The sequence below is a fragment of the Fistularia commersonii genome, chromosome 34 (genome assembly GCF_037954325.1).
Source record: "Fistularia commersonii isolate RoL2024-O1a breed Wild chromosome 34, RoL_Fcom_v1.0, whole genome shotgun sequence".
NCBI classification, from domain to species: Eukaryota; Metazoa; Chordata; class Actinopteri; order Syngnathiformes; family Fistulariidae; genus Fistularia; species Fistularia commersonii.
The window spans coordinates 4,761,217-4,883,112 of NC_141317.1; the positions used below are offsets into that span (position 1 = coordinate 4,761,217).

Genomic DNA, 121,896 nt, shown 5'->3' on the forward strand with positions numbered 1-121,896 from the left:
TGTGATCCACCCCGTCCCAGCTGCGGGCCACATCTGCAGGCATGATAGATTTTGCCCATAGGGGCCTCCTTCTCCAAATGCCACTGTGACTCACCTTCATCTATTCGCCGTTCTCGCCGATCTGACCTGGCAGCTCAGCGGTGAACCGCGGCGGAAATCCGCCCCTGGCACTTTCACAAACACAAACCTCAACAAAAGTCTGCTCGAGAAACGGATAACGCGCGCGTCCGACACGGCTCCATCGCAGGTCGAAGATTTTTTCGAAACTGGTCACATTCTCGACATATCCGCGGCGATACTCGGCCGCCGATGAAACAGATGTAAACACGGGGATCTGAGACCGAACTCGTCGTCTCACCGTTTCGAAAAATCAATACGGCCCGTCGTTCTGATCTCGGCACGCGCGTGGAGCGAGCCGGGGGCCGCGGGGGGCGAGGCAGGGAAATTGACAGAGAAGCAAAGGTGGAAGGCAAAGACAAAGGTGGGGGGTGGAGATGGATGATGGTGGAGGTGCTGGTTATATAATAAGAGAGAGAGCTGATCAAAACAGACAGTGAAATTAGTGGCTGTAGAATTGCATAATTTAGAAATGATTTTTTTTCCAAAGACGTCTCAATACTCTCTCCTGGCGTGAAGCAACGCAGATAATTGTGGATGTTTTCTTCCTTCTTCTGCACTGATATGCTGCTTGTGCACCGCGGGATGTGTTAATCATTGAATTATTCTGGAAGCATCGGATAAAAAAAACAAAAAACAGCCTCCCATTTTTTTTTTTTGCCTCATATTCTGGAAGATATTGGTTTTTTTTTTTTTTTTTTATTTCTCTGGTATGGACAGTTTAAAAGAAATCCATTTCACCTTTGCACCACTGAGGTGTCGGGGTAAATCCAGACGTCTATAAAAGAAGAAAATAATAAAAAAAAAAAAAAAAAACAACTAAAAAGAACTACGCGCTCGGCTGGACACCACCTGCGCAAATATAGATGACATTGTTTGCGATATTCGGGGGATCCGATGGCTTCAGGTAGGTAAATAAATCTGAATTCTTGTGGTTTTGCGACCTCACATCAAGACGCGCCGTGCTCAGTCACCCTCTTTGTCTCGCGTTCCATTTCCACGAACCTTGTTTCTCTCCGTTCTCTATCACGGTAAACCGAAGCAGCCCCACCCTTTTTTTTTTTCTTTTTTTTTTTTTTTCTTAACACCCTCGATTGCATCGCCCGCTATCTCCGGCCTTTATTGACTTCGGCGGGGTTTCCTTTTAAGTGTGAGTAAAGAGGATGTTTAACAGACCTGCGGAAAGCAAACAGCAACTCTGGACTGAAAGAGGAGATGAAGCAAGAGGGAGATGGAGGCTTACAGGCAGAGAGAGAGAGAGAAAGAGAGAGAGAGAGAGAGAGACAATAAAGAAAGAAAAGGAATAAGACAGAAAACCAAGAGGAGGTGGAGTTAAAGTGAGATGCTCCACTGGCTGGCTGACAAACAGAGGGTCCCTCCAGAGCCGGGCAGACAAGAAGGAGAGGAGGAGAATGGAGAGCGGTGAGAGAAAAGGAGGGGAGTTTGATGTGGGCAGTCAACCCCGGCACCCTCCAACAGCTTTCCCTCTCTTCCTCCACACCCTAGCAGAAAATCTATGCCTGCTCTCTTAGTATTCCTCCCGTCTCTTGTGAAGGCTCTGCGGAGGAGAGAGCAGACAAGCGGACTGCTAGTGAGGCCCTGACCAGCCGTGTGTGATGCTAGCTTGGAGATTTTTTTTTTTCCCTCCCCCCTTCTCGGTTTCTCCACACCAGAACGGGGTTTTCTTCGCTCAGGGCCGGTAGGACAGTCAAAGGACCCAAAAACTTGAAAAGCTCCGCAAGGGACGTGCCGGACATGAACCCCCACTCCCTGTTTTGCTTCGCTCGCCCGTCATTAGAATTGGAGATCAACAGGTCAGCTGATCACTCCGCCCCGTTCTCCGATGAACGGCAGATTTATAATAAAACGACCTCTTCTCTCCAGAAGTCTCCTTAAGTGCCGATTTTCTGACCTTTACTTGTCCCATAAATGGGAGATTTTAAAGTATTCAAAAACAATTCAAAAATATCCCAAAGATGTTTTTAGAAGTCATGTTGAAATTTTAGGACAATGCAAGATACACACAAATTAGAAATACTGACAGCTAAATGACAGTCAATTTGGCAAATAATTGATAAAATAAACAAAATAAAATAAAATAAAAAAATAAAATAAAATAAGTAAATCCAAAAAATAAATATGAATATATAACCAAATACATTCATCAATTGATAAATGAATAGAAAAAAAAAATGTAAAAAATTAAAAGGTTAAAAAAATAAAATTAATAAATAAAAACAAGACCATCAGTACTCTAGAGAGATAATGTCAAAATGCAGCTGACATTGTGGCAGCGCTGAGAAAAAAAAAGGGGAGGGAGTAGAATTAGCATAAAACGGGCTACTGGTTTCCAAGGAATAGAGAGTTACCATCTCGGAGCAACTGTGAAAATGTGAACATTCTTTAGATGTGCACAATTAGTATAATCTTTAAAGGTCAGGCCTGCAATCGGTTACATTCTGAGCGAGAAACAAATATATATATATATATATATATATATATATATATTATAGATAGAGCCCTTAGGAGCTTTTTTTCTGTACCTTAAAAGATGTTCATTTAACCCTTCATGGATGAAAACGGTTTTTTGTGTAATAGTTGTTTCCAGGGTTGGCTTTGCATTATTTACTGTTTAGTGACATGGGTGTCTCAAGCGGTTCAATATCCCTTTGTTTGTTTGTTTTCTCAGCATTGGGTTGGGCTTGATTGGAAAGTGGAATCAACAGCGGCAGAAATAATCACCTGTTGAAAAAACTCAAAAACTCGGAATTTCACAATTAGCAGAGAATGATAAGACGTTTGGAAATTCATAATCGGCCGCAGGCGAGGTGTTGCTGTTGGCGTCGCCACGCGGGGGAATGACACTTCGAGTACGGCTTGGACGGAAAGGCAGACCAATTTTCTATTTTGCCTCTTTTCCGTCAACAAGCGCCCTCGAGAATAAGTTTGGTACGTCACTGATTTCTTTCCGGCGGAATCTGAAACGCTGCCCGGCTGTCCGCTTTGGTCGTCGGTAAGTAACTCTGTTCATCAAAACACTTTGACAAGGAGCTCTCGGGGAAAACAAAAGGTGGAGAGCTACGTCCTTCAACCGGGCCCAGTTTGACCCGAGTAACTCTGCTTTGAATGTAAATATTTAAAAAAGATTTTTTAAAAAGTCTCGATAGAATTGTGCCGCGAGAAAACGAAAAAAAAAAATCTCGACATCTTCCGAGGAGAAAAGGCGGACGAACTTCACCGAAAGTAATCGTTTGGCGCGCAATTCCTGAATAGCGTTACGGGGATCAAAGAAAGACAACAGCGGAGTGTAGTTGGAGGGAAAAGAGGGAATCTATAAAAATATGACATCAGTTGTGTTTTTATGTAATTGGGTTGCAAAAAAAAACATAATCTCCATTGCCGGCACTGTACGGCGCCTGCTAAACAGCGGACAAACAAAGCTTTGTTGTCCTCAACATTCTCTCTCCCGAAGTAACGGTTTCGCTGTCACCTTGCGCCCGGTCCGTCATGCCTGTGTGATCGCTCTAAAGGTCAGAGCTTGTAGCTACTGTCATTAGCTGTCACTCTTCTAGACTTCCACACTCCCTCCCGCTCCTTGCTTTCTCCTCTCCTTCAAGTCGCTCGCTGTCACGCGTTTCTTTCCTCGGCTCTGGAACACAGATCAAAGTGCCATTCTTGGTCGGACTTTGAAGGTTAAGAGCGGAACGAGGCGAGCGCGGTCGGCGAACGTGGGAAGGGGGTGGGGAGGCCTCGCCGCTCCGTGCTCCCGCCATCTGATGCGCAGATGTCGCGGAGTCGGGAGCGAGCTCATCGAGGTGGCTCCGCCGGGACCCGCGGTATCTTCGGTACGCCCGTCGGTATTACACTTGTGTTCCTTCCAGACGTACTTTTCTATCGAATTGAGGATCCGTTTCACTGCCTGAGGGAAGTGGAGGAGAGAAGGGAGGGGAGATGTGCTTTTTCGGCTAATCAAGCCGCTGATATTCCGAACCGCTGCGCGAACGGATTAATTGTATTCGTCGGGGAACTCGGAAAACAGCGGTACTGTACGGTTTTCGAATGCAACCGAAGAATCCCGTTAAGCGTATACCGCTTTGATTTCGCTTTCCCTCCGTAAATCGCCGCCGACGCCATCGGGGCCCCGAAGCCACGCTGACGCGTCTCACGTTTCCGCTACCTGGTCGTTAATTGAAAACGCATTTTCAGCGAGAGGAAGGGGAGGACGAAGAGGCTGATCGGGATGACGGCAAACACAAGTGTGGTGTTTTATCTGTTCGGGAGGTGAGGGGTAATCACGGCAAACTTTAATCAGCTCAGATCAATTATTCATGGTCAGGGGCCTGGCAAGCTGATTTTTTAAAATGCCCAACTCGCTCTCTCTCTCTCTCTCTCTCTCTCTCTCTCTCTCTCTCTCACTGACAGCGTGGTATGAATTATTCAGCTCGCATTTACGCAAAGAACTCCATCTCTGATACCTGATCAGTCAGTTAGAAACATTATGCAACAGTGGGATTGTCAGGAGGAATTGGGGAAATGCTCCCCCCCCCTGATATGTGCACAATAAAACGGTAAAAACAAAAGGCCGGAGGGGAAATGCTACACAGGGTAGCTTACAGAAGAGCGTGAAAACTTTAAAACAACCCTTTAACTCCGTTGTCTCGTAATTCAGCGGGCGAGCAAGACTCAGCTTCATCGAAAAAAGAAAAACAAGAAACAACTCGCCGGTTTCTCGGGAAGTGGCTTACACTCCCCGACCCCTGCCCGCATCGTTTTCGGTCCACAACTTACAATGTTCTTCGGCAAACCGAGTGATTTCTGACTCTCCAATCCGGTCTTATGCTTCGATTTGCGATCGAAAAGGAGTTAAAAAATAAAGCAAACTCAAGAAAAATGAGGAAACCTGTACGCCGCAGTGGTCGGCACACCTTCGACGTGGGATTTTTGAGGACGGGCTTCGGAAAAGGTCACGAGGAAGGACGGGGGGGAGGCGAAGGGATGAGTGTTGGGTGAAGAAGGGGTGGCCGGGCGGAGAAAGGCAGATAAATACGCGGCAGAGAAATGAGGGAGTGTAATTCTCGGCGGGTGTAATTCATCATGCCGGCCTCGACAGCCCCCGACCATAAGTCACCAAACAATCACACTTAATAATTCAGGGAGATCCCTCATTTCGTTCCTCCCTTCCGCCCGCCCTTGTAATGCATTCCCACGACACCGGGTCAAACCGTGTGTACGGCCGCGTTCTTAACTTCTGATGAACGCGGGTCACCCGTTCCGGATTTGAACCCGACCGGCCGCGTCGTTACATTGCACGACGACAAGCGAGGTGAAAAACAAAAAAAAAAGTTTAGCGTATACTTCATTTCTGTCTGTTGTATTTATTTATATTCCACTGTTTCAATGCATCTCACCAGTTGCACTAATAGGCTTTCGCAACTGACGTCTCCATGGGAACGTCCCGCTGCATATCCATACATTTCACTGGCGTTAACTTCCACAATGATAATCCCTTCCTCGCACAGGAGCTTTGACTAGCAGCAAAAACTGAGGGTATATGCTAGAAACTGTGGATCTGGAATAAAAGGGCAGCATCTGGAGGATTTATATATACATATATATATATATGTATATATTTTAATTAGCCTTCATATGAACTGCGGTGAAATAAATGACAGATTGACTGGAAAAATAACGAGCACACCTCTCACACCTTTCAAGGAATGTTTAGATCTCTGAACAGATGATATGATGCTTAAATATCACATCAGGCTCATCACATTTCATATAATTTGGATTTAGAGATTATCAGTCCAAAGCCAATTATAAGTTACCCTTTTGTCGTTATGGCTACGTCACACTTGGACATTTTTGTAACGGCTGTCTGGATTTCGGAAAAAAAAAAAAAAAAAAAAAAGGCCGCAAATCATCAAAGTTACATTTGTTTTTTATACCACATATAAAAAAAATTTAATGACAGAACCTCAAGTTCAATTATGAAGCTCCCAATGTCATCGTGGTTTTCTTTAAGTCTGCTAATAGGGATTCAAATGACGGCGGTGCCATAAAAGGGAACGCACTTATAATTTGCGCACTTGCATAAATAACTAGGCATAATTGACATGCAAGTTGTCAAAATAAAAAATGTAATTTTAGGGACTAAAGGCGAAACGGTGATGCAGCGGTTGGCAAGAAGGTCCCCAGTTGGATTCTGTGGACTGGAGGCCTTTCTCGGCGTGCGTCCCTGTGATTGACAGCCGAAGCTGCAGGATGAGCGGTATAGATAATGAATAAATGAAAGTGTAACTAGTTGAAAAAGACAGTTCTGGCAATAACCGATACTTTAAGACAGGGGTGTCAAACTCAAATACACAGTGGGCCAAAATTCAAGACTGGGACAAAGTCGCGGGCTAACGTCGATATTTATTGAATAAAATCTCGCTCCAGATATAACGATGAACCTTTTCATATGGACCCAAACAAGTTCAGCTTAAAAACTGAATATGGAACAAGCAAAGCGTAATAGTGTACAATATATAACCGTGAAACCAAACCTCTTTTCATCTCTATCTAACACCATCGATTCATGTCCAGGTCCTTGTACTTGTCTTACTGTTTCATACAAGACAAACAGATCTGTTTTTACATACGTGAACAGTTTTCACATTTTCTGTGTTTTCTGCCTTCATTTTCGCCATTTTTTTAGAGGGTTAGCCAGTATCAGCATAAGGTCGCTATGACAACTGTCAACCGAGGAGAGGGCGTTTACGAGACTTGTCGTGATTTCCGCGACAAAACACTAGCAGAGCATTCTGGGATATGTAGCATTAGCGGTACATGCACTGTAGGCTATAATACCGGTGGGCCAGCTGTAATAGTCATTTGGTACGGCTTCGCGGGCCAAATATAATTACACTGCGGGCTAAATTTGGCCCGCGGGCCAGAGTTTGACACCTGTGCTTTAAGAAAAGGATTTTTGAATATTCATTGCGCCGATACCGCACCATGCTGTGGAAGTCCAGTGCCTCTCCACAAAGCTGAAGGCCACGCCCCGACAAAACATCCCAGGCTTCAGTGAGGGGATCAATAAACAGTGTGGAATGTAATCTCATTGCCCAAACACTGACATTACAACATCCCTCGCCGGATTGTTGAAAGGGGTAGAAAGAGCAACACGGCACGCAGGCAGTATCTGCCGCGAGGCCAAAACACCCGTGGACGGCGACGGCAACGAAACAGCACCGGATTCCCCGGTGGAGGTCGGAGGATCGTCCGCGAGACCGAGGGGACGAGGCGATCGGATAATCCTGCGAAGGCATTCTTGGCTGGAACTGATGAAAGAATTGAAATGAAATAAACAACATCTGACCCGATGGGAGACTACGAAACACCACGAAGGAGTAGTCGAGTCGGACTTTTGTGTTGGTTCGCCTGAAAAACATGTCCAAAATGGATAATTGATACTTCCTCAATCGATTTGGGCATTTCGATGACATCATTGCCGATGGTTTAGTGGGATTTCGGGGACTGCTTCAGAAGAGAAATTAAAAGACAAGTATACATTGGAATTCGCACCTAAATTCCTTTTTAAATTGGGTTAAATTGGTGATGAAATTGGTTATGAAACAAGCAGGACTGTGATGAGCCCACAGTTGCTTTCCCCTAAAATATTAAAAATATATTCTATCTATTCGGCGCTTCGAAAGGGAAATCGTTTTATTTATCTACTGATTCCAAACGCATTGAGCTGTACTGAAACTTTTCTGTCTCCGCTGCAGACACGCACCCTTTGTGTTCTCAAAGTCTTGAATCAAAATCAAAAGTCAAAAAAAGGCTTAAAAAAGGCTAAAAAGGCCAGCTTCTATGATTTTCAGTTATATGAGACTGTAAGTAACTGTAATGCAGAGCAGTAAATTTACAGTGAAATCAAAACGCCCCTGTTACTAACCTAGTTCTTGATTGGTGATCAAACATTGAAATTGCCAACAAACCAACATAGATGAATATATTTGGTGTTGATTAAAACCCTGTGATTAGAAGCATGTAAAAAGGTGCTTTTCTTAATTTTTTTTTAAATATTTTCTTTGGGCAGCACAATGGCGCACTGGTTAATAATAATTTATCCTTTATTAATCCCTCGTGGGGAAATGGGTTCTCTGCTATGAACCATGAGCAGTGGGCTGCCAGAGGAGCTGTTCGGGGTTTAGCGTTTTGCTCGACAAGACTTTGACAAACGAGGAGGAGCTGGGAATAGAACCAGGAACGTTCGGTTACAAAGATGACCGCTCTACTTCCAGCGCCACCCCTTTTTTTTCTTGAAAAACTTATCCTTTTAGCCCTGACCGCTTCACAGTCCAAAGCTCCCTGGTTGGATGCAGAGTCTCCATGTTTTCCCGTGTCTGCATGGGTTTCTTCCGGTATCTCATTCAGCCGGTTCAGCGGAGAACCTAAATTACCCAGATTTGTGAAATAAGAGCGTGAATGGCTGTATGTCTCTTAATGAGAGCATGAATGGTTGTGTCTCCATTTGATGTGTGAATTAAAATGTGAATGGTTGTGTGTCTATATAACCCAGATATGTGAATGAGAGGATGAATAGTTGTATGTCTCTTTATGGCGTGTTAATGAGAGGATGAATGGTTTTATATCTATATGAGTTATGAATGAGAGATCCCGTTCGTATCCCGTTTGAGACGATTGAAAAATACGAATCAAAATTGTTTGTACTATTCATAGCTCAGTTACAAAACTATAATCCTCTGTGATGGAATTTGAATTCGTCAGAAACTTCCCTTTCATACTGCATGTTGATTATTTGCGAGGAGTATGACAAAATGTAATAGTCTGAAAAAAATAATAAACAGTGATTTAGTATGCTGACAGGCTTTTTGTTTAAAAAAAAAAAGGAGGAAAAAAAAGAAAAAGAGGCCTAAGGATATTATATGTACCTCCAGGTCTTCCTTTGAGTTTTACAAACAACTACGCTGCATTTATGCGAGAATACATCACGGAACGGCTTACTCCGAAGACAACGAAAACACCGGCGGATTGTTTGTAGTTATGTAATTTTATGTTACTACAAGCGTGCGTTTTTATTTTCCCCGAGACAGTCACTTGATGTGAATATGACTATTAGTTGTAAATGAGTGTCAGTTGTTCTAGATCAAGAGGCCCGAAATAAATGTGCGGAAGAAGTGAGAGATAATTGAAGAGAGGGTGTGAAACACTTGCTCCTGACTTGGGGAAAAAAAAAGAAAAAAAATGATGAAGCAGATAAATGTATCTTCCTTCCAACAACATGTGTCTTGGCTGGAACGGCTGGAAAGTCCATTCGTTCTCGTCACGCTGCTGTCAGACGCCACCGCCGACGAGTGATGACCACCGCTGTCAGACCGAACGCCGTCTGTCTCCGTTTGAATGATAGAAATGTTGAGCGTCTAAACGGAAGGATGGATTAATTTCTTTCACTCTGTCCTTTATGTCTCCCTGCTTTTCCCTTGTCACGCCGTTAAAAGTAACCCCCTCCTATCTCTCGAAGTTTTTTTTTCATTCCGCATTTGAGGATGAATCTTAACCTGCATTTCTAAAAACAGACCGCTCTGACATCCCCGCCCCCCCGCCCGTCCGCCCCTGCCGCGCATCACATCTCAACCTTTTCCCCGCGATTGTGTGTGTTTTGTCCGTGCCTGGTGGCCTGCGTGATCTCGCGCGCCGTGTGTGTTTGTATCACGCCGGGAGAAGGGATCGCCACTGACATGGGGGGATGCTCACAAATGTCATTGTTTGGCTGAGCTCTGCTTTGTGACACCGTTTATTCAGCACCGATGATCCCCCACACCCACCCGCCCCGGACCCCCGCCCTTCCTGCGCGGCCCTCTTGCTTCGTCTGCCAGGAACGGGGAAGGGTAAATAAGTGGTAATAGAACTGAATGGGAGAGGAAGACAGCCAGTGTCTTTCTGTCATCACTTTGGAAGGTTGCGACCCCAAAGCATGGTGGCACAGAGCTGCTAAATTATTCACGCCGCGTTTCGAGGAGGATCTCTGGAGAAGACGGCCCTGTGATTGCTGGGAGCGGACTGACTGACATTTGCACATGAAAATCACTTCTGCCCCCCCCCCCCCCAACTCCAAACACCCGTTCTGCTTAGAGAAAACAGTCGGAGGGCCCGGCGTGCCGCAGCCAAGGAACGGGCTGAACGGGTGAGGTAATTAGAGGAACCCCCCCACACACACACACACACACCCCCGCCTGCCGAAAGCCTTCCTCCTCGACACACACTGTTTGAAAATGCAACAAAAACGGCGAATACCAGACGCTTGGCTAAAGAGCTAACGCCGAGAACCACAGGTCTGCGTGGATACATTCGAGATCGGGTAAAATGAATATCTTAAAAGTCGCCAAAAAAGCGTCAGTTTGAAAATTGGAGTGACGTCGCGAGGGGGCCCGTGGGAGCGGCTGACACATAAATCATCTCTCTGAGTGGGGTCAGGGGCCATTTCAATGAGACACGGGCTGAAGCGAAATTCTAGTTATGGGAATATTTCCTCACCGATATCGCGACGGAGCCCGTCCAGGCATACATATCGATTAAATGACAGCGTTTTGCATTCATTAAAATTTCAAGTGGCAGAAACAAGTGTTTGTAAAAAAATCCACGCCTCTTTGAGACAGCAAAGAGGCGTCTATTGCCATAGTGACAAGGTTTTTGAAGGGAATGACACGCTATAATATACCGCCGTTGTTATCCATATCCAGGTATGATATATCATGCATATTTGTACATTTGTCCTCACCATTTTGCTGTTTTTGATTAAAGATATAGAGCTCTTGATCAATCAGACTCCTTCCGGAGTGCAGTTACAGTGAGCGAGCAGGAGCTTATGCAGGAGGGGGAGCGAGAGGATCCCTCAGTATGCTGGACCATGTCTCTGAGCTGAAGGCGCACGGAGCTGGGGCGAGGGGTAGGAGGCGCGTGAAGGGGTAGGGGAGGTGCAGGGATAACTGGCCCTGCTGAGGGAGCAGAGGAGGAAAAGGAGGACTGAGCTCAAGAGGGAGGGCGAGAAAAAGGGAGAAGGAGAGGTGGAGAGCCGGACAGATGACAAATTGTGATTAATAAATGTAGTTCGGGACGGCAGTGTGGAGGGTTGTTATTAATAGAGAGAATCAGAGTAGCTGTGCAACTCAATCTGCACGCTGTCAGTCTGCATCAGGCCCCATAATCAGAGCTTAATGAAACAGCACAACACCAGGATATAGAAATATCCATACCCTGGCACGTGACGCTCACAAATGCGCGGCCGCTTGGCCGAAAGCGAATCTCGAGATAGATTTCGAGCACGATGGCACGTGGAAGGAAAGTGTAGAATACAAACAAAACCAAAAAAAAAAAAAAAAAAGTCATACTCATCACTCATGATGCAAAATATATTCTGCCCGGCACGGCCCCTCGTGGTGGTTCCCGCTTCCATTCCGACCTGTCCGTGCAGAGTTTGCGTGTTCTGCGTGGAATTTCCTCCGAAAACAGAAAGAGACCCTAAATTGCCCGGATCTGTGAATGAGAGTGATCGGTTATTTTTTCTCTACATTGCATATACGTGGCCCCTGTGATGGACCGGGGGGGGCCGATCCGGGGTGAACCCCGCTTTTGCCCGACTACAGCTGGGGGAGGCACCCCCTGCAACCCCAAGTGCAGGATAAGCGGTATGGAGAATGAATCGGTGAAATCCTAAACAGGTAATAGATATATATTTCAATGTCATATATTTAGGCTGTTTCTACGGTAACACTCTTGCAGATATGCTGTTTTAAGTTTGCCTCAAATCACCGTTTTTATCCCCTTTCAGGAAAATCATGCACGAGGCAAAGAACGGGAGTTTGAGAGACGGTTTCTGTTGGTTCTAACCGTGGCGACGACGTATCTCCCGGGTAACGATAGGTCATCGTCCCTCGGAAATGATCATCTGTAGGCATTGGTCAAACTCCCGGAACGCACCAAAATCACCAAAAGGTTGAACACCGACTCTGGTAACTGGAATGAAACCGTCGGTTTTGTTTTGTGCCTTGCGTTTCATTAACTTGAAATATTAAAAGTTGTTTATAAAAGCTGCCTGTGGATGACTTAATTTAAGCTCTTGCATAAAACAAGTGCAGACAAATCTGCCATGGCATAAAGACATTTAATATGACTAATATGGCCATAAATACTCTCCCACTTGTTTACACAGAACATAAGAGTGAAAACCCATGTAGAAAATTATGCAGCCATGTGCATAAAAGACAAAGATTTACACTCGTTGTATCATAATATATGATAGCACGTGAAATTAATTATTAAACCGGGCAATTACTCAAAAAGCCTCACTTTAAGGTTCCTATAGTGCTCGGTGACAATAGAGTTGCGGTGATATTTAAAGAAAGTGGCACGATAAAGCAATTTCTCTGAATAAAAAATTTTAAAAGAGCCAAACGCAATTAGCATAATGCATTATATTGAAATTTTCAACGGCGGCAAAGACCGAGGGGAGCGAATGGAGAAGAGAATAGGGACGTAGGGAGGCAGGTAGCTGAGAGACATGAACATATTTCAATATTAATCATCTCAGTAATATTTTAAAAGGCTTTAAAAATCCAATCCTGAGCATATTGCCTCTGACTGTCGGCGATGATTGTCTGCCCCGTGCTACTTAGGACCTCTGAGCGATGTTCTACTGGAGCCGACTGACTGATCTGAAAACTGGGTCTGACGCAGCATTTAGCCTGACCCCGTGCCGCTCGCTTCCACAAAATCTCCCATTGGAAATAAAAAAAATGTCCGGCCGGCTTCCGCCTCAATTTCCCCCTAAAATCCGACTCATCCTTGGAAAACCACATTGAACTCTGTGATTATCCCGCTGTCCCGTTTCTGGCGCGGGGGGGGAAACCCGGCCGGATGATCTCTATATCGCCTGACAGCGGTCATCATATCAGAGGAGGGAGAGGTCACGGATGTAGAGGTTGATGAAAAAGGCAGTTATCAATACTGTATGTGGGACCTGTTCCTCCCGCTGCTACGCTATTAAACTTTAACGTAGTGGAATATGTGACCGGGCTCGCGAGACAGGTGGACACGGCCCCTGGAAACGATGATTGTGGTGGGATCTGCTGAAACTAAAAATGACAGACAAACCACTGGCCTGAGTGACAAAAAAAAAAAAAGAAAAGAAACGCCGTCTCCGAAATGTTCCAGAAAACGCGATGGCACACACAACCTCCCATGACGAAGACGCTCAACAGTATGTCTGTGCCTCCAGTTGCCTCAACTGCATGTATGTGTCTATATATATATATTTATATGTGTGTGTGTGTGTGTGTGTGTGTGCAGGGTTTTAAGTGAAGGAAAAAAAAGAGCAGCGAAATGTGTTGGGCAGGGTGTCTCACTAATGAGGCTTTATAGCTGTGGGATGTGAGTCACACACAGACAATGGTCTGGGGAACATTTAGTGTCTCCTCTCAATTTCTCACACATCCTGCCGAGGAGACTTGCCCCATCTCCTTTTGTCCTCCCTTCGCCGGGAACATAGAGGATGAAAAATCTTGCTTTTTAAAAAATAAAAAATGAAAAATAGTAACTCCCTCAAGGAAAATAAAAATGTTTTTTTTGTTTTTTTAATTTTGAATATATTTTCGTCTCTAACAACAGGTGAATGTCTGGAGGGGGTTGCAAAAAAAAAAAAAAAAAAGTGAGAAAATAATATGTGCCATTAGTTCACGGATCGTTTGGGATCGCAAAAATAATAATGATAGTATTACGTTACGCACGGGAGCACGCTGAAACGGGAGGGATGGATGGAGGGGGAGGGAGGACGAGAGAGAGAGAGAGAGAGGGGGAAGGAGAGAGAGAGAGAGAGAGATCTAACAAGTGTGACCTAACTGTCTATGGACCAAACGCGGCGCAAAGGAGATGCAGAGCGGCCGGTCTGGATAGGAGCGCCAAAACAGCCGTGCGTCCCTTACTTGTAATTACAACCCCCCCCTCCCCCTGCCCCACCCCCCTAAAAAAAAAAGTATTTTCCTAAGTACATTTCTTCCGAGGTAAGCGGTACCCGAATGAGATCATCCGCCCGGAGAGAGGAGAGGGGATCGAAGCGCTGATACAGAAACTCCCCGTCACTTTTCCCGGCGTCTCTCTGCGCGCTCGGCGGCTCTCCGGCTTCCGCGCCCGCCCGGCTCTCCGAGGTCTCCGGCCGCGTCGGTGGAGCCGCGGAGGTGGACGATGCCCGGGCAGGTCCGCCTACCGAAAACATCACCGGAATACAAAGCGGTGAGGGATTTTATTGTTTATTTATTTATTAATCAATTTAATCTATCTATTAATTTATTTATTTTTACCCCACAAGTGTTTTTGGAAAGTTGTTGATAGAAAGATGTGAATCCGTCCTTGTTTCGGGTAATTCACGATAGTAACAAGTAACATCTCAGCTAATGGATAAAATGTTCATTTCTTAAAAACAACCAAAAAAAAAAAAAAAAAAAAAAGTATTTTTTTTCATTTATTTTTTTTTGAATCGGGATTGCTTTAAAGCTCCTTGCCGGAATTCACATTTGAATCCATGTAACAGTTCAATTATGTACATAAGAATGACACTGAGGTGAATGAATTATTGAGCGGCGGTGCTTTTCTGGTGTTCCTCCCCAGATCCAGATATAACAAGAAGAAGAATCCGTCCTGAGCTCACCCAGGTTGACCAAGTGTAATAGCTCTCCTGAAATGGCAGGGAACAAACCGATTGGCGGAGGACTGCCCATCGCTTTCCGTCCCTTGTAGCCGGAGGCACGTCTGCATGAAGTGATAACCTTGAATGGGAGAAGATTTATTCTTATTTTTTTAAAGGGACTGTAAATTACACGTCATTAAACCAAATTAATAACACCGGCCCTCCCCTCCCCGACCCGCTACTTTATGAGCTGAATTTGGCAGCTCTTTTTTTTTTTTTCTCTTTTCTGTCTAACCAACTTTTTTATAAGCTGCACTTACACAAGCGTCGGTCATGATGAACTGAACTGGAGGGCGGAGGGAAAGTTCAAACAATGACAAAGGAGAGAGAGTGAACCAGACTCGGGTTGATGAATTATGCTTTTGGAAGTGTGCCACCGCGGATCTGAGAGCCCGAGATTTGTGTCTGTTTCCGTAAAATCGACCGTGTTGCATTTCATCTTTTTAGATACGATATTTTAAATTTTTTCCTTTTTTTTCTCTTTGGGCCTCGTTCACGTCCTCGCAGTTTTTCTCGGATCCTTTAACCCTCCCTTTTTTTCTTGCCTAACCCTCTGGCCGTCTGCCGTTTTGCCTTATCTTTCAAACTTGACCCAAGAGATACACTTTCCCTCACTCCCCCCCCGCCCCTCAAAGTCCTCGTGCACCTTTTCACAACACATCGGTTCTCTCAAAAGCATCATCCTGGCCGGCACAATTCCAGCCAAAGGGGAAGAGGACTTCCTGACGCTGGCCGCCTCGCGGCTTAGCCGTAGGAAACGGGTAATTGGAGCGGCCGTAGGTGTAGCCATGGTTCTCATATTGTTAGTGGCAATTCCCCTGCTGGTCCACACAACCAAAGGCGGGACCGCTGGAAACGCAGGCAGCCGCTATGAAATGCTCGGAAGTTGCAGGATGGTATGCGACCCCTACACCACCTCCCAACCGGGCCAGGAGCTGACGGCCGTGTCTCCGCCACCCCAGGATTACGCTGGGAAGAAAATGAAGTCGGGATTTCGGGGACCCCCGGGGATCCCCGGCCCTCCGGGAGCACGCGGGCCCCCCGGCGATCCCGGCAAGCCGGGCCCGCAGGGGCCTCCCGGTCCGGGTCCCGGCGGCTACTCCCCCTCGCTTTACACTCCCAAAATTGCCTTTTACGCAGGGCTACGCAAGCAACACGAGGGGACTGAGATACTGAAGTTCGACGACGTGGTGACCAATGTGGGTAACTACTACGAGCCCAGCACTGGAAAGTTTACCTGTCCTCTACCTGGCATTTACTTCTTCACCTACCATGTTCTAATGAGAGGTGGCGACGGGAGCAGCATGTGGGCAGACCTGAAGAAGAATGGACTGGTTAGTAGATTGGCATGTGTGTGTGTGTGTGTGTGTGTGTGAGAGAGAGAGAGAGAGAGAGAGAGAGAGAATGTGTGCGATGTGGAGGATGGAAACATAAGCCCAATTGTGGGTGTGCATGTATGTACTGTATGTACGCGTCTATGTATGCACACGCACGGCCGTACGACGGACTTCCTCACGCGGAGGCCACCCAACGTGTTGCTATTGACTCAAATTCACTTCTATAACATTGAGCGCTTGGCATTCAGAGCACATTCCCCTTAGCAGGTGGCACGATGACAGCCAAAGAATGAAATAGCAATAGTTCCCCTCATTAAGGGGGAATTTCGAACAGTCTAAAATCCCAACCAGTGATATTTGCATTCCCACATGTGCTGTGACTAAATGACAAGTGGCAGAATGCAGCCGCCGCCACCGAAAGGAACAGTCCAATTAGTTAGTATCATACGCCGAGCTTGATTACTGCCTAAACAGAAGTGCAAAAGAGCACGGAAGAAACGGCTGTCAGTATGTGAACCAGTCAGTTTACACCTCACCTAAATAAATAATAAATGTAAAATTGACAGTCCACTCATCCACTCTCTCATTCCCCAGACACTAATTAAAGACAGGAGGAGCTGATGGGGTAGGGTATGTGTGTGTGTGTGTGTGTGTGTCTGTGAATATATGTATATGTGCATGTGTGTGAAGTAAAAATCAGAGATTTTATCCAAGGACTTCAAATTACTGGAACATTCCTCAAGTTGCTTTCCACATCCACCCATAAATCCATCCACCATATTTCCCACTGAACCCTCTTCCCCCTGACGGATCGGCCGCACAAAAGGCCCGGCTCACCCATACGCTCGGTCCGGTGCTTGTCGATAAGTCAGAATTAAAGTAGTAGTTCATTTAGACTGTATTTGGTTAGATAGAAAACCGAATGTTTAAAATCATACATTATTTACCGCCGTTTTATTGGATACGCATGAGAAGACAACGGCGGATGTGTGTTTAAAGCTGCTTGCCGAATGTCCTCTATTGTCATTCAAGTCATCTTATCCTGCTAAATAATTTAAACATCTTAGATTAGATTCCCTGAACACCCGCTATACTTTCCCCCCTGCCAAACCCAGGCCCCGGCTTGTTCATTGATTCTTCATTAATTATCTTTTCGCCCACCTCAATAATTTAACCTCACCCAGGTCCATCTGACACCCATCAGGTGGCCCCCTTTAAACAGTTCCTTCAAATAGAACCCTCAGCTAACAGGGTTCTATAGAAACTGAGTTGCTGGTAGATGAAATGGAGTGTAAATGAAATGCTGCAGAATGCCTGATCATACTTGGAGTTACCGAAGCCCCGAGGCTACTGCTTATTCTGCCTGGGGCTGTGGCTGGGGTGTACAAAATGGGCACCATGTTTGACAGGTTGCATTTCTGATCGCGGTATCCACTCGCCTGTTTTATTGGCGAAGGTGCTCGGGCTTTATTGGATACTTTGATTGCCCTCTGATTTTTTTTCCTCCACCTCCTTTCCTACCCACCCCCCCCAAAAAAGAAAAAAAAAAAGCGAGTGCTATTGCAAGGTAATTGATAACCACGTATTTCTTCTTCGGCCGGCCACAAAGACAGATTTGATGAGAATGAATGAAACGTAAGAAACGCAACATGACAGGGGCATGTTGAGATGTCCGCTCGGAGTCGGCGAGAGCGTGAAAAAAGAAGACAAGTGAGTTGATGGGAAGATCGGGGGTAAAGCAGAGGAAGATAGATGACTTAATGGAGGTGTGGAGACAGTGGGCTGGTAGATGAGGCATCGGGGAGGCTGGTAGTGAAGGCCAGGATGAGATCAGCTCGATGACCAATGGACACCCACTCCGCACATCTCAGCCTGACAAGTAATCACGGTCGCTGGAAGAACAAAGAAAAGTGGTCTAAAAGCTGTGTCACTGCACCAACTCGGGATTATTATTTAGATTCCGGTCAGAGCCGAGCAGCGCATCCATTAAACGGCACCAGGATCTGCTTCCGTGAGTGACCCATATATGTAGGAGTGCCCGTGTGCGTTTTGGCCACGATGGCGGTTGTTGTCACGTGACGGGGATGTTGTATCGTGCCGTGCCAGGACCTCGGGAGGATGCTGCTGACTGCTGATTCTACACCTATTACTATCGCCAAATCCCCTCACACTGTGCAGCCAGCCTACATGCTCAACACCTCAACCCAACCTACACAAATCATCGCAGCGTGACAGGTCGCACATCAGCAAGCGCTGTGTTTGTTACATGACATAAACGACATTGTTACGACCCATTCTCCTTTAACGCGGTTGTGTTACGTGCACATTTAATAAAAAAAAAAAAAATCAAATTTTACAACCAAGATTTACTAACCCTATCCAAATGATAGTGATATTATTTAGCCTCGATAGAACGGACCCCGATATTAAAGTTCCATTGGTGTCACGCCCATCATAGGGGTGTGCCATCACACCGCCGCTCACTTACTGTCAGGGATATACGGGTGAAATAATGCTTGATATTCCAGTAGCAAATATTATACTAATGTTGCATGCTTTCTACTGTGAAGGATGGTAATTTGTGGCACATACCTTCCTGGGGAAAAAAAATGTAAAAAAAAAAAACAACTCCCCTTCCTCTCATTAACTGGGGAGCACATTCACATTCCCACAATGCACCGCGATACATCTAACGTTCTTAATTCCAAGTACAATGTAGACAAATAGAAAATGAGTCATCATCCGTTTAATCTCCTTGTTTTTTCACCTGTCATAGGCTCTTTTAATTGCTTGGTTAAAGGTCAAGTTATTTCACATGGTAGCGCTCAAATGTCATCACTCGCTGTAATGAATTGTACCTTTTCCAGTATAGAGACATAGGTGAAATATAATTAGCCCGAAAGCGTTAGATACCGAGCAGAAATGGTGTCAGGAAGACAAGTCGGGCGTTGTCTTTTTAGTCCATGAGACATCTAAATAACACGTCGTGATAGTCCTCGATGAAGTGCAGACTACTTATCGGGATAAAGTCAGCTCCCCGATCACGCTCCGAACAGTTATGGACGTTATTATGCAACTGCCCATTGACTTTGACGGCCGGTAACAATCCCTGCTTGAGTCACTTATTATCATCTAATCCCTGGTCTCCCGAGGGAGAAGAGAGACATATTCAATAAATATTCTATTTCCACAAACCCATCCTCGACCCCCCCCCCCCCCCCCCCCCTTCTCCCACCGTTCCTACTACGTGTTGTGGTCCCTTAGGTAAGTTTAACAGCTACTTTTCTATTGTCTCCGCTCTAAGAGGTCAGTATATCACAGTGAATGAATCCTGTCAGTTTTATTACCAGTGGAGCACAGCACCACAGATGAAAACAAGACTTCATATACCCCCACATCTCCCTGGTCTCACAAAATAGCCTCACTTGATCAGCCTCTTACTCCACCCCACCCCCAACCCTCAAACTCCGCCGCCCCCGTCTTTTTTGTTTTTTTTCTATCCTTGTCTGTCTTTTGCGCCGCACCTCTACCTTGTATAGATGACATTGTAGCCACCCCCCCCCCTTCCCCCCTTCCCCATCACTCTTTTCCTTCTCGCTCGTGGCTCCCTCTGCTCCCAGGCGTGGTTACCGGAGGTCCTATAATGAAAGGGCTAGGCAGAGAAAGAGACAGCCACAGGCAAGCCCTGGGGGTCCCTGCCTCGTGGCTTGCAACCTCTTCCAGCTCAGGGATCAGCGGAGTGTGCTGCCTGGTTCACATGGATCAGTTGTGTCCTCCAGCCATATCTAACTCCTCCGTTGGCTTCTTGTCCTAATCCCGCCGAGGCTTCCCTCGCGCTTGTCTGTCTGCTATCTGAATTAATGGTGAGCTTGTATTATTTCCTTGCACACAGCAAACACCGCTCGGTGTATCACATCTCAACCACGTTATTAGGACGCTGCTATTCCATTCTGGAGAATTCAGCCCAATTTTTCATGCATCACGGGGGAACGACGAAATATACCGGGTGTCGTTGGACGCCACGGTGACAGCGTCGCTGTCAAAAGCAGCCAAAGATGCAAATGATCTATTGACAGCCGCCATACGCAGCAAGTAGAACAACAGCCTAACCTTTACAGATGACTGAGCGGGTGGACGGCTGTAGTTATTTAAAAATAGACTGCAAAGTCCGGTCTGTATTACATCTGGTGATTGTTAAGGAAAAAGCGGCCTCGCTCCGGAAAAGAAAAAAAAAAAAAAAACAGGATCAGTAAACCGAAAGAAAGTAAATTGGGATTGATTCTGTCATGGCGTATTAAATAAAGACTTTAGGCACATGGTGTAAATACTTTGTGTTTCTAAATCACAACATTTCTTGAGGAGGAAAACAAAAAGTAAAATGAAGGAGAAATTCATTGCTATTTAATAGCCAATATTGAATCGAAGAGTTCAAGTGCTTGAGCTCTCATTGGCCTGAAGTGTTGTGAAACGAGAAAATAATGTAATTATCCTGCTCGCTCACCTCTCGGGAAAATATACCGAGAAGAAGACCAGACCTTTTCTGGGCCCCGAGTCCAGTCCAGTAATATTTTTGAGGTTCAAAAGCTCATGCATGACTTGAAAGTTTCGCTGTGCAAAGCCAACATTCAAACCATTTAAGTAACAGCGACTTCAAATTAGATATACCGGGTTCATATGAAAAACACGTAACCTCTGATTCATGACACTGCAGCACAGACAGCTGGGGACTTGACAAAACATTATTTCAAAATCAAACAAGATTTAATTATATCCAATAAGACAAAATTAAAGGCCGCATAAATATAATCATAATTTACACGTAATTCTGTCTTTTCAGATGTCAGGGTTCAGGTTATGGTTCTCTCTTCCACATAACAGACAGTAAAATGTGACAATTTTTTAGAGAGCCTGAGGGCGGTGTTTTCTTTTAATGGACATTCACTTTTTATATCAGCTCGGCCTGAATGTACCCCTGTGGACCACAACATCTGAAACCAGAAGCGCCGGTAAAGGCAGAGTAATATACCCCTAAACCCCGTGAGACCGACTGATCCCATCAATTTGTCTCAAAATTGAGGGTGACATATTCAACAACCGGCCCCCAATATGCCGCGTGTTTATGGACGTGTGCAAATTGCATTCGGCAATGGAAAACCACTGTATGGTTGTCGGCAAACATTCATATGGGGGCGCCGGATTGTTGCGACGGTAAATGTTTTTAGTTACGCAAATTCAGGCCCGGTTGCGCCGTGATTGACTGTATACAAATCGATGCACGCCGGTTGGGGGAGAACGGGCCCGAGTGATGGAAATGACACGGTGGCAGTTGAGTTGCTGATCATATTTGGGGCTGTCATGGAGATGCGTGCCGCTTGTCCGACCGGTGGCATTGATCGAGCACTCTCCCCGCAGGTGGACACTATTCGTGCCTGCAGCCCATTGGTGCCTTACAATGGTCTGATGGGGGAGCGGCGCTATAATTTTAGTGAAATATTTCCCTGTTTTTTTTTGGTTTGCATTAACATTTCCAGACAGCAACCTTAATCCTTAATAGTCCTCTTTATCAAAATTGTTTATTGATGACGTGCAATCAACCTCGTCATCAATCTATGTGATAGATATAGAGCAGCACAGGTTACAGTTGAGAATAAAACTGCAGAAATTAAAGATAAACTGCAAATGTGCCAAACAAAGCCATATATATCATAAACACGCTAAGTAATATCAGTGAAGGATAAAAGATAAATGATATGCATACCATTTTACATGCTTATAAAAAATATCCTTTTGGTAGAGCAGTGGCATCCGTAAAAAGGTTTATAGCGAAAAAGACGAACCCTTTTTCCTCTCAAATTGTGACCAAACCGAGGCATGTGTATTTAAATGTCTGAAAAGTGTAAACCAATTTCACGTGTTAACAAACAAGTAAAGATCGGCTGCCGCGCGGTCAATAGGATGCAATCCGCACACGGCATGCAAATGTGAAGCTGTCTGGTTCAGGCATGGTCACTCAATATCGTGCATATTGAGTCGGATCATAAGCAACAGGTCAATAGCCGGTTGCGGATAGTGATACTGTTTCTCACCAGAGCTGGTTTCCCTTAAGACGACTCCTCGTCCCCGCTGAGTCTGCTTATCTCTGCAGCCCGATCGGATCCCCGTCCTCCATTCTTCACGCTGGTCTCGGGCCGCGGCTGATCAATACGCAGAGGAGCGGCTGTGCTCTCGGTCCAACTCCGGGGTCAAGGGTCACCTTCTCATCCGTCCGTTTATCCGTCTTGACGGTGAATTCCACCGGAGGAGACAGGAGGAGGGGATGTCGTGCTCGGGATGGCTTTGGCGCCAAAACCGTTAATAATTTGTCCAGATCGAGCCTGCAAACAAAAAAAAACCAATGCGGTAGATATGCGAAAGGAAACCGTGACAAAATATAGTTGGCTTTTAAAAAAAAAGCTGCTGAGTTTACTGAAAGGCGAGGGGATGACATTTGCAAGTGTTAATTTTGTTTTCTGCACAGTCTAATTGTGCATGCGTATGTCCTTTGTGGGTGACAGGTAAGAGCCAGTGCCATCGCTCAGGATGCTGATCAGAATTACGACTATGCCTCCAACAGTGTGATCCTGCATTTGGACGTGGGTGATGAGGTCTGTGTGCAGCTGGACGGAGGAAAGGTCCACGGAGGAAACACAAACAAGTACAGCACCTTCTCCGGCTTTCTCATCTACCCAGATTGAAACTAGTCCCTGAATCACTAGGATAGAGCGGTCGTAAAAATGCCATCGCACATGCACAGACATTCACAGTTGCACATGGAGGTACACAAACTATTACATGGAAATCCATACAGAGCCTTGTATGTAAGTGTATGTGTATTCATACATGTGTTCAAGCAAGTACACACACACACACACACACACACACACATACTACAAGCAGACTATAAAAGACTGGTTTGATTAAACGTTGGAACATGTGAATGGAGTGGATTTGTGTGATATTACCTGTCATCGTCAGCAACTGTGTTTAATTTCCCATCCATGGGCAAAATCATGACTTTCTAAAAAATATATACAATACATGTGCAGGTGGAAATTGCACATCGTGGCTCTGAAATATTGAAAATAATCTAACATATAAACTGACACTGTAAAAACTCAAATAGAACAAAAAAAAAATCCCTCCAGCTGTTAATTCGATAATTGCCTCTAGGATGCCATTAATAAATATGAGCAAGAGAGGCAGGGAAGGACACCTGATCTTTACCTGGACAATATTTATTTCAACTTTTTTTCTTTTCCTCTCCAGTGTCTTCTGATGAATTTCCTTCCTATATTTTGTAACTTGTATCTGTAATTGCTCCCTATATGCTTCACAGTGAATTGCCCTTATTGCAATAAATTAAATCAATGTCGTGAGTCATCCTGCATTGGCGAAGTTAATGTTTGAGTCCAGGCCACTTCTGTGAACCCAGAGGTTTTGTCCTTCTTCCCCGAGTCGCACGCCGGTACAGAAAATCACGTGGCAAAATAAAAGAATCCTTCACTACACACACACACACACACACATCTCAGCACAATGTATGGGTTGCATCTTTGTGTGACGAAGGTAACTGCCAAGTGCATTATAGCCAAGTTATAATTGCTCTGTGCAATAGTGTATGCATGTGTGTGTGTGAGTGAGTTTGTGTGCCAGTGTGCTCACTTTGTATGTGTGTGTGTGTGTGTGTGTGTGAGTGTAAATGTGTTACAGGGTTTGGCAGCATGTATGCGCAGATATAGCAACAGATGCAGAATTGAAGTGTTATACATACATTTACTGTACAATACATTACACTCCTGCTATTGTAATTAAATTGTCATTGGTATTTATTTTTTCCAGAGACCTGTCCAATTATCATCTTATGTATAAACACCGTAATCTGGGGATAGATTATCTGATATGTTGAAATGGTTGCGTAAACGATTACAATTAAAATATGTATATCTAACTTGTCTGGATGGTAACTTGTTTCGGCTTAGTGAACATTACAGCTGGACACAGGCGCGCGCATTCCACTGTAGCGCGCACACACTCGCTCGTACACACACATACATACAAATGCAGCAGTTTTATTTGGAAGAAGCGACTGGGGAGAACTGGATAGATGACATGCCAGCATGGACTTAACGGTTGAGATCGAAACAGTGGTTGACCGGAGCCACTGCCTGCAACGACATGGATTTCCGATAGGCCTTAAGACACTGTCTAAGACAAAACATTAAAACCGCTAAATTGATCTCAACTTATAATACACCCAGGATCCACAAAATCCCACCAATGTGTACCTTTTAAATGCAACAAAATTGGGATCAATTGTACAAACCAAACCGGACCTTTGAATTGAATTGACCTTGTTTATCAGGTGTCTGAACAGAGATCGTTCGCCGTAAAGCCTATTGGTAACACAAACCCCATCCGGGGAAATTTCCATGAACAATATCAATTCGTGGTGTTTCAAAAGCTCAAGCTGTGCTACCTTTCTCTCTCCTGCTCAGGCCGAATCATTTTTTTACTGAAATATGTGGGAAATATTACAAATTTTATTCATGAAACTCGACATCATGACAGTAATTTAAATTTAGCTTCGGAGGAGCATTATCATTTTCTGGAATTGAATGGAGATTATTCAGCACAACGCAATTTTCGTATTTAATTTGAGATCAAGAGAGGTAGAAAGATAGTTTTAACTCTCTTCCAACCGAGCTGAAAAAAAAGCAATAACTAAAGCATTCCTTGACATCATACTAGAATGTAGAATTCAACCGTTCATTTTTGTCCCCTGCCAATTTTTTTCTTCACAAATCTAACTACATCGAATAGAATAAAATAAAATAAAATGAATGAGCGAGTTAATGACTGAGTTGCAACCGGAAGCCGTTTTATTTTATTTGAGCAGAAGAGTAACAGAGTAACGTGTCCTGTATCGGATATTGTAGAACAAGTCTCTTGATTTCTACGCTACGTGTCATCTCTTCGGATTTTAATTTAGGGGGCTTCAACTTCAAATCACATCGAGAAAATGAGCAGAACAAAAGGGGAGGAGGACGTGTTACCTCAGCGCTAATGGAATTGGAGTGGCCCTTAAGTATATTTAAGGACAATTAAAGTATCCTTAAGGCCGCAGATATGATGGCATCCTGGAGTTTTGAGATTTGGTGCTGGATTGTGAGTAGAAAGGAAAAAAAAAAAGAAGAAATAAATAAATAAAATAAAAAGCCTGGCAGCAGCCTCTGATTCTCCTGGCAGATTCCAGTTCAAAGTTAATTGGACAGGGAGGGGTCTGAGACGGGCTGTGCTGTGGCCCATTAGCGATTCCCCTGTCGAACGCAGAGCCACGAGGATCACAGACTCACAAATAGGAGGATTAAAATAATCAATAGCGTTGACTTCCATCGACCACACACACGCATATACACACACACACACAAGCATACACACTCACGCCGAGTAATTAGTGGCCAACCTATTCAGCGGTGGACTATGACACCCTCCTGAACCTTACCCGACTCGCATAAGCTGCGCACTCCAATAGCCTCGGTGCCTAATGAGGGGAAATAGTTGTGGCTGCTTGTGAGGAAAATTAAGGAAAGGTCAGGAAGCCACCAACCATCTTTCCTCCGCTCATATTCTAGTCATTTGTCACCAAACCCTTATTCGTGAATTTCAGTTTGGCCCCACTTTTTTTTTTTTTTTTAATGTATATTTGATTTAAACTGATACATTATGAAATAAAATCTACATGAATGAGAAGATTAGATTTGTATGTATTTTTTTAGATTAAAAAAGCGTATTTTCTGGTGACATCTAGTGGTATAATTAACATTTTAATGATTTCACCAGGCTCACCTGCATTGACTTTGGAATAAAAAGGTCTCCTACTGATTTTTTTCCTATTCAAAATGTTTTCACATGAATGATAGTAATCTTATTTGGCACTTTTCTACTCTATTAAGAAAAACTCGCTTTTTTTTGGGATGAAATAGCATCAATGAAGTTAAGGTTACATACCTGTATACATCTTTGAACTGATGTTCAGGAGGTAAAGATAGAATAAGTGCTCTTGAAAAAAGACTTAAAGAATGTATGAGATTGATAGAGAAGTTACATAATATTGCAGTAACAATGAGTATAAATATAATTATAGATACCCCACATTTTGGGTTGTCTGGTGAAGTCTTTTCAACACCTTAACTATGGTTATCATCAATTCCTGCTTCAAGCACATATTTACTGTGTATTACAAATACATTGTTAGACAAGTGATATTTTTGCTGCTGATTCAGTTTTTTGGGATTCCCACATCCCAAAACAAAAAACATGTAATTAATAATGACTGGTGTGAGTTCTTAGCAGTGAAGCACAAATTACATGAGACTATAAATTAGTGATTATCCTATACTTTACGTCATTTATGAAGACAATGGGTGTTTCCTGCAGAGTGGCGCCTATCCGTGTTAACACTGCCCTCCTCTGTCAAACAAGAAACACTGCAAGTCACAAATCTTTCCACAATCACACCAGGAATAGTCGAGAACAATCACATCAGGTTTTCAGGAGAGACATTTATTTTAATGCACCAAAAACAGAAGGGTGAATCAAAAACACTGGGACCCATATGAAATGTTTTTTTTTTGTTTGTTTTTTTAACCTCATGACACGATGACTTTGCTTTTACTGATGTTTTGATTGTATAAGCAGTGGCAAAGTTTCTTCAGCCAAAGCAAGTCTTAGCCAATGATATGAAGGTTTGCTGTGTAATCTTACAGAGATGTCCCAGCCAAAATTAGCCTGCGTTTCCTAGAACATGTACATTTTTAAGATGTCTCTAGTGCTGCATCATGGAATGTTTATTGCTAATAATGCAAGCTAAAAAACTCTTGAATGCATACGAGTTGGTCATGTCTTTGAATGGCCCAGGCAACATTGGCCGGGACCACACGTTGTCTAATGGGGAATGAAAAGGCACTTTTTAAATTAAATGTGAGGAAACTAATCTGTGGAAATGGCCTGGGATGTTGTAGAAATTAAAGAGGGAACATGTGACAGGTAAAAAAATATGGGATGTTCTTTGCCCTCAGCCGTTCATGACCATCCGGACGAGTTCTGCAAAGAAAACAAGAGAAAGTTGTCAGATTTACTGTCTCGATCTTGACCTACTCCAACTACAGCATAAGAGGAGCTAACAACCCCCCCAATCCTCATCCCGTTTTTACAACGCCGGGCGGGACATGCTGTATTTAGAGATAGATCACCCATCTTTTGCTTATAGAGAGGAAAGAAGGGTTGAAGTGTACGGATAGAAAGAGGCGAGGTAATCATCTGTCCCCTATACAGCCAAAGCACTTGGCCATGTCTATGATCCAAGAGGAGCTTGTTAGAGAAGCCGTCTGCGCTGTATGCTTTCCTCTAGTTGAGAAGCAGAAACCAGGGAAAAGATCAAGGGAGGGGCTAGAGTCCAGTCAAGAGAGTATCCAGCTAAAAAAATTCAGCTTTCATCAGTAAAGGAGAAAACATTTGCCCAAAGCGACTCATTGCTGTTCACTGGTTAGTAGAGAAGGGGGACTGGTCCACTCTCCCAAAGCTGGTGGCAATACTTCAAATGTGGAACAATTGTAAAAAGGCATCAAAAATGGATTTGACTATTTTATGCATCGGAAAAAGACCAACACGCCTAACATAACCTCTAACAGATGAAAAAAAAACAAAACAATAATAGCACCAATGGCATGCAAAGGAGATTGAATGAGCTATCTTAAGGATCTCCACGCCCATCGGCTCAAAAGTCTTGACAATGACCACCAGGCTTTCCCTGAAGGAGACCAGTCATCTCCTTGTGTGTCCACCATATCCCCCCTTTAAACTTGAGGGGAATCCCAGACACATGCAGGGGTGGGGGGGGGCATGCTGCAGCCAAGGGCCAAGACAGAGGGCTGCAGGAGGGAGACAGGATAGCAGGAGGCTACACATGGGTCAAAATCTGAGGACTAAAGAGAGGGACCACTAGGCTTTCCCACACACCTCTAAAGGACGAGTCTACATCGGAAAGGGTTAATTTTTTTGTTTGAAGCGCCAATAGAGGGGGGGGGAGAGGAGACAACAGCAGTTAATCAACATTAGGGTGGAAGGTTTCTTGTTTTGATAACTAAATGTAGGACAGCCTGGTGGTGCCATCTCATGGTATACCCAGTGCCCGTACCGGCCCTCAGCCTGACATGATGTGGCGGACAAATGCTGTGGAGGGAAAAACAGGTGACACACATTATACAGGGTGTCCTACAGTCTAAATAGTGGAGTTTTATTCAAAAATGGAGAATAAGACACCCCCATACAACCATCCATCTCACGTCCATAACGACTATTTTTTTTATGGCTAGCAGCGAAGTGTTTTTCATGGTTACCTGAAACAAATGCACAACTTCTAAACACAATCAGAATGTCTCATACTTGTAGATTGCTTCATGATTGAACTGCCCAGTATGGGTTTGCTAACAGGACAAAAAGGCTAATTTGACAGACACACACACACACACACAGCAACAACCACATTGTCACAAGGCACCACAACTGTTTCTGGTTTTTGCCCCGACTCTCACCTTCATAGTTGATGCAGCCGTTTGCATCTTCATGCCCGGCCAGGAGTGTCTCCACTTCCTCCTCTGTCATTTTCTCACCTGGGCGTCGAACACATGAACATGAATGTTTGTAACACAGGTTATATTCACCCATTGTACATGATAAAACAATGGCAAAAAAATGCACTGAATAGATGATTTTGGATGAAAAAGTGATGATGATGATGATGATTGAATTGCTCTTTTCCACTTTTCTGAGATGCTAGAACTCCTTGCGAGAGAAAGAACTCACCTAGTGTGGTGAGTACATGGCGTAACTCGGCTCCCATCACTGTGCCATTGCCCTCCTTGTCAAAGACACGCAGTCCCTCCACAAAGTCTTCCATGGAACCCTGATCTTTGTTCTTAGCGATGGCCTGGAACATGGGCAGGAACTGCTCAAAATCTAGCATCTTGGTGTTCATCTCTGCAAAAAAAAACAGAGCAGAATACAGTCTTAGCCTTGTCAATACTTAGTAAATAATGGAAAGTGTGTTTTTCAAGAAAATTAAATTTTATTAAAAAAAAAAACTCCAGCTTCATATTACATCATTGGCATTACAACAGTGATATTTCATCCTCACCTTCTGCTTTGGGGTTGCCAAGGACCTTAAGCACCTCAGCATTGACAGGGTTCTGTCCCAGGGCCCGCATGACATCTCCACACTGGTTATAACTGATCTTCCCATCTCCTGTTCTGTCAAACAGCAGGAAGGCCTCCTTAAACTCTGCAGGATACACAGATGACAAATTAGAACAGGGACAACCTTTAGAAGAAAAGATTAGCAACTGAGCAGGCATGTGTAGTTAGATGATGAGGGGACACAAAGACAATAATGAACATCAAGACAGAATTAGACAGAAAGAGGATTGCAGAGATTGTGATGAAAAATATAAACGAGTGAGAGACCAGGTGATTGGAAACAGGATTGTTGATTTTCTGTGGGTTTGCAAACTGGTCAAATTTAAACTGAGCAGGAAAGGCAAACAGCCTGGTCTCCGACAGCAACAGCCACTATCTTGCATTATCATTGTACCAACTGAACCATTTCACTGAGGTTAGGCTAGCGATGGGACTAAAACGCTTTTAGCTGCGATATTAGTATTTTGATCTGCACAGTAAAACAAGGTGCAACTAACACAACACAAAGAACAATGTTTAAAGTTTCCCAGCAAAGCAAATCACGTTTTGCTGTTGTTGGTCGGGTCCATTTAAAAACTAGATGAGCAGTCATGATAACAGTCCCTAACCACCCGAGGTTTCTTCCTTTAACTTGAATTAAGCAATTAACACTTTGCATGTGGTCAACTAAATACTGTACTCGAGCAGTCGGATGTAAGCACATTCTGTTAGAAAGGAAATGTTAAATATGAAGCTCAGAGGTTGGGAATTTGGAAAAAGGACACATGACAGGGACTGTTATCTTTTAGACACTGAGATGTGGTATAATTCATGTAGAAGTTCTATAAACAAATTCATAACCATGAATGCATTGCTGCTGAACATGCAAAATACAGACTGCTTAACATCCCATTTAAATGACTAGATGACAGACTGCATCTCCAGATTTCCAAATCACAAATAACAGCTGAAAATATCTTGTAAAATGATCAAACTTCCATTCTTCCCAGCTGATTGTAATGAAGCAATGAAAATTGATCATTTAAATAATGAAGTTGGCTTATTTGTCATCTCGAATTAAGAAAATCACTATCAGGAAATGTACTTTTTCCGCCATGACTGTTTTTTTATTTTTTTTTTATCCAGAAATACAGAAGTAACCAACACACTTAAGAAAAAAACTTGCGCTGTCATTGATCATATCATGTCCAGTTAAGGAGACATCCACGGAAGACACAAACCAACTATTTCCACTGCATTAAAGGCTGCTTGGATAGCTTTTTCAACACAGCTCAACAAAACCAGCATGAGTGTTATCAATGCTTCACACTCCTTTTTGTTATCGATACTATAAGTGTACAAAGCGACTGTTTACTCTTGTTTACGTAAGGCATAATTAAATCTTCTGACAAACTATTTTGGCCTTAGTCTAAACATCAGAAATTCTAGCTTATCTCAAAAACAAAGTCCAAACTAAGACCTTACGAGCGGGGGAATGTGGATGTGAATTTCACAATATCTGTGTGGCAGGCCACGTCCAGTGTTGCAGGAAGAGTAATTTCCCACAAAAGAGGGGAAAAAAAACTTCAGGCAATGTTGTGGAGTTCTCCTGCTCTGAGGAATGCGTCTCTTCCCGTCTGGCATGAGAGAACTTTTCCTCAACACCATATTTGGTATTAGAGGAGTGGAGGAAAGGAGGGGTAGAGTGAGAGTAGTCCTGGCCTATTATGTCGACTGTGATTAAAACAAACCAGCCTTTGGACAAACTGCATTTGCAGCTGTATCCACCACCAAAAAAGGGAAGGCTCATCTGGATGAGCCCTTAGAAGATAACAAGCGATGTTGATGGCAAGCTGACACATCCAGGGAAACCGTGGCCAAATAAAACAGGACTTGAGGGAACATAGTATGAGGTTTTGACTACGTTTGGTGATATTAGTATTGCTAATGCATCACTGATCCAATAAAAAAAGGCTATGACACACAAAGCTGTTAAGTACTGTAACTTAGTATGCATCATAGTCCAGGGCTAAGCAACTCATTCAAGTTTACGACGATTTGTGTTTATTCCCAAAATCAACATGCATATCACACCCTAAACACTCCGAGATCGCAATCGGTTTCGAGCTAAGTGGAGTCCCTCCTCACTGACTTACCATGAATCTGTTCCAGGTTAAACTCAATCTGCAAAGAACAAGCAGTTGCAAGTGGAAAGTGATGAAACAGTAGGAAAATTAAGACGAACGTCTGATCTAAACGCAGCACAACTGTGACTTCAGGCGGGCTAAGCAGAGTGAAAGAGGAGACGCAGTGGGCGAAGTGTCACCTGAACCAAGCAGGTAAAAAGAGAGCATGCAGAAAAGCAGGGGTTTGGAAAGAAAATGATCACGACACAGACTCAACACTCACCGAGGATCTGATCTTCTGAGAAGTCCGACTGTTAAAAACAGACATTTGGCTAAATGAAGATGGTTTCTTATGCGATGCAATGTTAGTGCATAGCAGGCTCGATTCACAAAAAATGGCTGGAACTTGTATTTATCACTTAAAACTGTCTATTTGTATGATACATTTCAAGATTATTTATGTAAAAGTGTGTGTGTTAGAAAGGCTAAATAGCGATTGCTTTGATCGACAGCTCCATTTATCGTTTATGCTAACGTTAGCTTGCAAAAGTTGCACTTCCGCTAGCGAGCGGTAAACCTCACCAATTTCCTGGCGTTGAAAAATGACCTTTACGAAACGAATTCAATTTTCCCGAAAGCACGACAGTATTCACTAGCCGAAACCAGGCGTATAAATGACGACGTTCGTGACAATTAAATCGAGCAGATGGGGTAACAAACCATGGTTCTGGCTGGCTGAGGTGTGTCCGAGGCGTCGGCAAACCGAAGAATGTGTGACTGCTCCGCCTGACGGGCAGGGTGAGAACACCACATAGCCGCGGTGCGTCATGACGTAAACACAAGCTACGTTCGTGTAAGGGGGCGTGGCCTGAACACAAGTACACTCCTTATAAGGGAGCAAAGCTTTTGATAGGGTCACTCAATTTACACATAATAGCCGATTATCTACCTTAAATGTGCAGGCTATAAATCAGTATTAGCTGCGGCAAATATATGGATATGGTCTATTTTCATCACATCTGTCACCGCTGGAGTCACACGACCATTTTGATACAGTTGTGAGTGGGAAAAGCGCATGCAGGATATTAAATATTAGCCGCACAGTTCATTTCCTTTTCATATGGTATCAATTGTTTAGAACAAACAAACAAAGTACTGGCAAGTGCACACAAATGGCAACTATTCCAGAAAAAAAACAACAGAAGAACATAACCTACGCTCCTATTTCCTTTGTGTGACTTAAACAACAACAACCATAATAATAATGTATAGTTTATTAATCCTTCATGGGGAAATTCCTTCTCTGCATTTAACCCATCATGGATGAACCATGTGCAGTTTGCCGTCGTCTATCTGCACCAGGGGAGCAGTTATGAGCTATCTAATATAAAAACAAGAAGTCGTCTGATATTTCCCCCTGATCGCTTGTGCTAAAAATGTACTGTCCAGATTTTCTCTGTGCAAAAATGTGCCAAGGTTTTTACGATACCTAAAGACATTTTTCAAATACTCTTTTGTCGCCTTTTCGCCCAATGACAGCTGGGATAGGCTTCAGCATCCCCCGCGACCCTGAGTGCAGGATAAACGGCAGACAATGGATGGATGGATGGATACTCACGTGTAGTATATAATTTACTTCAATAAATCAGTATCGGAATGGCAGTCAATGGTGGTGTGCTCTCGCAGAGTTGGCCTGTTCAGTGTTCTGTCTTTGTTCAACAGGGACAGCATCCTCTCAGGATTGTGGACTCACACTAGTGGGTAGGAGTGGGTATCTTAATTGACAAACATGTTTGGGTGCAATCGCAGGCTTTAGCGAACATAAAGGAGCATCTATCTACAAGATCATTCCTGTGCTCAGCAAAGAGTGACACTTGAAGCATATGAAGATGTCAGCGAAGCTTACAAGCACCAATAAAATTAGTACAGTAGTTAATGCAAGCATCAGAAATGTTACTTTAACACAAAAAGGGATACGTCTCCACATATCTAACATTAAGTAACCCAAAGGATGACAATCTCTTGGCAGCCTTTGGGCTTTTGGTATATATCACAAATTTTCAATTGCCTCAACAATTTACGAATCACTAGCAATTAGTAATTATGCACAATTTGAAATCCATCTTAAGGGCAATAGCTTTCAAAATGACCTTTCGCACATTTGGTTAAACGCAACAACACTATACTTCTGCCAGCGGGTATCAGTATGAAAAGCCTGCAATGCTTACCCCGCTGGTATGCTAGTCAGGTTCAAGTCATGTGATGTATCTCGGAAGTAACGGGGCAAAATAACAGAATAACACAGTGGTCTGTTGTCTTCGCAATCGATTTGTAGTTTTTTGTAGTTTTTTGTAAAAAAACAATTATTTAATGTTCATTTTCACTATAGATAACAATAACGTGATGCTTTTAATTTTTTATTGAAAAAGAATTCTCTGTCCTGTAATATTGTTGATGCCCAAGGGTTAGGCAATTGATTTTCCAGGAATAAAACCTGAATTAAAAAAAAAAGTCTCTTTCTCTCCTTGGCGGCCATTGACTGACCAGCAGCTTCACGGCCAGAGGTCTATTTTTATTTCGTAGCCTAGATTCCGCCTAAAATTGGTGGTGACAGCTGTTTCTGTCTGGTTAGCTTCAGAGTCATACATTCATGTGATATTTTTTCATCATCTGAGAACAGATCGCTATTGTTTATGTTTGGGCGAGACCGCGTTGGCTACGACCGATCAATTCACAATGAACTTGTTACTTGAGCTTGTTAAACAGACATAAAGAATGCACCACATTATCTTTGTCACAAATTGTAATCGGCAATTTCATCCACTTACCTCCAAAGTACTCGGATCAAATGGGGAATCAGAGGGTCGCAGCATCCTTGGCTTCTGCTCTGGGGCTTGTCTTGGAGCTGAAGGAGTAACGGGCATGCAGGGAAAAGGGGGTCCCAGTCTCGGTTGGGTCACCGGTGAAGGACTCTTCTTGACTGAAGGTTCTCGTTTAGGTGCCATTCTCTACCTGCGCCGGTCTTCCTGGACGTAGCTTTCAGCAGCGGCTGCTCGTATGGCTGCTGTGAAGAGATGTAAAGATGTTAAGTGTGTCAGTGGCAAATCCTGCGAAGAGGTGGGGCCATGAGGAAAGCAGGGGGGAAGATGATGCTGCTGCTGCTGCGTTTGCTGCTTCACGGACTGGCTGGCAGAAGGCGCAGGTACTGTATGTCTATGGAGCAGCTTGCGCGTAAATAATGCAGAGTGTACGAGGTGGACGGATTTAACCTTTGGGTGTGGAGTGAAAGGGGTGATGGAAAGAAAAACAACAGGGCGCAGCTGTATTTCTCCAAGTACAAGTTTTTATTTGGGACAGATTTGTCCCAAATAAAAGGGAGAAGGACCAACAAGAAGGGTTTCTGTCAAGTTTCACTGCCATCAGGCTCAAACTGCATAACTATTAATAGGTCGTTCTATTTTACCTAATATATCTGTTCCCCAGATACTTCCTCTGAGTTAGTTGGAGAGTTGCTGACATAGATTCTACATACCCAGAAAGAGATGAATAATCGATGAGAAAAACGATATGAGAATCGGGAAAATAGTCAGACAAGACTGAAGTTTTACGAAAAGACGTTAATGTACCATGGGGAGTGACATGTTATCTTAATTAAACAACTTAAATATGATTTCTCTAAAGATACCTTTGTTTTTTAAGTGAACTTCCATAAGTATATCGTAATCATTGACATTACACAGATTTTCAGTTTAATATCTCAATCATTTTTCAGCTTTGAAAAAAAGAATATAAAAATCATGTTTCTTAAAACATGAATATTATATTTATTATATTTGCAGGTCAATCTAGCAATGCATTATTAATGCTTTCAGCTGCTCCCTTCAGGGGTCACCAGAGCGAAGCCACTTCCTCCATCTAACTATATTCTCAGTATCAATTTCAGGTCCCCTTAATATCATATTCAAGACATTTAGACTACCCACGGATGACTGCAGTACCGCATTTGACCTCCCTAAACTCTAAATCCAGTTTCATCAATTGGCTACACATACGGCAGTCTATTTTCCAAAATTGCTTTTCAGCCGACCGGTATCCCATACCTCTATAATGTCCACAATAAACATCCAGAATCTTTCGCATCAAAGGCCTTCTGCGGTCCAAAAATGATACTAACGGACCCCAAATCATGCTGAATACTTCTACAATTTCCATTATTCTCCGTTCACCCAGTGTTCGTTGAGTAGTTGATATTCAGCCATGTGGAAATCTAAAAGAGCAAAGGCGTTTTGTTTGCTTTTTTTTAAATCGCGGGCACACAAACATATGCTGAAAATAAGCCATTCAACAATAAACACGCACATGCCCATGAGAATACGTATCCATTGTTGTCATTGTAACATTGTAACAATATCCATTGTAACATTGTACTCTATTGATGGTTAATCTCTATAAAAATGAATTGTCATTATATTTCCAATTTGTAAGGCTTAGGGGAAATGTTTCCTTTTGAATTCAACCAATACCCTTCAAAACAACAATGCCGAAATCAGCCAAACAAACTAAAGAACTGTGGCGTTGTAAAGAGTGTAATTTTATTTTTTTGCCGCTAGATGTCAATATTATACAGCAGGATTTTACAATCCCCACTTCTACCCCGAGGCTACTTCTGCATGGAGTCTCACCCTGTCAATCCTGACAGACATACACAAATTAAATCAGTATCCGCTCTGCAGTAGTTGCATGCATTGGCTTTTGTGACATTCGAAAGGGGACACCTCCAAGACAGTGTGCACAATCGTGCAACTGGAAAAAAAGATGCATGCTGCGCATACAAAACATACAGAATGACCACAAATCACACAGACTGAAAAAAAGAAATGGATTTCAAAATATTGGAAAAATGAAATAAAAGAAAAAACAGACGAGCATTCCATTTGGTTTAACATCAGCGTGTCTAGAATTTTAAAAAATGAGCGTTGCACAGCTGAATATACAATATTCATGGGGCTATATGACCCACGTGAAGCCATATAAATACAAATTAATCTTTTATCGCAGACGTGTTGAACTGAAAATGGATTAAATGGAGTCACCGAATTGACTCATGCCATAATACATAATACCATGACAGCATTCAGCAAACATACACCACTTAAAGGATATACATTCTGCAAATACAAAAAATTACGTTTTTCTCATCATCTCCGACAATAATCCACCGCAAGAGGCTAATAACAACAGCAATATCCTATATGTCTGCTTTCAAATAGATTACCTGCTGTCGTCATTGGGCAGTAATTAGTAAATTGAAATATTATCCTATTACGATATTCAGGTATTTGCATAATACCCAACACGTCTGGCGCATGATTCCCCCCCAAAAATCGGACACTTAATTTCGACAAATTTCCATCACAGTTTCCCATTTTTTGTCGTTTTGTGCGTCGTGTTGCGAGCACGGATTCAATTACTCCGACTTAAAGGAAATGTCTCAACAGATCCTCCGAGGTTCCCCACCTGACTAATGAAATTATAGCAGTTCTCCCGTCTAATGCCATTCATGTCTGCCCTGCGATGGTAAAGCTCCAAACCACCTGATTTATTTTTAATGACATTACACCCCTCAGTTGGCTGTGTCATGGTAATAATCAGGGCCGCTCCAGCTGCCTCTAGATCACATTAGCCAGGCTTAATATTGACAGTGCGGGGCCACGAAACAATGAGGCTACGGGCACAGGAGCTTAGAGGCTGTCTAGCCAATGGGCATACTGCAGGAGGTAGAGGAGATGCGGGCCAGGATGCTCCAGTTCCCTATGCCCTGGAGGACTGGCATCATCATTAGGCAGCTTCTTCTATAGTCCGGCCTTAAATCCACCGCTACCAGGCTCAGACTCCACCCAGACCCCAGACATCAAAACCATACTGACAAGGGACCATAAAACCTGTGGCAAAGTGATCCCCCGCTAGTTTTCCTCGGGTTGGAAACAACAGCTCTGTATCTTTAGACTCCCGCTGGGTCGAAGCCAGCCGGCTCACGAGCTCAGATGAGTTCATTTTAATTCCTGTTTTCTTTTGTTTGTTTTTTTTTGTTTTTTTTTTCTTAAAACGGCCTCGCGTAAGAACGTGAATCACATAATTTGTCATTTTGCATCGCGCAATCTAAAAAGCGTCGCAAGCGAACGCTATTACGACCTGATGTCATTAGGCAAGTGCTTTTATCCGTTGGAGTAATTTATGTTGCGGGCCTGCCTAGATGCTATATTTGCATAATGGTCACACTGGGAATCAGACGAGGCCACTTGTGGGACACTTGCACCTGATCACAGGGACACTGAAGCTGTGTGCCAATCGCACCTCCTCGGATGATCCTTACCGATCGAAAACGTCTCGTCTCCCCTCTTATTCCTCAGCTTTTTCCAACATAGATGGATGTCTATGTTGTCTGAGGTATTATGTTTTGTCCCAAATTGTTGTTTGGATCGGAGGGGATTTTGTATGGGGGCCCACAGATTACCGCCGTTGATTAGTGGTTGGGTGTAATCCTTTCAGCCCCTCTCTCTCCAAAACACCCCTGGGATACACCCGTCTCCCTGAGGACTGCAACATGGCAGATGGATCCTCCTCCCCTTCTTCTGCCCCCTCTAACAGCACACCCAAAAACACTGTTGATGTCCTGGGACAGAGGTTGTAAAGTATCCTGAATATGAAACCACAGGCACCTTTGTTTCATGGCTCTCTCCCCACTTAGTGAGAATTGCCCCCGAGCCAAATTCCCATTTTGTAGCTATCTACCCGATTGGAATGTTTTCCAAATCCATTAGCCTAAAGGGGAAAAAAAAAAACAAGAAAAAAACGAAATAAAGCTTCAGACAATCTGCTTTTGTTGCATGGATGATATGCCACTAGATCTGAGAGCTCACTTTGCATGTTGACATTATAGCTTCCTAGAAGCAGCAGCCCGCTTTCAAGACTTTTTATGCTACTCAAGCAGAACTGTACACTAGGCTCCCAGGCAATCTTCTCACGAATCTACTATCATGTGTCATCTGGGTTTGTTTACAAAGCCTACGAGTGCCTACGAGTTTCCGGCGGCGCAGCGGGAAAAGCTGAAAGAATCAGCATTCAACATTTTTATTTTCATATGCATGATCTGTAAATGTGTTTCCCTGTACAGTGAAACTGCTACTTCGCTGTCCACGGTAAAGATTCACTATTAAAAGCGTTAACTGTCAAATGTACAGTCTGGAAACGTGTTTCCCTGTTAAATGACATTGTTACTTTTCCATCCAGATAAGTGTGATAATTCAATGAATAAATAACAATAAACACATTATAGTAACCAGACAATTGAGTCAGATGGGTAGCAAAAAATTATAGATTAAAACAAAAAAATAAATAATAACATTTTTGCAATGAGATTTAAACAGCACGGAGAAAAGGTTCATTGATTTCTGTGTGCTGAGAGATTAGTTTTAATGTGATGTTTCATGTCAAAAGTGAATATTTACAGGAAAACCAACCGGTCAAAACTAGCTTCTATATACATGTTTCCCCACTGTGTGAGTGTATATGTGTGTGTGTGTGTGTGTGTGTGTGTGTGTGTGGCAGTGACATTCTCCTGTGTGTGTCAGAGTCAGCGGCCCTGTCGGTCTCTCCCTCAGGAAAGTCTGCTATGTGACCACATTCAGCCTCAGTGCACAGCAAATTGAGAGAACAGAGCCCTGGGACTTCGTCACACACACACACACACACACACACACTTGCAAAGTACTAAAAAAAGGCAGACAATTTTGAATTAAAGTTGGAGAATTTCGACAAAAACTTGCCAGAATTGCTTAATAAACTTCTCAAAGTGTTTCAAAATCTCAAACAGCTGATCCAAATCCAACTTTTCATTTCAGCCGGATAGCAACACAATCTCATCACCCTTCCACCCCCAACGGCGTGCACACCCACTTTTGCACAAATCAGTGCCCTCTCTCTCTTTCTCTCTCTCTTTCCATCTTTTATGATCACTACAAGGGGTTCAGCTTTCAGGAGTGGCGCGGGGAGCATGTGTGTAGAGCTTTAATTCCTATTGTGTTGGTGCAGTCTTGGGGTGTGTGAGTGTGTCTGTGTTTTAGCAAAGGAGGGAGATGAAGAAAAAGACAGGAACAAGGACCCATCTGTCAGCGCAGCGCATGAATCCCTCCCATTCCGCTTCTGGTCCCCGGGGACAGGAGTGAGAGACAACTCACTTGTGGCAGTGTTTTTTTTTTTTTTTTTTTTTTGCAAAGGGGGGTAGAAGGGCAGCAGAGGGGTGTGGGGGGGTGTTATCCCCATCAATGGCAACAACAGAACTTAATCATGTAGGTTTCGCACTCTTTTGCACAAATCTTAATAAACTGACTGACTGTATATAGCGTGGGTATGATGAAGCGTGCAGATTTGGGGTCCAGCATGGAAAAAAAGGAAGATATTCAAATTTTATCTATCTATCTATCTATCTATCTATCTATCTATCTATCTATCTATCTATCTATCTATCTATCTATCTATCTATCTATCTATCTATCTATCTATCTATCTATCTATCTTTATTTTTATTTTTTTATTTTTTTTACGCATCACATTCATGATACTCGTGAAACTATGTAACTATAATTTGCCTTTTAATGCGGTTCAATGGCTTAGAACCATCAGATGCAACCCGTTTGTTCCAAGGTGTTAAATGACTTATTTGAATTTACAATAGCTTTTTGATCTGTGCAAAAGAGAAGTGAAGCCAAATGTAATTTTTAATACCTTGCAGGTCAAATAACTCCCAAATTAAATCCCATTTAACTGTGCTTTTTTTTTTTTTTCGAGGTCAACGTCCCGCAAACCGGTCAAAAAAGTTTGGCACGGGTCAAAAACACTCTAATGTCAGTGACCTTTTTTATTTTCCAGAAGATTGACTATTTATGTTAACCCCTGGAAAGGAAAAAAAATGGGAGCAATTCCCATTTTCCGTTTGCGCGCCACTTGGGGAAAACGATTAGGATTGTGGGAGACGGCGAGGTTCAATTCCCTGTGCAGGCTGCAGGTGTGGCGGAGGCCTCGGTGGGCTCTTGGGGACACATGGGTGCAGAGTGTGTGTGTGTGCATGTGTGTGCATGTGTGTATTCACACACACACTCACAAAGGGTGAGGGGCTCCCCTCCTTCTCTGTCCACATGCCTTTATGGCCAGTGCGCTGACCAGCAGTGATTAGGCCGTTAGTGGGGTGGATAAATGCTGTTTCAGCACGAGACATCATCGTGGGGTCGAGCGAGTGACGCGTAAGCATCCAAGCAACAGATGCCCCCCCCACCCCCACCCACGATCCCCCACTCACCCTCCCCACGCCATCTGTCGAGCCCCCGCTCGGTGGATCGTTGGAGAAGGGAACCCCACCGCTCCTCCGACAAACGTCGCCGATTTAGATCTCGTGATTGTACCTTATTTATTTATCCATTTGAATCCCGTGCGTGTCACGCACGCGTGGGCTGGAGACGCGGGGACGCGGTTGGCATCCCGTCCCTTTATTTTGGCCACAGCTGTGCGCAGTCGCGCGCACAATGGGATCAATGCGGGGGCACGTGCGAGTCGCGAGACCCCCGCCAGCGGTGACAATGGGACTCCCGCGGCGTTGCGGCGCGCCACGCAAAGGGGGCCCGCACCATTTGTAGTCGTCCCCCCCCCCCCCCCCCCCGAATGCGCGATACTGAGATGGGATCCGTATTTTAAAACAAACAAACAAATAAACAAAACTTTAAAAGAAAACACTTATAAACTCGCCTTTTCCTTGCAATTCATCCACCTGGGGTGGTTATAACAACTTTACGCGCGTATTACAGCGTTATTACATCGTTCTTAATGCGTAATAACGCATGACCCCCCCTGATTTTTCTTATTTCAAATCTACCTGGCAATGTCAGTACACCAATCGAATCAATGCTTGGGGACGGGGTGCGGGACACGACGCCGAAAGAGAGGAAAACAATGGAACGGTGGGGCGCACGACGCACACACCTGCTCTCGCCGCACCAAGCTGTCAAAATCACTTAAATGCGCGCGCATGGAAGCGCGTCTCCGCACTGGGCGAGGAGCGGGCGAACACTGGGTGTGTAATTAAGTGGAAAATTCCTAATCCAACCGACTAATGAAGAGATAGACAATCGATTAATGTAGTTAACACGCCCATGGCAAAACACAACGTTGTGATTCTTTTTTTTTTTTTTTTTTTTGTCCCACATTTCCGTGCGTGAAAATCCAGTTTCTAAACTCTGGTCCTTCACGGGTATTTATGGTTTTAAACGGAATTTGGCGTTGGAATTAAAATCGCAGACCCCCCCCCCCCCCCCCCGCACACACACACACACACACACACACACACTCCCGCCTGCAAAAAAAAAAAAAAAACTTTTTAAAAGTGTGTTGAGATGGCGAAAAACACAACGCACGTCCCGCCACTTTGTAACAACAAGCCGTTATTACACTTATTATCAGATTATTACTGATATTACACGTTTGTTTTATTCGCTCATGAGGAAAAAAACTGAAATATCAGTCCCGTGTGCGTGGACAAAAAATAAATAATTCTTTAGACTCGTCATCCTCACTCCTCATCTTCATCTTCATGATGATGATGAAGGTTTCTAAGCATCTCCTTCCCTCACAAGTGCTGGCAGCGTGTGCGTGGACCAAAATATATCTGGCTGCGTGGATTTATTGTGAATTCACCAGTGGGGCATCAGACCCACGCAAAGTGTCCCCCTTCCTCCTCATGATGATGATGATGATGATGAAGGTTTCTCCTACAGAACTCTTTAAACGCCTTTCCGACTTACCAATAAAGCCCTCGTTGAGTCGTGTGCACTCGTGTGCGCGCTTTCTCTGTCTCTCACAAATGTTGCGTGTGTGCGTGGGGAGGTAGGGGGGGGGTGTCTCGGGGGGCCACGAGACTGCCACGCGTGTTTGAATGGGACTGGATCGTGGGTGGGGCACACGGAGGAGGGGCTTGCAAGGGGGCTAAAGGCGAAAATATCAGCCCGGCCGTGCCACTTCGATGATGAAGATTCCGTGCGCGTCCGTGGCCGTGTGAGGGAAGAGCCGGGGGACACGCACAGGAGAGACCATCACGCGGATTTTTTTAAATTTTCCACACTGACCAAGACTGAATAAAAAAACAAGAAAAAAAAGAAAACAAAAAAAAAAAACCGAGGTGAGTTTGACTTTTTTTTTCTCTTTGCTTTGAAAGAAAATGTTATTCATTTCTTTAATTCCAGGTCGTTCAGTAATTGCATTGTATTTGATTTATGTATTTTATTGTATTTGATATTCTGGATGTAATCTTGAGCCCGCCTAAAAAAAAAAAAAAAAAGTTCTGAATTCATATATCGGAGAAATCTGTGCCACTTTTACGCATTGCTGCACAATAACTATCTGGGGCATTTTTGTTTTCTAACCCCCCCCCCCCTTTCAAAACAATAGCAAAAATTTCCCCTCGGGGTCTGAGTTTTCCAAAAAAAAATATGTTTTTGTTTTTGATTAAAAATTCCTTTGAGACAATTTTCAGATTTATAGTTCATTTCTTTTTTTTTATCATAAAATAGGACTTAAAAATGTCTGCTTTTACGGTTATAAACAGCCCGTGTTGCCTATTTAATCTTCGAGCTTTATTTGCTGAGTAAATCCCGTGTTGTCCCAGATTGACAGCGTCTAGCGTCGACTGCTGCGTAACAGCAGGGGATCCTTTAGCCCTTTCCAACCCCCATCACTCCAAAAAAAAAAACATTTCTCTTTTCCTTTCCATCCATCACCTCCATCCCACGTCACACACCTCTGGAATGATGTGAGCTGTCCACAGTGTAGTGCTGAAAGGAGCGTGTTGTATTTCCTCCGCAGCTCCACCAATCAATGCGGAGAAAATAAAATGTCCTATAATACAAATATTCATTAATTCAGTTTTTTTCTCCCCCCCCATATTTGTGCTCTTATTTTTCAGATAAAAAAATGATGACCAAACCGTTCGGCAAGAGTGGGGACGTGAACGAGCTGGTGAGCTCCCTCGGGTGGCTGGAGGACGACGGCAGCTCTCAGGACGGCGAGGAGAGCCCCGAGATGAGGGCTCGCCACGGCCTGATCCACTCCTGCACAGAACTGGGCAGCGAGGATATGGAGGAGGAAGAGGAGGAGGACGAGGAGGAGGCCGGACCCGACGGGGACAAGGGTCCCAAAAGGAGAGGCCCCAAGAAGAAGAAGATGACCAAAGCTCGGCAGGAGAGGTTTCGCGCCCGGCGCATGAAGGCCAACGCCAGGGAACGTTCACGCATGCACGGACTTAACGACGCCCTGGATAATTTGCGCAGGGTGATGCCCTGCTACTCCAAAACGCAGAAGCTGTCAAAGATCGAGACCCTCCGGCTGGCCCGAAACTACATCTGGGCTCTCTCGGAGGTGCTGGAGAGCGGCCAGTCCACGGAGAGCCACTGCTTCGTGGAGATGCTGTGCAAAGGTCTGTCTCAGCCCACCAGTAACCTCGTGGCCGGCTGCCTGCAGCTGGGACCCGCTCCGGTGCTGCTCAACAAGCTGGAGGACAAGTGCGGAGGCCCCGGGTTGGGCGCGGCGGGGGCTCAGGCCGGCCACGCCCTCAGCTACCCGTCCCCGGGTCTCCCCAGCCCCCCTTACGGCTCCCTCGAGGCTTCCCACCTCCTCCATATGAAGGGATTCAAGGGGCCGGCCTTCGACAACCCCTCGCCCAACGAGTGCAGCAGCAACACCCCGCCGTACGACGGGCCGCTCACACCCCCGCTCAGCATCAGCGGCAACTTTGCCCTGAAGCAGGAGCCCTCGCCACAGGAGTCGGAGAGGAACTACACGCTACACCCCGGCCACCACGCCCACTACCTCTCGTCCCATCACTATCCCGCCGCCGCACCCGCGGGGCATCAGGGCCACCCTCTCTTTCAGGCGTCCCGTTACGAGCTGCCCCTGGACGTGGCCTTTGACTCCTTCGCTTCCTCTCACCTGATCAGCTCTCAGATGGGCACCATCTGAGAAGCGACAGGAGCACGAGAAGCGCGGCCTCTGCAAAAAAACTGCCGTAAAGTCCACGTTCAGGGCAGCGACTCTAGAGACGAACTGGTTTCCATTTGTGTTGTCTAGGACTCGAAAAGAGCATTTCTCAGATAGAGACTCATCACCTCAACTCAATCTACCTGATACAAGCACACGCTAGAGTTGTCAATATTCTATTTATTTCTGTTTTTTGTCAATTTTTTTTTTTTTTTTTACTGTTATTATTACGTGTCCATATTTGGATCCTAATTTTCTTCCAAATTGAGCCTCCCCCCCCCCCCCGGCACCCATCTCGGTTGGTACAGATTAAACTTGAAATTAATATAAGGATTGGGGAAAACCAAACCAAAACGAAACAAACAAGCAAGCTATCAACCGAAATGAAAAAATATATCATCCAGGTGAAATTGTGCACTGAGGCCTACAGCCACCGTCCCTTTACCGGAAGAAAAGCAATGCATCTATTTATATTCCTATTTAATATTTATTTTGATAATGTCTGTTTCCTTTTTTTTTTTTTTTACAAATATTCTTTCAGCACAGTTTTGTCTCATCTTCCTCTCTGTTCGTTATCGGTCACTGGCGGCGATCCTGTATTTAAATTATTTATTTGAGGTCTTTCAGGTACTTGTTTCACTTAATGTCATGTTTTGTTATATTGAATTGTTGTAAATATTTAGCTGTTTCGCACTTATTTGAATAAATATTCTTATATTATATGCTATTTCCATAGTAACCGTGCTTGCCATGTGCTTTTTTTTTTGTTATTCCATGCCGATCTGGTTGTTACCTTTAAGTCAATAAGCGATATGGAATTTTAGCAAACGCAACATCTTTTCGTCGGCTTTACATACGTTGGGTAAAAAAGCCAGCCTTCTGGGTCAGGTGACGTTGTTTTGTATTTGCACTACCACGCGTCGCCGTGACGGAATGAGTCATAGCTGGAATGTTATTTTCGGAATCCCAAATCGTATTCATGAACTTCCCGTTATAATATTTATGTGTCACGGTGATTCACAGGGCGAAGCTGTGATCGCTCGCAAAAAAACAACAGAGCGAAGGCGCCCCGAAAACGTCACGTTCGACGTATTAAACGTTTACGTCCGACGGTTAGGGTTTGAAAACGGCAATAAAAACAGCGCGGGACCGACTTGCTGTCGTAAAAGGGTAGCTTGTGTGCGGTCGGGAGAGAGATCCTTTGCAGGTTGCGTACGACGCCATTGAAAAGGCAGTGGCGAGGGCTGCTGCGAGGTCAAACGGGAGGCTGCCGCGGGCCATGGGAAAACAGCTCTGAGGAACAGGTGAATGTGTCACAGAGCCTTGTTCTGAGCGCTGTTCCTTTTTCTCTCCCACGTGCCCCATTTTCCCACCCCGTTCATGCCAAAACACCTTAGGGCATTGGGGAGAACGGCACCTCAGCTGTTTTAAGACATAGCAGCGATTTTTTTTTTTTTTTTAACCGCAATTTATCATTTCTTTCATGACGTGAAGCTTATGCCTTATAACGCGGCCCCGTCCTTTTCTTCCGGACCTGTCCGATATAAAGCGTCCAGGTCCCCTAACATTTGCACCATTCAGCTCATCACAAAAGTCCTTTGACTTTTACGATTCTGTCGCGGGACACGATGGCTCTTGAAATTAACAAAGAGTCGGGTGGCAGAGTGCAAAGATGGAGTGGCGAGGGCACGGCCGGGTTTATCATTATGGTCGTCCGGGTAATTGTGAAGACCGAAGGTGCTTTGCAAGCGGTCGTCCAATAGAACGCCCCCCCCACATCTTCAGATAGTACTCCAAATGTTTGTCTTTTCCAGTTCTGGCAACAGTGAGGAAAGGCTGGAGAAGAAAAAGGGATGATTGTTTTACTGGGCGCCACTGGTCCATTGTGAATGCAGCCTGTTCTTTCTCTTGACCTGTGACCCGCATTGTTGCGGGGTTCCTCGTTCGGGGAGGGCAGGCAGCTGGGGGAACTGTGGGGGGGCTGACGGACAGCTGGGCCAATTTGGAGCGAGAGGAAGACGAGAGTGAGGGCATGTGAGAGGTTCGCGGGAGAGAAAAGGCGAACGGGGCGTTGAGGGAAAGGGCAGAAAAGGGAAGAGAGGCAGAGGGCAGGAGAGGTGACGGAGGTCCTTGCTTGTCATTCAGCGACACGTCCCCTCGGCTCCCGGGTGTCAGCCTTGGCATCGCAAGGGCACATTATTTTACACTAAGCAGCATTTAGCCTGTGAGAGAATACATGCACGGATAGCCGGGACACACCCTCTTTGTGTTGTTTTTCCTGTTCCTGTTGCGGTTTGTCGGCGTGGCCGTTGGACAACTTTGCGTGTCGCGTTTAAATAGCCTTTTCCGCAATTCAACAGTTCTTCTCGACCGCTTTCTTCACAAGTTCCAAGCAATCCGGGTATTTGAGATTAGGAAAAACAAAAGCAATGAAAAGCTGCTTCTCTGTGTGAAAGGAATTCATTAAAAAAGAATGCATTCTAGAAAAAGGCATGTTAGATATTGATACCTCGTATTTAGCCTTATGGTTTCCATCTACATTTCATAACATGAGATAAAAATTATAAAATGTTTTGTGCACACCAAAAACTTGTAGGATATCCGAGCAAAGCGGGTTTTCGCTGGACAGTCCGTGGAGCGAGTGCATGGAGACGGGGAGGGAAGCCGAGCGCTGCAAAGCCATCTTGAAAGAAACAGAGCACTACCTGTAGCTCTTTCCCCTGAGAGCACCAGGTCAGGTATTACAAAGCCCTACTCACCTCCTCCAGAACGATCCAACTAATTTTTCTTTTTTTTTAAACATTTCTTCGGCTTATGAACAGCGCAAACTCAGAGAAACACATTGCAAACACTTAAAGTGCAGCATGAAGCTGGCTGGCTCGCCGTTTCGCCCACGTTCCACTTTCTGTACGTAGCGTGCTTAATCCACTGTCCAAACAACAGTGGCTCCCTCTAAAATGAAAAGGTCCTGATCCATAGGAGCTAGATTGAGGGATAAAGCATTGTGATTAAGATTGTATTAATGGGGCCATAGGAGGCTGGAAGGCTTTAATCAGTGTCTGTGTGCCAGTAATCCCTCTGCCTTTAAGCTGTGGTGAACACAGTGACCCCCACCCTCCCATTGGGCCACATTGGAGATGTATACCCAACCGCATATGCATGCATGCACACATCTCTGTGGGGAGCACGGGGATGTGAGGGCCCAGGTTTTGAGGTGGAGCACCCCGAAATGGAGACGCAGACTGAGAAGAGCAGCTGGCAAAGAAAACAAAACAAAACAAAAAAAAAAAACGAGATGGATGGTGAAAGAGCTTTTGTGAAAGCGGAGGAAAACAATGAAAAGTGGCGAGCCTGGCATCGTGAAAAGTGTCGGGATTCGGCGAGGGACGGATTTGGTCAACGTTTTCTGAGCGCGGGGATCAGTTAAGCTACACCCAGACGGCACGCCAGTTTACTTTAGAGTCAGCTATTATTTACGGACTTACTTGAACTGCATATGAATAAATGAAAGATGACCTCTAATATGCGTGTAATCTTCACCTCCACAGGCTGTCAAGTACGCAAGCAATAGCACGGTTTGAAAAAAAAAAATAATGATAAACGAATGATACGACAGCCTGTTCAACCGTGACAAGTGAAAAGAAAAGGGTGGGTGAGGAAGGGACGGTGCAGCTTGCAGACCCATTACCTATTGGAGGGTGCAAAAGGTGACACTGTGTTCATGAGGATAAGGGATGGGCCTTCTCCTCCCAGAGTTCTCCCAGAGTATTAGGGTGTAAGAGTTAAAGAGCCTCTAATGGGATCTGGATGCTGTCGTGTTTACCCTGGCCCCCCTCTGCACGCCCACTGCATTGTGGAAGTTGCTGGGCTTTGGGACATGACAATAGGCCAAGTGTAGGGACAGATGGAGGTCCCTTTTGCAGAGGGCACAAAAACAGCCAAGGTAGGAGGGACGTGGTAGCGGACAGAGCAACCGTGCTCTGCTGCTAGAGATGTGGGAGTGCTTTGGAGGATGGAAGATCAAAAAAAAAAAAAAAAAATTCTAGGAAATATTTTCATAGCGCTCACACAAGTTTGGAAATTCTATCGGACCGGATACATTCTGCATCTTTAAGAGCCGACTCCATGTGTTTTGTATGCCACAACTGAACAAAACTTAGGGGTGGGGGGGAAAAAAAAAAAAAAAAAAAAGTACCATTCCTAACCGCACAGACCGCTTTGCACGATGCTCGCGACAATAAGCTGATTATTTGCAGTTTGAAAACGTTGGAGCTGATCAAAAGGCTGAGGTCATTCTTTTAGGGTGTAGTGATGTGCAGAAAGGAGCGAGGACGAGCGTTCGCTCATCGATGCTGATGAGACCAGAGAGAACATTGGAGGAGGGTAGAGGGAGGTACCGGGCGCAGGAGCAACAGATGGGGCCTGTTGAAGTCTTAGGTTGTAAACTTTGTGTAAGTAACATCTGTCCGTTTGTCCATCTGTTACACTCCGCTTACAGTTTTGTTAATTACAAAACCGCACCCGAGGCCGTCGCCATCAGCCCCAGTCAGAAAATATTAATTAGATCTGAAAGACAAACAAACCGTCATTTTGACAAACAAAAGCCATTTGCCTAACCCAACATTGGTTTTTGGAGAGATCTGAGGCCTGGGCAGGAGTTCTGCTCCATGCAAAGTGATGTTTAAGTGCTTAAAGATGTTAAAGAACCGGCGAGTAAATGTCGAGAGCTACCGAAACCTCGGGAAGTCTCTCAGGAATAAAACGGGAACAATACGAACAATAACTTGAGCTCTTTGGGAAACGTCGAGTGTGCGGAGTGACATTTCAAATTAAACCCACGTGCAGGAATTATTCAGGCTCTATTATCCTAATGGCTTTAAATACATTTCTACCTAAACTCTGTATGGCATTGGAATTAATCCCCATGCGTTATTATCCCATCAGTTTTTGCACTGTTCCCACACATAAGACCATCAACCACATCTGCGTTGCTCGGAGACGGAAGTCACGCCATGGCATTCCCTTTGTTGTTTTTCTGGAGCTCACATCAATAAGTGCACCGAGGCAGAATGCGAACATAAATCCTGATTAGTGTTTCATTAGCAATTAATTTTAACCTGCTACGTGTGGTCTGTGTACAAATAAAAGCCTCGCTTAAATCTTGTGTAAGGAGACATTGTGGCTGGATTTGCAATTTGTCTAAAATTCATCATTGCACATTTGACTGGCGAAAGCCCACCCCATGATAAAGGCAAAAACAGCAGCTCTGGAAGCGAAAAAAAAACCATTTCATAAGAAACGTTACATCACCTATGGGTATTTCACTTTTTGGCTATAAATATTCTCCCTTCAATTTGTTCTGCGGCAAGAGGATAAAAGAATTAAGCTGCTGATCGGGGCTCAGTGGCCAGAGTGTTACATTAGACATTAATCCAGAATGGTGGAATGCTAGAGACGAGATAGCGTCTTTTAATCCGGCACTCCATCCGGCCGGCCCAACCTCCCAATGTTAAAAAAAAAACAAGTAGCTCAGACTTGTCTCATGTGGATATCAATATCAAAATGCCAAATCACATTGTGAATTTTTAGATTTCCAAAAATCTAAGTCATACCCACCCGGTTAGCAAACTGTTCTGAGCCCTCAGTCATAATACACAGTCCTGTCCCCCCTATATGTAACAGATGTTACTGGGGCAACAGTTGGTATTGAATGGGAGGGGCTTCAGGCCATCTGTCCAGGGTCAAGGTTTGAAAAGGGATGGTAGAGATGGTGGCACGTTCAGGGAAATAGTATTTGGTTGGGGGGAAAAAAAAAAAAAAAAGAGGGGGGAATATATTCGGCTTTGTAATCCTGTTCAATGTGTGCCTTTATTTCAGATTACATTTGGGGAGATTGGGATTCAGTCAGGGACATGCAAAGTTTGACTGTGACCTGGGGAAAACTTCAGTTTAAAAGCACCCTCTTGTGGTAAAAGTAGACACTACAACCAATATTGAAAATTCCATGTTTAAAAATATTTTTATTTAAACAATGTAGGGTTGTCTTTTGTCTTTAGTATCAGTAATCGCTTGGAGGGGGGGGTTAAATTGTTTAATATTTTGTCACTCTAAACAATCATATGGAGTTTAGCTGGGATTTGAGGCTCTCAAGAGTACGGTCGACTTGATCCCGCAGATATGCCATCTTCTTACAAGAAACTCTCCTCTAAAAAAAAAAAAAAAGAAAAATGCAGAATGGCTGCTGTGGATAAATCAAAATAAAAAACGCAGGTTAATGCATAGGAAGAGTAAGAGCACTTACAACATAAACCTTCAGCCGCTCCTTCTCCATGTGATAGTACTCGGCCACAGTCAGCTCCGTGTAGTCTTTCTTCATGGTTAAGAAGCCGCAGTAGGGTGATCGCTTCATGTGTTCATGCCTGATTTTAGGAGAACAAAAAATGTCCATTTAGAATAGTAATACCGTAGTATATTTAAGTCCAGATTCAATAAATCAGCACATCCAGAAGAGATTGGTTGAGAATTGATTTGACTATTAATGGCAGTGAGTCATGTAAGTTCTGAAATCAGTGTAACACCCGATGTAGGTCTAACATTAACTCCCCTGGTTATTGAGACATTTAAAAGAATGCAAAGCTTCTTGAACTTTGCTGTGTGTGTGCATCTTACAAGGGGTTATCATCAGGCTCCCAGCCCTCAAGCTCGATCAGGCAAAAGAAACAGCAGGTGACGTCGGGCTCATTTTCACTGGGGCAGTGGACGAAGCCAGCGCTGGCGAGCTGCAAACCAGACAATTATGGACTTAGACCGACACAAGTATTTTGTGCAGATCTTTCCTGCTCCGAGTTAAGCTCCCGATTGGGAAAACAAGAAAATCCATCTGTATCAGTGATTCAGGTGTTCTGCAATAAGTTTCCACTAGATGTCACTGTGTGTTCATTATACATGTAGTCTTGGAAGAAGCAGTGGTGGTTTTTGCAACAACTTGCACCGAAAGGCACCGTTAGACACGCTTTTCTGAAACTAGTGCCAAGAGACTTGCCAGTGAGAGAGAATTATATTTTTCTGAATTTCTTGTTGATTGAGATCTTAACACTGTGGGTTCTCTTAACAGAAAAACCAAGTACCGGTAGCTTAAAACCCTCCTGCGATCTTAACAGTGTTTACTCTCCTTGTCCTACAGGTCAAAAATGACCCATAAGACAATCTTTGTACCCTAGTGGTGTACAGCCCTCATGGAAACAAACAAAAAAGAAGTATCCCTTTTTCTAATTATGGAGTCTATTTAGGAAAAGTCATAAAATTACAAGTTGGAAAAAAAAATAGGTTAAGGTGTTTTTTTTCTAAAACTAAACATAGTAGTGGGTCACTTTTGACCCGCAAGACAACACAAGGGTTAAGAGGATCCATTAAGTGTTATTTTATCATTAGATGATAAAATAAGCACTCCTCCGACCCTTGACCACGGTAGAGTTAAAATACAGGGATAAGCGCTAACTTTTTCAAAGTCCATTTAGCTGATACCCAATTGGTTGTGTTGACAGGTGTAATACTTGAACATGAAGTCCACAGCTGTGCCAGGATTAACGTTCAGGAGAAACCATTGATCTCTTTATGGCTTTTGGGAGAGGATCAACTGATGGTAACACGGCACGTCGCGTTACTCATCCGGGGAGCTGTCGGCAGCCTATCCGTCAGGAGGGGCGAGCGGAGGGTGAACCACGACGCGGGCAGCTGATGAGGTGAAACTAAATCCGGCACCTCCTTGTGTGTGAATCACATGCTGTCACAAATCTAAAACAAAATGCCGTGTAAACAAGGGAAGAAATAATTTGGATGGTTTTGAATGTGTGAGTTAAGCTGTGTATCAAAGAGCGGAGGATCTGTCTGGATCCAACAGGGCGTAATCTAGAGGGCAATGAGAAAATGTATCTCCCGCAGGTTTAGTCCGTTCCTTCAACGATCATCACAGCAAATCTCCTGCGTCCATCTAAGCATCTTCTCTCACACCAGCTAGCTTAGGGCTCTCCAACTCATCCATCCATGAGTCTCCTCTGGACTTCCTTTACCTCCTGCCTAGCATGTCCAACCTCAGCATTCTTACATCTAGATGTCCAAACTGTCTCAGCTTGAAATTTTCTAAGTCATTTTAGTGCAGCCTCAGCAGAGGAACAAGTCAGAGTCTTTTTAAGTCGGTCCCAGGCTAAGATGAACGCACAGGGTCGCACCAGGAAGGGCATCCGGCAGAAAACATATGGGGGAAAAAACAAAACTTATGACTAACAGTCACTATTAGTGCTGACAACCTACAGCAGGGGTGCCAAACTCATTTTCCAACAAGGGCTATAGCAGCATAACTGTTACCCTCAAAAGGCCACATGTCACAATGTAAATGTAATAGAACAAAATTTTACTCACTCAAATCCAAAATGTTACATATGCATTCCAATCTTTCTTGAAACAGCCTTTCATCTGCATCAACCTCTCACTTCCTGACATTTTAGGGATCATTTTTATTTCTCAATTCTACTTGCTGAAAATAGCATTGATCTAACGGTAGGATGAAGTGACTTTGTGAATAACATGAGCCGCACCAATGGCGGGAAACTGAGTTAATTGTCAATGCACGCGTTTGACTTATTTCAAGATGTTCTCACAGGCCACATAAAAATGACATGCCGGGCCACATTTGGCCCGCGGGCCTTGAGTTTGACACGTGACCTACAGGGGACCACAGCAAATTGGGCAACTGTGTGTCGAAGGAGAGGAAGGTGTGTTTGCAGATGGCATTGGGATCAGGTGGAAGTATGTCCTTGGAAGGAGAGCAAGAAGGGTTAGTCACAGCAAGACAGAACGTGCGCAAAGGAGAGGGAGCCAAGTGGCACACTGAGGATACAGGGAGTGGAGAATATTAAAAGTACTGGGGGTCAACAGTCCAGAGCGATGGAGAGCATGAAAGAGAGGTGAAGAAAAGCAAAAGGGGATGTGAGCATCAATATAGCACTGCTGTATTGTATGGTTTAGAGCAGTGTTTCCCAACCGCTGCCATGGAAAAATGCCAATTTCACCTAATTGCTCCAAAAATTATTTATTTAACACAGAGGTCTTCAGTACATCTATGTGGACAGCGAGAGGTAAACAATTGGATGCTCTTTCACTAGATGGCCACAGGTAGTAAATCTACCTGCTAGTGATCAAACAGCAAAGTACTGAGTGATGCTTCGAGTGAGACAGCGGCAGTGATATTTAGGTTTTAAAAACGAAGTACTCAATCAGGGCCCAAATGAAGACCAAAGAATGAGTAGTGGTCTGAAGAAAGCAAAAAAAAAAAAAAGGTGAGCTCAGGACAAAACAATGAAAGTTAGATTGCATTTGGATTCACTTTCACTGGGGGGGAAAAGCTGTCCAACAGCACCATGGTTCCAACCAAACTCAAAATTAAACACACTTCACGATAATATTTTGTTCATCTGCATGAACAGCCTGAGAAATAGGCAGCGTTGAACAAAACCACCATGACAAGTGAGAAAAGCTCTGAAAGCTAGCGACAAAGTTGTTGAACTCCTTGCTAAATCCAAACAGCCCCACACACCGCGGCAGAGACAGATACTATCTGCCCGCAAAATCACCGTAGAAGAAATGCTCGGTCCTTGTGCTGTTAAAGAAATGGCCCCACATTGAGTAAGGAAATTGAGGCTACATCCATCCATCTTCTTCCACTTATCCTGCAACCATGGTTGTAGGGGATGCTGGAGCCCATCTCTGCGGTCTTTGGGCGAGAAGCAAGGTTCACCCTGAACTGGTTGCCGGTCAATCGCAGGGCAAAGACAAACAACCAACCATTCGTAGCAATTTTCCTAAATTTTTTTTTTTCCCCCCGCAATTAACGTGCATGTTTTTGGACCGTGGGAGGAAACCAAAGAACCCAGAGGTACCACCACAGACACTGGTAGAACATGCAAACTCCACACAGGAAGGACTTTTCTAATGTAAAATGTGCCGTGGCTCAAAAAAAGTCGGAGGAAACCCTGGTTTAGAGGCAGCGGCATGGAGGAAAAGACAGGAAACAGAGATGAAGACCTTGACGTTCTCTTTGGGATCAGGGATGAGTCCATCAGCAGTACGGCACATGTTAGATGTTTTGGAGATCAGATCGGAGAGGCCAGACTGAGATGGTTTGGACATGCACTGAAGAGGGATAGTAAATAGATGGGTTGGAGGATGCTGAGGTTGGAACTTCCAGGCAGGGGGGCCTAGAGGGAGACCAATGAGAAGATTTATGGATGCAGCAACAGGACATGACATTAGTTGGTGTGAGAGAACGAGGATGCAGAGAACAGGGTAAAGGTGGAGGAAGCTGATTCGCCGTGGCGACCTCTGAAGGGAGCAGCGGACAGGAAAAGAAGATTTTAATGATGCATTTTAAATAGTTTCCAGCAGCTTCCCTCCTTCATTCCATACCTTTTCAGGTGTGCAGGGACAACCCTCCCGAAAAGGCCAGTCCGCAAACGTCTGTTCCCGTAAATCATGACTGTACATCTTGGAATACAGCCAAAATCTCGCCTTCAGCACTTCTATGCCGGCCATATTTTTCACTCGAACCAAACCCGACCAGGCGTTTCCTGTCTGTTGATATAAATAAGGGGTGATGTAGCTTCCGCTACAGCTGCTTTCACTTCTGACTGATTGAGTTGGATGTGGGCGTCGCCGTAATGCTGTGAGGTCACGGCACTGCGGCAACATCAGGTGTAATGAGGCAAAAAAGGCACACGACTGCCAATTTCTATTATATTTTTGGTTAAACCCTTGATGGTTGACATAAATACCCTCTCTTAAAAATAATTGTATGGCATTTTTCTACACACACACACACACACACACCATGGCACAAATTGCTTAGATTTCATGGAAGAAATGTTAAAGTTGAACAAAATGGGTTGTATAAAGTAAATGGAAAGCAGCTAAAAACAGATTCATATAGGAAACACTCACAACCAAAACTCTTTTTTTGTATTTTTAATCATTAAAAAAAAAGCAGCCCGCATCGTCGCCTGAGAAGATCTCGCTGTTCGCACTTGGGTCACCATTCAGTGCCGTAAGGATGGTCGAGGCCTTCCACATCAGATGCCTACGATGCATCCTGGGTGTTTCCTTGAGGAACCGCACATGGAGATACTCTGCGAGACCACCTGCGTCGGAGTCAAGGCCACAGTCGGCCAGCAACAGCTCCGCTGGGTTGGCCGTGTCATCCACGGAAAGTTCTCTACGGGCAATTACATCTTGGCTGCGGCTCTTCTGGTGGCCAGAAAAGGCGATACAAAGACCAGCTAAAAACCCTGATGAGGAAGGGCAGCCTGAAGCCAACCGAGCTGGAGGAGGCCGCCAACTAACCAACCAACCAACCGACCGACCACCCGGTGGGGGGTTTGCCAGCAAGGAGTGCACAGACTTGAGGAGGACCCAACTGATAGACGGATGAAAACATACTGAAAACATACTGCTGAAAACATACCTCTTCACCAAGCACTACCTTACTAATCGCACTTAGCCCCTAACCCTTCCAGAAACAAAAAAAAAAAAAGAAAAAACATCAACGATGAAATGAATGTATGTATGTATATGGTTCTGAGATGGCTATTTGGTTGAGGGGTCACTTCTGACTTTCCGACTACTGGTACTTCGGATCTTCGGTGACTGAATTGCACTTTTTGTAAGTCGCTTTGGATAAAAGCGTCGGCCAAATGACTGTAATGTAATGTGATGCAATGTGATGTAATGGAATGGATGAAGATACGAAGTCAACACTATATCTACACCCCCAGCCTGTGGATCCACCTGTACTGACTGCGGCAGACAGCGCGGATCAAGGATTGAACTCTATAGACACAGCAAGACTCACAAATAGTCATGATCAGACATGATGGACCACCAAGAGAGAGATTCATTCATTCATTCATTTTCCATACCGCTTCTCCCGCACTTAGCGGTGCTGGTTCCTGTCCCGGCTGCCGTTGGACGTTCGTCCGTCGATCACGGGGCCACACGGGGAGACACACGGCCATTCACTCTCTCATTCACATGTTTGGGCAATTGAGAGTCTCTAATCTCCCCCTGTTTTTTGGACTGTGAGAGAAAACCAGAGAATCTGGAGGAAAACCATGCAGACGCAGGGAGAACATGCCTCTTGCTGTGAGGCAGAATCCCTAAAAACTGCCCAAGTAATGGCGTATAAACTCCTTAAAGAGATCAATCTGAAAAAAATAAAACAAAATAAAAAACAGATAGGAATTCCCCTTGACAAAATATATTGAAAAAAAAAAAAAAATCTGCAAATATTCCAACTGGGGAGGAAGATCACCGACATTTTTCCAAATTATTATTATCGCTGCTTTTGTTTTCTACCACACGACATTTCTTTTTGTATTTTATCATTTTTGCATTAAAAATTAGGGACTTGGGGAAACAGTACATATCAGTTTTCCTTAAAAAAAAGACACTATTGTGCGAGACAATATTAACGCACAATGGACGGACAGGTTTATGTGCATTTTTACGGTCTGCGGTGAAAACTTTACACGGCTGTTTATTGCTGTGAGAGAAAAAGGATAGTCCTGGTTTACGGGGAGGTGTTGTAACATTAGTCCCCCCCCCAGCACCGCCTTCAGTCCCAGGGTGCTGAAATGTGCTTACAACTGTAAACTGCTGTCCTTTCCCCCTCCCAAATATATCACCCCGCCGCGGAGAGGAGCGCAGTTGGCCCGCATATTATCCGAGCAAGATTATGGGATGTGTACATTGCGTGAATCGCGCTCTAATATGTGTTGAGGTTTATTGAACGACAGGGTCGTCGCGAAAGCCAACCGTATGCACGATGTTACGTTACATTTGGTGGTTACACCGTGTGATGAGAAGCTACTTCCTGCAAGGTGATGTTGAATAACATCTACCCGCGAATTCCTGCACGTGTGTGTGACCGCTGTTGTTCGACATTTTTCCATACGTCCAAAATGTTTACCTTTTCTCCCAGCGGTGTTGAACCAGGTGACAAGGTTTATGACCCCGAGCTCTTTTTCTTCTCAGGGGTTGTTGTACTAAAAGCAGTCTGGCTAAAAAAAGAACCTCAGAAATTCAGGGCCCATGATAGTTATTTACAGATGTTGAGGAAATTAACTTTTTTTTTTTTTTTTCTTTGCCTCTTATTCTGGCGACCGTGCGATGTCGGCTCGACCTGCATCTCCGTCGTCCTCGCTCTTACTCCCCGCGACTTTATTGACATTTGACACTTCCCTTCCTTCGGCTCCTCGCTGCACCCTGCGACTAGCCGCTCCGCTTTCTTCGCATGGGGCCGAGAGACGGAGAGGAAGGGGGGGGAGAGAGAGAAAGAGAGAGAGAGAGAAACTGAGAGAGTAGGAGGGAGAATGTGAAGAAGCAAAGAGGAGGCGATAGCGGCGATGTGTGTATTCTCCGTCCCCCCCCCCCCATGTGCTGCTCTGCATCGGCCATCCTGGGCGACGCAACGTGATGCCTTAAAGTCGTTTTAAATGAACGCGTGGTTTCGGGAGTCCACCCGGAGAGCCCCCGGACGGCGATATAGTTCCTCAGCGTGCGTTGCCAGAATTTTGACCGGTTCCCCGAGAGGAGAAGAAGGGACAGGAGGCGCCCTCGATGTGGAGCACAGGTAAGAACAGATCTCACTTTCTGCTTCTGCACAGACCCCTCTTGTCATGCAGTGATACCTCATAATGCCGTATTGTGTGTCTCCGCCGGGTGGCTTTTGTTGCTATAAATATGCTCCGATGCCCCCAACCCCGTCTCCTCGGCATCGGTTTCGCGGAGCGATTAAAGAAAAGTTTGCTCGCGGACGACCGATAGTCACATCGATTGTCAATCTTGTCTGGAGTAACCACGTCCCGTGGAGCGACCAGCTCCCCCTGACAGCTCCACCCCCCCTCCCCACCCCCGCTGCTCACACCCCGATCCAACATTTAATCCATATTGATCCTCTGTGTGTATGTGTGTGTGTGTGTGTGTGTTTGTGAACTGAAGGCCGAGGAATGTATCTAAGGGACAATGGGACTTCTTCATGTATGTGCACTAAACCAATTAGTTTACTGGTCGGATTTCATAAAGGAGACTAATTGTGGTCACAGAAATGTGGCGCCCCGTGACTCCTATGTTTTTTTTTTTTTTTTTTTTTCTCTTCATCGTTCTCCGACGAGGAATGTCGGCGCTTTAGAAATACACTATGATTTGCGGAGAAGGTAAGTACTTCAAATTGCTTCGGCACTGCAAGATAACAACCAGGAATGTCGTCGTGCCTCATTATTCAGACTGGGAATTATTGTGTTTTAAACAAGCAGGAGCGGCGAAGCGGCGGCGCGATTGCGTGACCCTTCACCGGGGTCACAAAGAAAGATATTCTGTCTTCCAGCTTGGGTGTCAAAATGTCAAGGGTGTGTTAGAGTGACAGTCAACATCCAAAATTCTCCTCCTCTTCGGGCAGGCGTGTATTCACAGGGCGGACACACCCACCTCCTCACCTGCATCCAGAAATTTGCAAAAGTTGATCATGTTTAAACATACAAAAAGAGAATTGAGATTGTGAAATTAGTCACGGGACGAAATGTGTCAAAACAGACTTTTAAAATCCTTTCTTTTTTTTTTTCTCCTTCAAATGAGGAAGACAGGAAATTAGTCCCACATGAAACATATCATAATTCATTTTCTTCTCATCCATCATGTCATGAAGTTTGAATGAGCCCTTTTTTTGTAAAAGGGAATGAAGCAACGAACGATTTATGGCTAATTCCTGGACACGTTTGCTTTTGCCAGATCCCATACCTTTCCCGCTTCGCATTACCCCCATTATAAATCCGATCTCCGCCCGCGATCTGCGCTTAGCGATCCGATTCAACTGCCGTTCATGGGCGAAAATTTCATCGGCAAAAAAAAAATAAAAAATCGATGGCGATGTGTTTTCCCGAGTCTTTCCTGGAGGTGGGAAGCATCAGACCGGCCGGATGGATTGGAAACATACCGCGCAGCCATATTTCCTGCTCGCATCCGTCCCCGATCGATAGTCCGAATGTGGTGAGATGATTATTGCTTGCAGATGCAAACCGGTACATTTATAGGTCAGCTCAATGAGAATGTATAGATCCTTTATTTCATTTTTTAGCAGAGAGGGGCGCGGGGGAATATGCACACACCTTTGACCTTCGTAGACAGTCTCCAAATTCACCATCGCGGTGCCAGGAGACAACCCGAGGCATGATGTACAAGTGAGGGAGCGGACTCCACAGCGGGCCTTTTCATTGGAACACACACGCACACTCACACACACACACACGGGGAGAGGGGATAAAGGTAAAAAGGCGTTTCGACTGAATCACGAAATATGCCTCTCGGCTCAGGCTCATAAAGTATGACTGAAACCGATGATCAAAAGAAGTTGCATTTGACACTGCTCTCAGGCTGTTGTGAGGAACTGAGTTACAGTCTGTCTCTGTGATTGCGGAGAGTGTAGATTTACTGTGTGTTTCCCCTCCGGGGGGGGAAGAATGAGAAAGATGAATCATAACGTAATATGAATGGGAGAGTTCGATAGTCCGTCCCTCAGGTTTGATATATTCGTCACGGGCCGTCGCCACACATCAGCTTCCGATATCAATCTTCGTCACATTTGACCCGACGCGATAAACTTTGCCTAATTAACCGTTTTGCCGTTTGGAAATAAATCAGAGCGGGACCTCGCCTCGCCGGCTTTGCGGAGTGTAAAGATTCCTCCGTGGTTTTATAACCGCCAGGTCTGTTTTGTCAACTTGAGTTTTATCTCAACTGTCACTTTGTTTGTTTTTCTTATTTCCAAAATCCGGTCTCATCATGTCACGTGACACACCTTGGAAGATTTCTGAAACTTTTCACCAGTAGAGGGCAGCATATGTCAATATACCAGCCATTTATATATATATATATATATATATATATGTGCGTGTGTGTGTTTGTGTGTGTCTGTTTACCACCTACTGTTAAAGCAATACTTTAAAACTTCATTTTACTTGAATTCGTGTCAAAGGTTAAAAAGAATGGTGGATTGTAATCATTTGAGGAAAGGCTTACGCTTGGTAAGGTCGGGTTTGGCAAATTTAAGGCTTGGAAGAAGACCAAATAAACGCGTGTACTCACATGACCAAAGCAAAGGTGTGTGTGTGTGTGTGTTATAATGGATTTTACCCAGAATTAATAGCCAGTCAAACAACCCACAAAACCATGATCTAACTAATCATGTTACTCCTCCGTGTTGGAAGGTGACATGGGATTCTAATAATTTGATCGTTCTTAAGTTAGGCTCACGAGGAGCTGAATGCTGTTGTTTTTAGAGTTCCCCATAGCCCTCCCTCCATCCAGGGGCGATGGGGTCGCCCCAACACATCGACCCAACAAAGAGGGATCTCCTTGTCCGAATTCCAGACATGGTTCTCTCCGTTCTGCGTCTGTTCCCGTACTTGTCGACCAACTTCCCCGCGGCCATCATTCCATCCCTTGTCTCCTCACCCCATTCACTCTCCCGACCCCCCGCCGCCTTTTCTCTTGCCTGTGAAAGATACAGGATCCCCCGTGCTCCGATTTCACCCTCTCATCATGACATCCATTAAAATGGCACCGGGCCCTGGGCCCCTGTTGGCCCGACAGCACATTAGCACTTGGACCATTGAACGCCAACAAGGACGGTCTCTGAATTATTGATATCAACACAACTAATGAGGAAACCCTATCTCGGCTCCTTTTGCTGACACACACATCCAACCACCCACGTGCGCACAAACACACACACACACACACGCACACAGGAACTTGCACTCATAGACATGATGAACTAGCAGCGTTCTATTGTCAAAAACAACTACTTTCAGTGCAAATGAAAAAGTGCAAATAGATGGAAGTGGATCCCCCTTATTTTATTTTCTTCTTCTTATGGCTTTTCCCCTCAGGGGTGGCCAAACACCGAAACACCTTTTCAATCTAACTTCATATCCCCTCTCGCTACGTCCTATATTGTAAATAATTCACCATTTATTCAGTATTGAAAGCCTTATTGTCTGAGCAGGTTCACATCCTGATGGCGGAATTGAACAAAAACATTGGATTTTATTTCTAACCTCAGGTGAAGCGCAGCCTTGTGTTCACACCGCCAGCTCTCACCCTTTGTTTTTTTGTTTTTTTTTAATGCAGGCTCTCGATCTTTCGATCAACCCGTTAAAAAAAAAAAAAAACATTTGCGAGGGCGTTGCAGTGCCCGCGAGTCCGTCGGAGTTCACGAAGGCTTTAAAAGCGTGCAGCGGAGACGCTGCGAAGAGAGGTGTCGGAGTTGTCGGCGAGCCTTCTTAGTATTCACTCCAACACCCGGTGACTCAGAGCCTCAGCCTGAGAGCATGAGGGGCTTGCGTGTGCATGTATGTGTGTGTGTGTGTGTGTGTGTGTGCGTAGAAAAAGGGAAAGGCCTACAGAGAGTAGGACAAGAACATCAGGCAGCATTTTCTGTAGCCCCGGGCTCACGTGTTCGTATCTGTGTGTTTGCAAGCACACCCGCCCAAGGGGATTAATTTTTTGACAGCTTTGTTAAGCCTTCTCTTAAGCGCCAGAGCTTCGCCACAACATTCGTGCCTCTGTGATTTTCAAAAAAAAAAAAAAAAAAAAAAAGGGTCTCTCCGGCTACCCCCGTGATTCTTCCCGAAGAGAGCGAGCGAGCGAGAGAGAGACCGAGCGGCGCTGTCTGTCATGACAGCAGATTTTGTTTGAGTAGCTTCTTGGTGTGGAGGAAGTGGACCGTGAAAAGCTGGCCGTGAAGCTCCTCTTCAATTAGTGACTGCATTGCGATGGTCCAGCGTTGAGTCCTCTGCCGCCGCTCTCCGTCCGTCTTTGTCTCTGTAATCCATCCTCCTGGTCGTCTCCTCTTGTCACTCCATGTCTCCTCATCCCTCTGTCAGTTTGTATTTAGTTTAATCTCTGCCCCTCCTCTGCTGCTTCTACTGCTCTGTCGCCTCCTATTCCATCTCTCCTTTTTTTTTTTTTTTTTTTAATGCTTGCCACCCCCGACAACCCACCCCCACCCCCACCTCCACCTCTCTTTTCGCGCAAATGTTAACCTTGCCCGGATAGGGTTAAAAGACAAAGAAAAGGAAATAGCCAAATGGATGAAAGGTTAATCCTTTAACAAATCCACACACACACACACACACACACACACACAGAGTCACAGAGTCAGAGCTGAGAGGGGAAGATGAACGGCTACCGCTATAAACAGATCTGCCAACCCGACGCTTCACACGGGAGGAGATGCACGAGGAGAATGTGAGAAATTAGAGGGAGAAACTGTGGTTGGCGGATACGGCATTTTCAGTTTTCCCCTCCATGACTTCCACTCTGCATGATGACAAATGTCTGCCGTCGTCGCCATTGGTCGAGGCTGCCACCAATCGGAGCGCAGACATGTAAGGTGCCTTTAGGTTTGTACCCAACCACACACACACACACACACACACACAAAAAAAAAGAAGGGAGCAGGGAGAGGGAGGGGGGGAGGAATGCAGAGGGAGAGAAGAGAATGCGTGTTTTGCAGAGGGACACCAAAGCTTTGCGTTGCATTGAAGACTTTCCACCGAAAGTTCCTCGTGAGACGACAACCGAGGAGAAGTTGTCAGTCATCTGTTTGTTGTGAACCACTGCAATTCCTCCGGCTGCTGCAGAGAAGAAGATCTCGGCTCTAGAGCCTCTCCTGTGATTGGCTGTCACACTTTAGGCTCCCCCTCCTCTCTCTGGCATTCTCTCTCTCTCTCTCTCTCTACCCTTTGCAAGTAACCCCCCCCCCCTCCATACTGTCCTCAGGCTCACCTGAACCACAACTGTAGGAACGCTGGACCATCTCCTCTACACACACACACACACATGCTCTTTCTCACACACACTCACTCAGCTTTCCACCTGGAGAGGGCAGGCACAGGGGACGGCATGTGCAGCAGCAGCAGCAGCAGCAGCAGCAGCAGCAGCAGCAACAGCAGCAGCAGCAGCAGCAGCAGCAGTCGTCTCTCCTCACATCTCACGCTGCCTCTCTGAGTTACCTCTCCCCCCCCCCTCCGAAGAGGAACTCCCAAAAGAGAGTTTGGAGCTATTTACCCTCGGAGAGAAAAAGGGGCGACGCGGGGGGAGGGAGGAGGGGGTGGTAAGGGAGCACTCGACCCGGGGACAGCGGAGTCAAAACACAGCATGATTTTAGGTGAGTTTTTTTTCTGCTATATCGGCGCCTGCTTCACCTCCGCTTTTCTACAAATCATGTATTCTGCCTGCTTTTACTCATGCCGATGAATCGCTGTTGTGTTGCAGTTATGATACGCTTGGCAGGTTTGAATGATGACCGGGAAGGTCAAAGTGCTTGGAGCTGGACTGTATCATTAAGAAGGGGGGGGGGGGGGGGGGGATGTTTGGTCACATGACCGGGATGAGCCAGAGAAAGTGAAGTGACGAAGATGGTTTCAGACTAACCCGGCCACCTAACTGAAAGAAAGCAAATTTATCAAAAAAAACAAAAAAAAAACAACATATCCCAACACAAGACTTCTTCATGGCTCATTATTTAAATGACGGGTCAACACGGGTTCGGTGGACTCGGATGTGCTTCGTGCGCAGTATCTCTTTCAGTTATTGTACAAGGTTGTTCTGTTCTGTGTCCGCCGGCACTTTCTTCTTAGTATGCTGGTCTCATAGTGGCCATGTCTGAGAGCGGTGCTTGTGTGTGGTCTCTTGGCGTTCAAACACTCGCAGAGGAGGCGAGCTTGTTACGGCAAGTCCGGCCACGCGAAGGGCCCTACGCGGGCTGATGTGCGGATAGGAATACCCTTTGAGGACGGCGATAAGAGGCACGTAGGGCATTCCTTCTTGGGAAAAGTGATCTAGAATCTTCTCGTTCGCTCGTGTCTTTGTGTGTTCATTTTGTTGCTATGTGCGCTGCCGGGGAACCCACGTTGTTTTAACGCATGCCTGGACTGATTCAGGCTCCGCTCCGCTCCTCTGCTCTCCCGACAGGCATGTTTTTTTCAAAGCGACACCTCTAATGGTTACGGGGGGGAAGTCATGTGGTCAGGGCTCGGCTCGGCTGCGGGGCGGAACTTCAAATGCGATCAAGTTTGTCCGATGTCTGTTTTTTCCTCAGAAGGAGGATTTCTTTCAAGGAGTCTCGCATGTGTTTTTGCGTCTGCGGGCTAAAAAAAAAAAAAACTTCCCCTTTCCCCGGGCCGAGACAAGCACCGTCTTGACCGGGTTACAGCCGTCACCGGCTCCCGTCCGCCAGGTGCTAAAACAGCAACCGAGGCCTTCGAACAGCCAGTGAACTTACTTTGAAAGGCAAACGGGGTGACCGCGTCAAAAAGACGCCACGTGATTTCATTCGAGTAGCGTTGTCGGCGTGGATGATGCTTAAATTGTGGAAATGACTAATTTTTACCGCGTCGGTATGCTTTTCAAGCCACGTAATAGCGCAAAAAATATTCCCCTGTTAACACCGGGCGAGAAAATAAACCCTCGACGGTCCATCCTATTAAGTTGTCACTCGGATAGGTATCTCGTATTATTTCTGCCCGAACAATGAGATTTCCAGCGCGTAATTTCCGCTCCATTGGCGCGATGATGTCCCCGCTGAGCGGTTTGAGATTTCCAGCCCTCCCCCACCTCCGCGGCCCCCCGCCTCTGGAAATAGAAATGTCATTGTAATGACCTTTACCATACTGATGCCGGACCCATCCGGACCTTCAATCAGCCGATTTCGCCGATACGAACCCGGGAGGTTGCGATAACGTATCTCCGACGAATGGCGATAGAGCTGATAAATAAAAAAAAAATGTCAATCTGATGTATAAACAAATAAAGCGTTTGGATCGAGTGCAGCTTGAGGTTGCCTGTCTCCACTGCATGCATCAGCAGCTGCGCCTGCATGGCTTCGAGTCGAGTCCTGTCCTTTGTTTTCTATGACCTTGAGCGAATCACCTTTTTTTTTCTCAGCGCGGCTCCTTTATTTTTTTTGTACGTCCGCGATAACAAGTTTTACGTTGGCCCTCCAGGGCCTTGTCTACCTTGATAATGCCTCTGATAACGCCGACGAACGCGTGACCGTATTACTATATTGCTCTGTTAACAGCTGCATATAGTCACCCTAGCTCTCTGCCTAACGCGGGCTCTGCACCAAGAGGCACTGTCTGGAGCTGCAGCTGCTGCTGTTGTCTTGAGAATTAAAGAGGGGGGGAAACAGAAAGGGATCAATGGCGAGGAAATAGAGAACACCGTCACTGGCGCGCTGCCGTCGAGCAGAGTCTTGATTGAGTCTTACGTGACAACGATCGCCGTCGTGTTGTCTTTTTTTTTTTTTTTTTCCCATTCACCGAATGCCCGGAGGGAGCTCCGGCTACGGAAGAGACTCGATTTCACCTAAAATGTTTTATGACAGCTGTTCTCGAGGCATTTTTTTGGACATTCTGCTTTGTTTGCGTCTTGTAAATCATGTTCTCCCCCCCCCCCCGACACGCCATATTTTGAAGTTGTTTTTGAGATCTGGTCGGTTCTGTTCAAGTCAGAGCCGATCTCCCCATCGCCGGTTTGTGTGTCGTCTTTGTGCGCCCGTCTCTCCATCTTTGAACGAATTTGTGCGCCCGCTTTGGCCTCGTCTGTCAATGTAATATCCATCGACCTGTCCCACGCGTCTGTCGCCCCGTTCACCCGGCGCTCCACCTGGCCTTCTTCAAACACTGCGCACGAACCCTCCCCCCCCCGGCTCTAGAGGTCAGACCCAAGTGACGCAGAATCAGCGGTTCCGTCCCGATGTTTTTTTCTCCCCGAGGCGTTCCATTGTTTGTGTTTATGCAGAAGTGAAACAATTGTGCATCTTTCATGAGGGCTGCATTTTGTATGCATGGCATAGTTCATCATTTTTGACTTATTTGCGCGTTTGAGATAAATCTGGATTGATTAGATCAAACTTCTACCTCCTCTTCAACCAAATCTATAAGTGATGTGAAAGATTAGGATCTATGAGCTCTAAAAACAAAATGTTTTTTTTTTCCTTTAAGATACAACCTCATGATTCAGCGCTTGTTAACAAATTCGTCTCCAAGACCCCTATATTTTAAGAGGGGATTTTATTTTTCACAAGTATGCCGATCTTCCGTTGCACTTGACCCGTTTCACCTTTCGACGGCTCCTCCGTGAGGTGGCGCGTTCGCCGAGAGGACATAATCGTTATCGGGACGGGCCGCATATCTTTCGCGTGACCTAGCATCGTGAGATTAATGTGACTTCACGAGGAGGGGAGGCTGAATCATGTGTGTGTGTGTGTGCATGAGTTTATGTAGGTGCATGTGTGTTTGTTGGTCGGGTGAAGTCGTCGCGTCGCTTCATCTCTCTCCCGACTAGAAGTTTGCGTCATTTGGTTTGCAGGGTGTGTGTTCGTCACACAGTCGCCAATACGGGTCTCATCATCCTTCCCGTCCCTCCTTTTGCTATTCTTCGTCTCTCCGTTTGTTTTTGCCCGACTGTGTGTCAGCAGCCTGTCAATAGTGTGTGTAACAGCCTCTAATTAATAGACCTGTTATCGGACTGGTGGGAAGGAAACCCGTTGTGTCTGTACGTGCATCTACGTGTGTGTGTGTGTGTGTGTGCGCTCCGTCGGCCGTGCTTTTTCTTTGACTCCCGCTGCGTCACAATAGTGCAGCTCACCTGAAGTCCAGAACAACATCTGAATAAAAATGGTTTTGTTAAGGGAATTGCACTTATTATATGGATATGGCGCTGTTTTTTTTTTTTTTGTTTTTTGCCCTCCTGCCATCACATGCACACAATGAGCGCACAGGTCAGGAGGCCGCGCACCGGCACCGGCAGCGGCACCGGCACCGGCACCGGCACCTGCCTCAAACATCCGCCCGGCGCTAGTTGCTCCGCGGAGCACAAAAATGCACCTGCGTGCGATTACGCCGTCACATTAGTTCTCTCGCCGAGCGGCTCGGCTGACTACTTACAGGGAATCCTGGGGCTACGGGACACCTGGGAATTGATGCCTGGAAAATGTTCTGTATGCTTCAATAGTCACTTTGATCACAGAGTGGAAAGAGGCACAGATGATTCTTCACAAAGCAACTCTCTGGTGTTTACCGAGTGGCTCCGTTGCTTTTATCAGGTCGACTACTGTCGTTCGCACTTGATCTCTCTCCTGTTAACCTGACACTTTTACTTGAATTCAGGCTCGTCCTGCTGATGTCTTAACTCAACGGCCTTTTAATTAATCCCGCTCCGCTATTGCATTCATTCTATATAATATCTCGCTATCTTTTCTAACGTAAACATTGGAAAAACTTTTTTTTTTTTTTTTTTTCTGAATGCGCCGTTGTCATCTCAACCATTTGTTATGATTTAAAGTTCACTGTTTCACGTAAGGGTGGTGGTGGTGGTGGGGGGGGCCTCTAAAACTCACACACGATACACACCTCTGACGTCCTTGTGCTCAGCAGAAGGGAAAGAACAGGCTGCCACCTGATTTTGGGGGTAAAAGGCACAAAAACTGCAAACTGACTGCAAAGGCTATAAATTCAGACAGACTACAGATTCTGTTTACATGGAATTGAGGTGCAGGTATCGGGGACATCCCAACATAATCGTGTTTGTTTTGGACCCGTTCAAGAGATATGAAGACATTTTTGGTATCTTTCCAAATGCTTAGAGCTGTATTGTTTTTTTTTTTGTTATTGCATGGCGTATTTGAAATGCAAAAAAAAAAAATCCTCAAATGCCCGAGGCGGAGGTTTTTTTTCCCCCCTCATAAACTCCGTCAAGAGTGAAAAGGTTGAAATATTTAACGGATCCGCCATGTGAGCTCCCGCTTGTCTTAGACGAGGTTACGGGGGAACAAGTTCCCAAACGGCAGCCGAGCATAAAACGGTTGCGCGAAGCTAACGTTAGATGTCGGATTAATCCGGCCCGCTCTATTTCTGTATGCTCGGAAGACAAGAAAGGAAAAGGGGGATGGGGTGGGGGGGTGTTGGACGGACAGGAAAATAGACATAAAATGGAGTGAAAAGTGTCCTCATGAAAAAGAATTAGCTTCGTCCGGCTCCGGAGGGAAGCGGAAATTCCTCCGAGCGCCGGTCGAGATAGGGTTTCACACAAAGACCAAAAAGAGAAATCAATTCTCCTTGAGCTGCGGCAAGGTCAATTCATGGTTGGGGGGTTGCGGGGCACGGCTTGTGAGGAAGACGCTAAAAGGGGGGAGGTGGAAGTTGATGAAGCGACTGAAGAAGAGCGAGAGCGCGGGACTCAGCCAGGGGTGTAGGAGGAGAGACTTTAGGGAGCACCGAAGGGATAAAGGAAGAGAGGAAATGAGCAAATAGCAAGATGAGAAGGATCGGGGACCGGGCTCGATGACAGTATTTCAGTTAAATCTGGCCTACGGGAAGAAACGAATATTTCCTCCCGACGACAACTAGAGATTCCGACTTCCAGCTCGTGCGCTTATAGGATGCGAGCGGTCGCGCTGTGGGGAATATCGTCCCCGGCAAAAACCGGAGGACTTCTCCTCCGACTGCAACCTTCTCGGCACGCAGACCCGACGCTTGCTTTTGTTTCCGAGAAGCCTTGAGCCATAGCCGTTTAATCCTCGATGTTCCATGAAAAGCTAGAAATAGCCCCAATCTCAAGGCCTTTACACCTTCCGTGTGCACGCCAGATCTGTTTTCCCTGAGAGATTTCAATGACGTGTATAATGGCCGACGGGACGCGGACAGGTCCGGCCATTTAAGCAAAAAGCGCCACCGCGGCCACAACCATCGGGCCGGTTTATTTGAACAAGATTTTTGGTCGAATAAGCCGGGTCATCTGCGGATCTGGGAAGCGCGGGTTGTACTGCAGGCGTCTGGCATGCACACCTGTCCTCCGCACAAATTCTTTTCGGAACGAGTAGCCCTGCCCCCTCTGAGAGGGAGGAGACAGGACTTTGCCGGGACCTGCAACGCAATTCCCGGCCCCTGCCCGAGGGGGAGCGAGGGGGGAGAAAAAGGGGGAGGAGAGGTGGGGAGTTATGTGCCAGAGGTATGGATTAGCAGGCTATAAGGGACACAGAGGTAATGTGGTATCTGAGGTCATCCACGTGCAAGTTGCTACTATGTTTATTTACTCTGTTGTTGGCTTGTCACATGCTATATTTCGGCAGCTCTGAAGAACGACATGCATTTAGCGCAAGGCGTGCCGCGGATATTTTGAGGAAGTGCGAGGAGTGTATCCTTGACCCGGCTCAATCCTCCGCCGTGACTTTCTCCTTACTGCAGTTGCGTATTCTTCCAGAGCGCCGTGTATAACACCGTTCTTGTTTGTTTTGTTTTTTGTTTTTTTTTTTCCCCCAGAAATTCAGATAGCGTCTGTGAATGCGGTTCAAAAGAGCAATGATGAAATGTAACAAATTGGATGCACGTTGGAAAAAAGCATTTCCATAAAATTAGCATAGCATCGAAGCAAATGGCCCGGTGAGACACGAATTACAGCAGAAACATAAGCGACTTCACATTGTATTTCTTCTCATCTGAATAATGGCGTTTAATGTTTGGGCTCGTAATGTGTTGCTCGTCGCCGTGGCAACACGGGGTTCAACGGCGTGCCGGAGCAACACGGTAGCCGCCCCCGTATAAAAGCGTTGTCTCGGTCTCCTCCCTAATTTTCTCATTTGGGCATGTGATAGCTTGTGTAAATGTGAGAGATTGTATTTACAGTAGAGCCAATGGTTTTTTTGTCTCCGCGCCGGGCCAGTAATCACCAGCCAGGCACCGCCACAAATCTTCATTTAGAGGATTAGCCAGCAGGGAGACAGCTTGTGTCCTTTTGCTCTAAACGGCGGCCCCGCGTTCAGCACACCGGCCCCAAGTTTCTTCTCATCCGACGTGAGAACATCGTGGTCGCTATCGAATAAAATGTCACTCGGACACCATTGACTGGATTATTTATTCCGGGGATGTTTTACTAAATGCCAATGCGGCGTCACAAGTCAAGATAATGCGAGTCGGGTTTTGATAAAATCAGATTGTGAGTGTAGGACCCTCCTTTTTCCATCACGCGCCATCTCCGTCTTCCTCCCGCATATGTTCGAGAACATCTACGCAACGCTGGCGCGTCACGTCAGTTTGTTCCCTTGAGGAGCATCAGCTGCCCGTTGGGTAGTCGTACTCAAGACAGAACAAATTAAGGTCACAGCAGGGAAAGCCGAGCCAGCGGAGGACGACGCGAGGCGCAGAGTGCATTTGTGCGCGCGCGTGCGTTTTCTTTTCGTCTCTTCTGACCTCTAAACAGTGGCGTGACTCCAGAGAGAGAGAGCCGTTGTCCAATGGCTCCCGTCCCGCTCGGAAGGAACACCGACACCCCCCCCCCCGCCGTTGCAACACTTTGCAAAATAAAAGGCGGCGTTACCCTTTGAGTTGAGGCTGCCAAACCCATCGGCGAATGCTCTTTTGAGAGCCCGAGCGTCGCCGCGGCAGCTTTGGCTTCCTCATCATCACTGTTCTGACGCTTGATGATTTCTTATCAAATAATTACACGATGCAGCGGCGTCATCTGTACGGGGCCGTTGAATCGAGAGCCGAAAAACATCGAAGAAGCGCGTGCCTTCTTTGGGATTTAAACATAAAATCATAACCTAAAAGATAAACATATCCGTATCGGTCCCGGCGGAGTCCTGAAGTTCCAGAGGGTTTTGTCCCAAGCAGCACAAGCCCCAGACCTCCCCTCAAGGGCAGTATCATATTCTGCCTGACTGTGCGTGCCTGTGTAATCCATAGCTGCAGGGAGGGTGACCTTCACAGCATGCAGCCTCACAGCAGCCTGCGACACTCGCGCCCGGGAAAAGAGGGCCGGGCGGGCGAAAAAAAAAGGGTGCCGGGGACGCAACACAAGCACATCCCTTATAATTATCCTTTCATGTTTGCTCTGTTTTTCGTACATAAGAGAAAATTAAGCGTTTAAAAATGCTCTTTCCCCAAAGGCTATCTAAGAAAATCAACATCTACTCGCACGTCCTAAATTGTTCCATATAACATTTAGCCTTTTTTTTAAAAAATGATTTCACCTCGTTTAACAAACTGCATGTTGGAACAGATAATATCAAAATAAAAGAAAGTTGACCGTTTCATGTAACGGGAGGTTTCTTGCCGCACATTGTGGCAAATTTCATCTATCATTCAACATCTACGGTGCATCCGCTGCAAGACGCCGCCTCAATAAAGGTGAATGGAGTGCCAGAAAAAGTTATTGGCGGTTATGCGAGGAGATGACTCAGCCAAATATGTCCCTGCTCATGAATGATGCATGTTCCCATCGGCCCTGATGGAGAAAGTGCATGAAGCTGGATGACAGCTGGGCTGCGCGTGTGTGTTTTTGTGTGTGTGTGTGTGTGTGTGTGTGTGTGTGTGCATGGTGCAGAACAAGGTGAGAGGCTTCGCCGCGCAGTCCGGCTCGCTCTCTCTAACTGTGCCTCCCGTCCCTTTCGCCCTCTCTCTTTCTGGATCCCTCATTCAGAAATGGACGGTGACTCCCGGGGGGGGTTGCCGTTCCTTTTAAAGTCTTCGCCGAGCCTACGTAGTCACACACTGACCTTAAAATGCTAAACTCTGATTCTCCCTCCTCATTCTTTTCCCCTCACAACATCATTCAACCCGCCGCCGTCCTCACATTCTCTTTCTCTCTCTCTTTTAGCTTCTCCCTCTTATTGAGCTCCTCTATTTTTGTCAGAGACAATCACTGTATTTTCCATCTCACTGCCCCGCACTGCCGCAGTCTGAGACTCTGATAGCAGTCTGAGAGGAGAGAGGGAGAGCAATAAGAGTGGGCGTGAGATGTATGCAACACGCAGTACGGAAACACGAAAGGGTACACGTGGTTCGTTGTCATCGTCGGCGTCATGTATCAGCCGCCTGTCCTTTTAGCGGCAGCGGCAGCAACGCCATGAACATCGACTGTCTGCATCGCAGAGACGTTCCACCTCAGTTTGCTCTCTCTCTCTTTGACACACACGCTCAAAAAACACACGCAGTGATATACAAGCTGGCACACTGGGTAAGGCATGCTGAATCATTGCTTTTGGGTGGAGACGTTAAGAGTTTCTGCCACAGTGCCCTGGGATGTTTGGCTCCACATGCCACGCATACCCAGACAAGAGAAAAGGCCAGAGATGTATTTTATCCGAGACACGAGCGAATCGCGACGCTCCATCTGCATAATGTTGCGGTTAAGTCGGTTATGTCGTTCGTCGACGCGTTTTCACACACGGACGCGAAGCTGAGAGGGCTGCGTCAGTATTCGCCGAGAGCGGGACGCGTCCCGGTCCGAGACAGATAGGAGAGGACGTTTTTCCGAGAGATAATTGCGGGTGATAAAGTATTTCTCCGGCTGCGGCTCCGATGGCTCGGCCGGAGCTTCTGCGTAAGGCAAAGTAACGGGGGATGGATGGCGACGCTTTACAAATGGACACGGCAAACATTTGAATAAAACATTGTGCACGGGAACAACATTGTTAGGGAAAGCCATTAAGTCACAGATTAGTAGCAAGTGGATAATTCAGCGAGGGAGTGTGTTAAGCTGTGTTATCCCGCGCAACTCAAATGCAAACACATCAATCTGAATAACATCGTGTGTCAACAGGCGCCATTATTACCATGCTAATCCCAGAGCTGCACACGAGAGAGCGTCGCAAGCAGAATCACTCAATTACAAACTCACACGTGGACTCGCGTTTCAAACATACGCCATCGGTCTCGATCTTCCGAGCAACCGTTGACATTTTTGACAATCAGCACAATGTAAATGGTGTGTGTGTGTGTGTGTGTGTGTGTGTGTGCACTTTTTAGTGGCTGATGCATCAGTTTTTACAGGACTTCAACAGCGACTTCAAATGAACGTGTGATGAGTAGAGACGGCGTTCCAGGCGCCTGACTTGAGGGGAAAGTTCCGGGAGGGTAAAGAGGAGGACTTGCTCATGAATATATGTATATATTTAAATTTGTATGTGCGCGGGGCGCGTAGATCACGGCACATTATTCCTGAGCCGAGACACCGTTACCACTCAGTTGCTTCAGATTCTTACATTTTCATCATGATAGCCGATGGTTAATTTGATTAAAGATACCGAAAGAGGGGAAATCAGTGCAATATTCCAGATAAATATTTTCACATTCATCCTAAAATACAAATTATCTTTACCAAAAGTGCCGTCTCGTGAGCTGCTATGTAGTCTGGAGGAAACTTTAGTTTATCCACTCATTATCTACTGCTCATGGAGAAACTGTATTCATTCTAAGACAGTTATTTTTGATACTATATCAATGTTGTAAAGTCTAATTAGGCTATGGTAAAAATAGTACGTGATATCAATGAAAACAATGTGATTGTGGATCTGACAACAGACCTTTAAAAGTGTAACTTTCTCAAGGTCAGTTTCTCTAAGGTTTTTGATTTGATTTTAATTAACTCTCTGTAAAGAAATTATTTCTAGAAGAAAGCCTTCAATTTTCCAGTTAAAAAGGACAGATTTAGCCGCTCTATCCCTTGTTCACTGACTATACTTTTCAGGAAAAGAAATAGCACTTAAGTGACAAAAAGCTAGATAAATAAATCAAATGATTTTGAATTTAATAGGCGTGCTAATTTGCACCGGCTTCGCTCCGAGTGCGATCGCAGGTTTCCTCCATGAGCCAAAGGCACTGAGTCGGAAAAGGTTACGGTAAAAATAACAAAATAATAAATAAAAGATAATAAAAATGTTGTCAGTGTCAAGCAAGTTAATTAATTTTCACAGCATTAACAAATTATCATCACATCTCCTCTGAGTGGATGTCTGTGAACCTCCTGATGATAGTTTTTGTGTTAGACAGTCCAAAATTAAGGATATTTCTTTCAAGCCCAACACAAGACAAGTTGAACATGTCAGTATGTAAACATGCAAATAAATTCTATTGATTATAGTGATTTATATTAATTCAAATGATTTTCTCACAGACTTCCACTGATGGATTAAGCTGTTTCATATGACAATTAAACCTGGGGACATTAACCTATCAAATTGATGACACCACGAATAAGCACATACAATATATTTAAAGTATATTGGGCCGTTTACGACAGGCCTTCTACTCTCAGACGGGGCTGATACATTGTGTTTATATAAAATGTAATGGGGTATTTGAAAACAGATTAAGAAGGTGCAATGCAGCTGTTCGATGTCAGCAATTCCTGCGGTAAACATCATGTCCAGAAATCCACACACTGAGTCAGGTGTTATTTGGTTTGCAGTGTGCACATATGGGATATGAGTCTCTGTGTGTGAGTGTGTGTGTGTGTGTGTGTGTGTCGAACAACCGGCACTGACATCAGGTCTCATTATGACTGAAAATGGATTTTGGCTCGGTTATTTAAAAAAAATAAAACACCCCACCTCCACCACACACACACAAACACATATGCACACCACACTGTCAGGCTGCGCAAATATTTTAAAAGGTATTAGTGATATGGAGCTCCATAAATCTCAATGCGTCACCTTGGGCTGAAGAAGAGGGGATGCTAATTCTGTGTGCGTGGTATTAGGATAACCATCTTTATGCGGTTCCCAACCAACACACTGTTTGTTCAATTACTGCAGACAAAGCAAAGGGACATGGGGGGAGAGAGAGAGGGAGGGACAGACTGGCAGCAGAGAAAAAAAGAAGATTAAGCATGGGAGGCAAGGGGCGAGGGAAAGAAGAGCAGGGGAGGTGATCGGTGATGCTGCGGGGGGTGCGAGTAACTGGGAATGAGAGAATAGAGGGTATGACAACAGAGGAGGGGTGAAAAAAAGTGAGCTTTCTGTTCGGCGAGGTTTGGGAGAGATGAGAGGGTGGAACGGGGTGAGATGCGGCGCAGAGCTGACAACTAGAAGACGCCGAGGCTCACGTTGTCACACAAACATGTCAGGTACGGTCCCCGCGTTCTTACGGTCGCTGACAGGCTCAGCTCCGAAACACCGGCGAGGCAAAGGGGACGGATGGAGCTCGCGCTTCCGCCGTCGTCGGTGTAAAATCCGCACGGCGTAATTTTGTTGTATAACAGCTCACTACATAGTGAGTCTGTTTTATTAAAATCCCCACTGTCTTGCCTCTCATAAAGATTCATGGTTTCTAAAACTTATTCAAACAGACTATTCAGAGAATGTACGGGGATGTAGCTTCAGCGCTCCCCCTCTTTTCTGCATCCCCTCTTTTTAAATCCTAATCCCTACCTCCTTATCTCTCCCCCCACCCTCCTCCTCCTCCTCCTCCTCCTCTTCCTCTGCCTCTCTCTCCCGCTCGCTCGTCTCAGCCGGCATTGGTTCCAGTGTACAGTGCAATTACAGAGATGATATCCACTGTCAGTCAGCGGCTCACAGATGAAGTCGGGCCTCTTTAACATGCTAATGGAATGCCAGATTCAATCAGGCCTTTGTATGGCAGAGGGGAGGGCAGTGCTGCTCATTAAAAAATAAATCATAATAACAATGAAGCCCGGGCCGCGGCGGCAATCAGCACCTAAGCAATGCCGTTGGACTCTCTGTTCCTCTATCCCTAAGAAAACACTCGGATTTGTCACCCCCCCCCCCAAATCCCCGTCCCCCCCCCTTTTTATTTTCCCATCATGCACCGTCCTGCTGAGGAGCGGAGCCAGTGCCGCGGATGTGGATATTTGGGCGGAGTGGGGGGGGGGGAACGGCCAGGGAGGGGTCGGGATGGGTATCCTGAGTCATATGACAGGAAAATAGATGTAATTTTACATCAGCGCTCTGTCATCTCGTCATGTCTCAATTGTTCTCACCCTTATGTTTATTTCAATGAGCATCCCCGGGCCGACGCGCACGCGCACGTGAAAAGTCTACCGCCGTCTGGATCGTTTTCATCAATTCATATTGCGCCCCCGCACGACAATTTGAAATGTAATCGCGAGAACTAAATATGCATTAGGTTCATCCACACAGGACACCAGAAAGTACTTAATTTAGTTTGTGTTTTTTTTTCACAGGAAAAATACCCCGAGGCTAAGCGCACTGTCTCATTTTAAGGATTATTAGACTTTCAGAAAGTAAAGGGAATCACCCCGACGGCACAGTTTAATATCCGGGGACATGAGCAAGAAACTCTGTGCTGGAAGTTAGATGGGAAAATAACACTTTTCTGTACAAACCTGGAGAGTTATTACCAAGCTGCCAGCTGGTTGACACTGACTAACTGAGTTGCACTGTCATTAGACAGGTGCGCTGAAGACTTTTCAGTAGCTTGCAAGATAACCGGAGGGGACTCGTGCATAGGATCACGGAAAATCCAGACAAGTCTCAAATTTTATTTTATTTTATTTTATTTTATTTTATTTTATTTTATTTTATTTTATTTTATTTTATTTTATTTTATTTTATTACATTTAATTTAATTTAATCTAATTTAATTTAATGGTATTTTATTTTGTTTTATTTTTATTTTATTTATGTATTATCTACCATATGATTTCAGTCAGATCTTGTAATGCTACACTAGATTGTGGCAGTTATTCAGTGACTAAAGCCTAATGACTCCAGGCAGCATGTTGTTCGGTGTGAAGCCACATGGCCTCTCATGTCGTATCGTTTCACGTTTTACAAGAAGGGTTCCCCAAAATGCCATGTTCATTCTGGTTACAGCCAGAGCTAAAACCTGCTACTGATATGGATCGCGTAACTTGACTGGCTCCCAACATGGCATCTTATGCAACTTGTCATAACGCAAAGTAGGTCACGCAGGGAAACCCAAGGCCTCGGAAAAAATACGTACCTCCGGTCTGTGATGTTCTCCCCGGAGGCGCAGAAGACAATTTTCTACGGTTTTCGAGGCTGAACCGGAGTCGGCCCCGTGACGCTCAGCACTTGCCCGCCACCAGGTCTCTCTGCCAATCTCAGTGTAACTTATACGAACGAATAGAAGCGATCAAACTTTAGCCATCGGGTGGAATATTCGCCTCGCGGTGTTTAGCTTTCTCGTGGCGGAATCTCTGATGTAATTCGTCTGTCACATTAAACAGCCGTATTGCACCACGTTCGCCGTCTGATATCCTCATTACCCTCATTACCATGCCGCTTCGGAGAGACTTTCAAAAGGCGAGCTCCCCTTTCATCCCCGGCGCATTTTTAAGATCTTTCAACAGAGGTGTGATTTATCCTTTTTTTTCCGGTGCACGTAACCGTGCGCGCGATAACATGCACGGGGTCCCGAGACCAGGTTTTCTATCAGAGCGGCGATCACCTTGAGCTCGCGGCACAATGCAGGATCTCCTTTGGGGTTAAAACGTGTTGCAGACGCATCAAGTTGAAAGTGTCGGGAGTTTGTACGATAATGGAGGAAAACCTCCTCTCGCCGTACCCGTAAAGCGTAAGACCTTCAATCTATCGTTTCACTTATGCTCATATCTAAAGACTCATTTGTAGTGTTTTGAGTCTCAGACTGAGATTTTGCAAAGACTGTGACCTCACAGGGTCACTGTTTACAACACAACAACAAGATACTTTCAGCAATTTTTTAACCACCATGTAATTTTTTTAGCTGGGCATTGTAGAACCTCTGCTATTTCTGTCCGTCGCTTTTTGGGCGGTGAGACGTCGGAGAGTTGACATCGTACGAGCCGAGCCGTTCCTCCCACAGCTCCACCGTCCGCTCCTCTTTCTGGATGATCCACATTGGTCCATTCCGCCATTCCTCCGATACCGCTCTGGTGATTGTTTGTCTACCGGGTTTCCCTTTTTCCGGTTTTGTTGAAACTTCATCTATTGGTTGTTGATTGTGTTATGCGACCGTAAAGACGCTGATATCAAACACCTTTGATATTGTCGTTAGGCGGAAAGAAAAAGACCGATCTGATTACCGCCAAAGATGACGGGAGAGCGCTTCGACTCGCGTAAAACTCCAAAAGTTTCCTTCCGACTCGGTTTTTATTCTGCGAATTCTGCTCTCCCCTTTGACAAATGAACTCAGGCGTGTTGGAGGGACGTTTCCGATTGGTTTACATAGAATCTGCCATTACAGGAAAGCCGGGAGAACGATTACACGTTCCCGTTTGAGTATCGATTACAATATGTTGCTGCCTAATGTCGACCCAGCGTCATAAATCTCGTGTTGTTTTTTTCACCTTTGCTGTAGATTATCTTTACTCCTGCGGTTTTGCGAGACGACCCCCTTTGGGCACCCTGTCGCCTCGCAGAAAGGGAGGTGATAGATTCTGATTTCCGCAAAATGGTCATTTGTTGTCACGGCAATGACAAGCAACATTTAAAGAGGGGAAACTAACCCCCCAGCACTTTAAGAGATTGGGTTGCGGTTAGATGGCGCGCAGAGGACACACGCATTTGTCAGAGTATTCCATATTCATAGAGGTAAAAACTGCTGGCTATCAAACACATCACGTGCACCCCCAACTCCCCACCCCCACTCTATCAGGATGATGGCGTGTCGCCCTCTACCCTCCCGTGGGACTGAAAGTCAATGTAATAGACTGGCAAAACACCTGGCCAAAACATGCTGTGGTTGGACCTCCTTAAAAAGCACAGGTGAATTCTTTCCATCCCCCCTCCGCCTGAAGGCCGGAGGTCTAATCTAAGGGAGAATCTGCCGTCTTTGTTTGCTCTCCCCCGAAGTGTGTTCGGTTGATCCGGCTGTTTATGCCCGAGAGATAGAATTCCATAACCCGAGGGCGTGCGTATCTGGGAGGTGCATGGGAAAGAAGTCGCAGCCCATTGTTCCATCCCGGTGTGTGTGTGTGTGTGTGTGTGTGTCGGTGTGTGACCGCTGTCTCAGGACAAGGGAAGAATGGGAGGAGATGGGAGAGAAATTTGAGGGTTTGGTTTTGGGGGTTGGGTGAGAGAACAACAAAAGGCAGGTGGGTGGGAAAAAAAAAAACTGAACACCTGTGCTGGCTTCTTGGACGGAGCGCCCATGTTTTGTTGCTCCCGAGTCTCCCTCTTTCTCCGTGCACGTATCATCCCGCAGCCTTCTGTCTGTCCCTGTGAACGCGCCGCCGCGCAGACAGTATATTTCCACACCGCGCCGTAAGTCTAATCTCCCCCCGCTGCACTGGATCACTGTCTCTCAAAAGACACAACAAATAATTCTTCTCCTACAGCTTTGCCGCCGCTCGATCCATCATTTACTCAGACACCGCCCGCACCCAGCGGCGTTCAAAAACGTCTTCGGTGGACAGATCTGTGATCGTCTTACAAACCTGACTGGCCCTCAGCCAAGGCAGAAGCATTTATTATGGAAGGAAAATACAACGGAGATTGAAATGAAAGGGATGGGGGCGGAAAGGAAGCGGAACCCGCCGAGGAACGCGCTCGGTCGTCGGCGCGGGCGCGATGGCCTTTTTCCCCAGGAGATCCAAAACCTTTACCTGACTAGAAAAAAAAAGGCCTCAGAGGACATAGTTAGTGGCTGAAGATTTTTTTGAGGTGCTAACTAGCTTTCCACCTCCCCACCAGCAAATTTAGACAACCTCTCTGTTTATGACAACGAGGATATCTCCAATGAGGAGTAACAAACTGTCCTTTGTAAAGAACCTGAGATCCTTCCGGCCCAAAAAATCCAAACGGGTCAATGTTTTCCCCTCCGTCTTTCTTTCTAAATATCAATAAAGCTAAATCTTGGCACTTATTTCCATATGTTTTCTCTGGCGGCCAGATTTCTGGGCATCGCCTCTGGTCTTAATTATACTTTTAAAATGGGTCCCCCGCGCTTGTTCATCTCGTTTTAAATAATTCATGTAATTTGGGTTTCACGATGGCTTAAAGAAGGAAAAAAAAAAAAAAGAGGGGCATCGTTTGTCACGATGCAAATTTTTTTGTTTTTACCCTTAAATAACCAGATATTTTACCTAGATGATATCCATGTACTATCGGCGCTGTCTTTTTTTTTAGGCTGATAAAACTTAAACCCGTAACCTCTTCAGCAGCCCAGTTCTGTTTTCGACAAAAAAAGTCTCGGCCCCTCGTCCTTGCCGTCTGAAATAACCGGTGTCGGTTGACTCTGCGGCGCCCTGACCTGGGAGCAGAACGCGCGGCTGTTCTTTCGGCGCCATGACTTGAATGACACTAAATACATGTGTGGAGGCGGAGGTGCCTCAAGGCGACATTTCTTCCAGAGAATGAATGTTCACGTAGAGGTAAACTACCAAGGGTTAAAGTTGGATAATGTAAGCTAGTGCCCTGACAGGGGGACAGGGCGGTGTGTCATACTTATTTGTGTGTTTATATTTTGTCTCTCGAACACTGCGGCTGGGCTGCATGCCTCGTCTCCGCAGTCTGCCAGAGTTGAGCCGCGCTGTTCTCTGCGTTCACATCATCCGAGGCTGTCCTCTCCCATTAGCCCTGACAGCTATTTGTCTGTCATTACTGACCTCAAAACAGCACAAACACTAACCATCACCACACACACACACACACACACACACATATTTGCCTTACACCGACCGAGCCTTTTGCTCTGCAAAATCATTTTTGCGACGGAGCTACCGCGCGGACTTAATAATACGTTGGGTTTTCATCGCACAGGTGTTATAGAGATAAGTATCACATCGGAATGCGGCGAGAATGAGGCCAATTCAGGCATATTTTCATTAAGTCTATTAATCCTGTCCTGAATGGGTTTGTGCAAGTTGCAACAGGAGGCCCGGTGAGCGACTGCTATCCCCGAGCGCCATCTTCCCCGTCGGCGGGTTAAGGTGGAACCGGAGACGAACAGAAAATCAGTCACGTGGCGGGAATGCGGCGCCGTATCGTTTTACGGCTCCACCTTTAGCGCCCTTGGATGGATAGATAATATAGACGCAGAATACAAAGGAGAGGAAACTCACAAAGTCAAAGGATTTGTCTCTGTCGAGGCTGATCGCAGTGCGGCAACCCATCGCGTCGGCAAAGTCGCGGCCTTCTCTGCGGAGGTTGGCTCGCTGGCTAGGGATTGACGCGTTCGCACGTCACTGCGCGAGGGTTCGCCTAAAAGATTTACTCGCACCTTGCACACAATCGCCCAACCCCCCCCCAAGTAACACTCCAAAAGTGTAGTTGCTGCCAGACGAGGAGCCGGCAAGAGATTTAACTGAAGGATTAGGGGTGTACATCTGCTTCTGCCGCTCACGTGCGTTGGCCTTAATGGTGTTTTCTTAAAACGGTGAATTGCGTGAAAATAAATAAAAATGAAGCATTGTCGTCAGGACGGTGAAAGACGGTCTTCTCCCCCGTCTCCTGCCCCGCCGCTCGCGCGTCAGACCTCCACCCTTCCTTCCTTCCTTCCCTCCCGGCTTTTCTAAGTCCGTCTTTCTCAGAATCCAATCCGAATCAGCTCCTTCGTGTCTTCCGAAGAGGCAGACTGACAATTAAATCCTCCCAGCCTTGATTCAGCTACTTAAGAAAGATCAAAGTAGGATCTTTGGGGGGCTTTTTTGGGGCCGTCACTGTCATATTATCTCACCAGGGTGTCATTACCCTGCAATACTCCCTGTCATTACACACACTGAGGAGAAAGAAGTCTTAACCTGCCTTAAATTACATACGTTTTCGAGCGATATGTACGATTTTTATTCATCTCAAAGTGGTCCGGGTTTTATTTCTTTTATGTAATTGTGTCTTTTGAAGAGAAAATGCCTTTAGAATTCAACACATTTCATTTCAGGTTTAAGCGTCTTCTACGGTACCGAAGCCGCAACTTTAGAAAGCACGATACCATGGCCGAGTGTCAGATTGAAAAGCGCAATTAGCAATCGACCAGGGAAATGAGTAAAAATGTCATTTTTAATTTAAACGTCTCATAACAATATCATTAAAAAAATCTGACAAATATACTCATAAGATGGTAAAAAGTCCACGCGTCCTTCAGTTCGTGTGAACGACCTAAAAACTATGAAGGAAGTGAAATGTGATCATACGGTTTTTATTATAGTAAAGGCAAAAATACCAGCAATTTTAGATAATCAGGACTTTAAATCAATTAACGGCAACAGAGGGTGAATTCCCCCAAAACCTGTGAAATAACCTAGCGGGCTCCTCCGCGTGAGCTGAACGAGCTACTGGATCGTTTCCCAAGCGTATTCAGAGCGGTATAATGGTGCTCTAAAGTGAGCTATAAATGTAAGGTCACTGTTTGCAATTAAAATTCCTTTCTCCGAGTACCAAGAGCTCCGGGTTCGGTCGCCGGCGTTTCTGCTTTCCAGAGACGAATGTTGTCCCGTCAGTCCCTTCAAACGACGTAAACAAAGACGGCGTGACAGAAAAACCACACGTGTTGTCTGTACTTTAGATCCACTTAACTGCAGAGTGAAATTAGTAAAATTGCTCTTCTCCTAATTGGTAGGTTGAGAAAATCTAAAAGACCTATAATAAGAGGGGAATAAATATCACCTTCCCTGATGGAGAAAAATAGACAGACCCAAACAGGTTTTATTTGCTGTCAAGCCGCACTGATAGTTCGAAAATGTTTCACGTGAAAAAAAAAAAAGAGGTTAAAATGACCATTTTCTCTGTTTGTTTTGCGGTGTAATTGCATGTTTGCAGGCTTCTGAGCGAGAGTGTGTCTTTCTGTGGTCGTGAACAAATCTGCAATATTTGTTAAGACACGTTTGTGACTAATGCTCCGACGGCAGCCGCTCGCACAATAACTAAGCCCTCGTGACCTTTTATGTTTTTTAATACAACCCGCGTTACTTGCACGATACACTGACGAATAGCAATACCGGCACACGTGCGCACACATGCCTGATATCCACACGCAAAGTAACTAATGCGTTTATTTCCCACATGCAAACCTAATGCAACATCAGAAGCCAACAAGTATTTATGGGAATGAAACAAGTTTGAGCTTTCCCAGCATTCCCTGCTTAATCCGCTCCGCTCATTAACGTGTAGCATAGCATCGGCGTTGCGGGCGACAAATCTGACAGATCTCCATTCTTTTAGCTTGTGAGCATGTTATGACCAGCATTCGCAGCCAGCTAAAATTGGCCAACCGTCATTATAAAAAATAGCTGTGATAAAATCCGTTGCACTCCCGCAGTTATATTTTTATGCGGCGGTAATGTTTTTTTTTTCTCGTTTTAAAAGAAGAATTTGAAGTGCAGCGTTCGCTGAGCGGCGGGGTTGCTCAGCAGCACACTCTGGTGGAAACATACAATTAGATCAGGTTTTTTTTTTTTTTTCTTCTTCTTTCTTTCTTCCGGGAGCTTTGCATGTTTGGTGTGAGGTTGGAATATGTCACGGGACGACTCCCCCGAGTCGTAGCGCTTAACGCTGTTTCTGATTAGTGATGTCACTCCCCACGGCTAATGGCTTGAAATTGTATATTTTCACCCCAAACGCTGAGAGGCAGCCAAAAGTGTGTGAGCATCTGGGAATGCAAACGGCTCAGGATACAGCTGCCGGACACACACTCCGGCTAATGTCAACAATGTGAGGCGCTCTCTCTCTCTCCTGCAGGTTCTCGGGGCGACGTGCGAAGCATCTGGTCGATCCTCGGCTTCAAGGGGAAGCGAGAGGACATAATTATATTTAAGGGCATGTGGAAGCGGACTTTAACGCGACTCAGCTACTTTATTGCAGGCAGAGGTGTAAATTCAAAAGGACACATGAACCAAAGGAATGTTTTTTGGCCTTGGGTGTTCATGCATGCCTGCCTTAGTGTGTGTGTGTGTGAAATGTGCTGAACCTGGTGTGGCTGCGATTTTTTTTTTTTTTTGTCCTTTTTCACTGCATTCTGCGTATTTAAGCGGCGCTTTCATCCCGGCCTGCTACACCACTGATTGCGTTCATGGTCAAGTGAAAGGGAGCGGACAGTGTCCCCTTTGGTTTCGGACTAGAAAGGAAAACTGAATAGAACCCGGCCAAATTTTAATTCTCCCTCTTTCTCGTGCCCCGTATTTGCACTCGGTGCTTTGCTTACCGACATGAATTGTTTTCTCCGTCGGGAACGGCTGCGTCCAGGACGGAGCACGCGCCGAGTCGGCGTCGAGGGAGTCAAGGAATGATCGGCGTGAGAGATGGTCAGAGAAATGGAGACGGAGGAGAATCTCTGACGAGCCGTCCGTCACACGTTACAACTCAGATGAAACCGTAAACCAGCGGGGACGTAACAGAAAAATCCGTCAGCTTTGCTCGACCGCGAATACTGGAGACAAAATAAGCCAGTCATTTTTAGGTCACGAAAATCCTCCTATTCAGTGGTAATGAAATGGTCTGGCATCCCTAGCTTGTATCTCTGCCATGAGTTAGTGGATGCGCGGGCAGCCATCATCCTCTGAACTCGCAGTGCCGGGTGCCGCTAATGGTGTTTCTACAGCGCGAGTGTATTCTGACGTGTGTGCATAAGTGTATGAGAGAGGGTGGAAAAAAAAATTGTATGGTTTGATGGGGGGGGAACCAAGATGGGGGGGTTCTGTTGAGGAAGCTCCCAGGCTTTTGGTCTCTCTAAAATATCTCCGGCGAACTTCAAGTTCTCTCGCTAATACATACATAACCCAGAGGCAGGTTTTCTCAGGATTTAGAGCAAGCAGTTAGTCTGAAATCCCGCCGCACTGTTCCAGGCGAGTCGATAACGTAAATTATGCACGGCGTGCCGTTAATCACGAAAGCTGCGAGTTAACACCAAATCGCGCGCCGCCGAATATATTTTCCATCCGACATTTCCTCGCGCCGATCGCGCCACGCTATCGAACGTATCGATCGACGATACCTCTCCCGACGGCACGACCTGGCGCGCTCGCGTGGGGCCGGAGAGCCGGCTCCCCTCGGCAGCATGTGGAAGACAGGTGGCGTCTGCGCGGCCTCGCAGAAATGGCGAGTTGGCAGCGCGGCTCGTACCTCCTCCGTCTCCCTGCCCCCGCTGCCAGCAACTCCGGCACATCTGTGCCCGTCCAGCGCGTCTGGTGCCAGAAACCCTGCAAACTATTGTTCTCTCCTGAATGCACCCGACGCCCTATGGGGAAGACGGCTGAACGCGGAGTGACACAACCTACGGAGCGCGTTAGATAATCTGAAGACATGAAAGGATTCTCTTAGCCTAGATTCCAGAAACGGCTTTTTTTTGTCTTGTAGCGAAGGCCTCGGAAAAAAACATCCCGTGGTGATTTCTATGAGAATCAGCTTCGGTTTCGATCTGCGGGCATTTTCATGAACGTAATCCCGCTATAGATCATGGTTATTTCATGAAAGTACAGAACTGTCTCAGAAAATTAGAATATTGTGATAAAGTTCTTTATCTTCTGTAATGGAATTACAAAAACAAAAACGTCATACATTCTGGATTCATTACAAATCAACTGAAATATTGCAAGCCTTTTATTGTTTTAATATCGCTGATTATGGCTTACATCTCAAGAAAACTCAAAAATCCTATCTCAAGATATTAGAATATCATGAAAAAGACATTTTTTGCCATATATGGCTCGCATGAATGATTTAATGAATGGCTATGTGTCTCTACAGGACTGTCTCAGAAAATTTTAATATTGTGATAAAGTTCTTTATCTTCTGTAATGCAATTAAAAAAACAAAAATTACTTCATGATACTACTTTCATGATATTCTAATATTTTGAGATAAGATTTTTGAGTTTTCTTAAGATGTAAGCCATAATCAGCACTATTAAAATACTAAAAGGCTTGCAATATTTGTAATGAATCCAGAATGTATGACATATTTGTTTTTGTAATTGCATTAAAGAAGATAAAGGACTTTATCCCAATATTCCTATTTTCTGAGACAGTCCTGTATATGCAATTTTTGCAAAAAAATCATGAAAACATTGCTGTTATTATTTCGTCAAATGGGTTTTTTTCCCCCCCCAAACATATTTGGACTCGCGAAGCAGATGGGAAACACTGGCACAGGAAAAACCAGAACATAAGTCAACATATGAAAATCCTAAACTATCGCCATCCTCCATCTGCCACTTTCTTTATCTTTTTTTTTTTTCTCCTTATGAGTTATCTTCTTCCACTCATCCAGCACAGAAGCTGAACACAAACATGAAGGTATGGAGTTTAAACCGTGTCGCACAGAGAAGAAGGATCTCTAGGCACTTATTGTGTGTGTGTGTGTGTGTGTGTATGCATATATTTCCACGTTTCATAAGCGGAGCGTGGCCGTGGCCTTTCGCAGATTTATCGGAGCCTTGCAGGCTGGCAAATTGTTCCAAGCGCCGGCATCGGTTGTTCTAGTCTTTTGATGTCTCATCAGCCTTCTCTGGAAACTAAAAACTCCCGAGACCTCCCTCTGCGCTCTATCTGCGTTGCCATCAGATGGACGCTCTTTTCCATCATTCTCCTGTCTTTGTGTTTACACACATTGACGCTCATCTCCTCGTGGTGCCGCATTCATTGAGACGTTATTGAGATTACGTCGACCCAAAAATCTAAAAAAAAGCCAGCAAAATGCCTTGCGCACCTCAGAAACGCTGGGATAGTTTCCTCTTCTAACCTCCAACATATAATCTGGTGTTCAGAAAGAGTAAAAGTATATTCATTTATTTATTCATCTATACAGGTTATCCTACGCTCGATGTTCACCTCAGACCAGTCGATCACTCATTCATATACAGGACTGTTCCAGAAAATTAGAATATTGTGATAAAGGTCTTTATCTTCTGTAATGCAATTACAAAAAACAAAAATGTCATACATTCTGGATTCATTACAAATATTGCAAGCCTTTTACTATTTTTATTTCGCTGATTGTGGCTTACATCTTAAGAAAACTCAAAAATCTTATCTCAAAATAGTAGAATATCATGAAAAAGTCATTTTTGTTTTTTTAATTGCATTACAGAAGATAAAGAACTTTATCACACTATTAAAATTTTCTGAGACAATCCTGTAGAGACATACAGCCATTCATTAAATCATTCACGCGAGCCATATATGGCTCTTCCGGTGACGGCACATAGCTCCCAGACAATTTGAGTTGAAAAAATCAGTTTGAAACTTATTTTAAAATACTTGTGATATTTCTTCATAATATTGTGTCATTTCAAAGTAAACAGAAATTAGTTTTGAAGATATATTTCAGGGGTCACCCGTCAGTCGGGTCGGGGACCATTGGCTTCTGAGCACGTCTGGGTCATTGTAAAGGTGAAGAAATTCATTTTACCAGACAGCCAACTAGTCTACCCGCGTCAACCTTCGTAACAGAAAAGATGGCGAAAATAAAAAAAGACGATGATTACCGTGCATTCCAGGCTGCGTGGACAGAGGAATTTGCATCTGGATTTGCGGTACGTCAAAAATGCTATGATAAAATTGGTCAAATATAAAGCGGCACTTCGAACAAATCCACGCAGCACCAGAGGTCGCATTAAAAGATAGACATATTTAATTTATTGTATGTTAAAAATACTATATGGCTCTCGATGAAGTATATTAAAAATATTCGGCTTTTATGGACAGTCAAAACGGTTCCCGACCTCTGATATAGAGACATACAGCCATTCACTAACTCATTCACATCTTTTGATTCATACGACCATTTGTTTGTCATAAAGAGACATATTTGCAACCGTAAACTCACTCTCTTGTCACACATCCAACCACCAGCTCACTCATTTACAAGTCATATCGAGAGCAATGACCATTCACTGTGTCGTTCCCAAGTCCGGGCGATTCAGGGTCTCCGCAGAACCTGCTGCGTGATGTGGGAGGAAACGGGCCGACCCGGAGGAAACCCCCTGTCGGAATCCAAACGGGGACCTTGTTGCTAAGAAGCGGCAACCACGGCGCCGCTGGGCCGCCCGACTAAAAGTACATTTAAACACAGAAAAATACAGGACCCCTGATGTGGTCCTGCAGATTGCGTACATGAAAAGTCACCTCTGTGAGTGATCCGCAGGATTCCAGGCGAGTCCGAGGTTTTAAGTTGGTCCAAATTGCTGTCTGGTACCTTTCATCCTCTTCAAAATAACCTTTATTTATTGTTAATCTGTCTCAGAGCGAGCGGAGGGATACGGACGCTCTTTCACGTGACTCCTCGACATGGGATCGGTTAAGGATAACCGGGAGAACTTTTCACGTGGCAGCTCATTTGGTTTGGTCCAAAGTCAAGACCTTGAGTTGAAAATCGTAATAAAGATAGAAGAGGGAGTCGCAACATCACACACACTCACCGAAACGCACCGAACGCACATACCCACCCGCAAAAAAGTCACGCAGACAGATTCCTGCATCATACGGGGGGCTTTGTTTGATTTGTAGAGCGGGGAAGGTCCCTGAAGAGGGGTTTAAATTAATAGGGTAATTATACAGCGGGAAAAGAGAGCGACCACGCTTTGATTTATGCACGCACACAAAAACACTTTCCTCCGCACACGCCGTCTTTGACTTTGTCTCCGCGACCTCAGATTGCCTCCCGATAAAAAGCGCCTGTTCTTTACCGGGGTCGGGCCGACCCGCTGCGACCGAAGAGTCTTGTCGTTGAATCGCAGACGGGCCAAGGAGGTGCAAACGCTGAAAAAAGATAAAATCCGTGGGTGTGGGGGGGCTGCGTGTCAACACGCTCTGTTGCGTCGGGATGAATGTAATCGAAGGCCCGAGTATTCGTCGCGACGGGAGGAACCGTCGTCGTCGGTCGCGGAGGTCGGCGTGGAGGAGAGCTTAGCCGCAGGGCCTCCCTTAAGGAAAACAGCATCACCGTGTGAAAAAAAAAAATACTAGACGAAAGATCACGTGACTGCTAAATGTGAAATTGTGCAATTGTCGTCTTGGAATTCTGTCCCCTCCACCTCAAGGCCCGCAGATGCGGCACCAGGGGTGGAGGAGTTTTAGCTGAGACAGCATTTTCACTCAGGCTGACGAAGCCACTCTCTCACTCTCTTTCTCTTCCTCTTACCATCTCTCGCTCCGTCTAATCCAAAATTGGGAGACAGTATCCGCTAACGCTAAATTCCTCCGTTCGGCAGCCGTATTATTTCCCCTTCCCCCCCCCCCCGGTCATATTCAGCTCCGGGATAAAAGCTCAATCGGAAACGCGGGGCCGCGTCGCGTAATTCACAAACGATCACGCGGAAAGTTTCAAACGGCAGGTGAAAACAAACTGCGGCGGGAAGCAAGCAGAGGGAAGGACGGCGAGCGATGAAAAACGAGAGAATAGCTTAGAGCAATCCCCAAAAGGAGAGCAGCAGAGCTTTAAGTCTGGGGGGAATTTAAAAGCCACAGAAATCCAGTTGCGGATATTAAGAGGCTTAATCTAAGAGCTTGCTGAGGCTGAATTTTGCTGTGTGGGCCCCGTCACTATCATCCTTGACAGAGGTTAAAGAGGAGACAAGGGGGGATAAGGAGGAGAGGAAGAGCAGGCAGATGGGGAGTACGGACGAGAATAGAGAGTTGCATATCATTATGACAGCATTGCAAGCCTGTGGAGGAGAATCAAACAATGACATTGTGCACAGGTGTGCGCTCGCATCCCCGCCGTTTTAAAAACCGTCGTCGCGGCGACGTTTCCCAACCCCGAGGGGAAAAAAAAAAAAAAATCCTCATTTTCGCCGACACTTTGAGGTCAACGTTTTCGCATTCCAGACAAAATAAATCCTCTCACACACACACACACACACACATGCGCGCACATGCACGTGTGTGTTATAGATACAATTTTTTTCCCTCTTCTAACTTGTATGGAGATTGACTCCGGTAGCACGCTGACAAAGCCCTAGCATATGTCAGACCACAGAGGGAGAATCAAAGACCGGGTAATTTTAGTCACGACCAAGTGATCCTTTCTGAAGAGGAAGGATGACATAAAACAGCACCTGCAGAGATGAAACTCATAATCATTACGGTGCAGATGTCTCCCGGGAGAGAGCGAAGGCAGGGAGAGGCGGAGGAGAGGAAGAGAGGAATCCCAGAGAGGAGAGGAAAAGAGAAAATCCCTACAACTTCCATGGCGTTCTCTTCTTCCCAGTGGCATTCTGGCTTCATTTCATGCGAGTGTTTGAGAAGAATGAACCGCTGTGTTATTGTCAAACACCACAAAAGCTCACGAACCCGTCTGTATAACAGCTTTTGTTAAAAGCGGTGCTCTCACACTTTGATGCTTCGGTCTTGTCAACTCGAGGAAAAAAGGAAAAAAAAAAAAAAAAAGAAAAAATCTGAACGTCCACCGCCGTTCTCATGAATTAAAGATCGTGTGTTTCGCCGGGGCGCCAAATAGCTTTGCTGCGTCCTGAAAGAATTAATTGCCTTTTGCGAGGGGCAATTTTGGCCCACAGCGAGGTATTGAATGAAGTGGCACTTCACTGGGAAGCATAAATGCAAAATCTGACCCGCGCTGTTATTTTCTAAATCTATTCCTGTGTCTCTTTTTCAGGATTCTAATTTGTTGCAATATGGCGACAAATACAATTACTGTCCCGCTATTAGCATAACGGTGCGCATCACAAAGTGAGATCATCGGATTAAAAACGGAAGTTGTTATTTTTTCCCCGAAGGCTTTAAAGGATGTCCTTTATCTTAATGGTTTTTGCCGGTTTTCTGCTGTTTGCAGGAGGCATAAATCGTGCCGGGGCAGCAGTGCCGGCGTTCTTGCGGACCCCGACGGTAATCCAGCCCCACCTAGACATGAAACCCTTTCTGCAGTTCCCCATGGAGACGCCCCCGCCGCCGCACAGCATGAACCTCTTCCACAACTTCAACGCGGTAAGTCGAGACGGCGAATTTCCGCCGGCTGGAGTCTGCTCCCTTTTCCAGACGCCACCCCGACTCACCTCCGCATTTGCAAAGAGACGCGACGAAATAACGTCGGCCGACAAACGACCGACCCATCCCCGACCGACGCCGAGACTTCATCCGCGTAACCATGTTATTTTTATGAGCACGCATCAAAAAAAAACAAAAAAAAAAAAACAAGCAAAACCTGCCCCACTTATTGAATCAAAAGCCTCCCTCCATCAAAGTTGTGATTCCAAGGCCGTCCCCTGCAGATCTGTACATCAAATACACGGCTGTTTGATGTTGTGCTGATTTCAACAGTCGGGGATTTCCCCGTCTCCTCCAGCTCTGAAGAACAGTGCATTATTTAGATTCGCAAACCTTGAGCTTTTCACCGATTCAGCACGATTTTTTTTTTTTCTTCTTTTGCTGCTGCAAACCAGGAAACATCGGCGATGATGTATGGCCTACCCCCTTTTAACGTACTCCCTTACGTGGAAACAATCCCAATTCCTGGACCCTAAAATAATTACTCATGTGCGTCGGGCTGACATTTGGCTGCAGTTTTGAAAAGGCCACGTTGGGATGATGAGTTCGGAGACACTCCGCTAAACCCACGTGCACACCGCAATCGTTTCGACGCCCTGGCCGCAACGTGGATATAAACACCGTCCTGGAAATGGCTGCGCGTACAAATCGAACGCCCGGTTCCGGCTCTTTTTCCGTAGCGCCGGCATCCCTGAAAGCGTCGTCCACTTGTCGTTTCTTATTCATCGTGTTACTCCGCATCTCCCCTTGTGCGTTCCCCTTTCGCTCCCGCGCGCAGAACCCCTCTGCTCGCTGTCATTTCCCCCAGAACATGAACTCGCTGAGGGCCCACAGGGATGCTATGAATGTTAATGGAGGTTTCCACTGAGGCTCAGAAGCATGTTGTACCCCTGCATGGCCAGCAGATGGCGCCATCAGAGAAGCTTAATGTCACAATTCATCCAAAATTGCAACATTTCAGATTTTGCATTAGAATATTCAAAAAAAAAAAAAAATAGATAGATAGATTTTTATTATGAGACAATGATAATTAATTTAACAAAATTTGACAATTTTATTACATTTTTAAATTTTAATTTGATAAAGTCATTTTTATTTATTTATTTTTATTTCTCCTTTATTTAACCAGGAAAGTCCCATTGAGATTAAAGACCCCTTTTTCAAGGGAGTCCCGGCCAAGAGGCAGCAAAAGAATACGATTACATTTAAAATGAAATTAAAATGCCATACAAATCATATAAAACTGTTACAAGTCTGTGAAGTCGTCTCAAGTGCTCTCAATCTGGACTTAAAGCCGCTCAATGAAACAAGTTCCGTGAGTTTCCAGTCCTTTTGCAACACCGTGTATAATATCGTGTATTCCTGTGTAATAAAGCTCATGTGAATTTCTGACATAAATAGTGAAGCTACAAAAAAAGGAGTTCTTACACAGGGGTATATTTGACAGTATGCACTTTCTTTTCTGAATTTTTTGGGTTTTAGTTTCATGTATTAAAACATGGAGGGCTCAGAAAGAGAAAAGGTGGTGGTTACGGTGAGTCACAAGCCAATGATAACATCTTGTGGTTGTATTAGCTTTTATGTGTTTTTTTATATATATAAGTAAAGGGTGAAGCGGGATTAGGACGTATTACGGGGAACATTTCTCGTGCACTTTCCTCCTGAACCCACTCATGAGAATATTCAAATACAGACGCAATATTATTGCGGCGGTAATGTTGAGAGATGTCCGCGGCGCCGTAAAGCGGCAACTAGTTATTCTAGTCAGTCTTTCTTGATAAGTGATCATGGTTGAGTTTGTGCGGTTTTAATGAGGCTCTACCTCACGCGGAGGGTTATTACCCCCGAGCAAAGGAATAGTGTCTCCGAAAGCCGTATACAGCTTTAATGGTCCTCTAATGTGATATGTTCCGACCTGCCCGACTCGCCCGGTGTGTCTCAAGACGGCGACAAGGCTTAATTATTTATCTACAGCGGTCGCTCTTCGGATAGACCAACGTGCGCCGCATTTATCCGGGAGCAGCGACGGCAGAAATTCAGGATTAGAAAGGTGTCTGATTGTAAAAAGTCATTTTCACATTCTCATCATTTCATTTCACTCATTCATTCGCACATTATTTGTTATTCTGCACTCAAAGTCCCGGGGGCGATTGGGGCCTATCCCAGCTGTCACACAAACAAACATTTACATGTCACATTGACACACAAAATCGTTCACTCACTCATTCAAATTACATTTAGATCAGTGGTCTCCAACCTTTTTATAACCGCGGACCGGTCAACGCTTGACAATTTCACCGCAGACCGGGGGCAGCAGAGATTGTTTATATTGCATCTATAATGATAATAAACGTGAATCCGCTGTGCACTAGTATGCAACTTCATTAGCAGCTTCCTCGTAACATTGCGCCAACAACATAACTTGAGTAAAATGAAAGCTTCATTGCCTCATTTCCGGTCTGCGGGAATCGCCCGATACGAAAAGTCCACATTTAAAGTAGAACTCCTGGTATTATCTATTAAAATCTTTCTTTTTCTTTACAGTTGTAGGCTCTTCTTCTGTCTCTTCACTAGACCTTTTCCCCTTCGAAAATAAACTTCCCGTCCGGCGTCTGTTTTTTACTCATTTCGCCAGCTTGTGGGTTAGATTTTTGCCGCTCGAGTGACCGAGATGTAACCGAGACATTCCGGTCATTTTTTTTCGAAATAAAGATTGTTCAGACTCAGATAATGAATACAACGGAAATAATGGATTATTTCTCGGGCGGCCCGGTACCGAGTGATCCGTGGATCGGTACGGGTCGCCGACCACTGATTTAGATACAAACTACCATGTAGTCATTCATTCACAAGTCACATAGAGACATACAACCATTCACTCTTTTATTCACACATCACATAGACAAAGACAACCGTCCCCTCAGTCATTCACCGAGACATATAATCCTTCACACATTCAGGCGGTCTCCAGTGAACTCGCTGCATGTTTTTTGGGAGGAAACCGGAGAACTCGGAGGAAACCCCATGCAAACCCCACACATGAAGGCCTCCTTCTGGAATCCCACCAGGGACCTTCTCGCTGTGAGCCGGAAGCGCCGACCGCCGCGCCGCCCATCGGTTCATTTCCTCCTCGACAGCGTTGTTTATTCCAGTTATCTCCGAATATAAGTTCGCATCAAATATCTTCCCTCCGTGGGTATCAGGTTGATGCTGCTCCATTTAAATAATTAGCACTTGGAGTGTCTTCACTCCCCGTCCCCACAAAGTTAACCGCTTTGTATACATTAAAAAAAATGCCTTGCTGAAGGGCTTCACATGTGTTTTCAGACCGCCGTGACGTGCAAACAGAGAAGAAAGAGCTCTGCGGCCGGTCGCGTACGGCGTGCGGTCGGTGCTCGTGTGGCTCGGATGAAACTTCAAGAGGCCAACGCTGACATTTGACAGATGCTTTAGACATGTCGAAGAGGGGCAGGGGGGGAAGCTGAAGAGAAGCCAGGGTGGGGGCGGGGTGGGGCTCGTAATCCCGAGCAAAAAAAAAAACCACTATGCTCTAGAAGGAGGAGAGAGAAAGAGCGAGAAGGGGAGGAGAAAAACTCCAAAGCAGATTGAGAGGAACGCATTACTGTGGCGCAAGTCAGAGGGAGAGAGAGCAGCTGAGAGGAGAGAAAGGGGGAGGCTGAGCAGAGGGGACACGCACTTGTTAGATGATGTGTCGGTGAAAACAAGAGTTAAAGCAAGCAAGTCATTTTTTGGTCTTCTCTTCAAGCATCTGGGAGAAACAAAGAGCCGGCAATGCATCACTAGCCACAAGGCCTTTGTTTGTTTGTTTTTTTTTTTTCACTTAGTTGTGTTCAGTTTTGGGGGGAGGGGGAGGGGGGGAGAAAAAAACAGCGGGAGGCTGAATGAGTGAGGACGGTGCGCCGCGGAGGCTCGGTCACGAGCAGCCCGAGACCCAAAGCGGGTTCATCTCTGACGGTGGAAAAGACACAGGGGGAACAATGCAGCTCCAGACAGCCGTAGACTCAGAGGAGAAGAAGGTGAGTGCGTTGGAGCCGGGAATTGTTTTTTTTTTTTTTTTTTTTTTTTTTTGCTCTTTGCTCCCAATTGCATTTAAGTGTTCGACCAGATCTCGAATAGAACCGGCGTTGCGTAGAACCCTTGGCGCGGAATGCCAGGATGGCCTGTTAGACACGGTGCACTTCCTGGTTGCTGCACAAGTTGAAGAAGAAAAAAAATCTTTTGGTGAATTTAACCCTCATCCCTCACCTCAACCACCAACTTACAAAAGCTTGAGAAACTACAGGACAAAAGTGAATGAAGTAATGTTTTTTTAGATGTTCTGCTAGAGATATTGTGACTGGCACGAGCAGAGAGACATCAGGGATAACTTTGAGCGAAGTCGCGTGCTCCTTGCACCGACTTCTATGAAGATCTTTTCTTTTTTTGAAATGTGATTGCCGAGTTTTGGAAAAACCCTCTTGGGTTACATCACAATGCCGTACTCCTATTTCATGAGCACATGTTTTGGAGCGCACCGGGCCATACGAGTAGCCTTCCAAAAATGCTTCTTGGCAGCCGGACGGTGTTTTAACAGCTGAACCCGACTGGATGGATGATAGCTGACCCCCACACCCAATGTGCCAGAGTGACGGGCCGGGGAGAAGCTCATAATTCACATGTACAGTTACTCCATTAGCCCTGTTAAGCACTTGTAAAACTTTCTGCAGAAGGGTAACGGCCGGTCACGGCAGCAACAAAAGCATCAGTCACGACGACTCGATTGATTTCCCGGAGCCGCGACGAAGACTTAATGCACAGGTACATGTCGTGACGCGAAGGGACGGCGAGCGTTCTCGCAGGGGTTCATCGCTCCACGACGTCATTCATCTGACTTCGCAATAAAAGCAAAGCCTCCTTTTCTGTTGCTAGGGAGGAGAAATACAAGCAGTTGTGGAATGTGTAGCAAAAAAAAAAAAAAAAGGGAGGGTGTGATTTAAAAGTGCACGACGTGAGGACTTCCAGGACTGGGGCCTCTGGTTTCTCCCGATTTTCCTCGATTCATCCCGTGCCCCTGTTTTATTACTTTTTCCCCGTCCCGTTGGGCTTTTTCCTGCACCGATCTGTCACCTAGCTGAAACAATCCCCCCCGTTTCTTTCCGTCTCTGTTTACGCCGTTGCCCCGGGAGTTGCCGAGTAACCGCCCCCCCATGCAGAAACTCCAATCGCTCGCTTGCGTTGAGTTATGAGAATATAATCTTTCCTCTCTGTTCCCACTCAGCAGAAAGTCTAACGAGATTTATACGAGGCGGCACCGGGTGCGACGTAGCTTAAGAGAATACGCGAACACTGCCATGAGTCAGATCGCGTCATTTTGGAGTCTCCGAACCGACACGCTGAGGGCAAACTTGGAAGGACGTTCCCGGAACGCCATCTCACGGCTTAATGAAATCAAACTACACACCGTTGTTTGTTTGTTTGTTTGTTTTTTAAAACGCAAACATCCTGGAATGTTCCACGAGCGTGGCGCTTCGTCGTGCGGTTCCGATCCGGCTTTGTGTAAACAAAGGACCGGTGAGGAATTCACCGCGCTCTCGCCTGCTGCTTTCTTTTCGTCCGTCCCCTTGATTTTAGGAGAACAAATAGGAAACAGAAATAAAGGAAAACATCCGCCTTTCCGGGAGAGTCAACCACACCATATTTTGGGCGACTGAGACGTCTAATTCTCATGCAGAACCAAAGCATACATGTCACAAATCCGTGGGTGGTCCACCCTCCGGCTATGCTCCGGTCTCGGTGGCCGCGATTGGTTCACCGGTTGCTCGAAGAGGTCTGGTGAAAAGCCAGGCCGGCTCGGGGCTAAACCACCTGCCGTCGCCGATTACTTGATTCTGCAGATTTGTGCTTCGGGAACTTCGGCGTGTCCCTTAAGCTCGATCCCTTTTCTTTTGTTTCGCGCCGGTGCCCGTTTTTGTCGTCGTCTGATGTTGGAATCCGCATTAGCCGCCGCCGCCGCCGGGCTAATGCGAGAGGTCAATGAGCGGTGATAGCCAGATAAATTCGGGGTTCAAAAGTTGATAATTGAAACGGAGCCCCTTAAGGTCACGGCAGGCATCGTCTTTTATGTCCCGGGACAGAGTTTAACCGGGGGGCTTAACCGCCGATGCGTCGGAGGACCGCAAATGCGAGCCGGTTAAATTTATACGAGGTGCTTAACAACATGTCCGTGACGGACGCACCAGCTGAAAAAATGAAACACGGCGACGGTATCCAGCCGCGATCGCGGAGCGGGATCAGCGGCGGCGAGGATACGGAGTCGGCTCCTCGGTTGTAGCAACACGTCGTCAACAACGGGCAGTAAAAATAATCGCGGGAGTAAAGTAAACACTTAAAAGACAGACAGTAAACACTCGTGTCCGTGGACTTTATCCGCTTATAAACGTAACAATTTGCACTAGTAAGCCTCATCCTTCGGGGGCGCAAACCTGTTGGCCTGGCAGAGGACGCCGTCCCCTCATTCCTCCGCCATCATGAGACACCGACAATGACCGATTATGGAATTTAAGCTAACAATTTTTTTCCTTTCTCGTTTTTCTTTTTCTTCGTCAATTTTATTTCCTTTCCCCTCTCTGTCATTCTCCCTGGCAGATGGATCCGGTGCAGAAGGCTGTCATCAACCACACGTTCGGAGTTCCACTGGTTAAGACAAAGCGGCCAGTCATCTCCTGTAACGTCTGCCAGATTCGCTTCAACTCGGAGGTACCGCTCCCCAACTTTCGCCTAAAATGTGTCATAAATATGTTTTATCTGATTGTTTATCCTCGCACACCCTTCACCACGCGCACATTTTCGTCAGGAATGCGTTTCTCTCCGCTCGTAAGGGCGGATATTGACGGGGAGGACGCGCTTACATGTTGTTGGTGCTTTGTTTTGGCAGTTGTGACCCTTTTGGAATTTAATTTGTTTCGAGACAGCGAAGAGTTATAAAACGCAATAACTCCTGCAGCACAAAGCTTCAAGATTTGCTGAAAAGGCTGAAAACAAGATTTTTCTTTTCCTTTTTTTTTCTTCCCCCCCCAGTATTTTGAAAAAAGATTTTCTTTTCTTAGGACTGTCAACACTGGCGTGTTTTCATTATTTTCTTGCAGTTGTGGAAAGTTGATTTTCCACGACAAAAGACACAGAATGGAGCCTTTTTAAAACGAGCTCCACACGGTTTTATTGAATCATTTATATGTATATATGATATACATTAAACGGTTCTCACACATGGGCGAGCTGTGATGCCGAATCAATGAAAAGATATATTCCATATGTAGAAAAGCAAACACAATATCTCCTTTTACTTCTAAACTAATAAGAAGAGACCCATGACAACATTCATGCCCAATGCCATGTGTGCGCTGTATAATTTGCCTGTGATTTTTTTTTTTTTTTTTTTTTTGTCTTTAGCGGTTCAGACTTCGGGGCAAGGGCGGAGATCCATCCGTAATATGCAACATGAAAGAATAGGCCTGCGCTATATATACTCCTCAGGTCTGCAATCATGGTTTCTGTGCGGCCAGGGTGTCGCAAGGCTGTTTTTTTTTTTCCCTTTTTTTTTTTTCCGAGTCTGCTCTCGGCGGATTTTTCTGCCGCATGTCTTTACAGACTCAACAGGAAACGGGGAGTGAGAAATGTTTACGTGATGAGTTCCCCCCCCGAGGCCAGTTGCTTGCAAATACTGTCCTCTTGTATGATGATAACATCCGGGGGTAGATGAATCACGAGGAACAAAATTCAGCCAGAATTATAAATGAATTTTTATTTAAATTCCTTCATCCACTGATTCGCTAAATTAAGGCGAGGCAACACAAGGTAAATTAAATACTGAATATTTCCAGTGCATCACATCCTGAAGACAGCCCTGTCTCTTCTTCTTACATAGAAAGTCCCCAAGGCACAGCATTTCAATTTTATTATTTTTTTTTTTTTTGCAAAAGCCCTTTTTTTTTCAACAATAACAGTTCATTTAGCAGCAGCCATCAGGTCTTTTGGCAAGGATGACACAATCCTGAAAGAGACGCCCGATGATAAAAGTTTCTTTAAAATGTCAGTAATATCATTTTTGTTTTCCAGCTATCTAGATAGGAAACATGCAGCTTCAACATCAAACGGTATTGAACATGCACCGCCAATTTCATGGTAACAGGACATCATCTGTGTCAAATTTGCAGCCTGTTGTTTCAGTGGACGGTCGTGTGACTTAAAATATCCAACGCTGTTCTATTTCATGAATCACAGTTAAATATTTCATGGAAGAAAACGTAACGCCCACGAATGCTCCGGTCCCCGGGGTTGTTTACTTCCACCTCGGTCTGTGTCTTAGGCACAAAAAAAAAAAAAAAAAAAAAAAGGGTTGATTTTCGCCCTCGGTGTTGACGTCTCTCTGTCTTTATTTGAAATCCCGGATTCGACCGCTCCGCTCGGGCCGGAGGAGAAACGGAGGCAGAGGACGGAGCGTTTCATCAATATGTGTGTCTTCAAAGGATTCGGCATTGTCTCCCTGCTCCTGCTCCACGCTCCCCTCATTTCACGCATCATTTTACCATCATTCATTCCCTCATTTGATCTTTCTTTTTACGCTATTTCACCGCCCGTCTCCCGCTCTGCAACCTCATGCATGTCTCGCTCCCTCGCACCGCGTTACGTTAGCCGTGGAAATGCCCAAAATGGCCTGTCGCTACTTATTATAAAATGTATTCGTCAAGGACACGCTTTCCGGTGTCTTGTTGTGACAGCGCCACGGCCGTCGCGGGGAGACGTCGGTGTGAGAAAAAGGAAAGCGGGAGAGCGAGTACGTCGCTTCCCCCCCCCCCGGTGTTCCCGTGCTGTGCGGTGGTATAAAGTGCTACTTTATGCAGAATAACCTTGGTGCTGTGCTGCATTAGTGACATCACAGGCTCTGTTTCGCTGCATCGACCGACGTCACAGCTGCCGCAGCAGAACTTGGCTGATAAGCATCCCTTATTTTCTCTCCGTCCCCTCCTCCTCCTCCTCCTCCTCCTCCGCCGCCTCCCTCCCTCCCCTTTTGTTCACTCCCCTACTCTATCTTCAGCTTGTTTATTGTCCCTTCCTTTCAATTATCTTGTCTCCTTTTGTTTTGTTTTTTTTCCCTTTCGGCCGGAGCCGAAGCTGCGGTTCTACTGTGACGGACGTGCCGGGAAGCTTTGGAAGCCCGCTATGAAACCCTCCGGATAATGTAACATTGACCTTCACGCCAAATAGCGGCGGGGCCGTATTTGGCGTATTTCGTCCCATTTCTACATCAATCTGGTTGTCAACGCTGATCTTCCCCGCGACACTCCGTGTCTCGTACTTCCCTCCGTCGAAAGATGTATTCCAACCATAATTTACCCGCTTTATCTCAGGGCAGGACGTGCACAGTGACATCCGGTCTGCAAGCGAATCCACTTAGCGGCACAGGAAAAGGCTCATCTCGTGTTTATTGACGCGAAAGGTCACGTCTCGCGCACGCAATTCCGCTTCGAAGCGCTCTCTCCGGCAAGACCCGCGGGCCTCGCCGGACCGCTTTCTAAAGATCGCTGTTGCCGAGAGCCGGCTATATCGAGAATAGAAACATTTATGTATCAACAACGTAATATATTCTAAGTCGCCACAGGCACTCACCTCATGCATGCCAAATAGCAAACACACACAACATGGCTCACAAACACAAGTCTCTCGCCGAGCCGTTCTATCCCTTTCTTAAGCCAGCGGCCGGTCGGATGCCCCTAAGTGTCAATCAAAGTCTCCGAGGCTTTCAATTCCTACGGCAGCTGTTAGCCACTCTTCAAGACAGCTTATTGTAATCTCACCACTTGATAATCGTCTTCATCATCACTCCCTTGATACAAATATCATTTGTCCAACACGGCGCACACACACACACACACACTGCAGGGCGGGACATCTGCTCACTCAACGTTAGTCGGGGGGGGGGAATAGCAGGGAGATGACTCAAGCGCAGAGCTGAGATCACGAGTTTGTATCAACAAAAGCTTCTGTGTTTTTAATTGGGGGGGAGGGACAGTTAAACCACAATAAAAGGGAGATAAAGACAAAGCGAACAGGTGCCAAAAGCCCACCGAATACCCCCTGCCCATTTACTGTGCATACACATGTGTGTGTGTGTGCATGTGTGTTTTCATCATGCAGTCCCCATATGATAATTCTAGACCTATGGCGACTTCCCATTATAGCAGCCTCGTCTGCCATGTTGCCCCGCATACCTCCGTGCACGTTCATAAACACACAGAGGCTAGAGAAGAGACCCCCCCCCCAAACACCCGACCCAGCCCCCCCACTGGGTGTCCTGTTGGTGTCCCGGTGAATAATTCACTCGCGTCGTATTCCCTCCGAAAAAAACACGTTCGCTAGTTGCTAGACTTTGAACATGAGACTTGGAACACTAGCTTTTGCGATCGCTTGAGCGATGTTTTGTTCTCCCCCCTTCCCTTCCCGCCGGCATGCAGGATGATCTCCCCCCCCCCTCCACGAAAAAAATCATCCAAAGTCCACATCCCTCTTTAATCTTCACACTGACATAAAGGTATGCGTATTTTAAGAAGGCGACCACTCCAAAAGTAAGCAATTAAGTATGTGAGGGACTGACCCTGTTCGGGGAGCAGCTGTAGACCGTCATTGTATTTATCCCATGAGTGATGTTCTGTACTTGAACAATGTGATACCCGTGGCAATGTCAGGATGGCGGGTTTGGAGTGTGTGTGTGTGTGTGTGTGTGTGTGGGGGTAGGGGTTGTACGGACCTCGGGGTAACATAGCATCCCATTGACCCCAGGTTCAACTCCTCCGCGTCTGGAGCCAAGCGCTGTTCGGAACTATGCAGAGGATATTTGTCAAAACGAGTATGTCCAATGTAAGCCGCCCGATGAACCAGAACCAGATGTAGCTGTCGAATACTGGAAGGAAATGTATTGAGATTCAAACACCTAAGTGGGGGGAAAGATGAGGTGCTAGATGTCTAAGGGATGGTTTGTTAAGCGTCTCTATCGTTGCATCGCTTCACATTTTTACTCCTATGTTTGTTTAACCTGTCTCGCGCAAAGAAGTATGACGCCCGCTAATATATCTCACCAGTCGGTTCTCCTCCTGTGGCTGGCGGTCGGGGTGATTCGACCCCCGGCTCTGTAACTGCTTTCCGCTGTGAACCCGCAATCCGTCTATTTATTCCACATAAACCCACCCGTCACCTGGTCACGCTGGATAACAGGATGACGCGCCTATATTTTTTTTTAATGCCTGCGTATCATAGCAATACTTAACCATGTCACATTGCTTAATTCCCCTCCTGGCATTAATGTTCACTCGCCACATATGTCGTTTTTTTTTTTTTTTATTTCCTCCAGAGCCAAGCAGAAGCCCACTACAAAGGAAACCGCCACGCCAGGAGAGTCAAAGGCATCGAGACCTCGAAGAGTCGTCCTCAGGAGGGGGACAAACCGCAGACTGTGACCCCCACCGCGTCCCCGTCTCCGCCAGGAGCCCCTGGCACAACTTCTGACAGCGACCCCAGCAAACAGGGTAAGAAGGCAGGAAAAAAAAAAGACTGTCGCGTTTAAAAAAAAAAAAAAAAAAGAGGTAGGTCGTGACAGTATATTGAAATCATCGTTACATTTCAGGGTTTGTCGTTCTGCCGGAGAGAAACATCTGGTCCCGCTAGCTTTGAACTTCGTTGCGCTTTCTGACTTGTGTCATTGTGTTCGCCGTCAGCGACGTCCAAAACCATTTTGGTCATTAAATATCATCAGTCGTCTTTTTATTTCCCCCGACATAAATCAATCATAGGTTCGATTTTCAGTTTAATGAAATCATTTTTAACTTGAAGTTCGCTCAGAGAGCATAAACCTCCTGTGCAAAATAATAGACTGTTGAACATAAGATCCATTGTGTTGGGTCTTTGCAGATCACGGCGGGACTCTTCACAAATTATTTAGAAGGGCAGCGATTCACCAAAGTTCAGGCAACAAAAATTTAGATGAAAGTAATCTCTTGAGAGAAGTAACTCGGCCCAATCGGGACGCTTTCTTCTGCTCCGTGTGCAAATTGAACGCCTTGTTTTGCCATGCTTCCAAAAAACAAATAGTCATAGTTAACGAAATGTAATTGATGTGTGTCTGACTAAGCCGTTATTTGAGTCTGACCCAAACTTTAATAAAAAAAATGGTGACGAGCAATACAGTGGGTTTTGCGCGATCGTCTTCAACGGTCAGATGGACAGGTTTTTTTTTTTTTTTTTTCCCAGACGCCGGTGATAAATCCCCCCCCCCCACCATTTCATTTGGCAGGTTTAATCATTATAAAATGGAATTAATCTCCTCAAAGTTCTTCAAAGTAATGGCATCAAGTCTGTTTGAAAGCGTTGAGCATTAGTGAGCGCATTTTGATGTTGGAAAACGCAAGCATAATGTATGACCCAATTTTCTAATATTACTCAAAAATTTAAATTCAAATTCTGATCTCAGTGTAGTTTGCATTAATAATGTAGGATTCAATATTCATTTTAAACCCATCGCTGGGTGATTGTTATTAATAGATGCTGTTCCCCAGCACGTTAGACAGGTTTTTTTTTTTCTTTTTTCTTAATGGAAACCCTGCAAATACGGAATCAATAAAAGATACTCCAACCTATCAGATTAAGTCACAGATTTTCTTTGTTTTCATTTCACATTTGATTCATGTTGTTGTCTGGCAACCATGAGTGCCAGGATGATCAGAGTAGACGCTTCCCTGCCAGAAAAAAAAAAAAATGGGTCAAATCCAACCACAACAATGCTGTATTCAGCAGTGCAATATAAAACTATAGTGATTTGGCACACACACCACATGGCAGGTTCTTGGCGTCCCTTCAAGGAGGGCCCTGCGGTTTTCATGTATCTGGATGTGTCTTCGCATGACGAGCTATTTGGAAGGTGCAATTTGTCAAGAGTCAAAATAGACCATGTTGCCCACAACAGCGGTAATGAGTGCTAAGACCGATCGAGAAAAAAAAATAAAGATGACACCGTCACTGTAGATGATGAAGTGGAATATAAGCCGTCGCCTAAATGAACCCAGAAGGTACAGCTGATCTGACTCTAATGACAAGTAATTCTCTGCTGGCAGATTGATGTATTAGCTGGTAAGAACACGGTTCCTTGGCTGTATATTCTGGTCTCTTACGGTTTCGTCAGAGCTCTTTTGGCATCATCTTGTGCAAGCCTGAAATTATATACGCGTCTATAGATGCACATTTGAGTAGCGAGCGTGTTTATAAATGCGTGGACGATGGGATTTATCCCTTTATTATGATTTTTCTTGATTGGTTTCAAGAATAGCTTTTATTTTCGCGAGTGGAATCCGTGCAGCCACCCAGAGGCTGGGCACCGTGTCCCTTCTGCCCTTCTTAATTCAGCCTCCAGAATTTTCCATTTCCTCAGAGCCACAATTTTACTCTTGCATCAGATTCAAGGCAATGAAAACACCAGCCATGTTTTTGTGACATTTGCGAAGGATTCTGTAACTAAATGTTTACCAGACATTTCCACCTTACTGACCAGATGGCAAAGCAGCAAATGCGAAACAAAAAAAAAAAAGTGCTTCGGACCAATAAAGGCCAAAATCTATCAAAGTAGAGCACGTGCATGAAACTGTCAATAACAAAAAAAATAAAGATTAAAGATCCCTATTTACAAATTTTCTTTTTTCCTGTTGCACTCCCAAACATCTGGCTGTTTTACTCTCCCTCTCCCGAGGGTGTTTGTATGTGAGATCACCTTTAGTAAGATTTTGAGGCGTGAAAGTCCTGCAGGCCTGCAATGACTGAGATCTGAAAGCAGCGACATGGGAAAGAATGTATTTATCGTGACCCTGGAATCCGGTCTCTTCCTGGTTTGCTCGCGTGTTTGTGTGTGTCTGCACGTATAGATGTCCTTCAGTTTGATCCGGTCCCGTCGCTCCGCGGTGGGGCTTTTGGAGCCGCTAACCGAATGTTGCCATATTTGGAAACCAACTCCTGTGGGGTGGACACGGTGGTTTTGTCTGGCGGTTTCAACACGGGTCATTGTGGGGCAGTTATTCTGAAACTTATAATAATACACCGGGAGTCGGGGGGGGGATGTATACGATAATTGTACACACTTAGAGTCCATATAAAAACATTGTGCTAAGCACAATGAACGGAAGGCTTCCTATAGAGCAGTAATCCCTCGCAACACATAATCGTGTGCTTTTGGCGTTTAGCAAATCTGCATCTGAATGGTTTGATTCGAAATGTTGTTCCCCGGCCCCAGTACTTGTATGATGACGTGCCCTTTTTTGCAATACATAATGTCCTTTTTACAACTATCCAGCAGTGGCAGTTCTTAACGGGGACACTGCAAGAGGCTGCCGGAGGGCGAAAACGGAGAAAGGTCACGAGTGTTTGACTGCTGCTGGTTCTCTAATCTTGCAGCTATCAGAGCAGATCCCGGGTTTTACAATAGGGGGGGTTTCTGGTGAGCATTGCCCCAAAAAAAGAGGAGGCCCTAGGCTTTTCGGGGGGTTGGGGGTGGGGGGGTACGCCCTGGTGAGATCAGGGTTTGGCTCAGCGTTCGACTGCGGGCTTGATGGAGGCAGCTGTTTACTTAAAGAGCTGGAGAAACTCCACTTCTCCCCCCTTGCTACTCCTTTCCCTCTCTGCTTTCCCACATCCATTCTAATGAAGGACCCCGTTAAAACCACAGTGATATTATTACCTTGTAGTCCACACACACACACACACACACACAAAAACACACACCCAAGGTCAATTAACCAGATGACTGTCACGTGACAGCTAGAGTTGCATGTCTGCAAGGTGACTGTGGGGTTGAGTTTCGTGGCTCTCGTTCTCTCTGCATTCTCTCTGCGTTGTTACAAGGGTCACATTTTATTGGAAATCGTTATGTGTTTTTCTATTCAAAGAGGTCTATTAGGCGAACTGAAGACAACAACACACAACAAATTAAATGTAGCTTTAAAATAAAAAAGCTAGAATTTGAGTGTTCGCACTTGAAAAGGACTCGAATTTCAGGGGGCGGACGGTCGCGGAAAAGGAACCCAACTGCATTATGGATAAGGACAGTCTCTTAAGTCAAGCGTTGGGTTACAAAGCTCATTAATCATTATTTCCTGGGGTAAACCTGCCATTTCTGCGCCGTTCATTAGCGATTTGTTACTCAAAGTAACGTAATCTGTTTACGTTGATCGACTACAATAACAACCTCCAATCCATATTTTGCGTAATTGAGGGTAATCCTTTGCCTATCAATCCCAAGGGTTCATGTTCATTCTGTGCGCAATATTGTAAATATTTGTGCGTTTTAATACACACACACACACACACACATACATGGCTTCTGCAATGAGCTGAGACCCCGCTGCGTTTTCCGAGGGGGGAAACGGGCAGGTTGAACGTTGACTTTTTTCCGCATACAATGGAAGTTCTTTCCATCCAAATTGTGTCCCTGTTAAATCCCGCGGCTTTATCAACAAAACATTTCCCCACGGACGGCATATTATACATAGCTTTAATTTCCTGGGGTGGATTAGATGCCCCAGACCAGTGTAAAGCATCTGGACCGAGTTATCTCCCCTCCGTCGACCTCTCCCAGTGAATAATGCCTTCTTCTATTTGGCTGTGAGGCCGGCCAGCAGGAAGGGAGGTCAGTTATCCTAATCAATGTTTCATTAGACTTACAGGACATCTGTACTTTCTAGAGAATCCGGTTACCGAGAGAGTCGGTGGAAAAACAAAAAAGGAAAAAGCGGCATTCGGAGACGCCCGGGAGTCGGTCATTTCTGCATCCATTTCGGTCGCCCGATTTGACAGAGTGGACTTTTCACCTCGGCGGTTGTGTGCCGCTGAGGGGTTAACCTCTCCGTGAACTGGGACGGACTCACCGTCGTGTTAGTTGTAACAGTGACCGGGTGTGATGGCTTGATACGGCAGAACTCTAGGCGACCACAGATCGCAAACCCTACCCCCCCCCCCTTTTTTTTTTTTCTTTTTTTGGAAATTCGGCCAAACATCTCCATTCATCCTGACCTGAGTTTAACTCAAACCACATGTGATGGATGCTGTTCATTTAGGCATTTGTCTCTCAGGGTTGTAATGAATTTATGTGGATATACTCGATGTCCCAGTGTGAGAGTACACTTAAAACAATGTTACATAACCGCGTCGCTTCTCTGTCATTACATGTCCTGGAGCTTGGGGGTAATTTCTGTATTAAGCTTAGTCTGCTCTTTAACTAACAAACAGTTATAATAATTGAGGGGGAGGGGGGGGGGACATCCAATGTTGGATAGAATACTAGCGAAACAAGATCACATTAGACTTGAAAAACACTCAGAATTCCTGCATGGGATTCGTCACTGTACGGCGGGTGTCCGGGAGGCAAGGGGGAGGTGGGGGGGGACGACATACCAGCGCAGATTGCATTGAGAAATATTCCTCCTCTCCTCTTTTTGTAATGAAACATCTGTTGGACGATGGCTGCAGCCACCAGCTCTGCAGCTGGAAACTTCCAAGGTGGAAAGAAAAAGGGAATTTTTCAATGGAAAAGTGCCGGAATGCGAAGCACTCAGTGACATTTTCCAGAAAAAAATGTGATGAGGTAGAAAAATAACCATGGGTGACCATGATAAGAAAGCAAAAGATATATATACATATACACACAAACACACACCTAAATATATATAAACACACGGTGTCCTTTTTCTATCATCTCATATATTTCAATCTGTTAAGGAGCCTTGAAAAAAGACCCCGTGGAGCTAAAGTGAACATTTATTTTCTTACCAGAAATACCCTCCCTTTTATCCCTTTTAATACCGTAATCTCCAGTGGATTTTCTGTGGCGCTACACCCTGTTGAGTGTAGAGTGGGGTAGGGGGGACCGAGCGGCCCACCCGAATTTAGGGCGTCTTTATTCGGACAACTCCCATTAGTTTGGGAATACCGAAGGCATGGCGTATGTGAGGGACTGATTGAGAACATGTGTGTATATGTTCTGTCATCATAAAAATAAAAATCCCCTGCCGATCTCCAAACAATAAGACGCCGAGATGTTGGTGGGTGGAAGGAGAGCAAGAGGGCCGCTCACTTCCGGGTGTGTGTGTGTGTGTTTTTCTTTTAACTTATCCGTATCCCTCTAACAAACCATGTGGCGCTGCGCTTCGACCGCGCCAAAATCTACAGGTAAAGGAAATAACCGAAACATGCTGAAGACGGAGTTTCTGCTTCCTATTTTGTCCTTTGGAAAGATTTCAATAATATTGTTTTGGGACCAGATCAGATAAGAAAAAAAAAAAAAAAAAAAAGCTGGCCTGGCCGCTTCAAAAAGGCCCTGGAAGTATTTAAAACGCATGTTCATCGTTCGCACTAAGGCGGACTATACGTTCTCCTCCCTTCGCTCTAGTTTATTTTTAATTTGAAATAAAAGGAGCGGTTTAAATTGTTTACATCCTGTGTAGCGTTTCAATAAAAAGCGAAAAAAAAAAAAAAAAAAGGCACTCCTGCCTGGAAAACCCGTTTTATGCGGCTGGTCTGATCGTCGCCTGGCATCGGGATGGGAGTGGTTGGTGCTGCGGTTTGACCCGACTGGGGTTTCTTTTCCCAGGGGGTATTTAGCGTCGCTTTAGCTTAAAGACGAGTTTAAAGTCGTAAAACACTTTACCGTTCCAATAACATTTGTTTGTTTCTCTCCATTCTGTCTGTCTTTCTCGGCAGATGACGCACGGCCTCTGTCACAGTTAAATGGGCCCCTGCTGGCCCCGGGGCCCCTCCCGCCTCTCGCGACCCCACCCACCCCACCGATGGACTCCCCCGTGCCCTCCGTCTGCCCCCTCTTGCCCACCCCGACACCACCTCTGGTCCCTCCTCCCTCCTCCCCGGGCTGCGGCACCGGCAGCGCCGGCCCAGATCAGCCCGGGTCTGTACCTCCGTTCGCAGGGGTCCCCGGGCCCCCGGGCTCCGGCAGCCCCTCCAACCCGGAGACGGAGGAGGACAAAGCCAAGAAGCTGCTCTACTGCTCCCTGTGCAAGGTGGCGGTCAATTCCTTGTCACAGCTGGAGGCCCACAACAAAGGTGGGTTCTTTTGTGCAACATAGCTGTTCCTCAAAAGGGTTCGGCGCATATAGTTTGTCCCCAGAAATGAATCATAGTAAATTAATTATTCCGAAGTTAAAAAGGTGCACAGGTATAACCTCTGAAAAGTAACGTTGAATGTGCCGGATGCAAACCACATCGCTAACAGTGAAACTGAAACAGCTGAACTATCATAGGCTAATTCTCAAATTTGTATAATTTTCTATGAAGTACTTTATTTACTTTCGTAAAATTACACGAATAGAACGACAGAGGCGAATTTGTTTTTTTTTTTTGGTTTCCTGCGATGCTAGCTTTAACTACCGCTGTGCTTTTCCTGCCTTTTGAGAAAATAAGTGGAAAACAACTTAGATGCAAGTACATTTTTGTCATCCCCCCAACTTAAGGGTATTTTTCAGTTCTTAGTTCAGCCACAAGAGTGCAATAATACAAACTAAAGACTTTCCTCCACCCCATTTGTTTACAGAAGGACAAAACCAGTCCGGTGGCTGAAATTGGTACTACAACTTTTGGACCCTACACTTGAAATGGATGATTTTGTCACATTGTCATCCTCAGATTTTAAAATAAAAAAAAAAAAAATCACTTTTATACATATAAATAACATTTTGAATCATATTACAGTTAAATGTCGCGATGATGTCATCAAGTATTTTAATGGCTTGTTCATATTATCACTTACAATTATACATCTAGCTTTTGTTTACTTTAGAGATGCATGCACAGAAAAAAAATTAAAAATAAAAAACAGATAGGAAAAATGTTCCTCGCTTTAAGAACCCCTGGACTGAATTTGAGAAAGCAGAGGGTGATGAAGAGAACACTGATCAGCAGGTAACTGATCTGTCTGACACAGAGAGACCAGATCTCTGTAACTGAGCACTAATCTCCTGGTTTCAGAAACTTTCCTTAGGCGTCCTATGTGTGTGTGTGTGTGTGTGTGTGTGTTAGTGCGCTTACCTAGACTGCCAACACATGCACACCATTCATAAAACTCTCTTAACTCACACAATGGCATCCCCGTATATAATAGCATGCCAAGATGCATATGTTTTCCTTTTCAAGATGCGGCATTGAAAAACATTTCCCGTCGCCTCCAGCCTTGAGTGGGAAAACAACAATAGGTGGTTATTTGGCCGAGTGCATCACGGCAACACCAACCAATGTTATTTCAGGGCTTCAAATGCATTAAAGTTGCCGCCGCCACCGCCTACTTTAATCCTACCAAGTCATCGTTGCCCGTGACCCAGTTTTCCCAGTGAGAACAGTTTGTATCTGTTTGCCATTCGCACTCACAGGCACATGCATTATTCTGCATGTAGATGTTCTGCAGGGAAGAAAATCCAGCACATAGGCTCCATTTACGGAGAGACCTAACGCGGGGAACCGACTCCACGGCAATGCGGATCCATCCTCCGTGCCCAGAGGAACGTTTGCGGCAGCCAAATCAGCCAGCCGTGAAATTGACCAATAAATACTTCTTGATGTTGGATAAAGGTTTATGATCAATAAAGCGCAATTACCGATAGCGTTATAGCTCGACTTGACTTTGGAAGAATTTGGAAAGCGCACTTAATTACTTTGAATGCAAGTGAATCTACCTTTAAGGCTAACATGCACACGCTTGCAAATTTGGTTCATCTGCGCGCCGGCACGTTTACGATGTAGATGCACGTGTCACGGCTGTGCAGGAGTCAGCGGACTTGGATATTCGTGTCGCGAATTGCTTCGAATTGAAATTCATTGAGGGAGGCTAATGATCTGGAAGCAATCACCCCCCGCTCATTGTCAAAAAAAAGAAATACTATGCATGTTAGCGCAGTCCAAAACTAGAAGCATATGCTTGAGTTTTTTGGGTACAGAATAAACAGCAGAAATGCCAGGAATAAGAAATAGACGGATGAAGGGGTATGAAGCATTTCGCAATTTATGAACAATATTTTCCGTCGATTCATCTTTGTGCTTTCAAGCGTCCCTTGTCTGTGCATTTGCTTTACGAGTCGACCTTGCGAAAATAATATTAATAATCTGCTGTCAGACCGTGAAAGAAGCGAGAGAGACGCCCCGTGGGCACATTTAGGGCCGCGAGCAAAAATCCACCATCCCAGCCCACCCCCGACCCCCCGACGGAGCCCACAGCCTCCGTGTTCCTGAACCCCAACCCCCGCGATGGCACTCCACTCTGTAACCTTAGCTCTGTTCAAAGGGATTTCGGTGAGGGGCTCCACGGTCTGCGCCTGTGACAGCAGGATGCATCGCGTTAAGATGAAAGAGACGGCAGAGTAAGGGGCTCTCAGTCAAGACGGAATTTCGATTCGACTGTACCGACACATTACTAAATACAAATGCAAACGCATGCGCGGAATGAAACTTTGCCTCTGAATATTTTCACGCCACAAAAACCAACAAGCGACTCGTTCCGGTTAGCTTTTTAGTACAAATAATTGAAAATCGGTCTCATTTTTGAAACCCCAAAATGAATATTTTGAAAAAGCTCGCTATTAAACCAGTATTTCGGGGGATCTGTATAAATATTTTTAATATTTCAAGATTCAAAGTGTCATATGTGCGTGAAACATGTAAAGATGTTTTCCCCGCACAATGAACTTCTTATTTTGCCGTCTACAGTGAAGCCAGATCGGTAGCAATAACTAATAAGCATATCGTTACACTTTTATGGTCTAAAAAATATGTTTGTTCCCATTTTGACATAATACTGCTGCTGTTAATGGGACTCAATGTTGAAATCAAAAAACTTTGTATAATTTTCTTAAAATTCTTACTTTGATCATTTGCCACACATTTTTGCCGTCATGTTATCAGTCACTTATTGTTGTATTTCGGTTAAGGAGGGACCAGAGATCAACCTCTCCGTCAACAGCCTGCATGGCTGTCTCACTGCAGCCATCTAGTGGAGCCCAACTGATACTTGAGCTTTTTCAAAAATGATCAAACCCAGATACGGTGTCCGTCAAAACAGAATTACTGCCCCGGCGTTCTATTTGAACTGGTATTTGAATTCAAATACCGCCGCTGTGTTGTATTTCAACGTTGAAATGAGGTTCATTTTTATGCTTCTATTTTTGTTTTTGCGCGTGCGTTTGCACCCAGGTACCAAACACAAAACTATCTTGGAGGCACGTAGCGGGCTGGGCCCCATCAAGGCATATCCCCGCCTTGGCCCCAAGCCCAGCGGCGAGCAGGGAGGAGGGCCGGTGGACCCCAACACTCAGGAACGAACCTTCCACTGTGAGATCTGCAACGTGCGGGTCAATTCCGAACTGCAACTGAAACAGGTAAACGGGGCGTCGCCTTTTTTTTTTTCCCGGCGTCTTCGAAAGCGACTCTTTTATACGCTTTTTGTTCCGTCTTTCCAGCACATATCAAGTCGAAGACACCGGGACGGCATGGCGGGAAAGCCCAATCCCCTCCTCAGCCGGCACAAGAAGCACAGGGGAGCTGATCTGACGGTAAAACCTTTTCGAGTTCCACGATTTTAATTCACCGCGGCTGGCAAAACCCGGCGCCCAAAGACCGGCTAGACGCTACCTCGAGGAGTTATCCCCGGAGTCGCTATCGCTCAAAAAGCCCGTCGGCTGTTTTCCGTTTGCGTCCTCGTGAAAAAATCGCCGCGGCCGAACCGAAAAGCTCCGCATTATGATAGATCAAAAGAATCTCGATGGGGAAGGTCTAGAACTGTTTTATATCTACCATGTGTCGAGCCTCTGGAACTAATAACGCCTCTCTCTCTTTTCTCTCCGCTTTCCTGCATCTGTGCGCACACCCCTTTCTATTTTTAGTCCTCACTGACCTTCTCCAAGGATCTCACCAAAGCTTTGGGTGCAGGGCTGCTGCCCAACCCCTTGGCTGTTGCTGCAGCCATGGCCGCCGCAGCGTCCTCAAACCCACTGGCTCTCCGCGCAGCAGCTCCCGCACCGCACCCGCACCATCACCTCCTGCAAGGCCCGCCTCTCAGCCACGCCATCCTGAGGCCCGCCCCGGGCCCCATCCGCACCACCCACGGGCCGATCCTCTTCTCTCCTTACTGACACATCACCCTCTGACTTTGGCCAGTCAGGAGCAGCCACTCCAAAAAAAGCACACTGTGAAGATTTCGAACACGATCGACAAACAGCAAATAATACGGAAAAAGAAAATTAAAAAAAAAAAAAAAAAATGTAAAAATCCAACCATTAGAGTACGTAACTGACTTAGGGAAAGGAGCATCGGAGAAGAGAACTCTCCTTTTTTTCCCCCCCCTTTATCTGACAGCCTCCCTTCATTTTAAAGACTGAACGATCCATAGAAGGAATAAGAGGAGGATAAATTTCAGCGCCCATCGAATTCCCCTGTGCATCGACTACCCTCTGGTTTCACTCCCTTGCACTGTGGCCCCGTCATGGTTGCCTAATTAGCTACTGAAGAAACACACGCAGACCTTTCTAGAAAAACATTAAACCACATGTAGTGTTACATAACGATTCAGGGCCATGTTGGTTTTTTTTCGCTTGTCGCCATGGCTCGATGTGTTCTTCTCATCCTATGCACTTCAAAAACCAAGACAATAACGTTACTTCTGTAGGGTAGCTGCTTCAATAGGTCTTTGCTGTACGCGCCGCATGTAGCCGTGGCGGCCTCCGTGGTACTGTACCCGTCCCTTCCGCGAGGAAGGCCGGCGACTCTTCGGTCTGTGACACGAGAAGTCCTCGCAAGAACTTGCCACAACGTGATTTCTGCTGACAGGCAGGTGGTAGCCACATGGAAACATGTCGGGTCGGCGGTGGGGGAGGTGGGGTTACAAGAGCAGAAAAGTGACTGTGGGGGGGTTGGGGGGGGGGGGGTGCGCTGCCTTGTCATTTCCTGAGAGGGTGAGGTGAGAGGAGGGCTGGCATGGGTCAGCGAATGGATTGACCCCGGGCGGCATGCAGACACACACTGGCCCGAGCGAATCTGTGTTTCAAAATAGATATCATCGACTGAAATTGCTCCGGGGCACATCTGCCAACCTCCATAACAGTCAGAGAACAGCCGCGCCGAGGGGTAGGTTGGGAGAAACAACACAATTTACACTTAAGTACATACTGTACTGCATGATCTCTTACTGCATTTTAGATTGCATTCGGTGGCAAGTGTATGATGTTTTTTTTTTTTTTTTTGGTTTGTTCGTTGTTTTGTTTTTTCCCCGAGTAATGAAATATACTTTGCATATGTGGGGAGACGTCACATCCGGTTAAAAAGAGAAACGATCCTCGAACCGGACGGGTTTTTTAGCACGGGCTGATCCCCCCCCCCCCCCCCCGCCTGGGTGGCACAACACGTCGACTTAACTCCGTTTTCGGTGTATATCCACCTGGGTTCTGCATGTGGCCTTGTGAAGCAGTCCTGCAGGGCCAGGTTTCTGTGTCACCGGGTCGACCTCTTCCATTCCTAATCTACCCTCGTCCTCACCTCTCCCACCTTCAAAAAAAAAAAAGGTTCGAACGAGCGTATGGAACAGCCGCATCAGCACTGGCGAACCCTAATTCTGAGCAGGAACAAATTACAGAACGAGACAAAAGCCAAAAAACTAAATAGAAAAATGATCTTGATCTGGACAAACAGCCGAGCCAGAAGCCCGGCGAGGCAGTCCGGAAGCGGAGACGGCCGGCGCGAGGCGTCTATCTATCGATACTTCCTGTCTTACAACTGAAAGCCATGAAATGAACCATCATTTGTTTTCTTTTTACGAAAAAAAAAACAAAAAAAAAAACTGGTGAGCACTTTGGGGTTTTGTTGTTGTTGTTGTCGTCGTTGTTTGGACAGTTTGGTTTGAGTTTATTTCACACGTATGTAAGATAACAATAAATAAATAAGAAAAAAAAGGAAAAAAACAAAAATATTTTTGTAGGTAGGAAATGGTAAGGACCGTGCCCGTGAAGCGAAGGGGGAATAAAATGGCTGATTTAGAGTTGATCCAGACAGACCACCGGACAGCGGGGGTGGGTGGGGGTGGGGGTGGGGGGGGCACGTCACTAGCCGAGCAGCAGAACTCTCTCGCGAAACAACTTGAAACCGTCACCCCTTCCTGAACGACACTGTGCCCTTTCATTGAGAAGCAATGAGCTCTAATGTCTTACCTTTGTCTGAATATTGCAATGCAATGAGCATTTTTTTTTTTTTTTTTTTTCCTCAGAGTGACTTGTTATCATTGTGACCTGTTGTGACACGTTGTCCGGAGTCCTACGCGAAATGCAAAAACACGCCGGCTGACGGACCTTTCTCTTCCTCCGTACGCGGTTCGAGCCCCCCGTCACCTCCCCCACCACCCCTTCAGGTTTGAAATAAAGACAGAGAGGCAGAGGCGTGAGTGGGCTTGGGGACCGACCCTTCATATTAAAGGGCCTTTTAGCCGTGGTAATCTCTGTTTGGGGACAGGGTATGAAACCAGGGATCAAGGGATGAAGCTAAGATTTATTCACCAGACTTATTTTCTATTTGAAGTTTGCCTGCATTTGTTTTTCCTTTTTTCTTTTTTTTTTTTTTTTTTGCGAAAGCAATGCATTTAAGTCTCGAGGAATATTATCAATGCCATTACTTAAAAAAAAAAAAAAAAAAAAAAAAAAGAAGCTGGCTCATCGTCAGTTTCCACCGTTGTGCTTTTTTTTTCTTTTTTTGTTCTCATCGTCAACCGAGCAAATTATTGTTTGCGAAGGTTCTTTTTTGCGAGTGAGAAACTATTCCAGGATCTGTCCTCTACTCTCCATTGGTGTGTGTGTGTGTGTGTGTGTGTGTATACACACCATATGTGTTCCCATGCTTTCTCCCCGCTCCTCGCCAATAAGAGACAGAGGAAACCTGGAGCTATGAAGTGGCCTAACACTATAGTGGAAACAACAACCTGCACATTTAGTATGGGAGAACGATTTGGATTTCCAATCTGGTCCGAGACCCCCAGTCTGGTCCCCCCCGGTAGAGCAATCGAGTCGCAACACAACACGTTCATCTTGTCCTTGAGATGTTCACAAGTCCCGACAATTCATCCTCATCGGTCACATGGAAAATAGATGTTAGATTCCTATTTTCTGGACAGGTATTTCATGTTAGCTGTGATTAGGCTACTAGCCTTAGCCTTACTTGGCCCTCAGTCTCTCCCAGAGCAAAGAGAGAGAGAGATGGAGAGGCGGTGTTGTAATTTTGTCTTGCCAATAAAGTTATTTTTGAATTTCATTGTCAGGAGGGCAAAGAGTTTGTATGGTGAACTGTAGCAATACCCGACTCATCCTGGCTACTCTTGTTTATTGCAATAAGAAAAATTAACAATAAACGTGTATGTGAGTAAAACATTATAAATGTAATTTAAATGAAAAAGAAACTTTATGGTAAATAATATTGGTATCGAGAGAAACCATGGTGGAAAAAAAAAGTAAATGTCAATAAATCATTAAATGAAACAAAATGTCTTTTGAGTTTTTGAGTGTTTCTATTCACGTTTGGATGGACGTGTAGAAAAACAAGCAGCATCATGAAGACATCTTGGGCTTCTATGAAATAAGATACTGATGAATACAAATTAATTGATGAAGACTGCAAACAAATAACGCTCAGCAATTAATTACATAACACTTTGTAAAAAATAGTAAAAAAAAAAATGAATACAGGCCGATCATATGTCCACGCATAAGATCAAGATTTCTGTTTAGCATCATGACCAATTTCACTCACTGTAGTGGGATGCCACTTAAATGTCTGTGGAACCTGAAGAATCACAAAAAAATGTAAATATTAGATTACATAACTCTGCCATTTCTCAAATTCTTTTAACGACAAATAAAAAATAACGGAATGCAATTTGCTTGTTTGAAATATAGACGGATTCTTAATGTGTTTGTGTCAGCAGTCTCCTGCCTTAATGACTTTTGGCCTGCAGCACTGACATCAGTCATCACGGAGCGCTTAGAGCGCAGCGTCTAAACCTACATCTGTGCCTCCCTCCCCGAAACACCGGACCCCCTGCAGTTTGCTGACAGCGCAAACAGGGCGACAGATGATGCCATTGCTCAAGCAGCACACACCGCTCTAAACCACCTGGACGGGGGGTGGGGTGGGGGGGGTGGGGGGGACGAGAACGCTCCGCGCCTCGACATTCAATGCCATCACTCCCTCCAAAATGGTCGCGCAGCTCGCTAATCTGGAGGACTGTCTGCAGCTGGATGTTTGACTTCCCCTACCATCGGGTCACAGTTGGTGGGCTGCGAGTGCTCGTGCCCTGAAACGACGATGCGATCGCCCGCAGAGATGATCAGCTGGTGCAAGGACGATAGCCCCTTTCTGAAGGTCACCCGAAAAAAAAAAAAAAAACAATAGAGATGACGGTGGACTTCAGGAGACAGGCATCTCCCCATCAACACTGACAACGCAGCGGTAGAACGGGCCAGCAGCTTCAAGTTCCTCTAATCACGGCAGGAAGCCACTGCAGAGGGTAGCGCCGACAGCACGTCACCCACATCCTGGACATTTACTGTTCCCGCAGAAGGCACGCAGAGCTTTTTTTTTTACCATCATTTCATTAAAACCAATATAAACACTGTACTAACCTCGTATTGTCACATGGAAATTCATGCGCAGACACTAAATGTTGACATTTATTTTTAGCTCTGGATTTTGCATAAGTATTTTGATCCATGTTAATGTTTATACATTTTGGATCTGTTATTCCGTGTTGAGGATTAGTAAAGTGACTGCTTCTCCCTCCGCAAAACATGTCATTGCATTGTTGTCTGCGGGTAAACCTGCATATGACACATAAAGGGATCAGAATCTAATCTGAATCTATTTATACGTACTGAAAATGAATTAGCCTGTGAGAACAAAATATGGCAGCACAGCGGTTAGCGCTTCCGCCTCACGACACAATGGTCGATTCCAACAGGGAGCCTTTTCTCTGGAGTTTTTGTGTGTTCGTTTCCTCCGGTTTCCTCCCACAGTTTAAAAACATGCAGGAGGTCCATTGGAGACCCTAAAAATCGCCCAAATGTATGAATGAGAGACTGAGTGGCTGTTTGTCTCTCCGATCGACTGGCCTCTCGCCCACTGACAGCTGGGAGAGGCTCCAGCACACCCACGACCCTGAGCAGGATAAGCTCTGGATTCCAACGAATGATGGAATGAGTGCAAAATATTTCGTGAAACCTTAGATGAGGACAGAAAACTTTTTATATATATTTCCAACTTATAAGCAGTACAAGAGAATGAGCGTACGAGACGCACTGTACTACGTCCTGCAGAAATACCAGCCTGAATGTGATTATATTTAATAAGCCATAAATCTCCGCTGTTCTGAAAATCCTGTTTTTGACAGCAGATGCAGTTAGCAGGAATTTCCAACAGCCATCGCATTGTTCCGTGTGATGAAGAGCGGCATTGTACTGTCAGAAATGTATCACCGCTTTCTCCCACCAGCCGGCCGCCCAGGACTTTTTTTTCCAAGCATTCGTCCTGCTTTCTGTAACAAGGAAACACAAAACCACTAGATGGCCCTACAGTCAAAACTGTTCACCGGTCTACTCCAACGAAGCAGCGGGGCTGAAAATAGATGCTCTTTCCGCATTCAGAGCGATCCTGCAGTCCTGTGAATACAGTACAAGCACCACCATACAGAAGGCAGGAAGGAGGGTGTCGTCCATAGGATTCCTTTGCATTTGAATAAATACAAAATCAAATATCTTAACATAGACTTTTATGAATGTTATGAAAGGGGGGGCTTTCTGTGTGGAGTTTGCACGCTCTTCCTGGGTTTCCTCAACGTTCTGTTGTCCTCCCACGATCCAAATAACATCCGGTTGGTCAACTGAAGACTCAAACTTGCCGAGATGCGCGAATGAGTGAGTTGTAGGTCTCTAGATGCAGCTTACACTGGCAACCATCCCAGGATGAAGACCGAATCTCGTGCAACAACAGCTGGAATTGGATCCAGCATCTCCGCAAACCTGAGTGCAGAATAAGCTGGACGCGTAATGAATAAATGTGATGTCAAACATTCTTACCAATATCACTAAACGCACAGAAAGGAGAGACTCATGACTTGCACCTTGTTTTCCATAAAGCTGCGACAGGCAGCAGGCCCGGCATCTTCACCCTGAGTGCGTCGTGGAGTGATCTAAGACACGAACGCGAAGAATGTCGGATAGGTATGTCGAAATGGAATCTGAAGCAGGGGAGATGGGCACTTTTCTTGAAATCAGCGTCTGTGCCAAAGCAAAGAAGAGACGCAATCAGCTCTCATCCTTGCCTTTTTTGCGACCGTTGTCAGAGGATTACACTGGGGAGGAATATTTTGTGGTGACTTCAGTGCAAAAGTATGGTTTCTGCACCACAAAGCAGATAATCACTGCAATCATTACTTGTCAAAGAATGAGAGAATATAGAACCACTATTTACCACATTTTCAGCACCTTTCCTCATGATACCAGATCGTGAAAATTTAGAGATGTAAACTCATCATTTATAAAATTGGTATCTGGATAAAGCGATGCCGGGAGCCCATCCCATCTGTCATTGATGAGATCACAGGGCTGCAGATAGAGACACACAACCATTCACTCTCTCATTCTCAATTTAAGTTCTCCAATAAACCGCCTGCATGTTTTTGGACTGTGAGGATATATTTTAGAATATTTTGTATAAAATGCCGTGCATCAAGATGCAAAGTGTGCAGCCAGACTGAATAGTTTCAACCAATGCGCGTGTGTAACTCTGTATTCTAGCACAACAAGCATGAGCGCGCGGACACAATAATAAAAGACATCGATTCGAAAACAAACTCTCTTTGTATTTCAGCTGGGGTTAATTTAGGTATGCATGCTCATGTCTGCTTTCACAAATAGGAGCTGGCAGGTTCAGGTGTATCAGTGACAAGATAATTCTTGTGGCACAAACAGTCTAGGAGGAGAGAGGAGGCACAACTGAGCAAATGTGCATGCAATGTAACTGAAGAGACAAACCGCTACAGGTTATTTTTTGGAAATGCTAAATGTCGTCATCAGCCTTCTTTCTGCGGCTACTTGGGTTCACTTTCAGCTCTTATGACTAATGTATGACATACTTGCATCATTTTTTTTTTTTTTGTCTGACATTTGTCCTGTTTATTTTATTTCGACTTCATTCGCCATCCCACATCCTTGAAGGTTCTTACCCCTCACGCTAATGGCATCCCGCTGCGACAAATATCTATCAACGCACCACAGGCTGTAACATTTCCTCCGGGACATCATGAAACAATACCAGTATTTTGGAAAGGCAAAAAGGGATCAAACCCGAAATAATATCTTGTCCTCTTTTGGGAAATGAACAGAACTCTCAGCCACCTGTGTAATAATCAAAACCCAACTGGGGTCACATGCAAATACCAACAATCCTCATTTGACTTCAAATGAGTCATAAAATAATAAACGTAAACAGAAGTGACCTTATTACAAGTAATGTGACACTCGTCAAGGTATCGCTCTAATAGGGCATCTTCACAAGTCTCTGAAGATGTGTGTCCGCGCTGCAGTTGCTCTGTTACGCTGGCATGTTAGCATCTTGAGACAGAACTGCAATTGTTGGAAATACTCGAGGGTTTTTTTGTTTTTGCTCTGCAGTGGGGGGGCGTAGTGCCACTCCTCAGACGTGCGGCAAAGGCGAAGGCAGGGACGGATCTAATTAATTGTTTTTCAAACAGGAAACAAGGGCGTCAATCAAAGGCGGAGGCCGATGCAAACTTACGTTTTTGCACTTGACAAAAACAAGAAGCTGGACATGTAGACACTGGCTCCCTGAGTTTTACCGCAGTCCCTACCGTACGTGCATTCTTGTAGATGGGATTTAGTAACAAATGTCTTTTGGAGATGGTTCTATTTAAATTTCCCATGATGCATACAACGTAAACCCCGAAGCACTCAGGAAATGATGGCGATGAAAACAGCGGCGGGTTGAGTGGGTGACAGGAAACTGACGTTGACGCTTGATGGTTGCACACTAGATGCAATGTGAAAGATAAGACTGCCATCTTAAATTAGATGATTAGTTACTGACAGAAGGAAACAAATAATGCAATTGAACAGGGTTGTTTCGTGGGAGCCCCCCAGCGAGTGCATTTTTATCCTCACGCCTGTGTTTATTCACGACTTTCCAAAGAAGCGAAGGATCCAAGCACAAGAAAACCGCTAAAAAAAAAAAAATTAAATAGACAAGAGCTGGGCCAGAGTCACTTCTTCATATGCAATGT

The 121,896-nt window shown here is 45.4% G+C and overlaps 5 protein-coding genes and 1 long non-coding RNA gene across 8 annotated transcripts; 4 read left to right on the forward strand and 2 right to left on the reverse strand.

The window, feature by feature from the left end:
* The first annotated feature begins 14,037 nt into the window (after positions 1-14,037).
* c1ql4a (complement component 1, q subcomponent-like 4) lies at positions 14,038-24,149 on the forward strand. The gene is made up of 3 exons (XM_086141304.1): positions 14,038-14,412; positions 14,788-16,200; positions 22,758-24,149. The coding sequence occupies exons 2-3, from the start codon at positions 15,655-15,657 to the stop codon at positions 22,935-22,937; spliced, it is 726 nt and encodes a 241-aa protein (XP_085997430.1). The 5' UTR covers positions 14,038-14,412; positions 14,788-15,654; the 3' UTR covers positions 22,938-24,149.
* Positions 24,150-26,784: 2,635 nt separating this feature from the next.
* On the reverse strand, positions 26,785-32,386 carry LOC147214317 (myosin light polypeptide 6). The gene is made up of 8 exons (XM_086141154.1): positions 32,322-32,386; positions 31,885-31,912; positions 31,632-31,659; positions 29,438-29,581; positions 29,107-29,280; positions 28,836-28,913; positions 28,439-28,473; positions 26,785-27,345 (listed from the first exon to the last, which is right to left on the reverse strand). Exons 4-7 carry the CDS (start codon positions 29,505-29,507, stop codon positions 28,445-28,447), a joined length of 351 nt encoding a protein of 116 aa, XP_085997280.1. The 5' UTR covers positions 29,508-29,581; positions 31,632-31,659; positions 31,885-31,912; positions 32,322-32,386; the 3' UTR covers positions 26,785-27,345; positions 28,439-28,444.
* A 207-nt stretch (positions 32,387-32,593) lies between these two features.
* Positions 32,594-33,431, forward strand: LOC147214318 (uncharacterized). Its single transcript, XR_015104336.1, has 3 exons — positions 32,594-32,659; positions 33,141-33,219; positions 33,324-33,431. It is a non-coding gene; the product is annotated as an uncharacterized LOC147214318 (long non-coding RNA).
* A 9,611-nt stretch (positions 33,432-43,042) lies between these two features.
* On the forward strand, positions 43,043-45,008 carry neurod4 (neuronal differentiation 4). Its single transcript, XM_086141601.1, has one exon. It carries the CDS (start codon positions 43,617-43,619, stop codon positions 44,658-44,660), a length of 1,044 nt encoding a protein of 347 aa, XP_085997727.1. The 5' UTR covers positions 43,043-43,616; the 3' UTR covers positions 44,661-45,008.
* Positions 45,009-50,793: 5,785 nt separating this feature from the next.
* On the reverse strand, positions 50,794-55,265 carry birc5b (baculoviral IAP repeat containing 5b). The gene is made up of 4 exons (XM_086141892.1): positions 55,140-55,265; positions 51,348-51,457; positions 50,980-51,097; positions 50,794-50,883 (listed from the first exon to the last, which is right to left on the reverse strand). The coding sequence occupies exons 1-4, from the start codon at positions 55,263-55,265 to the stop codon at positions 50,794-50,796; spliced, it is 444 nt and encodes a 147-aa protein (XP_085998018.1).
* A 2,952-nt stretch (positions 55,266-58,217) lies between these two features.
* znf385a (zinc finger protein 385A) lies at positions 58,218-113,793 on the forward strand. Of its 3 annotated transcripts, none has more exons than XM_086142009.1 (8): positions 58,218-58,356; positions 91,276-91,427; positions 98,133-98,243; positions 102,892-103,066; positions 109,275-109,631; positions 112,764-112,948; positions 113,030-113,122; positions 113,453-113,793. In XM_086142009.1, exons 1-8 carry the CDS (start codon positions 58,344-58,346, stop codon positions 113,699-113,701), a joined length of 1,335 nt encoding a protein of 444 aa, XP_085998135.1. In that variant the 5' UTR covers positions 58,218-58,343; the 3' UTR covers positions 113,702-113,793. The 3 variants fall into 3 exon arrangements, with proteins under 3 accessions (XP_085998135.1, XP_085998136.1, XP_085998138.1); XM_086142010.1 differs by lacking the exon at positions 58,218-58,356 and adding an exon at positions 63,246-63,951; XM_086142012.1 differs by lacking the exons at positions 58,218-58,356; positions 91,276-91,427 and adding an exon at positions 95,340-95,524.
* The last annotated feature ends 8,103 nt before the right edge of the window (positions 113,794-121,896 follow it).

What these genes read in the sequence shown, in the direction of transcription:
- c1ql4a (XM_086141304.1), top strand. Translation starts at nt 15,655, where the DNA reads ATGGTTCTCATATTGTTAGTGGCAATTCCCCTGCTGGTCCACACAACC. An exon ending in ACCTGAAGAAGAATGGACTG is followed by an intron (nt 16,201 to 22,757) that starts GTTAGTAGATTG and finishes TGTGGGTGACAG; the next exon opens with GTAAGAGCCAGTGCCATCGC.
- LOC147214317 (XM_086141154.1), bottom strand. Translation starts at nt 29,507, where the DNA reads ATGCGGGCCCTGGGACAGAACCCTGTCAATGCTGAGGTGCTTAAGGTC. An exon ending in TGGCAACCCCAAAGCAGAAG is followed by an intron (nt 29,281 to 29,437) that starts GTGAGGATGAAA and finishes TTTTTTTTGCAG; the next exon opens with AGATGAACACCAAGATGCTA. An exon ending in CGGCTGCATCAACTATGAAG is followed by an intron (nt 28,474 to 28,835) that starts GTGAGAGTCGGG and finishes TTCCCTCCACAG; the next exon opens with CATTTGTCCGCCACATCATG.
- neurod4 (XM_086141601.1), top strand. Translation starts at nt 43,617, where the DNA reads ATGATGACCAAACCGTTCGGCAAGAGTGGGGACGTGAACGAGCTGGTG.
- birc5b (XM_086141892.1), bottom strand. Translation starts at nt 55,265, where the DNA reads ATGGCCGGCATAGAAGTGCTGAAGGCGAGATTTTGGCTGTATTCCAAG. An exon ending in GTCCCTGCACACCTGAAAAG is followed by an intron (nt 51,458 to 55,139) that starts GTATGGAATGAA and finishes TCTGGTTTGCAG; the next exon opens with CTCGCCAGCGCTGGCTTCGT. An exon ending in AGCGGCTGAAGGTTTATGTT is followed by an intron (nt 50,884 to 50,979) that starts GTAAGTGCTCTT and finishes TTTTTTTTTTAG; the next exon opens with AGGAGAGTTTCTTGTAAGAA.
- znf385a (XM_086142009.1), top strand. An exon ending in CAGCGACCCCAGCAAACAGG is followed by an intron (nt 103,067 to 109,274) that starts GTAAGAAGGCAG and finishes CTTTCTCGGCAG; the next exon opens with ATGACGCACGGCCTCTGTCA. An exon ending in CCGAACTGCAACTGAAACAG is followed by an intron (nt 112,949 to 113,029) that starts GTAAACGGGGCG and finishes CCGTCTTTCCAG; the next exon opens with CACATATCAAGTCGAAGACA.